General features: G+C 47.9%; 4 protein-coding genes across 4 annotated transcripts; all 4 read left to right on the top strand.

Moving 5' to 3' along the window:
* Nucleotides 1-639: 639 nt before the first annotated feature.
* LOC125756171 (uncharacterized) lies at nucleotides 640-12,208 on the top strand. Its single transcript, XM_049415054.1, has 4 exons — nucleotides 640-743; nucleotides 4,008-4,165; nucleotides 8,175-8,273; nucleotides 12,203-12,208. Exons 1-4 carry the CDS (start codon nucleotides 674-676, stop codon nucleotides 12,206-12,208), a joined length of 333 nt encoding a protein of 110 aa, XP_049271011.1. The 5' UTR covers nucleotides 640-673.
* Nucleotides 12,209-16,234: 4,026 nt separating this feature from the next.
* LOC119389212 (uncharacterized) lies at nucleotides 16,235-54,420 on the top strand. Its single transcript, XM_049415488.1, has 5 exons — nucleotides 16,235-16,309; nucleotides 22,161-22,300; nucleotides 23,019-23,192; nucleotides 26,490-26,556; nucleotides 53,887-54,420. Exons 1-5 carry the CDS (start codon nucleotides 16,241-16,243, stop codon nucleotides 54,049-54,051), a joined length of 615 nt encoding a protein of 204 aa, XP_049271445.1. The 5' UTR covers nucleotides 16,235-16,240; the 3' UTR covers nucleotides 54,052-54,420.
* Nucleotides 54,421-66,683: 12,263 nt separating this feature from the next.
* On the top strand, nucleotides 66,684-74,889 carry LOC119389214 (uncharacterized). The gene is made up of 5 exons (XM_049415055.1): nucleotides 66,684-66,829; nucleotides 69,230-69,351; nucleotides 71,181-71,329; nucleotides 71,624-71,728; nucleotides 74,653-74,889. The coding sequence occupies exons 1-5, from the start codon at nucleotides 66,684-66,686 to the stop codon at nucleotides 74,887-74,889; spliced, it is 759 nt and encodes a 252-aa protein (XP_049271012.1).
* A 3,797-nt stretch (nucleotides 74,890-78,686) lies between these two features.
* On the top strand, nucleotides 78,687-103,379 carry LOC119388686 (uncharacterized). The gene is made up of 4 exons (XM_037656132.2): nucleotides 78,687-78,825; nucleotides 80,490-80,543; nucleotides 86,425-86,497; nucleotides 103,232-103,379. Exons 1-4 carry the CDS (start codon nucleotides 78,719-78,721, stop codon nucleotides 103,358-103,360), a joined length of 363 nt encoding a protein of 120 aa, XP_037512060.2. The 5' UTR covers nucleotides 78,687-78,718; the 3' UTR covers nucleotides 103,361-103,379.
* The last annotated feature ends 34,253 nt before the right edge of the window (nucleotides 103,380-137,632 follow it).

A 137,632-nucleotide genomic window follows, 5' to 3' on the forward strand; every position in this document is an offset into this window, starting at 1 on the left:
TTCTCAGCGCAGAGAGATTGGAGTTAAACCACAGACAGTCACAGACACGACACGGATGTCCAAATTGCAGAGACAGAACCTCGCGTTCGCACCTGTCATAGATCTACGGGCAGGTCGTCGACGTTGGCGTAGGCGTTCCCTCGCTTCGGGGTCTTCTCGCAGCCGCCGTTGCCTTCCCCTTCCCTAGTACACTCTCGTTGTACGTACTCGGGGTCTTCGGCTCGCCGCCATCGCTTCGCAGCCACTTGTTGGACTAACTGTTGCCTTATTCATTTTTAGTGGACCAGTGGGGAGTAGTGGGATTTACCCAATTTCTGTGGCACATACCCGTTTATGATGCAGGTAGCTTTTTGGTTCGCCGGACAAGGAACGATTTGCTTAACAACTTAGCTGTTAAAAAAAAAAGTATAGATAGTTTCTTAGATCGATAGCGACCTTGCAACACCGCGAAACACCAGTACATCTCGGAAACCCTGAACCTTGATTTGTACCATGCTTTCGCACCGAGTGTAAGTTACAGTCCAGTAAAGACAATTTACCGAACATTCTTAGCAGTGATGTTCACACTAGTACTTTCTCTCGTAAAAAAAAAAAGAAAAAAAAGAAGAACTGCCTAATAGCGTGGTTCCTCGGCAGGCACCTGGTGCAATCGTTCTCAAGGCTTCCGTACTACATGTGCTTCACGTTCGACTGGAGGGGCAGCAACAGCCTCGTCAACTTTAAAGAGGATCCGCTCACGTACGGTGGGTGCCTGGCGGCTTTTCCGTTTCTTCTCCTTTTTATTGCGATAGCAATTATATGGACAGTCTCGGCTGGATTTTGCCGTCGCCGCCGTCATGCACCGTATATGTATAAGTATGTATATATATATAAAAGCCACAAAGAAAAATCATTCAGAAAAATGCTTCCGAGGCGCGGAATCGAACCAGGGACCTCTTTCTCCGCAGCGAGTGGCGCTAGCCACTACGCCACGAAACGCAGATCCTCCACGTAGTTAACGGCGAGCGTTATATACACACCCTTTACCGCTTGACGGACTCAGAGACGGCTGCGCTTATAAGCGTTTCTTCATTACCAGCGAGATGGCGTTAGGAGCACGACAGGCGCATTTAAAAGTCGTCAGCTCGCTCGCTCGCTTCATGTTATGTTTGCGATGGGAGAACCTTGCCCTTGCGCTGTCTGCTCGCGCGGTTTTCTCGTGCTGAGGGGAAGAGGGATGTTTCACGCTTTCACCGTAATGTCCGCGCTCATGTTTCGGAGCGTACGAAAGTCACTCGAACTCAAGGGGCGCCGCTAAACGAACAAACAGAAGATGAGCGCGAACTATCAAGTGTCACAGCTCGACACTTGAAGCACGCTAGTTTCCTTCGCTGCTTCGGCCGCCTTTGCAACAGGAACGCTGTTCAGACTGAGAGTATCCATTGGCGAGCCTCACTTCGTATAGCATTAATTTCTTGCTATCGCATTCATTGCTTCGCCCTTGCGGCGAAACTGTGACTTTTTATTGCGATAGCAATTATATGGACAGTCTCGGCTGGATTTTGCCGTCGCCGTCGCCGTCGCCGCCGTCATGCACCGTATATGTATAAGTATGTATATATATACAAAAGCCCCAAAGAAAAATAATTCAGAAAAATGCTTCCGAAGCGCGGAATCGAACCAGGGACCTCTATCTCCGCAACGAGTGGCGCTAGCCACTACGCCACGAAACGCAGATCCTCCACGTAGGTAACGGCGAGCGTTATATACACACACTTTACCGCTGGACGGACTCAGAGACGGCTGCGCTTATAAGCGTTTCTTCATTACCAGCGAGATGGCGTTAGGAGCGCGACAGGCGCATTTAAAAGTCGTCGGCGAGCTCGCTCGCTTCTTCTTATACTTGCGCAGGGAGAACTTGCCCTTCCGCTGTCTGCTCGCGCGGGTTTCTTGTGCTAAGGGGAAGAGGGATGTTTCACGCTTTCACCGTGGTGTCCGCGCTCATGTTACGGAGCCTACGAAAGCCACTCGAGCTCAAAGGACGCCGCTAAACGAACAAACAGAAGATGAGCGCGAACTATCAAGTGTCACAGCTCGACACTTGAAGCACGCTAGTTTCCTTCGCTGCTTCGGCCGCCTTTGCAACAGGAGCGCTGTTCAAACTGAGAGTATCCATTGACGAGCCTCACTTCATATAGCATTAGTTTCTTGCTATAGCATTCATTGCTTCGGCCTTGCGGCGAAACTGTGACTTTTTTTTTCCTCCGTGTTTTTCTCTTCATTACGACGAATTTAAATGCCTGGGTCCGGTGTACATTGTTCATTTCATGTAACTGTTACTATAGTAGAATATTAAACCCTTCGGTTCCCTTTATTTGTGAATCCCACCACCAACAAAGATTTAAGGGCTAAACACCTCACAGAATGCGAATATACCTGAACCATACGAATGCGTTGTACAGGAGATGCAAAACAACTGTAAAACGAGAACAGCTTCTGTGAAGGCTTTGTTGAAATACTTTGTGGTGGTGGAATAAAATCCCCCTATAGGACACGATGTAAATTGGGGCAAAACAATTATTTATGCTTTGTTCCTCTCTCTCTCTCTCTCTCTCTCTCTATATATATATATATATATATATATATATATATATATATATATATATATATATATATATATATATATATATATATATATACATATATATATATATATAGATGGTGTTGGTGTTTCAAGAAATGTGTCCAACCTTCTCAAAAAATCAGAAAATGCGATATTTGATCGCTGCCTTCAAAATTGGTTTTTCTGTAGTGGCAGGGATTTTAAGATGGTTAAAGAAATTGTTTGGGACTGTAATTTAAAAAGTTAAATTAATTCACTTTAATTAACTTTTAAATAAGTGGAGTTAGGTGACTGTGTCAAAGTGGGGAATTGAAGTTCTTCTTGCCAGAAACCCATCCCAACATTGAGATTTCGAAAAAGCGGCCTCTATTAATAAGTACGAAGTAATGAAGTTCAACGGAATTCGATGGCTTTCGCTGTTGAAAGCCGTTGCATTTGTTTGAATTTCATTACGCCACAACAGTTACTAGAGGACGCTTTTTCGAAATCTCAAAGCTCGGATGGGTTCCTCGCATGAAGAACTTGAATTCTCCCAGTTGACACAATCACCTAACTTCACCAATTAAAAAAATTGATTAATGTAACTTTCTTAATTACTGTCCTAAATGATGTCCTTGACTACCTTAAAACTCGTGCCGCTACAGAAAAAGCAATTCTGAAAGCCCAGAGCAAATATCGCATTTTCCTGATTTTTGAGAAGGTTGGACACATTTCTTGAAACACCCTGTATATTGCCACACACGCTCCTTTCTTTCTATGTTTTCTGTTGCCGGCCCAACGCACGTGTAGCTGCTGCCTTACACAAAGCGCGCCAGAATATCTGAGAAGATCCCAGATTGCAGTAGATCATTTTGTTAAGATTGCGCACATCACGCGAATAGTCGAGATTATTCCACAGCTTGCGCGACCACCAGTGATAAGGCTGGAAAGTTCGATGCGTGACATAATCCCAGCGATGTTCAGTTTTATCGACGGCCGACGCCCAGTTCGCCGCTATCAGTGTACAGCGTGTGTTGCTGCTGTAGTTGTTTCCTTTCCCGGCCACAAGTTCGGCCAAATGAAGAGTTTCATCTTCAACACGCCGGCTGCTGTTTTTGTCGACGTCACGACCTCGCGACAATATATATATATATATATATATATATATATATATATATATATATATATATATATATATATATATATATATATATATATGTGTGTGTGTGTGTGTGTGTGTGTGTGTGTGTGTGTGTGTGTGTGTGTGTGTGTGTGTGTGTGTGTGTCAGCTCCCACCGCCCTCCCCAGCCCCATTTTGTGCGCGTCGCTGTCTGTCTTCCAGTCTGGGCAAATGGGGAATCTACGACTCCCAATATTAAAGTGGGTGAGAGAGCTCCATTGAAACGTCCCTTTCTCTGTCGTGCAGAGATGAGCATGATCGTGCTCTGGTACCCTGGCCGCTCTCCACGACTCTCGCACTACGAGATGGACATGACCTTCCACCACGTGGACAGCATCAGCGCCGCCACCAAACACACGCTGCTGCTCAGGCCTTCTGGCAGCTACGAGTACAGCTTGCAACAGGTGACGCCTCCTGGCCGCTCTTGCAGTAAGCGCTGCCGCGCATAGTGAAGGAGCTATATTGCCGCTGGAGTGGAAGTTCGCCGATTGTCTCCTATCAGGCGACCCAAATACGAAAGAAGAAGTAGACTGCTCTTGTGTCAACCTTATTTTTCTCGTTGTGTATGTAGCGCAGTCTCAAAGAAGTTGGCGGTGAACTGCGCAAGTTGTAAGATGGCTCTGCCCTGGCTGACGGAGTAGCGGGCACGATGTGTCTGGTAGCAGTGATGGTGGTCCCTATGCGAACTTTTAAAAAATAATGCAGCTTACGCACACGCATGTTATTATATCTATCACAATCCTTATCAGCCTATTCTATGTACACTGCGGGGTGATCTCCAATTTACCACGTCCCGTGCGAGCTGATTCAATTTTATGTCTGCGAATTTCCTAATTTCATCACCCACCCAACTCCTTGCCATACTCGGTTGCCTTTGCCACCCTTTCGTATCCACTGCGCCCTAAAATACTGCTTTAAATGGCAGTTGATAGGTACGAAAACGCTTCAACAGGAAAGGTTATATATTCGTGCTGGTAACCGTTTCGTGCTCGTTTTCTTGACAAGTTGCTGCAACGACTTGGTATTGTCTCAATATCTCAGTGCACAAGCAGTAACGACATTTTTTCCACCCACATAGTGTTGTCGTGTGCTTCGGATATGCGCGGCCAGCGCGGCTGTTGAAGCTGTCCCATAAAGGCTGTTTTTTTCCCCTCCCTGGGGTTGTTTAAGGGACAATTTCCCGAAAATAGCCTGCCAGAAGAGGGAATTGTGAAGGCGTTTTATTTACTACGCCCGATCAAGAAAAGCGATTCAGAAACGGAGAGAAAAGAAGCCACTCCAGTGCCACGGATCGCCCATCCGTTCCCGCTTCGTCCCTCGATAAGTGGATGGCGCCACCGCATCGTGCAGTTGCTCCTGGGTAGTTCCTAGAAATAGATTTGTCTCCTCCTGCTAGTAGTTGCTAGCTTGTCTGAGCAGTGGCGTTACAATTTACTGCTATATCTTCGTTGGTTCATCCTGACAACGATTAAACGTGAAGACAAAAATGTTACCGCGGTTCCAAGAGCAGGTATGCTTGCAAGAATGTCGAACAGCCCCTGTCCCACTTTCTCGCACTCCAGCAACTGCACAGGCAACACTGCTGCGCTTTGTCGCCCACCCACCGCCCACGCCCAGGTGCAAGCACAGTGCTCGCAGTGTTGTAAGGCGGCAGAGTCACAAAGAAGGGCTGTATAGATTACAAGCTCGAATAGCCTGCGTGTGTGGGAGGAAACATACGAAGCATTGCAGGCAATTGGGAAGGGGCAACAAGAAAGGTCAAGATACCACCTTTTGCCGGAATTAAGAAAATGAACCGAATACTTTTCGAATAGTTCACGAATAATGCATGGCCTTCAAATTACTATTAATTGTTCTCACGCCCTGGTGATTCCGTTATAGGAGATAGATAAATGCCATGTGGAAGGCAGGCAGGTCAACGAAAAGATCCTGTAATTGAACTTTACATTCTGCATTACGATTTGTTATCGCACTAGCCATAAGTTGTCAAGGTATGCGCTGGACCTCAAGTGACCTTGTCAGGTTTAGGGGCGTACATTTTCGACTGTAGGAAAAGTCACGTGACTTCCCTCACGTGCTTCCCAGCGGAAGAAAAGTCGTGCTCAAGCTGAGCAGAGGAAGCAGTCCATCGTTGCGCTTGGCAGAGGTATTGTACAACCCGGGCCACATGCGTAGAAGATATATATACAGGGTGTTTCAAGAAATGTGTCCAACCTTCTCAAAAAGTCAGGAAAAGGCGATATTTAATTGCTGCCTTCAGAATTGGTTTTTCTGTGGTGGCAGGGATTTTAAGATGGTTACAGAAATTATTTGGGACCGTAATTAAAAAAGTTAAATTAATTAACTTTTTAATTAGTGGAGTTAGGTGGTTGTGTCAAATGAGAGAATTGAAGTTCTTCATGCCAGAAACCCAACCCAACTTTGAGATTTCGAAAAAGTGGCATCTAGTAATAATTACGAAGTAATGAAATTCAACCAAATTCAATGGCGAAACCTAAAGAGAAACATGGAAGACGCCACTGCCATATTCTTGTGAGACGTCCAAAATTAGTGAATGACTTTTTCTTTAGCGCTAGGTATCTTAAGATGGTTAGAGACATGACTTGAGACAGTAATTAAGAAAGTTACATTAATTAACATTTTAATTAGTGGAGTTAGGTGTCTGTGTCAAATTGGAGAATTGAAGTTCTTCGTGACAGAAACCCATCCCAACATTGAGATTTCAAGAAAGCGGCCTCTAGTAATAATTACGAAGTAATGAAATTCAACCGAATTCGATGGCTTTCGCTGTTGAAAACCGTTGCATTTCGTTGAATTTCATTAGGCCACAACAATTACTAGAGGACGCTTTTTCGAAATCTCAAAGCTCGGATGTGTTCCTCGCATGAAGAACTTCAATTCTCCCATTTGACACAATCACCTAACTCCACTAATTAAAATGTTAATTAATGTAACTTTCTTAATTACTGTCCTAAATGGTGTCCTTAACTACCTTAAGATTGCTGCCGCTACGGAAAAAGCAATTCTAAAAGCTCCGAGCAAATATCGCATTTTCCTGATTTTTTTAGAAGGTTGGACACATTTCTTGAAACACCCAGTATATATATATATATATATATATATATATATATATATATCTTCTACGCATTTGAAACGTAATTTGAAACGCACGCACGCGGCGCTTCAAATTATGTGTCCCAAAATCCTAAAATTTTAGGGAAGTGCAATACGCGCGTCGTGTCTTCCCTCTAGACTGGCCGTTAATTCTCACAGGGCGAGCGGGGAACGCGGTCGACAGGCGCGCGAGGGGGATCGTAGGAGAGGAAAGAGAGGGGGAAGGAACGCGCATGCGCTGGCGCTCGTCGCGGCGTTGCGCAGGATGGGGAGGGGAAGAGTGGGAGAGGGGAGGGGTAGGGGAGAGGAAGCGTGTGGAGAGGGTCTGCGCATGCGCAGTAAGGGTGGTCACGCCGCACACCACCACCGGATTGAACTCCGCCATAAGATGCTTCGCATCTAATAATGTATTCCGTGAACACCTGCTATCGCACTGTGTTCTGCGCTGCGCTTCGCACAGGCCTCGTAACGGTGCTACACTAAGTGTATCCTTCGTTTTCTTTTAAATGCGAATGCATTTCTTAGTCGGGCTATGTGAGGCATCCGGCGTTGTCCGCGCGCCTCTCCGCTCTCACTCCCTCTCCCATAGCAACAGCTGCGGGCGCGCGCGAGGGTAGGTGCAGTGCTTCGCCGCTCCTTCTCTCGCCGTTCGCTCTCTCTCCTCCCTGCGCAACCGCCTCAATGCAGTGCGTTTGAAACGCGTTTGTAGCGTTTTTGCTGCCTTGGCACAGCCTGAAAACAGCGCGTTCTAAACGCGTTTGTGCAGCATTGAAGGCGGTGGCAACATCCATGAGGTTATTACGAACGCACGTAGGAAGCGTTCGTTGAAAGAGGCGCCCAAAAGGGAGACTTGAGCGTGTCGATGTGTCCAGCTTTACGCCAATAAAATTACTACGCCTTGTACTCTCGGCGCAAGAAATGCATTCGCATTTCCTCACGATTCCCTTCGGGGAGGTGGGGGCACTTTTTTTTTTTGCCTTCGTTTTCACTGGTTACCATGCTCAAATATTAGCGGTTCCATCTTTGTGCTCGTCATGCTTTCGATTTTGTCGTCCATGTGTCGCGCATGTCAACCAAGTTTTTATCGTTTATTCCTGAATACGACGGCGCGAAATGGTAACGGCGTATAATTATGAAGTGTTGAATCCACATGAATTCAATGCATCAGGGTGGTGATTGGTAGATACTTTTAACACACTTTTCCAGGAATACACAAGTTTGTATATAGTGAGGCACTATGCTACGAGAGTTGATGCGCATCGGAAAGACGAGAAAGCAGCATGCGTATTTGCCTTACAGAGGATGCTCAAGCGGCTGGAGTTTCCCTACGACACCAACTGCGTGGATTATGGGAAAATGGAAAAGCTGGCTCACTATCCTGCCTTTCACACTCAGGAAGTAAGCACGTGGTTATTAATTAATACAAAAATGCATTCGACACCGCACCGAACGGCAGTAAGCTATGCACAACTAAATACTATGTGTCGGCAAGTAAGTAATGCATGAATGGCCTTATGTCGGCATGCGGGTGAGAACGTATAATATACGCACCCACGCATTACGTCGCCTGCCCAACTTCATTTCTCCTACCTAACGTCAACTAGAACTTCGGCTGCGCCTTCTATTTGATACGAAGGGCCGCGCAGATTTAGCCAACTACGTAAATGATGAAACGGATGTGATTTATTGTAGAATGCCTCGTCACGAAGCTGTCTGAGTTGACTAAAATCACGTGATTCCCTGACCATAGGAAATTACTTTGGTGAATAATTTGCCCAGTTATAGTAATTGCGAAAGAAATGAACATCAGCGCTTGATAGCATTATGAACTGTTTTGCACTAAGCCTTACTGCACCGTGACTACACCGTGCTCGACCGGCAAATGCCGTTGATGCGCTTTGCAGACGTGCTTTGCCGACTGCGTTCGTAATGAAACGAGGCGCCACTGCGGCTGCACACTGACCGACTATCCCTTCCGGGCCTTCCTCAACGAAACGTTTTGCGCGGGCCACAAGTATCACGGTAGGTGGCCCACCTTCTGCTTCTCTACTCTGAGGAGCCCGTTTCTCTCTCCGTTACTATATATTGGTCCTCACGAGTGGTTTCCTTATCTCTCATTGCTCATATTTAGTGTGCGAGTTTAGCAAGCTCATTTTAATTCGATTTCATTACAGAAGTGAGAGTATTGACAGTTGTAGTAAGTTTGTTAGCGGGATTATGACAGACCACGTCTCTCCAGTAATCGAAGATAGCAGCCACCTCGGATTGAAGAGCATTGCCCCGGGGAAAGTGCGTACCGAATGTCTGGCCTGGTCTCCTGTTCTGTATATATCCTAAATACGCAGGCTGTCTCAACAATTGTGTCCAAAAATCCTCAGAAATAAGGAAAATACGATATCTGCTCGGTGCCCTTATCGTTACTTTTTCTGTGGCAGCAGACGTCTTAAGATGATCCAGAAACATATATTCCGGCAGTAATTAAAAAACACTTGGAGAACGTTTGAGCTTCGCCTTCAGCCATGCCACAAGGAAATGAACGTTTGTGCATGTAACATTGACCCTTTCATACTATCATAAACTGCCTACTGCAAGTACATTTGCGAAGTGCTCACTACGCCATAATTCTTTCTTTTGCGAATTGGCGAAGCACCCACTACGCGTCCGTAAGGTGTTACGCGCACCTGCGCAGCTGCTGCACACGTTGTAATGGTAGGCAGCTTTAAACCACCCACGCGTTGCGCAATGCACACGTTTTGACGCCTGATGCGATTCTACGATTCTGCACAGTATTCTATCACAGAGCCACGCTGGTGTTCGAAACTCATTTGCAAAAAGACCCCATACACGCGTCATGTCGGGCAAGGAATCGCGTTAACCTATGCAATATAGTGTGGCAGATGAGACCAGTCATGACACAATGCTAATAATGCTCTCGCATTGCCTGACATTTCCTCAGTAGGGAGTTTCTGTTGCATTTTTTTTTATTACATGCGATTCATTCATAGCTAGAAACTAACAGCAAGAACAAATTACATGAAACTGTGATTTCGTCCTAATATTGCTCCGCGCGCTTATTTCTTCGTCTTTGTGCGATCGGGCTTCACTGACAAGATCCACTGCCGTGGCGCAAAGCGAGCTCGCGGCATTGTTTGGGGGACTTTGTGATTGTTTTATAGGCTTCTAAACCAACGCCGAGCGGCGCCACTGCTCTTATCGCAACTGGGAATATCCACGGATACAACACTGCCACCCCCGCTTGCGCGCACGCGCAGAGCTCTCGGATTGCATCTGTGGGGCGTCACAATGTAACTATTGCCAGTGGAATGAGGAGCACATGCTCGCACGTATCCTTGCCGCTGCCGCTGCCAAATCCAGCGACAAACCGCCTTCGCCAGCGGCGTCTATCCCCAGTAACGCATAGCTCGGCCGCGCGAGCGTCGCGCCCAAACTTGTGCTTGCGTTCCCCATACTGTTCTGAATCAGATTGCGCGCATGACACGAGCAGTTGAGTTTATTCTGCAACGAAGGCTAGCACCAGCGAAAACGCTGGAAGGTTCGATCAGACATGTACAAAAACCGACACGTTTTGAGGACGATCAGATTACCGACGATTGCTCTCGCCGCTATCTGTGTACAGCGAGTATTTTTTGCCCTTTGAGTTGCTTCTTTATCCGGGCAGAGGCTCTCACAATAAAAAGTTCCATTTTTACCGGTTTGAGTTTTCCGTCCCTCACCGTCACAACTACGTCAACAATGTTTTGTGAAAGCAATGCTTAAATTGTGCAGACCCAAATATTGAAGTACTTACGAACTTCAGTTACGGGAAGCCGTGGCGAAGGCCATGTGCGTGAGGTTCTTACGACTGTTCATAGATGAACTCAACGGGACATTTTTACAGCTTTGCACCATTTACAAACAACACTTAGTATGGAATGGTATGATAAACTTTATTCGGGTCCTGAAGATCAACCCTTAGGTTGACGCAGGCGGCTCCCACTTCGGGGCAGTACCTTACCGCCGTATCGGGGGCCTTCTGGACGGCCTGTACTTGATCTGGAAGAACTCCACTGTGAAGGACTCTTTGCCACCAATCTCTTTCCTTGTCACAGTCTGTGAAAGCCACAGGACACTGCCAAAGCGTGTGATCCAGAGTAATGATGCCATTGCACTTCTCGCAATTGATTTGCAACTCTCTTTCTGAATATATCTTGTTAATAAAGTTTGGTTTCTGTAAGTGCCTGTCTGTAGCAATCTCATAGTCACCGCTTGAGCTCTATGGAGCTTAGCGTGTGGCACTCGGAATTCTCTTCTGTTCATATAGTAATGCTTCGTCACTTCATTATATGTAAGTAATCGGTCCCGGGCCCGTTCTCCTCCTGCAATATTATCGGGATCTTGGTCGCTCAGTGCACGGATGGTAAGTCCTCGTGCAGCTGCGTTAGCCACCTCGTTTAAATCCTTCCGAGATGGATCGACAGACCCCATATGTGCAGAAAACCAGCGGATTTCGATCTTTTGGCTGTCCATCGCACCAATCAGTAGGGCAGCCCTTTTGGTCGCAAAGCCTTTGGTAAAGTGTCTAATAGCCATCTTAGAGTCACTGTAAATTCGCGTCCACTTATTATTCCTTAAAGCTAATGCTATTGCCACTTGTTCCGCGACTGTGGCATCTTTAGTCATGATTGTAATAGCATCCTGAGTGAGTCCATCTGAATCTATACTACTACTGCCGTAAAGGCTTTCTTTCCTCTTACCCATGCAGCATCTACAAAAGCCGAATGTTCTCTGTCCTGTTCTATCTCCTGCAGGAGAGCTTTGGCCTGTCTTCTTTCCTGGTTGTGCAACGGGTGCATATTTCTAGGGAAAGGAGTTGTCTTAATGATCTCTCTTATGCTATGTTTTAGCTTTACTGTGCCCTCACCTGAATCTCTGGATTCGGTTGGGTACCACTCTACCTCTTCAAGTATTGCTCTACCTGACCTTGTTCCAGAGAGCCTCTCTCTGTGGGCAATTCGCTGAGCTTCAGTTGTCTCGGCTATTGTGTTGTGGAGCCCAAGTTTCATTAATTTATCATCTGGTGCACTAACCGGCAATCCCACTGTTGCTTTTACAAGCCTTTTAGTTAATCGGTTCAACCTGTTTATTTCTGTCTGTGTCCATCTAAACATACCAGCTACATAGGAGAAGTGACACAAGGCGAAAGCGTGGACCAGTCTCATGGCGCTGTACTCTCCCAACCCTCTGTGTCTCCTTAGCAGTCTCATTACCTCCTCAGTCTTGCTAGTGATGTGTTGTATTGTTCTTCCATTTGTACCGTTTGTCTCCAGGAATAACCCCAAGAGATCTAATGGAATCGACTTGCTTAATGGATTTGCCAGCCTTTGTGGTTAGTACTAAGCTGGGTTCTTCCTCAGGAACATATCCCCGCGGTTTTCTACCCCTCCTCCTGTTATTGAGTACTAGGAGTTCAGGCTTGTCAGTAATCTCGAAATTTTAAATTCAGCTAGCTAGAAAGCAGGTATAACTAACGGTATGGCTCAACACAAAATGCGATAGTGGGTGGACAATTTGAGACAAAGATTGCTTCAGCTGAAGAAAAAAAATGTATGAAGGCGACCATACTTTCGTGGTTGTCGCAAAACTTTGCTCCTTCACTACCACTCGCTTTTTAGTAAAGATAAAAATGCCAGCTTCGCCGGAAGGGCAACGCAACCAATCCGATAGCGACAATGCTGTACAATGTAAGGCTGTAGCGTTCCTTGGGAGTGGAGCGAAGGCTACATAACGCGAGCGCTAATAATATGTCGTCCCACAATTGCGTTTTCTACTAAAAAATTAAAAAGAAAAGACTTCATTTTCTACAGGAAGCTACTTTAAGGACGACGCAGCACACAACAGTGAGATATTTATACTTGTTTTACTTTATATACATTGCCATTTCGCATTTTGGCACGCGTCAAAATGACGCACCTTTTACGTGCACCTTAAAGGCCAAAGGGCGCCTACGTCTTTAGGCGAACGCCTGTCACCTTCTGACAAAGAACTTTACGGAGAAGCAGCTCACGGGATCCGGACCGGACCTGTCTGTCACCTTCTGGCTCTTCTATCAACTGGGCCGTTGCGACGAACGTCACCCACAAATGCGAGCGAGTTCTTCGTGCTCTCTGTTCCTTCGACGCAAAGTAAGCGGTGAAAGCACGTGCAAAAGCCGTCAGCGCGACCGCGGGCGACCACGCCCGGTCGGTCAAAGCCTGCATTTCCTGCCGGAGGCGGCCCGCTCGTTACATCTCCGCTTCCGGAGCGACCGTCGGCAGCCCCCGCCCACTGTCACTCGCACATAGAACATTCACGACTTTATACGGAACATGAGGGTGACGTCGAAAACGCGCCTGGAGTGTCGATATAATCACTACCGCAATGAAAGGAGTTGTAGTTGCGCAAGAACGACATTGGCGTGTATACTTGTCCACGAAAAGCAGATGTCGTAATATATGCTCCTTCAAAACCATGCTCTTGCACAGAAAAACGAGTTCGCTGCAGTTAGCACAAATAACAGTATTGCAACGTACTAACAACAAAAATAACGTGGAAACATTCCGAAGGAACTCTTGAACGGAATGTACGTTGTTGTGATGCACAGGGTTTCCACATGGCCAGTGGTACCAATGGAAATCACACACGAACGAAACATTTTTTTTCTTTCGTGTGGATGTTTGTAGAAGATGTTAGCTTGTCTGTAGAGCCACTAATTTCGCACAACAACGATTACATAGGCACGAGCATGAGAACATGATTTTACGATGCATATTGACCGTTCGTAAGAAACACTGAAAAGTAAAAAGGTCCTTATACAATAGTTAGTGATACATTAGTAATTAGACAAAAAATTCCGTTATTTAAGCCCCAAAATTAGCTGGATAACGAGTGTTAACGATGTGCTTATTTGTTTTCTTTGTTCTGGCTCAAATTTAAGACCGCCTGATGCATGATAGACAGATACTGAGAAGTCTATATAGCCTTTGCCAAACCGAAGTTTCATCAGTGTCGTGTTACCGAGAATATAAAAACGTCCCGGCGTTCACTGAAAAGCCGTAGTGCGTGTGGCTATAGGACTTGTGGTATCGCGTACGCGGTCATAACCGTCTGTTCTATATTATCATAGTCGTGTTACTAAGTGATGTAAGCGCTACCGGCTTGTCGCTAAACAGTGGCCGCGTCTCTTCTCTCTGCAAGCGTGCACGGCCCTGTGGCGGCAGTCCTACGAGAAAATCTGCTCGGCTCTGTGCAGGGTTCCGTGCCAGTAAGTGCGCAAAGGCCTTCTCTCAAATGCATGCTTTCTGCGTACTGAGACCACTTCTCTGTAAGATTTGGCAATTGCTAGTTACAAATCATGATTTTAGTCACGTAGTTTATTAGCAGTATAAGAGGCCGCAGTCGATATTTGTTCAAGAGTGCCTTTGTTACGTTCCTAACAAAATATCGACGCCTGTACACGCCAGGCCCATAGCCAGGAATATTTTTCGGGGGTGGGGGGTGGGGGGGGGGGGGGGCACTTGCTGAAGATCTTGGCTACTTCAGAAAATGACCTATTTTTATTACTTATTTTCGGTAAAACACCCCTCTCCAGCAAAATTTCGGGGAGGGGGAGGGGCGGGCCCCTAGGGCACCCCCCCCCCCTGTCTACGGGCCTAGTACACGCAGCTGATAACAGAGAATGCTGCTGTGCCTCAAACAGGCGTAGACTTATATATATAACCCCGACTGCATGAATCTCTCACGAGCGCACAGGCAGTTTCATGGAGGCCCTTTCCACCAACCCCTTTCCACACCGCACGCACCGCATGTAACCCACACAATACCAGCAGCAATGCCCAGAATGAAATGCTCCGAGTACGCTCCACTTGGACGTGCCAGCTGATGAGCGCCAACGCGCCAATCCAACGATGCAGCAGTGGGGAGCCGCGCTGCATAGCGTCAACTCCCCGGGACCAGCTAGACTTGTTGGCGAGAGCGCGCAAGGCGGTCCTACACTGAGGTGTCCGCCCAGGTCCCGTCCAAGGACCCCGCGGTTTTTCTTAATTTTAACGATTGTTTTTACTCACTCCGAAATCTGCTCCGCAATGCGAATTTTTTGCAAAATACGGTAATAATCTTCAACTGGGCCCTACCGACGGAACTTTCCACACTAATCAGTCCTGTTGCAGCGATTTCGTTTCGCAAGTTGCAGAGCCCGTATTCACGAAAACGTCTTACGCTAAAAATTTTCGTAGGAGGATATTTCAGTCAGTCCCGATGCGGAACATATCATTATCGAAGCCGGCTGAAGAATGGGAAAACGCACTTACGAAAGAGGTTTTGTCAATTCGGCCCCAATTTCGGAAACTGTCCCATTCAAGAGTTCGATACTTTCACCCTGAGGGAGATGCATACTGACAACGGTAGCAAGGCTTAAAGTCGCACTGACACTAATTTCGGTTTGAAACATCGTGGTGAAAACGTACAAACTGGCACGGAGCTGTGGAACAGTGGTTATTTAAGTCTCGTAACATTTTTCTGACAGAGGTATGGCGTCCAGCGAGAGAAGTGCGTTAATTACGTTATAGCAAAACAAAGAAAGCTGCTTCGGCTGGGTCACTCTGAATGCAGAACATTTTAGGCGCAGGACAGGTCTGTCCTTTTCAGTCGCCACGACAACCATTTCAGATTCATGACTTGGCGGTATCCTTAAAAAGTTACTTTGTCGATATTACTGATAAATTGCACGCACTTCACTTGCAGCGAAGTATTCTACGATGCCAACCCAGTGAAGAGCGAAGACCCGGGACTCATTCTTGAAGACGGGTGAGCCGAGAAAAGCTTAGTTTGAATTCATAAACGAATTATAGAGTTTACTAATCTTGGCTGCTGTCAAAGGATTTATATTTACCAAAATATTTCCTATTTTTCCTTGTCTCTTGAACGGAGTGTGCTGCGAGAAATGGCCGCAAGAGAAACACGTTTCCCATTTTCTGGAAACCGTGAGCAGCGAAAGTCTTCGATGGAAAGTCTACCTTTGGAGTACACCAGTACTCCTTCGAGAAAAACAGCACAAAGCTTGCATCACACTCTATTCAAAACAGCTGGGCTCGGGAGGCCCTCTCGTAACCTTTCCTTCCTCAATGCTTTTTGAAACGTCATCCTGCGATATTGTTGAAATCAAGCTCGTCTTGCCAAATTATAATTTAAGTTATAAACATTCCCTGGCCAAAGATGTTTTATCGCCTTCCCCGAAATTCTGTTTTGTTTCGAAATATTCTTTAGTCTTTATCGCTATCGTTTCATTGAGCTGTTTCATTTCGCACCTCTCATTTCCCAGCGGCTATCACATGGTGTCCGTCAAGTTCAGCATGTCGTCTACTAGCGTCAACGTCCTGATGTTCATTGAAAAGCTTCAGGTAAACAGCTGCACGTGTTTTTCCTTGCGCTGCTTGGGGCCGTCAAAAGGTTCGCTCGCCAAAACGTGCTCTGCCAAGGAACAACGAAGTCGCATAGACGAGGTAGACATTTCTCTGCGTACGACGCGTAGGCTCAGTAAGAGCTGCACTGAATATTAACAGCCCACTCGAAATGGCATACACTAAAGGTAAATGCACTAATAGAAGTGCGAGTAGAAGTTATACATAACAAAATGCGAAACAACATCCAAAGTTACATGCTACCATACCATTTTCATGTTCCCCAAGCGTAGTTTGAATAGGATGACGACAAGTAACGATGTAGTACACACCATTTACGATAACCATTCCAGGAAATCGCGATATATCTTTGCTGAGCAGGGTGGCCAGTTGGCCTAATGCACAAGGCGATTTTCTCTTTGTTAACCCAGCTTATCAGCGCCCTTTGTGGTCAGCTGTCCCGTCCGATTGGTTTTAACAGCGGAGCCGCTTAAGCTCGAGCTTGGCCGTAGGCGTTGGCAAAAGCTCTGTCACCATGACGTCACCATGCGTCCCCTAGCAACGCGTTGGAGGAAGGAAAAGAGGAGGAGTGAAGAGTAGTGGAGAGGAGGAAGAGAACAGATAAGTAACAGCAAATAAAATTCGTTGGTGAGGCGGTACTCGAACCCGGGTACGCACAGTACGAAGGCTAGGGTCGCAACCCCTCGGCTATCCAGGCACGCTAGCGACACACGCATTTATGGGAACCATATGATTGTGTTGCTATGGGCGAGAAAACAAGAAAAATATAGAAAGAAAGACAGAAAGGCAGAGAAATAGAGAGATAGAGAAGGCAACACAGAGAGATAGAGAGAGAGAGATAGCGTAGCATAGGGGGTTTTCTTTCCTTCTTTCTTTCCTTCCTTCCTTCTTTCTTTCTTTCTTTCCTTCCTTCTTTCTTTCTTTCCTTCTTTCTTTCTTTCCTTCTTTTTTTCTTTCTTTCTTTCCTTCTTTCTTTCCTTCTTTCTTTCCTTCTTTCCTTCCTTCTTCCTTCTTTCCTTCTTTCCTTCTTTCTTCTTCCTTTCTTTCCTTCCTTCTTTCTTCCTTTCTTTCCTTCCTTTCTTTCTTCCTTCTTCTCTTCTCCTTCTTTCTTCCTTCCTTCTTTCTTCTCTTCTTTCCTTCTCTTCTTTCCTTCCTTTTTCTTTCTTTCCTTCCTTCTTTCTTTCTTTCCTTCTTTCTTTCCTTCCTTCTTTACTTCTTTCTTTCCTTCCTTCTTTCCTTCCTTCTTTCCTTCTTTCCTTCCTTCTTTCTTTCTTTCCTTCTTTCTTTCCTTCTTTCTTTCTTTCCTTTCTTTCTTTCCTTTTTCTTTCCTTCTCTTTCTTCCTTCTTTCTTTCTTTCCTTCTTTCTTTCCTTCTTTCTTTCCTTCTTTCTTTCTTTCCTTCTTTCTTTCTTTCTTTCTTTATCGCTAGCGGCCGTCCTCGGAACGCTGTTTTCGGTCTTTTTATGTTCGTTCGTTCGTAATCCTGTAGAACGGCTCTATACGAAAGGACCGTCACGCGATCACGGAAACGCGGTATAGGAATTCAATTTTCTCGATGTCGGGATTTTCCTCAAATGTGCAATTCCTGATATCGACCTTACGCGTTGTCCAGCAGATCGCTTTTAGTCCGCCAACACGAAAAAGAACACAGTTTCGCCGCAACGGCGCAGCAATTAATGCGATAGCAACAAATTAGAATGTCTTACGAAAAACCGCGAACAGCTCGATACTTGCAGCGCGCCGCTCAAGCGCAAAGGACGCAGGAAAAGAACAGAACGCATACAGGACGAGCGAGAACTCACAACGGTCATAGCTCGACACTTGCAGCGCGCTGCTTAAACAAGGAAGGACGTTCGAAAAGAACGCCCAGGTATACAAAGGACTAGCCCGAACTAACAACTGCCACAGTTATTACTTCTTCATGTCTGAGCAGCGCGCTACAACCCTCTTAGATCTTTTTTTTTTCTGGAAAAGTGCGGCGCGTGGCGTACCCATCCGCGTCTCCTGCCGCGCGGTGGCGTTCGACGCATTGTTTACCCGGCGTTCCACATCGCGAGTGGGTTCAGAAATGGGCCGCTTTTTAGTGCGCGTCTCAAGGGCAGTTTTCACATTGAAGCAGAATCTAGGAGCGTTGCCTTAAAGCGCGCCCTTCGGGCAATCTCGCTGGTGATACTGCCCACGCTGAAGCACCTCCAAGCTCTGCGTACCGCTAGCGGTAAATGGTGCATATAAATAGCTTGCCGTCAGTGTTCCAAAGAACGGATGGCGCGTGGCCTAGTTGCTAGTTGTCTAACGCGCTGTTCTGTGGAGAGAGCGGTTGCAGGTTCGAGTCCCGGTGGCGCTCTTCGGAAATTTTTCTTCTGATTTATTTTTATTTCTGGCTTTTATTAATTTATACATACATATACATATCCGGGACACGACGGCGATGGCAACGGTGACGGCGACGTCAAAAACCCGCCGAGAGTGTCCATATATCGCAATAAAATGGCTATGTAGAGCCCACAGCAAGTGCACTGTTTCCCAATCGTTTCTTTTTTGCATCGTCAGGCAAACATGGGTGCGTGGCCTAGTGTTCAAGGCACTCGCTTTCGGACCGCGGGGACCCGGGTTCAAACCCCAGCCCCGGAACACACAGAGAACTTTTATTAGGGACAAGATTAGAAGAGGCCAGGAGTTCTCCCCAGTGAAGTCGGTGGCTCCACCCATGTCGGCACCGGGAGATGACTCTCGGCGACGACAGGAGTCTCTCTAGGCGGCCCGGAGTTGATGCGTGAGATCCATCTCAGCTGACCGCGTCGTGTATAGTGGAGCCAACGTTAAATGGGCACAGCCAGAGCATATGGTGGAAGGAGCAGGCTTTGCATTTAGAACACGACTGTGGAAAATTGTAATTTGACTAATTGAAGGGCTCTAGGAGTAAGGTAAGCGCGTGTCTGCAAAAGTCTCAGAACAATGGCTCTGTATAATTTAGGGTTTTGTGGAGAGAATTTTCTCCTTGTGGTTAAAGGGTCCTTAATGAGGCAGTCCTGTGAATGAGACAGCCCTTTAGTCACAGCGCGGTATGTGAGTTCTCGCGCTCGGGAGTGAGCCCGCTCGTTGGGATTGCATCCTGCAAGACCTTCGACTTGACCGCCACATGTGGTGACCGCTCAACTTTGTATTTAGTGCTCTTTGTAGGCATTTGTGAATGATGCAAGTGGCTTGGCCTGCACTCTAAGAAAAAAAGGTGTCCGTTGACTCTTGTTTGCTACACATATGACTCTCCCATGTATAAGTCTCTTTAGAGAGGCACGCTGACTGTCTTTGGGAGAATCGTGAAAACTACGACTCTCTTTAAAGAGGCACGCTAACTCTCTTTTGGAGAGTCCTGCGTCCCACAACTCTCCTAAAGAGAGTCAACTTGACTCTCTAAACAGAGTTATACATGGGAGGGTCACATGTGTAGCAAAGAAGAGTAAAAGGACACCTTTTTTTCCTTAGAATGTGGTATTAAAGCATTGGAGGCTCTGACCGCCGTACGCGAATCCGAGTAGACGGTGACGCGCTGTTTAGCCGTAGGTATGGAAGGCCAGGGCTATGGTGGTCTCCTACGCCACATGTATGCATGTTTTGCTTTTTCTGAGGCGGCATTGATTAGTATTCGTTGTGCGTCAACAGCCGTCATAGCAAACCTATCTTCTCCCTCGTATATGGCTGCATCGACAAAGGGAACCCCGTGTGGACCAACTCTCTTGAGGATAAGCCTTTGCACGAGCGACTCTCCGACCCTAATTATTATAATAGGATGGATGTGTCTCGGAATGGGCTCCACCATTATGGTTTGTTTTGCCGCTCTAGAAAGAGAATGCGCATTTTGCGGCGAAACTTGACGAGGCACGCATGTATCACCCAGACCGGAAAGAAAATCTCTGGTGCGCGCGCGCCAGATGTAGATGAGGAAGGTTTTTGTGGGTGAGGGGGGATTTTTGGAACACCACCAGCAACACAGGTCATTCAATACAAGCATTCGCTTGAATAAGAATGATGAAGAAGAAAGAACTCGGTCTGCATTGGCCAGGTGGCGGCGCTGGCTTGCCAGCTCCGATGTTTACTCAGATTGCACAGGCGGCGATCTGGCTTTAATTTTTTTAGCGTGTTTATGATTCTCTACTTTAGTGCGCAATTTAGCGCGGCTTTAGTTTAAGAGCGCCTCTTTGAAGGGACCGACAACTGATTTTGCTCAACCCATTTTTTTACGGCGCGACAGAAAGCTCACCCTTCGCAGTGTTTGTAGCTGTAGTAGTTAATCCCAAAAGCACGTAGTTATTTTACAAGCAGTATTTTTCGATCTGAAAGGCCCTAAACACGGACGTACCTTTCCTCCAGCAACGCTGAGAATTGATAGCGATGCCGCCAGCCCTTCTAGCAATTTGTGAAAGCTATCATTGTTCTGCTTTCGCAGGAGTTCCTGTAACTATGTTTAACCACCTTTATTTATAGCTTCTCAACTATTTTTGAAAATAACAAGCAGTTACAATGAGATGATGTGGCATTATGCACTTTTCCTGTATTTGTACCGCGTTGTATGCGCATGCGTCCAAGGTTGCCTGCGCCTGTGTCGTGGGTGGCTTGTCCCGGCGTCGTTACTCTCGATGCACGAGCCAAGGCATGTCATCGAAAACGTCACTACGCATATGCGCGGCCGCGCCGAGTAGCAGCGCGCGTCATTTCTGTGACCAAGTGTAGGTAGCAAAACTATGTCGCTCCCAAATATTAACGACCTGGAAACTGCGTGCACGGTTGCATGAGCACGCTGAAAAGTTGCTCAAGACACGCTGACGAGTATAGGATCATTACGTCACGCGAAGGCAGCGCCACCTTAATGCATACTACTAACGCAGCCCTATATGTACATTTTTAAGGAGTAATACTTTTTACTATAAAGAAACGAACAATATTTCAATACTAACAAAAAACATCGACGACAGCGTACAGCAATCAACGGTCACGTGGCCCGGTTCATCGGATCGTTCATGCTTTTGCCGCCAGAGGCGCCACAGGTCATTTTTCGCGACTTTCAATTAAGAAATAAAAATATAAATCCATCTCTCACGAAAAAAACGGACTTGGTTTGAGTCAATGCGACGGACAATCTTTCCATCAGTGGAGTCATCCTATTTCATGTTCTGGGCAGTTGTCGGTCCCTGTAAGGTGTAAGTAGCCGCAGTGCGCGCACACACACACACACACACACACACACACACACATATATATATATATATATATATATATATATATATATATATATATATATATATATATATATATATATATATATGCCAGAATGTGTTTCTTAGTATGAAACATACTAATAATATACCAGATAATAATAATAATAATATCTACAGTTTTAAGTTTCAAAACCATGATATGATTAGGAAGCACGCCGTAGTAGATGGCTCTGGAAATTTCGACCAGAGGTTTAACCTGCTCTGAAATCGCACAGTACACCGCCGCCTGTAGCGTTTCGCGTCCATCGAAAAATTCGACCGCCGCGGCCAGGATCGCACCAGCGACTTTCGCGGTCAGCATCTGAGAACCGTAACCAGTGTACCACCGCGGCGGGCTGCACACATCGTTGACAAATATGCGACAGTGAATTACACGTCATGACATGAATGCCTTGATTTTTCTTAAAGCAATACAATGCCGTGTATGCAACTCCTCCCTGCCTTCTTCGCATTGCATCGATTCCCACAATGCGTGGGATATGCCTAATTTTTTTTTTGTATGGCATGAAAATAAAGATTGGTTGATTGCAACTGGAATTCACGAAGCGTGCGCCTCAGGTGACCCAGATCTTGGCACTGGTGGGCGGCTACCTGGGCATATGGCTGGGCCTCTCCGTACGCACGTTCGCCATCATCATCGTCGACTGGTGCTTCGAGAGGCTCAGGCGTCTGCAGCGATCAAAGTACGCGGCCGCCGAGTAAGTGCTCGACTCAAACACGATATCTGCCTGACACGCAATCAAGAGACACGCGACATGTACTCGCTTGCAACATGCTTGGCTCCTCAGGACGCATTCACTGCTTGTTGTACGAGAGCACTGTAGCCGTGTGAAGCAATCAGTTCCTGGTTTTATAAAGTGTACGTGTCAATGAATTTCAAGTCACTTCGGCATTATGGGCCGCAACGCTATACTTTCGAAGACCGATGGACTCCATTGACGGTATTCTCGGCCCGGCTTTCTCGGCAGTGTTTAGGGGTAGTCTTTCGCATTCTGCAGTGGCATGGCTGACAACGCTACCTGCAATGACTGTGGGATCGAGGGGGCACTTAAATATGCTTTGTGCGACGGTCCTCGTTACAGCGCACACATGCTCGTGACTGACCTATACCGCGTATTGACGACTCCGAAGAAATTGAGTACTGTCATTTGGATGACTTCAGTACAAACTATATATGGGGTGATATCCTCTGACTGTTTGCATATACTGTGCGCTTCTCTCTCTTCCCTCCTACGTGTACATGAGCTCCCGCTAGTGCAGGGTAGCAAACCGGGCCTTTGTTCCTTTCCTCTCTCTGTCTCAGTACAAGTACGGACTGACAGTTGGGCCGCTTTCTTAAAAATGTCTAATTTACCATGAAATAATATTGCACCGCCTAATGCCTCGTACAGCCAAACCGAAATATCATTGATGCAGGGTCTCGAGCGTGGCCCGTTTTGTGCGGCTGCTCGTAGAGGTCACGTGCCTGGTGCTGTGCGTTCGCAACTCGCTCGCCGATGTCCACCATTACTGGCGCTTTCCAGCCGCCGTTGTCTACAACGAGGACCGCCACGTGCGCTTTCCTGTGCTCACTCTCTGCTTCCCGGACGGGTACGTGCCTGAGGAGGTGAACGAGGGTCACTCATTGTCATCAGACCAAAAACGGGACAAAGAAAATACCACGTGACCTATGAAACGTGGCTCGAGGCGCGCATTCACATTATCTTCGCGCGACTCGGCCTACTGCTTTCTCCGGTAGTTTTCTCATCCCCACTACGTGACGTATGATAAATGTTGCGATCAAAAAGTGAAATAGATTGCCAAAACAATTAGATACATTTCATACGCGTAACTCAGACCTCACCGCAATTATAGTTGCTCCAATATCGCAATTTAAGACTATCGCAAAAATATTTTTAAAAATTAGCGCGTTTACTAAGCCACTGTTACACTGAAGTAGACCTGTGCGCCGCCGCCTGTTCTTGCTCGCGCCGCCGACGAAGTCCCAAGAATAATCACGCCGCCGCCGCCGCTGCGCCATAATTGCGGCGCGCCGCCGTTAGTAGTTTCTGTTAAAGCGAACGGGGAATCTGGACATAAAATACATCACTTCGCCGTGGGAGTTCTTCTCGCTGTGTCCATATAGTGAACTGTCCATTTCAGCCGCCGCTGATTGGCGGGAGCTCGGCGAGCAGTGCACCCCTGTTTCCGGTTCTTGTTCTGCAGCGTCATCTTGACGTCACGAAGCTTTCACAGCACTCGACAAAATGAGAGGGACGTAATGCGCTTCAACTCAACGAAAGTAGCCCCCAGAGGTCCGCTTTTGGGCGCACATCTCGGAGGCCGTGCACGAACTCTGATCGCGTTAGCCATCGAATGAGGTTTAATGTGGCCGCCCGTAGCCCACCTGTAAAGGTCGGTGCGCATTCCCTGCATCGTTCTCAAACATCTGGGACACATTATTGCGCAGGTTCAGTCTTGGCAACTTCCTGTTTCTGTACATTTCGTCCACTTTCTTCTTAGGCTGGGAATGTGCTGGCTGGTTCGGTGCGTCGACGTGGTCAAGAGCGAGGTGACATCACGGCTCACCGCTTCTTCGAGTAACTGAATGCGCTCTGCCGAAATGGACTGTGGGCATCTCCTTTGGATGGACAGGTCGAGAATAGCTCCCCGGAAGTTGTGGTATCTTTTTCTTCTCCAGAAATATCACGAGTATTGCTTGACCTTAACGCTGTCGCGTCCTCCAGCCTTAAAGGTTCGACGACCCAACTCGCGGGATAGCATATTATTGGAGTCTTGGTACACTATGCATAGATAAATAAAACAGATAAGTAATATATATTGATGCGTTAGTACACGTTTCACATACTATTCTTGCTCGAGTAAATCGATAAATATAGAAGTACAGACAGTGAACAACTTAGACTATCTACAGTTGAGCTGTTTGGTAGGTATGCATGTTAAGAATACAGCACGTACAAACACGGACACAAGAGAAAAGTCAAGAGAGTGAACAGCTATCGCTGACGTAGACCCCCACGCGCAACTGATTGACAGGCATCGCCTCTTGCGTTGAAATGAGCAGAGAAGTATTTGTGTCTACCTTCTTTTCCACCACTGTGTGATTTTTCAGTTGTTAGCCGCGTTTCTGGTGTCTTGACTGCTCCCTTGTGTGCGTGCTTGCACATCCCTGTTTTTTAAAAGTGCCCCAAAACAGCCTCTGAAAATACAAAAAACGAGCGCGTTATTCTGTCTTGGCGTTTCTCGTCTTTTTGGTGCGCTTCGTGACGGCAGAACGGTGATTCACGTGGCGTCATTAGGGTACATACTCTCGACTGGTCCATATGCGAGAAATAACAGCTGTGAATTGCCTCCCACATTACGTTGCCAAGCAGTCGCCCACCCGCTCTTGCTTGTCTCGCATGACTATCGTGCGCGATTAACTGATTGTCCTCCATTTTGTGCGTTCGTGACTGCGCATGCAGAGATAACAGAGTGTAGCCAACAAGCGCGCAATCCTGCTAGGTTCAAAGCTTAGTGCTGACATTGTACGCGTGCTTTAGGAAGCAATAAATGGAGAGGAGATATCCCCTATAAGAAGTGTAGTGAAGGCGAGAGCGAAACTAATGGAAAATGCGCCGGATTATTTGATTCTGCCAAAGGACGATTCCTTTCCAGCGGAGGCGATGCAGCTTTCCAGGAAAAAGGCGAGCCCGCTTCCACGGTTTTTGTATATCTTTTATTCGATAGCAATTATATGGACACTCTGAACAAGTTTTCAACTTCGCCGTCATGTTTCGTATAAAGTCCAAGTCGATAACATCGCTCCGCGCATTATGTTCCACCCGCGAGTAAAAGCTCGCAAGCGCTGGCGAGGAACACGGATAAAGCAGAGATGAAACCAGCTGGTCATCTGCTTCGCACGGAGCGAACATGCAATGACACCAACCCACGTGCGAGGCCTGCCGTCCGACTGCTCCTAAAGCAAAAAAGGAAACGCCGCGCCCGTCTATCGCTGGGCGAAGGAGCATGAAGGGACGCCGGGGAAGGGGGACTGCTTGGCTCGAGCAGCGATTGTGAACTTTTACTATAACGACGTGGTCGCGAGCGCTGGCACGCGCGCTATCTCGGCAGACATCAGCGAAATGCTCGTATACCCTTCTACGCGCTGTGATCTCACGGCTTCGCGCTGTGGCCACTGGAGAGGGCAGGGTGCACGAAAACCGCTTCTCTCCTGGGAACGGCCGTATTGCCATACACCAGCGTTTTGTAGATTTACGCGGGATCGAATCAAAAGGAGTTAGCTGCTAGCCTTCGTGCATATAACATTACGCGACATGGTGCTGTCGCATTCACTGCTTCGTCCTTTCGGTGAAACAGATTTTTCAAAATTCAAGGGACAAATTTGTCTCCCTACCAACTCTCGAGAGTTGAATCTAACCCCCGCCCCCACCCTCCCGCGCCATGCCGCCGCCGATCTGATGAAGCCCGCGCCGTTCACGCGCCGCCGCCGTAGGTGGAAACACCGGCGAGCCGCCGCCGATGATTTTGGGACCGGCGCACAGGTCACCGCATTGAGTTATTATCACAACGAGGCCTTGTTCGTTGCCAATGCGATCAGCAACCAATAACGAAGCGCATATGCACTCGTCCATGTACGGTGCTCAGCAAGTGAAACGCTATAAGCGACTCACGTGGCGGCCAGCAACACGCCACTGCAGGGACAGACCTCTGTTCCTGCATTGTGACAGCGTTTGATGTCGAAGCGTTCAGCGAACGCTCACCGGTGTCGCCGGCTGCCATAAGGCTCGATTATCGCGTTGCCTTCGCTCTGATTGTACGATCACCTGCATAGTTCGTTTCCGAGAAGCCTAAAAGCTTACCGTGCAACTTTCTTTTTTCTCATAGCTACAACAAATCCGGGATGCAGGTTCAACAGGAGATCGAAGCACCCCTCGACATCGGCGGAACAGGGGTAACGACCTTTGAACTTCTTCTATTATTGTTACGATATAAGGGTCTGTGGGCGCACAAATGAGGCGCCGGCTACTCCTTAGCTCTTGAAGGGATCTAGCCTAAAACATGAAGTTACAATTACATGTCTGACAACTTTCTCCCAGGAACACCAGGAGCACCGGGCCAATTAAAGAAAAAAAAAAGGGGGGGGGGGTCTCCTCGTGGTAACACCAGAACGTAAATGATTCGTGGCACATACAATAGACAATTTAGGTAGCACCATGATAATGCAAAAGAAGATGTCAGAAATGCAAATACTAATGTTCCTAACGTCGCTATTCAGGGGGTAAATTATACATCATGTAGATAAATATTTTCGAACTTTGATTGAATCCACTGTCTGCCCATCTGGAACTGACGCTAAGTGAAACTTGTAAAAGAAAACGTTGACATGTGTTTACTGATAGTGATAGCGTATATTGATCAAGACCGAAAGACTGTGACGTCGTGTGTGTGTGTGCGTGCTCCCTCCCCCCTCACTCTCTCTCTCACTCTCTTTACTCTTCCAACTTCCAAAGGCCCCCATCCCTTTCCCCTGTGCAGGGGAAACAAGTGGGCGAGAGGGGAGAGCCGAGCGGGCCACTCCCCCCCCCCCCTCTCGAAGCTTAATATTTACAGCGAAAGCTGTTATGAGATCATTTCAACGACCGTTTTTGGCGCCGTAGTTGTCCGCCGCCGCCGGTGTCCGTAACCACTATCGCGCGAAATAAGAAAAAAGAACGAAATAAGAAAAAAATTTCTTAAATAGAACGGGGTTCGAACCTGGGTCCTCTGCGTGGGAGCCCAGTGTTCTACCGCAGAGCCACGCCGGTGCTTGAAATTGCCTTACAAAAAGACGCTATACAGGTTTCATGCCTGGAAGGAACCACACTACTGTATGTAGTATAGCGTGATGAAAGAGTGAAATAAGAAACAGGCGTCACACGGCGCGAATTCTGTAACCAGGCCTCACACAACGCGAACTGCGGAACGAGTATGTTGTTGAATGCTTCCAACCCATTACAAAGGGCTCTGCCATAATTCTTCATTGTCGTCAGGCACAACATCAACAAAGTGCGCATAATGTCTTACATGTTCTTAGCGGGTACCACGGCTCTCCGTTCAATGACGAAAAATGGCATAGTGGCTGCTTCCCTACTTCACAGAAATTATGATGAGTTATAGCGTTGTGGGTCCTTGCAAGTGGACTTGTATTGATTGCCAAGGAAGCCCATAAGCCCATGATTCATTTCCGCATGGTCTCAGTAAAGTTCTTCCCCTCTCTCTCTCTCTCTTTCTCAGGTCAACATATGTTATATTGCATGGTGGGAGAGCGAAATAGCGACCGGCCATCACACAATGCGAATTACGTAACTGGTGAGCCGTTTAAAGCTTCCAACCCATTACAAAGGACTGAGCCACAGTTCTTCATCAGTCGTCACGTCAGCAAAGTGCACGTAATGCCTTACAGGTGTGTAGATAGTACCTCGTTTCTGCGCAGAATGACGAATAATGGCGTTGTAGGAGCTTCCCAACTTCCCAAAAATTATGATTTATGGCGTAGTGGGTACCTTGCTAGTGTACTTGTATTAGTAGCCCCAAGAGAGTTTACAACGAGCTCTAGAAATGCTGCTCTTCCAGCTTTCGCTGTGACTGTGCTGCGCTTTCCGCGCAGGCCTGGCGTTTTTCTTAATATAAGGGCCCAATAAACTGCCAGGATAATTAATAAAGGCTAGTTGATTGAGTTCATTGAAAGAGCAGCTGAGATGTGCCTGGCGGAGCAGATCTCACCACGCGCTTTCTTCTACGTGGCCTCTGAGATCTGCTTCCGTATCGCGCGAAGAACAAAGTTATCTCGCCAGGGAACACGAAGGCCGACGTGCAAGTGCGCTTCCATACACCCAAGTCAAGGATTAGGATCGGCTCCAGAATTTTAACGCGATAGCGTTAAAGAGCTCGTATCGCAGAAATTCCGCCGTCGGCGTCGGCGTCGTTGGTTGTGAGCGAAAAATCATCATCTCGTCCGTGACCGAAAAATCGAAAAAGCTGCAAATAAATAAATAAATAATAAAAATGTTGGGTCTGAGTGAGAATCGAACCCAGGCCGTCTGCGTGGCAAGCAGGTGTTCAACCACACAGCCACGCCTCTGCTTGGAGCTGCAATGAAAGTAACTTTCATGCTTCCCAAAAATACGCGTCCTGTATACTCGTGCCACAGTACGAGATGTAATATCGCAGTAATATTGCGTGGTACAAGCGTACATTGCCATCGGGCGTCACACCACGTCAATATCATAACGACTTGGTGGTTTAAAGACAGCCACCCATTACAAAAGGCACACACATTACTGCGCGTATTCCCTTAGGACCACGTAGTGGGTGCATCGCAACGTCGAAAAAGTTTCTCGCGCATCCTGGTTTAAAGCATGCTACCCATTACATAAGGCACACACCTTAGTGCGCGCATTCTGTTAAGCACTTGTAGTGTTCGAAGTGAGCACTAGGAGCAGGATATCGCTATCGCGTTCAACTCTTAAAGGCGAAGCTTAAGCGTCCCCCAATTTTTCTTCATATTTTCACTGCAGGCTGCCCCTATTGTACTGTTTATTATTAGTAATCTTTCTTGCGTGTGCCAGCACAAAGACCTTACGGTTGTTCCTATGCAATTGATTGATTGATTGATTGATTGATTGATTGATTGATTGATTGATTGATTGATTGATTGATTGATTGATTGATTGATTGATTGATTGATTGATTGATTGATTGATTGATTGATTGATTGATTGATACTCGTAACCAATCGGATCACCCCAGTGCATGGGCAGACGTCTTGACTCTTCCAGCGTTGTAATCGTGGGAGCATAGAGTACAGACAGGCCGTGGGCCCACGCAATGTTCGCCCCGGCTGCTGCCAGTGGGGGAGAGGGTAGCCTTCGTCCCAGCACGCTCATTTATGCGCGCTGACGCAACCAACGGAAGTCGCCAGACAGCAGCGCCGTCGGCCGGCCTTGGCACACTTTGGCTCGGCCAGCAGACGACGCCGGAAAAACAGGCGCACGCCGACGGTGTGTGTATATATAGGCGCACGGACACTTTGCGGGTGGCATCCCCTGCGGTCAGCTGTTATGCGCGCAAGCGAAATTGTCTGCCCATGTCGGCATCTGCGCATCGTTTTAATAATAATAATATCAGGGGTTTAACGTCCCAAAACCACGATATGATTATGAGGGACGCCGTAGAGGAGGGCTCCGGAAATTTCGACCACCTGGGGTTCTTTAACGTGCATCTAAATTTAAGTACACGGCCCTCAAACATTTTCGCCTCCACCGAAAATGCAAACGCCGCGGCCGGGATTCGATCCCGCGCTGCGCATCGTTTTGAAGAGCGGCAGAAATGGTAGTGGATGTACGCACCTGCCACGCACTATTTTCTAATGGAAAGAGATTTTCGTAATGGCAGTTCGTAAGCAGCCGTTTGAGGAGACAGCGGCCTCGTCTGAGTCGCAGAGGTGGTTGCCGGATGAACAGGCGATAGGCGGCTTCTTCGCGTATACTGGAGGCCTAAAACTGTAACCGCAAGCGTTATGGCTGGTCTGGGCGAATCACGTATACCCTTAATCCGAGCCGGCATAAAAGATGCTTCGCCTACTTTTCCTTCATAAGCGGAACCGAACTTGCGTATGATATGCGAAGACCATCCATGCTTAACCATTCGCTCAGCTTCGGAATCTAATATAGGGCCTTTTTGCTAGCCGCCATGGTGGCCTAGAGGTTATGGTGCTCGACTGCTGACCCGAAGGTCGCGGGATCGAATCCCGGCTGCGGCGGCCGCATTTTCGATGGAGGAGAAAGTGCTTGGGGCTCGTGTGCTTAGATTTAGGTGCATGTTAAGGAACCCCAGGTGGTCCAAATTTGCGGAGCCCTCCGCTACGGCGTCCCTCACAATCATATCGTGGTTTTTGGACGTTAAAGCCTAACAATTATTACATTAGGGACGTTTGGTATTTCACCTCCATCGAAAAGCGGCCGCCGTGAACGGGAGCCGAACACACGCCCTCGTGTTTAGCTCCACAATGACACAGTGCCCAAATCACCACGGCGGGTGAGACACAACATACAATGAGTTATAGCTTGTTCTATAATTTTGATGCCCTGTCAGAGTGAATAAAGCACCACTGAGTTTTGTTTAAGAATGCAAACTTTTTTCCGTTAGGTCAATAGATGCTGTGCTGATGCAAGAAGCTCCCGCTTTCGCGATTTCTCAATAATCTCGCGGGTCGTCTTATTGTTGCTAGTTCCGATGACGATGCAATTATCAAGTGAAGTCACAAATCGTCAGGTGATACCATTGATCACAATCAGCCAGCAACGCATCTCTGTTATCCCTTATATACACGGCATATCACACCGTCTCAAGAAGGTAGCCAGCAAGGCGAAAATGCGGGCGGTTTCTTCCGCACCGAACAAACTTTCGAGGCTTTTTAAGGCAAACTACAAAAAGGTCAGCTTTTCATGCGTCACAAGACATCGAAACCGTTTCGTTCCGTGTCGAAAAGGCGTCGTGTACTCTTTCCCACTGTCACGCGGTAAGAGATATATTGGACAAACCGGCAGGCACCTAAATAACAGACTTCGTGAGCATTCTAACAGTTCTCGGAATATAGCAGCCGGTCATCTTAGTCAGCACTGCAGGACCTGTGGTTGTGAACCTTCACTTGATAATTGCATCGTCATCGGAACTAGCAACAATAAGACGACCCGCGAGATTATTGAGAAATCGCGAAAGCGGGAGCTTCTTGTATCAGCACAGCATCTATTGACCTAACGGAAAAAAGTTTGCATTCTTAAACAAAACTCAGTGGCTCCGCACGTGCCATTGCATAGCCTTTCAAGTGCTTTAGTCACACTGTCCCCAAGTTACCGCTACATTTGATTTTGCTTTGTCGGCCCAGCCAGGACTCTCAGCACCTGCGCGTACTGTTTAAGGCATATGTTCCGCCTCTGTTTAATAGACATTCTCTTGGAAGCAAGCACATCGTCCAGTCGTCACTTTCTTTGTCCGTGTCTTTCTTGTGCGCCACAAGTTTCACCATGTATGGACACCTGTACCAAAATGCGAATAATAATAATAATAATAATAATAATAATAATAATAATAATAATAATAATAATAATAATAATAATAATAATAATAATAATAATAATAATAATAATAATAATAATAATCAAATCAAACGTTTATTTAACGTGCCCAGGAACAACCGTAAGGTCTCTGTACTGGCGCACGCAGAAAAAAAAGTGTCAACAGTGTACGAGGCTATGTAAGTACAGTGCAAAGCTCGGAGCAGAACAACGACTGGGAGCTGTGAAAAACATCGAGCTCTAAAAAGTAAGCATTGTAAAGACGTTGTATCCTGCCAATGGTCGAATGTTCACAGAGGCAGGCGGTTACATGAAAAGGTCTATTCTCTTTGGTCAGCTTACGTGGAATTCGGAAATTAAGACAGTTGAGCAGTACAGGGCAGGATATGATACCATGCACAAGCTTGTAAAGAAATAACAGATCACCGCGATTTCGTCGGCAGCAAAGTGATGGCAATGATAATAATCCAGCAGCGTTAGAACGAGATCCAGAGTCATTTCTAGCGAAACGACGGTTGTAAATGCTTAGGAATTTTTTCTGGACTCGCTCACTGGCGTTGCTGCTGGAATTAGAAATGCCATTCCAGATCACAGATGCATACTCAAGTTGAGGAAGACATAGCGCGGTGTACAATTTTCGGAAGGGCATAGGAGAACAGAATTCTCTAGACATTCTGCAAACAAAGCCTAGGGTGCGAAGACCCCGCAAAGCAACACGCTTAGCGTGAGCAGAAAAGTGTAAGGTGCTATCAAAAAGAACACCTAGATCACTGATCTTACATACCTTACACAACGACACAGAATTGGCAGAATATAAAAATGGCACACTAGATGTTTTTCGAGTGAAACTCATTACCTTGGTTTTTGAAATACGTATAGGGAGAGGTTATTGCTCCTGCACCATTCACAAAAAGAACACAAATCAGATTGCAGCAAGCGACAATCGGTAACTGAATGAATTTCCTTAAATATCTTTAAGTCATCGGCATACAAAAGGAAAGAAGAATTCCGAATGACAGAAGAAACATCATTAACATAAATTAAAAAGAGGAGTGGGCCCAGTACCGACCCTTGAGGAACCCCACTAGTAGCTTTGTACAAAGAGGACGTTTGGCCATTAACGGCAACATAACATGATCTATCAAGAAGATAGCTATGGAGGAGATTTACAATTGAAGAATCAACATCAAAGTGTGCAAGTTTATCGACAAGCAGCGAATGGCTGACAACGTAAATAGCGTCAACCTGACCTCTCTGCAAAATAGGCGTGGAGACTTGCATCATGAAACTGGCAAGATTAGTGACAGTTGAGCGGCCAGCGAGAAACCCATGCTGATTCACAATCAATGAATTTTTTACATCAAAAGACAATATTTTGTGAAGAGCAAGCTCAAAGATTTTGGATGTGGCACGAAGAAGGGAAATGCATGGGGCGGTAGTTCGAGACGTCACTTTTACAGCCAGACTTAAATACTGGGAAAACACGAGCAGTTTTCCACACGCTAGGGAAAGTCGAAGCATGCAGACACTTATTAAATATGGTAGTCAATACTGGTACAAGTATACTGCCATAGGCTTTTAGTATGGCAGAGGGGATGCCATCTGGGCCAGCTGAAAAGGATGGTTTCAAGCGCTTAATGCATTCTGCAATGGAATCTTCATCTAGCGACAGAACATCAGCTGTGCCAACATGCCTTAACCTGTCGACCGTTACTAGCTACAGAGGTTGGAGACTTATAAACAGGTGAGAAATGCATCGCAAAACAGTCAACAACGGCTTGAACTTCTACTCCATTTGGGTCCAGTATCCTGAAGGACTCGCCACTTTTGCTCGACAGTTTGCGCACATACTTCCAAAACTCAGCTGGCCTGTCAGACGCGCTTTTTTCTAAAAATGAAATATATAGACTGTGATCCCGTTTATAAAGGCGTTTACAAAGAGTACGAAAACGACAGAATGCTTCCTTCAAATGAGTTGATGGAGAACATTTATACTTCCTGTGTGCACGATCTTTATGTTTCAGTGCACTCATAAGTTCTGATGAGAACCAGGAGGGATACTTACAATGATTAGGTGTATACTGGGGAATGAACTTGCGCATGCTGGTCAAGATAAGTTCCGTAATCTGATCGACTTGATCATCAACATTGGATTTGTCAGTTACCGGTGACCAATCTGTGGTGGACAAGCCAACGTAGTCACCTCGCTTGAAGGCAAATCTGGGCGTTTTGTCGATTTTTCTGGAAAAGCTTGGTTTTTCAGGTGAAATACAGAGTGTTAGTTTGAGTGGTGGGTGAAATTTGTCAGGACGAACAAGAGAGATGTGAGAGAGTGATACTTCGATAGGTTGATTATTAGAAATACGCAGACCTAAGACGTTACCACGGGAATTGGGAATACTATTGTGCTGCTGTAGGGAATTAAAAGCGAGAAAATCTAACAATACGCTGCATTTGTTCTTTAAGAAACGATAATGAGAAAAATTAAGTGTGGTACGTCCAGTCAATTCCAGGTGTGTTAAAATCGCCAAGTACAAGAATTTTGTGCTTCTTATGTAAAATTACCACATTTTCAATAGAAGAGACGATCTGATTAAAAGGAATTGGTGAAACGCTAGGCGCTACATATAATAATCAATCAATCAATCAATCAATCATTTATTTAACGTGCCCAGGAACAACCGTGAGGTCTTTGTGCAGGCGCACGCAAAAAAAAACAATAAAAATCAACAATACAATACAGACAGTCTTCAGAAATAAAAAGAGCAAAAACACGTAGACAAAGAGAAATGAACACAAAAGCGGAGGAGTAAAATAAGACAATATGAGAAATATTGAAGGAAAAATAATAATAATAATAATAAATAATAATAATAATAATAATAATAATAATAAAAATAATAATAATAATAATAATAATAATAATAATAATAATAATAATAATATTATTATTATTATTATTTAATAATAATAATAATAATAATAATAAAAAGTCATAGTTTCGCCGCAACGATTGCGATAGCGAGAAATTGGAATGCCACACGAAGAACGAGAAGCAGCTCGATACTTGCAGCGCGCCGCTGAAGCACAAAGAAGGACGCCCGAAAAGAACGCACAGGCATGCACAGGGCAAGCATGAACTAACAACTGTCGCAGTTGTTACGTCTTTGTGCTTGAGCAACGTGCTGCAAGTGTCGACAATTTAGAGTTTGAGAACTGGGGCCCCAAAAAGCTTGGGGACCAAGGAGCTTGCATGCCGCCAGGGCGCATGCGCAGAACCCAATCCACTCTTGGGCTCTTGTGCTCGCGTTACAAGACCCAAAAATCGAAGGCTAGCTTGGGTCCCCAAGATGTTTTGGGTCACCGCGAGACTATGCAGACGCCGCGCGGGCCACGGCGTTGTATGGCCCGCATCTCGCATCATGTTAATTTCACCACGTGTGGCGCCCCGTACATTTGCGTCAACACAGCTTGGTGACCCAGTGTCATGGGTCCCCATTGCTCAAACTCTCTAATGGAGAATCAGGTGCTCTTAGATATTTCTTTTTCTTTTAAACTCCGCCGCGTGGAGTGACCCCCTGCGTTTCCTGCCACACGGGGGCGTCTGATGTAAGGCGTGCCCAGTGTTCTTTGTTTTTTTTTTCCCTTCCACATCACGAGTGGGTAGAGAAAAGGGCAAGGGCACTTTGTCGTGTGTGTCTCAAGGGCACTTTTCAAATTGAAAGATAATTAGGAGCGTTGCGTGAAAGAAAACACTCTCAAGCTCCTCCGAGATTTGCTTACCACCAGCGGTAAATGGTGTATATAAAAAGCACGCTGTTATTTCGCTGACGCATGGTTGAGTTGTCTAATGCAGCAGGCTGGGGAGCAAGGGGTGGATGGTTCGAATCCCCGGTCGGGTGCTTCGGGATTTTTTTCTTCTGCTTTAGTTTTTCTTTGTGCCTTTTTTATATATATACATGTATACATGTACATATCCGAGGCATGACGGCGACGGCAAAAATCAGCCGAGAGTGTCCATATAATTGTTATCGCAATAATAATAATACTGCTCATTTCTTTAAATATGGCTATAGGCCTGCCAAAACCATCGGTGGCTTATTGAGCGGCAGAGCCTGGCAGGCAGCAACCGAAGGCGTTACACAGTAGTGGCGGTACATGGCATAAAATAGATGATAGGGCAAGAAACAAACGTACGCTTTAGATTATCAGTAACAAGGCATACAAATGAAGGTTAAGACCACTATACAATATTTATAGAAAATGACATGCTTCAAAAACGCACAAACATCGCGAAGATTGTTAAACAGAAATACCACTCCAGATGACCCTACAGCAACACGTTTTCAAATGATTACATATGTAATAACACCAGACATACATTTTATAGACAAGTACGCCGTAAATGTTTCTTTAGTTAGTATTTTGTTTTAACGCGATAAATGCTTGGGAGTAATTCATTGAAGTACGTTGGAACGTAATGCTAAAATTATGAGCGATGCATTTGGACAATCAGTTCGGCAGAAGCGAGGAATGTGGAGGCGGATTGAGGAGAACAAGTTCGCCCTGATGTGATGTGATCTGCTAACCCGGTACCGGTCAGCACACATGCTGGGCCGAGTGTACCAGAAAGGCGTTCGTTCAAAAAGGAGAAATTTTTCTTCGACTGTACGAAGGTCTCTTCATGAGGAACCCACATGGCTTACATTTGTAGATGTGTGCTGCGAAATCGGTATATTCTTCTTTCTTTCCACAGACTTATGCGCATTGTATCTCATAGCATCAAATACAGAAACGAATCGTGAATGCGTACATTCAACCTATACACTGGCAATCGCTATCCAGTAAGGACCGCTTACTTGAAGCGGGCAGTCCGAAAGAGCAGCTTCACGAGCCTGTTAGATGCCAACACGAAAGGATATGCCGAAAAAAAAATTACTGTTAGACGATGCCGGCTCCCTATTACCATTGGCCGCGCTGCAGCTTAGTTCGGGCGCCTGTTCTAATAGAAATAAGTGCAGGATGCAACGAGATTTGGCAGGGTATAGTGGTGTCTCAAAATTCTAGCACACTATCATTAACGCCATTTCGCATAAATGTACCCATTCCATTTCATTTAAATCGGTTACATTTGTAATATGTGGTACGATGATTAACCTGCTTCCACCTGACAGCGATAAAATGCAGGGGCCGCATCCTGAGTTGGAGATACGTTTTAACAAGACTGTCTGTTGGCCTAGTTGGTATTTACTTAAGGACATCATTTGGCCGCGAATTAGCCTGTCATCGTGTTCCTCCCTTTGTGTGTATGTGTTCTAATTCGCGGTCAATTATGTCCTTGAGTTGGAGATGTTGGTATAATATCAGTGCGCGCTTATTGGCTGGTTGAAGAAATGTGGGCGAGCAGTCACTTCATTAATTGGACACGCATTATTCTACGTCGCGCAGAGCGACACTTCTGCCGAAAGCGATAATCTCAGAATACGGTCCCAGGACGCGGCTCAAGCCTTCGCAACATTTTCGGAGTGCTGGATGTTCCGCGTCGCGGGCGTGGCTGGATTCGTTTCGTGAAAGTATTCACTAAATATCTGGTCTCCAGATAATCAGGCGTTGAATCCGGTGTGTAATGCGACTGCGCATGCGTGTAGTGGTCATACAAGACGGAATTACCGGTTGCTTAAAATGGCAGTGAACAATGGTTGGATTGGCGCATTCTCGTGACACGCGGTTTTATTATTAAAGAATATGTATCCCAACTCTTCAGCACCTGCACGCACTTTTCGGTGATTTGAAACGCTGCCACTCATCTTTATAACGGTATGTCGCCGCGTTTCTGCAGGTAGGCCATTAACAGCGGTGAAAAATGCACCCCACCTTTCTTTTCCTTCGTTGTTGATAGTGAACATGGTTATCAAAGCTTTGTATTAAGTGACAGAATCTGAGAAAAACATTTGCTTAAGGCGTTCGAAATGAGTGTCACGTACCCGAAGCGACTACTGCAAGCAGTTACTGTGCCTTTGTACTTTTAGTAGAAATCTTCCACGTAAGCAGCTCATGGTCGAGAGATGGCCGCGCGCTCGTTTACGCGATAGCTCGACTATTATGGATAGTCATCACGTGTTCAACCTCTCGCTATGTTCGCATACCTGTAGCAGTTTCATGAGCCTTCAGGTGAACTAAAAAAAAGCGCGATTCGCAAAACGTCTGTCGCATGCAGAAAACTCGCCGTCTCAGCTAACGGTAGCCATATGTGAGGAGAGGAAATCGAATCCAAATTGAATTTAGCGGAGTGAATGGAAAACAGTTCTATATAGAAAAAAAAATAGGTCCATTTAGACCCGTAAGTCTTACTAGTCCGTGTTTGCTCTGCCACGTCGCGGGACGAGAGTGGTTTTATAGTAATGGTTGGGCTGCCCAAAAGCAGGATATAATTATGACGAGGGACGTCGTAGTGGACGGAATCTTGACCATCTGGTGTTCTTTACCGTGCACCTGAATCGAAGTACACGGGCCTCGCTCGAGCGGTTTTAGGTAAATTAGGCTTTCCTGATTGCGGCGTGCTTTTAGCGGCGATGACGTCAGCACCACCCTCTCCCTCCGTGTACTGTTGGGTCAAGTCTGGTCTTCAGACAAGTTCTATATCGGGAAACCAGCAACAAGTGCACACGCGTGTTTTAATTGTCGCTCGCATCTAATGACCCTCGATGGGCGACCTCGATGGACGATGGACGGAAGGGCCGCGACGATAAGCGCTCCTCCATTTAAAGAGGCATGCGCCCTCCAAAGGCAGTCGGAACGCCCTGCAGGCACCTCTGTCGTCATGCAGGCGGCGATTATGCGCCGGGCGTGCCCCATTGGCAGACACTTTGTCGCCGCTGTCGCCAGCGCCAAATGAATGATTACCACCTTCTTTTTTTTTCTCGTCTTTTATACCACTAGGAAAATTGTGTTTTGCCCGTCCAAGCGCTAAAGAGTTCATTCCGTAATCACAGGTGCGACAGGTGCGGTTAGCTTGGCGTGCCTGAATAGTTTTGTCTTAGCGACTTGACCTGCCACAGTTATGTATATATATTTAAGTGCGTCACAGAAGATGTGCTGTAGTGTCTCCTCGCTACCAAAGTTGTCACAAAATGGGTTGTCAGCCATTTGGATTCGAAAGGAGAATGACTTCGTGAAAGCCGCTCTTAGCCATAAACGGCAAAGCAGAGTGGCATCGTTTCGGCGTAGTCTAGTAGGCGTCTGAAGACGTGAAGTCCTCGCTACAATGCGCAGAGAAAATCACTCGCAGTCGCTCTCGCTCGTATAGATCCCATACCGATGACGGCAGAAACCATTCTGGAATGTCGTCCTGAGAGGTCATCGCGGGTGAAGGCGACAAAGGCGGTGCTCCACTTCTTGAAGGCATCAGACTGTCAGGACTGTGAGATGTGTGGGACTTTGTGCGTGCGTGCTCTCCTTCTCTCTCTCTATCTTTATATCTCCCCCAACCCTTCCCCCAGTGCAGGGTAGCATACCGGTCCTTCTAGACTGGTTAACATTCCTGTCTTTCCTTTCTCTCCTGTTCCTTCCTTCATTTAAGCGCGTCAAACACATTGTGTCACATTGGAACGTATCAATTACGAAGGATTGGCCGAGGATGAACTCGCAATCGGTGAATGCATGTAAGAAACTTGCAATTGAAGATTTCGTTAATTCACTATCACGACATACTCTGTTACGAAGTCTGCGTGCTTTAGAGACACCTACAAACCGACTTTATACGTTCAAGATTTATAGCGTGATTTATTGGTTGGCTTAACTGCATGGAAAAGAGAGGCGCTCCGTGGGTCGTCGTTGAAGTCTTCGCGCTTAACGAGCGGCATTTCGCTCAGCTCAAATATCCGAACAATGCAATTGAAAAGGCATTAAGAGCACAGGCTTTGTGAAACGTTTATTATTTTGGGCTCTAAAATCCAAAGTACATAAATAATCCCCGGTCATATACCGTTATATATTTATGTCGACGATTTGGTGGAAGCCGTTGAACATCAATTCTGAATCCGATTGCTCGACTATGAGTGTGTTATTAAAAAAATAGCGGGGACCATAACCATGTTTCAAAAGAGAGTTTCCAGGGGTGAATCGTGGGAGGCTATTTTTAGCCGGTGCACATGATTGGTAATGAAGCTAGCACTTTCATTTGATGCTTTAACCCAATAAAAAATCACAGCATATCCACGGAGTGAATGATGATGAGTGGGCGAAGCTGCGGAGGTTCATCGGTAAACCGTGAATCTTCCGTGAATTCTGCCCAGTACATCATCGCCGACGTGAGATCGGGCGCGTTTATACTAAAGGTTCGATGAGAGTTATGACGACTTGCAGCTCACTTTAATTTTACATGTACGCTGTGAATTTTCATTGTTTAATCACGCACAGGAGAAATCGCACACACGCTCTACCTTGGAGGTCAAAATCCAGTGCCTATATATACGGGGTGGTCAGTGACCGGTTGTGCAGCGCGAGCGGTCGGTTTTCTCAATCAAGACGCTGCCGCGACGCTACCTCGCGACGCTGCCTGCGCGGCGCCGCTGCGCCGCGAGGCAAGATAGGGGCGGGGACCGTAGGAGAGGAGAGGGCGATACATATCACGTACTGTCGCAGCGCATTGTCTTTAGGGAGCCTTCATGTGTGCACGCCCCCTCCGTTTTTAAGACTGGTTATGGGAGAGGGGAAGGGGGAGGGGAAGGGGAGAGGGTATGCACATGCGCAGCAAGGGTGGTCACGCCGCACACCACCACCACGACCACCGGACAGATACTGCCGTTTACTGCCGGCTGCCGGGAGATACGCCGGACAACGGAGACGTGACAAGGTTAGACTAAGAGGAGCTACGCCCCTAAAAGCTTTGTCAGCTCTTGCAAGAACCACGGTTTCGTTTTTGGGCCCTCTGAAAATATCAAATGCCAGTCACATGCATATTTTGTTTTCGTAGGTGGTCATAACTCGTAGTGTACAGAATGCTTATTTTTATACGTCTGTTTATATTGTAGTGTCTGCACGTGTTCAATAACCCTCAGCTGTGAAAAACTGTATTGAAACAGCAACTGCCGTTCTACCGGTTTCCCAGAAGACTCAATAGCACAATGCCCCTGCGTGAGGTGTGAACCTATGCTCGTTTTTTTAAAATGTATTGTGAAAGCACAATTTTAATTCTTAATAAATTTAAAACAAGACCTGTATTTATAAAAACAAGATGGCCGCCATCACTAGGAAACCGCTTCGACGGGTGCCGCCATGTTGTAATTTTTCCGGCGCGGCCTTCTGCTCGCTTTACTCGCCCAACGCGTGCGCGCAGACGCTACGGGGACGCCGAGCAGACGACGCGGCGCGGATGAAGGCATACTGAGCAGCGCTGCCCAAGGCCACGTTCCAGGGAATCCAAGGCCACGGTGCCACGGTGGCGCCATCTGATTTTAATTGCACAAACCAGCTGCAGAAAATATACTGTATCACGCAACAGGCGCGGGCAGGCCCTCCTTTCCTACTCCACTTGAGGCACTTATCTCTATAGATAGCGCGAGTGAAATTGGAAGTTAGCCGCTCAGATTACATGACTTCCAGCATGCTGTCCTCCGTTTTAAAGAACGCTACATATTGCGAACACAATGGTGGCGTCTTTCACGATACTCTTCTCAGTCGTAAGCTGCAGGATATGCAGACGGACTAGATAAGCAGTGACACGAGCCGATGCACATCCGATGAAATCGATCGAGTTTGTATTATACAGCTCCTCCACGCAGTGCATAACTTCAACTAGAGGACTGAGAAGCTCCTCTGAGACGCGACAAGTCTGCCAGCATCTTGCATTAAGCACCATGCGATCTACCGCGAGATAACTGCCGCGCTAGGCGTAAAACGCCCATCAATCGAGTGTTGTGGCGAAACCTTGGAGCGCTGCCATAGAGACGGGCTGTAGCTGCAAAAATAGTAACGTTTCTCCCTGGTAACAAAGAACGACACGCGCGTACAGCGAGAGAACGTTCTCTTTTACTGCAGGGACGCTAAAGTGGACTCGGCAAACACTTGAGGGAGGAGATAGTCTAGGAGCTTAGTGGCGGCCTTCGGTTGTGTGAATGAAATCGATGATGTAATGAAAGCAAACAGCTCGCAGCCAATGAAAGATGGCATGACGAGCGACTGTCCCAGCATCGGAGCACGTCTGACTCCTCATGTGTATGTGTATGTGTGCAGACAAATCCAAACAAGAAAGAAGTTCAGGTGTAGAGGGAGGCTTGAAGCAATGAGAAATCGCGGGACTGTCGCTGGAGCCAATGTTTCGACAAGTCTTCGTCAAGGCAAAGAAGAGAGCAAGTGCGAAAAAAAAAGGGGGGGGGGGGAGTGCACTACGGGGCTACTCACATAGGTCGGCATGTCAAATGGGTAGAGTAAAGGGAGTAATCCTTAAAAAAGAAGGAAGAAAACAAGAGGGGGGGGGGGCGGAATAGGTACCGGGGATATATATGAGTTCTGTTCGTGTCAACGATGTAGGAGGGGAGGGGAGGGGGGTCATTGTATTTCGTCAAATACATCGCACGTGAGCAGCAATTGAACATGAAAATTACATCGTCAGAGCGGTTAAGAATGCTTAGACAATAGTCTCAAGCGTGACTGATTGTGTACCTGCTGTATCGGATAGATTCAAGAGCGCCCTTCGAAACGTTTACACCTTTCGGCTCTTCATATTCGACACGACCCGTCTCCCGGAAGTCCGGATGTTTGACTGGAGACTGAGTTGCTCGATGTAGCAACCTGCCGTATTAAACTTCTGTGCCACTTCTCGTAATTTCCTCGCCGAGTCGGCACAGTGCCTGTTTAGTACAGCATTAATCGGTTGCCCGTTTCTCGAACTTGTAACAAAGTTAACTTTTTAGCATGTAAATGTATTTCCATCTCTAGTGCAGGTAAAAGTACATGTTACACGATGGACGTAATCACACTTCCGGTGCTTTTAACTATGACGTCATTTTGAAGGTAAGCCTTACGAGCTGTTACGTGGCGGCACAGTGCGGGTTCGCTTCTGCGTGCGCTAACATGTCTTAGTTTTTATTACCGCGATAAGTTTTTATTACCGGAAAACACCTTTTTTTATCGGCACTCGTGGGTTCATAATATTGGATAATACTTACGGAGGATGTTATTTATGTTTGGAAGTGCGTTCGAGTATTTTGTTACAAATGCTAGCGGCTAATTGGGCTCTGCTTTAGGGACTCTTCTAGCTGGTGCTGATTTCCTATGTAATTTGCACGCTTCGTTGTAGGCCTTGTTCAGCGCTTCGTGCGGGTAATTTCTTTCAACTAAAGTTGCCCTTAGGTTGCCCGAGCGGTGAACGTAGTCACCGTCGTCGCTACAGATCCTCTTCACGTCATATATACCGCTTTTAGTGCCGCGGGTGGTGACTATATAGTGTAATCTAGATATTGTAGGCTATCTGTTGTCTCTGTACAGCGTCATCTATAAATTATCTTTTTAAGTGGATACTGTCGTGTCGAGGAAGTTCATTTCACTGGAAGAATGGTGCATGGCAAATTTAATACTAAGCTGACAGTTAAAGTGGTCAACGAATGTGTTTAGTGCGCTCGTGTCAAGTTCCCATATAATAGATACGCCATCTGTGTAGCGGAGATAGGTGGTAGGCTTTAGTTGAGGTTACTTCAAAAGCTCAGATTCTTATTGTTCAAATTAGAATCGACGCAAGCCGTGTCGCAGTGCTCCAGTTTGATATTGCGGCCTCTCCACTCTGCCCCCCTGTGTACCCGGCCATGCCAGAGAGCACCGTACATCGTTTCTTAAGACTGCATTCTGACATCAATGACGCGAAAGCAGCCGTCCCGCCACCACGTAACATGATCTGGGCCACAAGAGCTCCTTGCATGAACAGGATGCGCTGACGGAAGGATTTCCATCAACAAACTCACGACTTACTGTGATGGTCAACACCCACAGTCACCACCTCATAAGTGCTTACAAGCAAAAGACAGGCACGGACACGAGAAAGAAGTCAAGACACCACAAACGCTTTTCTTTATTGTGTCCGTGTTTGCACAACCAGTCTTTTAACGTGAAAAACATGGCGGACGCTCGAGCTTCCTCTTCAAGAGTAGAACGCGACAGCGTAATCGGGCCCCGTACGCACCGCCTTCTCAACTGCTAGCCTGGCTTCGGCTCTCGGTGCATGCGTCAACCGTGCCGTGAGGAAACGAACGATTGTGCGCGTAACATTGGCCGTTTCGAAGTATGCTGGAATGCCTACTGCAAGTACAGTTGTTAGGTGCCCACTACGCCGTAATTATTCCTTTTGCGTATCAGCGAAGGGCCCTCTATGCGTCCGTAAGGCAACACGCGAACCTACGCACCTGTTCATTTTGTTGATGCTTTTGCTGCTGATGATGATTGAATATGTCTGAGTGCTTTGTAATGGGTTTGCCTTTAAAACGCCCAATCGTGGCGCAATTCACATGTTTTGACGCCTGGCGCGATTTTACGCTTCTAGCACGCAATATTACATGCGTTAGACTCCTTCCACTACGCTACATTCATATAGTGTTTTTTAACACGAAAGTGTTTTATGCCGGGGTCCACCAAGACTTCAGTGACGTATTTCCGTCACGGAAATGATGTCGAAAAAATATACAAAGTCAGATGGCAAAGAAAAAAAGGTACCGTCAACGGGCATCGAACCCACGACCGCTCGGTCCGCAACAACAGATGCTGGGCACGCTACCCACTGCGCCACGGTCACAGACTCGGGAGGCTTTACGAACGCGCCTTTTATATCTACCAATCTTCCGGTCGGCTGGGTGTTGTTGACCTCTGGGAGTGGTAAGGTAAAGTAATTCGTCATTGCTGTGGCCTCCGCGACTCGTACCTGCAACGCGTTACGCGTCCGTCCCATTCGGCGCGTTTTCAATAGAAGTTGAATTTTGTCGATGCCTTAACACAGCGCGAGGTGGCGACCTTCGCCCAAGCGTCGTAAAAGCGTCGGCTTCGCTCAGCATCACGCTAATACAAACCCAAAAATAGCTCTGCGACGCGCGCACGCGCGCCTGCCTCACCTGGCTGTAACACCGCGTTCCATGCTCATGCTCTCGCCCCGAAGAATATCGCGGCCGGGCTACCGGGGCGGCACGACGCGCTTTGCGTTTCCCCCTAGTCCGGCCGTGGTGTTTAATCACATTTTAACATGCCGCGGGATGGCGACCAAGTTCTGCGTCCAATATGCGACGCTCTTCTGGCTATCACAACCTCGTTCTCTGATTACGCTTTCACCGTTAAATACTACAGCTACCACAAGGGTTTGTTTCATCATTTAACATGGACGTTAGTCGTCGGGATGGAGATATACCACCAATCATCAAAGTGGGTGCATACACGTTAAACGGCGCCATTAGCTGCCAGACATCAATATACATTGTGCAAACTCTCTTATATCAATGTACAGTAAGCATTCAGTTTCTTCTGTAAGGGCACGCTTTACTTTCGTGTTATTCCGATTCCTATGACGGAGGGATCAACCGAATTTTTTTTTTTCGAAGCAGTTTCAAGAAATACCGTGGCTTTGTGGTGGAACACCTGCTTGCCACGCAGACGGCCTGTGCTCGATTCTCAATCGAACCCGAAGGTTTTTATTATTTATTTTATTTGCATCTTTCTTGGCTTTTCGGTCACGGACAAGATGATTTTTCGCTCACAGACGACGACGCCGTCGCCGTCATCTACACCGTCACCGACGCCGACACCGGAACTTTTGCCAAACGAGCTCTTTATCGCTATCGCGTTAATACGTGCCAATTAGCTCAGCTCTCTGCTATTCTAAGCATATGCTTTTACGTCGAACAGTTCCCGATTCACTCTATTGCTTATTCTCAAATGGCTGGCTGCGCACCTACCACGTGTGACAACACCACTGCAATTCAAGCACTGCAGACGCAGGTACCGAGCCTTTAAACGTTTTACGCCGACTTTACACGTTCTTGATGCTATCATTTTGAACAATCAGGTGTTGGTAAAATATGATGCAGTTTAGCAGTTTTCTATATATCACTGTAAAGCGACAGTTCGGAACAGGGCAAGCGGTATAAACAACGAGTACTGGATCGATGACAGGGACCTCTTGCGAATGGGTCACAACTTTAAAGGCAAGCCATCTTCGCCGCTAGGGAGCTTTTGGCACTCTGATATTATTCGTTCGTGTCTGTGAGTGGAAGTGGCCTCATGCGAACAGCTACGGCGTTCCATCGCAATGCGCGTGGTAATTCGCAACGGCTGCATTCCGTTAGATATTCTTTGTTTTGTTTTTGTTAATTATTTTTTGCTGTGTTGCTCGAACAATTTTGCGAGCAAACATTGACCCGAAGAGAATATTGTGATAAAACCTTGGAAGCGTAGATGCTTCACTGCACTTGTGCCCTCTCTGCGGCAAAGCCAACTTATTCCTAACGTTTGTGTTACACCGTGCCCTAGCTGAACGAAAGAAGGGGAATTTTTTTCGAGGACCTCGTTTCTTTGTCGGACACAGCCAAGTCATTCCAAAAGGCAGTTAGGCCAGGCAAAGAATAAGGGCCATTAATTATTGCCTTTAATGTGGTGTAGTAATAATGACGTAGATTGAAATCGCCCTTTCCGTCGGTCGGATCTGAACCCACAACCTTCGAATTAAAGATCTACCAATTGAGCTACGACGGAAGGCCGTGGGAGTGTTAGCAAGCGCCGCTCGTAGCCAATTGAGGCGGTCAGCGAAGACGCGCAATGTTCGTTCGCAGCGCGCATTCTGCAAGCAGGTATAACATCCGTAAGCAATTCTAAGCTTTTCTTTTATCCAAGATTATTATTTTGACTCTAAAAACTTCCCTCGTTTCGAAGGTATTCACAGAAACGTCCAGGGCTCCGCGTGGCGTTTTCGTTGAGCGCCGGTAGCCAAGCGTATGAGAAGCGCGCCTGCGGTCTAGCACGCAAGCGAGGCGCATCCGATAGAGGGCGACTCCGTAACTCCTCGCCCACAACATGTAACTTCCTATCCAAAACTAAGCTGAGTTAAGGGCCAGCGTTTGTACGGATCCTTTGCATTGTTTATTGTGTGCGTACAATGTATCGAGGCCTTGTGAGTTCGAGGTATGCGTGCGGTTTCGCTTCTGAATTGCCTACTTCACCACTGACATGCTTAGTACTTTAAAGAGTAGTCGCACGGCTTGCAACAAACGCTGTATTTTGCGTGACATTTATGGGAAACAACGATTGAGCAATACACAAGCGACGCAGAGGACCACTGTCTCTAGGGCACCAACGATACTGCGACGGTCAAGGGTGCTACGCGGTGCCTGGCAGTGAAGGACACTCGCTATCTAGACGAGAAAGCGGGGCTCTGAGAACGAGGAGGCTGGCGACGTGTGGGCAGCGCATGAACAGGAACAGTCGACACTGAGCAACCGCGGCTCAGGTCGCACTGACGCATCCAAACAAAAGCGGGGCCACTGGCAGGAAGCTGTAAGAACGTTTACCTTTGGATACCAAGACCAGAAAAGGCGAGTTATCAGGAGACCTCAAGGAGACACGCCTCGTAACACGGCGTCCTTGCTCGCATCCAAGGCTGAGCAATCGCTGGCGCGATTCCTGTATCATGGAGTGGACGCCTGCTCATAAACGCTCGTTGTTTGCGTGCACGTCACATAGTTCGGGTAAGCAGCGTTGAATCGGGAACAACGAGGCCATAGGAAAGTAAGCTTCTAGAGCAGCGCAATCGTCACTTGGGCAGTAACGCACTCGCAGTAAAGAAAAAAAGGTACTGCATCGTTCAGCGCAAAGTAAAATACGAGCGATAACGTCGGCCTTTGGAACAAGCCTCCTGTAGAAATAGAGCATCGTAGTAACTGCTTTCAGCACGACAAGGAAGCCTGCACACTGGATGAGGATGGATGATATGACAGTCTTATTTGAGCTTGTTACTTTTGCCTTACTTCGGCGTTTATTACAGACCCGTGGTTTGTGCTATCAAAGCGTCAAACCTGTTTCAATCGTCTTTTACGCCAGGTCAAATTCAGTAACCATTTCTCTGGCATCCTTAGCGCTCCTGGCAGGGTTAAGTCATTCGTGTACCCTAAGCTACATTAATAATAAACCCTATGTGTCTGAAGTGGTAATCAGCTAACTGAACGTTCCTTTTCAATCTCCCTGTTCGTTCAGTGATAGAACACAGAAATAACTGATAATTTCTCACTTGGCACGCTTAGCTGTAAGTAACGTCGAGTGGGAAACGTGAATGGCTCACTCCAAGAGGAGGGCATATCTAAGGCGCCCTCTGCAGAGAGTCTGAAAGAAAACAAAGCAAGAGGGCGAGCTCCATTTGCATGTTTTTCGGCCTTTCGCTGCGCGACCGCGGTTGGCTGTCCGAGGTCATTGTGTCAACCAAAGCCCAGCGAGGTCACGGCTATGGAGGCTATGCGATAACACTGCGCGATAACGACTCACACCGAATCGCGAGGAAGGCACTACCGAGCAAACCAGCGGTCTCGCTGCGCACCGGACGCCGCGGCCGTGGTCACGTGACCGTCCTGGTGTCGTTCCAAGCGGTTCTCCAAGGTCTCGTCACGTGACAAACTGCGGAAGGCGCCTGGCGCTGACCACCCTCGCTCTTTTCCGGCAATTTCGCGCTTACGGGAATAAATGCTCCGTTCCTGTTATTGCTGGACATTTCCTGAGAGCGGCTATTTTTTACAGCGCCCAATCAACGGTGGCCTTCCGTTTTTCTGGTCGAGGTGGCACGTGACCGATCATAGGAATTCCCGCCAACACAGACACCGAGGCCCGCCCATAACTCAGGCGTGGACGTCACACGTGCGACGCCCAGTTGTTCGCAATCAAATCACGTTAGCTTACGGCGTATGCTTTGATGTGTTCACTTTTGAGTCGCATTACGGGATCTGCAAGAAAAGTTACGATGGTGAGCCTCTGAATGAGCACACGCGTTTCTCGTATATGCAGCAAAATTTGAAGTATTTTGGACGTTTAAAAACGCGCTGTCACAGTTGCGCGCATTAATAAAAAGCGTACCTTTGGGCGCAGCAATAGAAGCCATCGGGACCACAGTCGTGTCACAAGCGTGTACCGCAAGCAATGCTCACGTGCTGCACACCCTACGGCAAAGAAAGATTGCCTGTTACTCTTTCTGGTGAATTCTGGCTTGCCATGTGTATTACTCTCTTTAAGTATACACTTTAACTCTCTTTCGGAGAGTCGCGCCTCCCACGACTCTCCAAAGAGAGTATGAGGGTAGTCGACAAGGGCTTAGCCAAAGGGGGGGAGGGGTTCAGAGCCCCCCCCCCCTCCGCCGGAAATCTTCAATTTTCCTTACGTATATATACACACACATGCATATATATACGCACGCACGAACATACATAAAGTATGGTTGAACCCCCCCCCCCCCCCCCCCCCCCACGAAAAAAATTTCTGTCTACGCCCCTGGGAGTCAAGGTGTATCTTTAAGCAGAGTTATATATCTAAAAAGTCAGCCATCACCAGAAAAAGCAACAGTTTTTTTTTCCATAGAGTGCATGGCTGCCCAGTTTGGCTGAAAACGTTTCGCTAGAACAAATTGTTTATTGACTCACCAGAGCAAGTGTTCGAAAAGCCGTATCAGTATAAAGCCAGACGATGTGATTGATTCGCGTTGTATTTAGCACGATTTAAAACAGAGTAAAATGCTGCAATGTTTTGAAATGTAAAATCGATGGCAGGAAGCAAACGTGTTCGTGTTCACACAAGATTCAGTTGCCATCATTGCACCTTTCGGTAGGAAACCACGCCCTTCTAATAGTGATTAACGAGATTATCTGACTCCGAAAACCCGCATATGCCGTCCTTTCTTTTCCCAGCTTTTCTTTTTTTTTTCGCAAGCGATGTTTCTCGATAGCGAGCCTCGCTGACATTGAAAACACTTCCTTCATTTATATCTTATCTGATCTCAGCCCTGCGCGCTGTAATTACTTCACTGCAGTATCGCACGCCTTTTGCGACGTCTTTCAGAGCAAAGATAAACACACTTATAAAGGTTAGAATCAATCTGAGTTGATGTCACCATTTAGATCGAAGAATAAAACGGTTGTTGTGGAATGAGAGATGGGAAATCTTTATAGGAAACGCCTAAACTGCGGTGCCTTAGCGGTAGTTAAGCGCCGGTGACGAAGGAAGTGTTGCGCAGTAACGAGGACGTCCAGTTTTCTCGCCCTGCAGTAAGGTGAGCTTACGAGAGCTTACACGACAATTTATGCAATTGAACTATAGAAGTGCAAGAAACTTGGGCGATGATGTGCTTTATGTGATTTGGGTTAATTGAACTTTAGTTTGAAGTTAGCGCTCGTCTGGTGTTTGCTCGCGCTTCTATTTAAATCACGAGCTTAAGCAGCGAGCCAATTTACGTCACTCCAGCTTTCGAAGATCGCGAATGGAGAATAGAAGGTAACCGCTGAATGCCCCTTAATTTTAAACGCGCTCACCACTTTCGACGGCCCGCAATACGGGAAAAGGGAACTAGACACGCTTGAATCAGCGTTAATAATTTTTAGAGGCATGCTAGCCATTATATCCCGGGTCATTATGCTTTGGAAGCGCTCTTGTTTCGGATAGTCCACGCACATTTTGCCGATTTGTTTGCGCATGCTTTCTCGGGTTGTGTGCGCTGTCTGTAGGGCTATTCCACTTTACGACATAACTAACCAATGCCAAGTAAAAATTAGGTTATTTGCAGATGACTGCGTGCTCTACCACGATGTCAAACACCACTCAGACCAAATAAAACCAAACAGAACCTCAAACAATGTCTTTCATTGGTGTCACGTTTGCAACATGGTCGTTAAGACCGTCCGTTATAAAGAAAAAAATTTACGTTCAAGTTCACTTATGGTTCCATCACGTCACGTGATGACGTCACACATGAGATCGTCGCTTGGTCAAAGTTGGGCCGATCACGGAGGCAGTGCGAAACCACGTAAGTATTGGGCTTGCAGCGTCCCACCCGTAACCAAGGCAATGCAGACGGAGGCCTTACAAACAAAGGAATTAACGGCAATTTATTCAACAGCGACGAGCCATTCACTCGCGCCGAAGGGCCGCGACAGCGTCAGCCGTGACCAACACGGGAACATATGACGGCAAGACAGCAGAGTGCCGGGCAGACGACCAGCAGCAGTCACGTAGGCACGCGTTCCAGCATCCAGGACAGCCGGGCAGCGCGCAGGCTGTCGTTTATGAGGCGTACAAGTGGGCCATGCGCATCGCCACTGCGCACTTCTCCAGATATCTCCAGATATCTCCAGATAGCCGGCCTTGTAGCCAACGCGCGTAGCTCCCACAAGGTGCATAAGGCTTGCGGAGGGGTACGGGGGAGGATAAATACATCTACTGAGAAGAAGAAGACAATGGCTTTCGCTTTGGAGTTGTCTTAGGCAAATGCATAAGGAATCCTGTGATTTTGAATTGTTAAGTGTGAGCAACGTCATTCTGGCGAACGATCGGATTGGCTGCTACCGTGACGTCACGGGTAACAACTACAACTTTCTTGTGGACAAATGCTGTTCCCAATTAATGGAAGCACTTTGCAATTTGTCGTGTTTGATAAACCGTAAAGGGAAATAATCACCATTTACCACTGCACTGAGGAATTTCCGATGGACAGTCAGTGTTCTCATTCTATTACAACGCGCACTAATGCCATCTTCGACAAATCGCACCGGTGCGCACCAGTGCGATTTGTCGAAGATGCCATAAGTTTACACAAGTAGCACAACCAAGGCTGATCTCGAGGTTTGCTTTCTCTGAAACCATGATTCACCGTCGCTGCGTTGTGCGCTGTAGTGATTGGCGACATGGCAAGCGGCGACATCGCGTGGCTGACGGCAACTGGCGATCGATGTGGCTGCAGCGCATCGGTGCACTGAGCATCGTGCTATCGGTATCCGATAGAACCACACGCTCGCGGCCGTCACTTCACGCCTCTTGACTACCACGAGAATTACAGTATGTACGCTAGCAGGTGATCTGTGAGCAAACTTCTCAACGGTTGCGCATTATCGGGTCACCGGAGGCGAAAACGTAAGCGACGTCCAACGACCCGGTTTTTTTTTTTTTTTTTTTTTTGGCACCTGGTGTCTGAGAGTTCAGCCAGATGAACACGAAGCGTGGCTTCAGCGATCTTACACGCGCCGGCAGACTAGCGCGGCACACGGAGCTTAGCCCACGTCACTAACATCTAGCGGACCACACCATTCCTTCATTCATATTGCTACGTGCACTTCTATTTGTATTTTTATGTAACCGGTCCGTTACACGTACAACTACTGCCTTGCGCAAACCGCGCCCGAATGTCTGCGAACCTTCAGATTATTGCGAACTTCCAGATTATTTTAGAACCTTCCGATGAGACTTTGCGCTGCATGCGAACAATACAGTTTATTCTGGAACTAACTCGGGCACCAGAGATAATACTGGAAAGTTCGACAAGACATGCTTAAAAAAAAGCCGACGCATTTCACAGATGAGCAGATTACCGACGGCCGACGCTCTGTTCGCCGTTATCACTGTACAGCGTGTATTGCTTGTACATTAGCTTTTCATTCCTCGGCACTAGTTAGCCCGAGTAAAGAGTTTCGTCTTGAACACGCCGACTGCTGCCTTATTCAAAGTCAAGACCACGTGACATCTGGTGGAGGTGCCGCTCGTTCTTGTTCCGGACGCCCCCGTCAAGCTGTGAACCCAGCCCAATTCGCGAATAAGACGCCGACACCATCATGGACAGTCGAGCCAGCCGCAGACTGAAAGGACTACCCCCACAATACGGACTCCTACCGCACAGACCAGAAGCCACGGCGACCAAGACAACAGGCACGATGACGGCCGCAGTGTCCCCTGCAGCGATCGTGATGCAGCCGCCCAGGGATCCGCCGACCTTCCGTGGATCGCCATGTGAAGACTCCGAAACCTGGCTCGAGACGTTCGAAGGGGTCTCAACATTTAACTGGAACTCCGAGGAAAAGCTGCGCCACGTGTACTTTTACTTGGAAGACGCAGCAAGGACCTGGTACGAGAATCGGGAGTCCGCACTTGCAACCTGGCACCTCTTTCGAAGCGCTTTCTTGGAGACGTTCACGAGCGTCGTCCGAAAGGAAAGGGCCGCAGCCTTGCTGGAGACACGGCTGCAACTCCCGAACGAAAACGTAACTATCTTCGCGGAAGAAATGACCCGACTGTTCCTCTACGTCGACCCTGACATGCCAGAGGAGAAGAAAGTCCATTTCCTCATGCGAGGAGCAAAGCAAGAGCCCCTTCGCTGGACTGATGCGGAATCCACCCTCGACAGTTCAAGAATTAGTCTCAGAAGCAACGACGATTGAGAAGACGCTGGAAATGCGCACCCGCCAGTACAATCGCCGATCGATTCACGACAGCTCAGCTGTTCATGCCCTCGGCTCCAACGACCTGCGCGAAACTATCCGAGCGATCGTGCGGGAGGAACTGCACATATGTGCAAGCTGTTACGCTCACCACAGCCTGAAGTGGACTCTATTGCGGAAATCGTACGGGAAGAAATTCAGCATTCACTTGGGGTTCCTAAGACAGCGCAGCCTCAGCCTGAAGCCATGACCTACGCTGCTGCTGTCCTCCATCGCTGCCCACCCCCGCAACAGCGCCAAGACGCCGCACCACGTCATTTCCGTCGCCAGCTCCCGCCGCCGACGCCATCTTTCCCGCCTTTTGGCCAGCGCTAGCGCTATGTCAAATGTCACCTAAAGCTGCCATTTGAAAAAACGTATTTCCGATATCTCGATTATGGATCATTTCTGAAGGGGATTTGGCGTCAGGATTCGAGAACCATATCGATACTGATGTGTTCATATCTGGACGCCGATTGCAAGATATATAGAACAGCTTTGATGTTGCGCGAAACGACACACGGACACGAGAAAGCACATAAGGGCATGCACATAAACACATAGATAACAATAATACAAACGTTTGAACTACCGTTTAAGCGATAGTGTCGTTAATGTTCACTATGTTCTGCGTGAACGCAAATAAGTGCGCCGACAAGCATTGTCTAATATCGCAATGAAAACGCCGTGTTGCTTCTAACGCAGGACGCAACGATGCAGTTCAACGCGGACCACTTGAAGAATCTGATCGAGCAGGCGTACCCACCGCAGGACATGATCCTCAACTGCAGCATGAAGGCTCGCTCGGACGTGTGCCGGGACTTCGAGTGCAGAAAGCTGCAAGCACATTTGCCTTTTCTGACCCAATAACTTGTTATGACCCACTCGCATTTTCGACATTTTGAAGATTGAGACGCAACACTGATCGTTCTCAGTGTAACGAGCGAGTGGATATGACTGCGTCACGCGGTTGCTTGCTCCTTTCTCGACCGGGAAGCTAATTATTAAGCGAATATTTTTATCATCACTACGAGCGCGGGCTAGAAAGGCAGTAAGGCTTGTTGCCTTTCCTTTCTTCTCGGTCTTTTCAGAGAAACGGGAGGAGATACCCGTGGGTTCCCGTCTCATCGTCGAGTGTGTTAACAGAATAAACGTAAAAAAGAAAAACTTGAGGACAACCTCGACGTGGCACATCGAAGAGGGTTGCGTCTCGAGAGAATGTCAGAGAGAGATAGATCTTAAATACGGCATCTGCAGCGCAATGCAGCCAGTTTTGGTGGAACGAAAACAGCCTTGAAAAAATTGAAGGCACGCCAAAGCTGAATAGTTGGCATTTTCTCGCTTTAAGCACGTCCGCTAAGGCATCTAAATCAGAAACCCTGCCTGCGATGCAGCTTCTCGGCGTGTCCTTGTTTCGCCATCACGCGTCGATTTCACTCAAACAAGACTCCGCCCTCGACGGTAAATGAGGGAAGCAACGCATTCTCGTCACACCTGACTTCTTGCCTTCAATGCTGATAGCTGTAAATAATTCCAAATATAGCGAGGCGGAAAGCTTTTTCGCATATTATTAGCCCTTGGCAAACAAGGTGTAAATGACAGAAAGCTGAGCTGTACTTGATAATGAGTCATCATAAAAGAATGCGTGCAAATAAGAACACTGACGTATTCTTTCTTATATGAAGGTTGCTATAAGGTAAAGCTGTTCCCGTCCTTCCTATATTAAGCTCGCCTTTAGCGCTCCACAATTGGCCAAAATCTGTCGGGTCTGTGGGCGGTGGTGGCATATCTAAGCTAACTCGCAGTACCCTGTTATGGCACGTCTCATAAGTCCGCCCCCCCCCCCCACCCTAAAACCACGTAACGAAAGACAGGGAGATTAGCGAGATACCTTGTACTTGGGAAAGGGAAAGGAAGTGCAACTGAATTGAAAACAACTTTATTAGGTCCTGTGGAACGCAACGGGGTCGCGCGCCCGGCTCAGTAGTCCCACGTAGGAGGGGCCGGCACCTGCCGGCCACCTCGCGGCCCGCTGGACAGCCATGGCTTGCCACGTGCTGAGGATATGCTCTAGTGTGGCGGTCTTGCCACATGGAGGTGCTAGGCACAAGAATCTGAACAATCGATACATCTACGAGCTGAGCAACACTTCGCCGCAACACTAAACTCTGCGACAATTGAGTAATGCATGCTGAGTGGTTGCAGCAAGCATCAGACGCACCGAAAGAAATAAACACGACGACACCGCAGCAGCGTTTCTTTGTTTCCGTGCGTCTAATGTCGAAGCTTACCCGGCGCGAAAGAAACGAGGACAGGCGGGAGGAACGGGCAAGACACCACGGGCGCAGTGTCAAACACACTCAAGAGTATGCACCAACTAGCTCGCAAGGACGTCCTACTAAAGTCTAACGTTTGCTGCAACCGCTCAGTATGCAAGATCGCTAACTTGCGATACTTTCTAATGACAGGTAATGTTCTCGCATCTGCACACCTTAAGTATCCATAATCTGACTTCACAGCGGTTGTTGCAAACGAACAGCGTTTCTGCTTTGACACGATTTCGTTATGTCTCCGACTGGCACGAGTCGAAGAGAGCGCACAGGGGGCGGAGGTTTTATTTGCGCCGAGCTCACAAAGAGGAACACCGGCGAATCAAAGTTGACACTCCGATTGGTCCGCTTCTTCCCCGTCTTGTGGTGATCTTGGCAATGGTCGCCTGCAACCGAGCGTTGAATAAAAAGCATTTTCACCAAACAATAATTGGCAGATAGATTCATGCGCGCTGAAACTGATGACAGAGTAATATACCAAGCAAAATATTTATTATGCGCAAAAAAAAAATCTATTCTTCCCGGCAGCTACGAGTGATCAGCGCCAGAATGACTGGCGGGCAGCCATCTTCCAATCCTTTAGGAAGGGGACATTCTCCGGCCATTGCGTGAAACATTTTTCTTCAGCAGACTAATGCGCTGTTTAGTGCGTACACGTAACGTTTACGTGCGACTTTCACGGCATTCTGACGCCGACAATTTCTGACCAATAGGGAATGGTGACAAGGGGCAAAAATAGAAGGACGCAAAATGGTAAACAATTTATTCTATTTTGTTCTACCTAAATCGGCGTAAGCAGTTTATATATACGTGTCATTATGAGACTGTGAGACAGAACAAGTATGGGGTAAGCAATTTTTATGGTGTCTAAATGCATGAACATCTCTTGTCGCTCAGTGTGTTGCTGAGCTCGAAAATAGTGTTCTTTAGAGCCGCGTAGATGGTGTCGTATCAATTCTTCGTCGTGCCTTGCACCTTCTTCACCCTCTTATTTGGTGTACAGGACATCTCCTTTAGCTTCCTGTCATCGCTTCCGGGAGGCGTGAGTATGCAGCATCGGCCAGAACAGTGCCTCAATGTAGCCGACGTTCGCTTTCCGAACGTTACGTTTTAAAACGTACGGTTTCCGAGCAACCCGGTGCACAGCCTCGAAGATGACGTAATTTTTGTGCCACTTTCTCTGCCACGGCTTTCTGATGACAGCAGGGCCGCACTATGAGCCCAAGTGATGCTCCCGCATTAAAGAAACCGCCCATTTTTTTCGTCGGCTGTGTCATAAGTGTAACGTCACTTTAGGCAGATTGGAACAGAAACAGAACGAAATGGTCTTACGTTACGGCACCCCAAGTTATTTGCAGTGCTGCAGAAGCTAGTCTTAGCCGGCGCCTATTGAGCCTTGCTTTCACTAAGCCGGTGTGTCTGAGTTACTGCACGATTTAAACACGTCATGCTCTTCAGAAAGTCATCTCTGGATCTAACTCACCACCGAGCTTTGGCCAATAATAATAATGTTCGCGCGTTCTGGAGAGCGGGTGGTGAATAAGTGCACCAATAAGGTCTGATAGCAGAATGTGTTTCATCTCAAAAAACCGGACTAGTGCTGTCCGTTCGTGCACTTATTTGTGTAGTTCTCGCCAACGTGTTCGTGCCCGGGGTTCCGGACGTAAACGGCAGTAAATAGCGCACGCCGTTGCTCGGCAAAAATGTCGTGCGCACTGCGGGCTCTTCTTAATGGGCTGCGTGTTCGCAGATTTGAGCCGACACCATACGGCATGAAGTGAAAGCTCGTCGAGAAACGGCGTTCCGGTTCCGTTCGGACGAAACCGGAAAGAAGTGCGACGGCAGAGGTCGTTTACCTCGAATGTGTCGTCCCACTATGTCACCCGGCAGAAGCGGTGGCGTCGCGACGCCTCCTGTGGATGCAGAGTTGCCGAACTGGGTCAGAGGGGGTCTCGTTCAATTACGTCCCAGAGATAAGCACCTCGCGGCGTGGGGTCTCCTTATCTACGAGCACACAAACCGTCAGGGTCCGAGAGATTAGCCCTGCGTCTTTACGCTCTGCATAGGTTCGATACATTTGCCATTCATTGCAATGGGCGCTTGTCAGTGTGCGCTGTCATCGACGCCGCCTCCTCCACACAACTTGCGTTGCCAATTACCCGATGGTGTTGCAGTAGACGGCAATGCACTTTCCGGTCTCTGCTTACTGCACAGTCAAATAATTTGTCAGTGGCATAAGTGGACAATGTTATGCAATGTACAGCAAATATCAATGAATGGAACGTGTAACAGTTTTGAACGCCAGAGGAAAACGCGCCCCTATGCGCTTCCTTTCTTTATGCTTCGCTTCAACCTTAATCTAATAAATAAAATAAGAAAACAGGGAGGCAGGGAAGTTAACCAGAAGCACGTCCGCTTGGCTGGGGGAATGGGAAAGGTTTTTTTTTTTTTTGCGCTGTTTATTACTACGAATACCTAGCCCAGCTTACCACTCTCTTGAGGGAATATAAAGATGAAAGGGAAGGAAATGAGCGATAAACGCGTGCGGGTGTGTTGCGCAACAAACTTCAAGTGGTCTGTGTGACTCTGATAAATGCACTGGCGCAAAAGATTATGCGCACGTCAGTAGCTGCGCTTCGTCATGACTGTGAACGAGTTTGGAGATGAGTTTGTTGGTAGAGCTTCGTTGCGGAAAAGAACGAGACGGACGTCTTTCTATATTATCTCTATCGTTCCGTGCTGTTTTACAGAATGAATCGTTACGATTGATTCCGTCCCCCAGCTCTGGCAAATGCTCCTGCAGGCGCGATGTGTTTTGCCGGCGTGCGTCGCAGAAACAGCCCCATGTCTCGTGCGTGAGAGACGTGTCTCAGGGGTCGAGAGCTCTTTGCGATATTTGGTGAGACCTGAGCAAAATGTCGCCCGACGTCAACAATGATGAGAAGGCGACATCATCAACGACGCCATATTGTGACGTCCCAGATTGCCGATATTTCTTGATCTGGAAGAGAGGCTGGAGAGCACAAGGAATAACTCACACAAACTTGTTTTCTTCATATATAACATCTTTTCATCAGAAATGGATAACGAGGGAGCATGAGCTTGACACCTACATTGTCTCAAACGGGACGCGAACGCCGATGAAAGAGAGCCGAGGACAAAAAGAGAAATCTCCCATGAAATCTCCCGCCCGCACTCTCAAACCATTAATTAGTAGTGAGGAGCTGTGGGAGACTGCCCTGCGCAGCTCCGATCCCACCCTCCAGGACGGAGTCCTGAGGTGGGCTGAGGAGATAGCGGAGGCCTACCACGACTGGTAGTCTGACGTTATGCCACACGAAGTGGTGACGGACGCTTACTGGGACTGGATCACAGGCCTCCCTCTCTCCCCTCCGGCTCCTCCCCTTTCTTAAAAAGGGAAATAAAGTTTCTTCACTCACTCACTCCCGCGGAAAGTAGCAAGCATCACATTCACTTCGTGTTGTCATAAGAATTGCGTCAATTGTCTTTTAGTCAACATCAGTAATTACCTTCCTAGTCCTTAAAACGACAAGATTTTAAATACGTATGTTCGGAGTAGCGTGGTATCTTCGTGCACGTGGTTGTATTCTTAGTAAGGCGAAAACCATATATGCCTCACGAGTCAAGAGGCCTTGCGGGATTTGCCGAGACCCGACTATACTTCGCGAGACCGGCGAGGTCACAGATTGTCAAAACTTGTGACCTCATGACATGACGTCATATGCCAACGTCATCACTTGACGGCGTCGCTTCGTCAAACGAGGGACGATCCTGCAGGTGGTGCGACAACGGGTGAGGTGCAAAATACTTCAGGGGTAGAGGGGGCAACGCAGCTGACCTATAGACAGCAATTTAATGAACGACTCGTGAAAGCTTTCGCCCCTTCTCTCCTTGGCGTTAGCTAAAGTGGCGGCCACTTCTCATTTTTTAAAATATACATCGCTGCTCTTCATATGGGTGCATGAATCGCATCCTATTTTTCGCTTTAGAAGCGCATTTTAGCGGCAGGGGTGAGCAAAATTGCAATCCAATGAGAACGTCGAGGTCATTCAACGCGTGTCTCGCACACTGCGGCTTGGTGCGTCTTGCAAGAAGTCTGGGCCCCGCTTCAAAAAGCGTCGCCAAGTGTACGACAGGGTCTCGCCTTCAAGACTTACAGAGAGTGAAACATCTGTGTTTTTTGCAAAACCATCGAGTCACGTTCGCAACAATCGATTACTCTGAGTACACTGGTTTGTTCACCAAGCGTGACGTGAAGGAAAAATGACGAGACTAGCTCGCCACCCAATGCCCTTTTTCCTTGCTTTGTGTGGTGCGGCGCAGGTTGCGAATACACGCAGTCAGAGTTACATTTGAACGAGTCGACCACTTTCATGAAGTGCCACGGCCGCTAGTAGGCGGCGCGGACCAGTTTGTTGACGAAGCGTTGTTGACCTGTTTGTTGACGAAGAGGCGGTGCAGACCTGTTTAGGGCTGCGTCAATTTTAGAACTCTATTTGTGGCGGTGGGGACACTGCGTCAAGTGACGCGGCTTCGCGTACAGGGATCACTTATTGAACGGTATTATTTCTGCAGAAACATTCAGAACAACGAATTGATGCTAAAGATCATTCTGCCTGACGCAGTTTAACTATTAGGTGACATAAGTGGCATAAAAACGCTAAAAACAAAGAAATTCCGCAAACAGTGCTCGTCAACGTACCATAGTACAAATATGCGAAGCAGCAGTAATATACAAGCATACCCAATAGAAAATATATATGGCAACGAGAACGTGTGTGTATAAAATTAATAGTAAATTATTATAGAAAACCAAGCTTATAAACCCAGAGATCTGAACATATGCATGCCTTATGTACGTGATTTGCATGAATAAAGAAAGAAAAAGACATAGACAAAGACGCTGGCATTTACGGAGACGTCACGCGCTACAAGAAATCGCGTGACGTCTCCGATGATGATGATGATGGTGACGACTTTCGCATTCGAGTCTTCTTAGGCGAATGCATAAGGATTGGCCTTCGTCTTCTCGTGTTGCAGGGGTATACGTACACGCTGCAGTTTTTCACCGGCACGATTCTGAAGCAGATGCGCGCGATATGTTAGTGCGTAGCTTCATGTGCTCAAGGAGAGTAAAGCTTGTTTGTATGAGTGTAGCTTATATTCCTAAACTTATTGTCTCGCTATATGCAGTGATTCGTAAACAGGGGAATTCTAGGCATTTCCTTCGGGTCACCGTAATAGTATAGCCTACTTCCGTGACAGCTTCTTCCCGGTCGGTGCATTGGAGTAACAGGTGTTGTGATCGACCTCCCTGACATGGCGCCGCTTAGACGTGAGACGGTTGCTGGACAGCGCTCCCAGAGGTGAACCCAAAAGCGACAACAAAGCAAGCCGTACTTGGAATTTTGCGGCGCAGCCGCCTCCCCTCGTAGAACCCTTGGAACTTGCCCGACCGACTGGCGACCTATGAAAGGCTGTTTACAGTCAAAACGGCTTAAAAAGGGTGGTTATCTCGGTACGTCTCTGTTCGTCGGAGTGCCGCGGACAATGAGCCAAGCGACTGAGAACAGTCTGGGGATGCATTTCCCACGTTCTCCGTGGTGCCTAATACCGCTGTTTCTACAAGTCGTGGTCTGCGTGGCGCCGTTGACTCCTCATTGCAACGGATTACGGAATTGATTTCTACGTAGAACCCAACATCTTCGCGCTGCGCTGTGTCATGCGCCTGGTGCAGTGTTTGTGCAGTGTTTTCTCCCTCGCCATGGTACGAACTGGGCGTGCCTCTCCCGCTTTCCCTGGGTTGGGAAGAAGGCGGTGTTTCACCCTCCCATATCGAAAGCGGAGGTGAAGAGCACATTTTGATTGGACAATCCTGGGTTCCATTGTTTCCCCAGCAAGGGATCCTGGGAAGACGTGGACTTTAAAACACGAGCGCAGAGACGCTCGAGGCATGCTACCAGAAACATTGAAGTAGCACGCTACCTTGAACCTGTATATATAATGTAAATAAACACTCCTGTTAACCGCACCGGCTCCTCTCTTCGACATCTCCCCGGGACTTTGGCTGGCTCCGGTCTTATGGGCAGACCCCCGACTACATCAACTGGTTGGCAGCGACGGGATGTCCCATGCTTGACTCGGGCCTCAACGATATGGTGAGTGCTTGACTTTCTTTGAGTTTTGCCAGGTTTTAGCTTTTGAAGTTTTCTAAAACAGTGTGTAATCTTCTGTGCGTATAGGATTCGTTGTACCGCTACCATACGTCACAGCTATTCACCAAATTTTAGCTTTCATATTCTAAACCGGCAGTAACTTTAACGTATGTGTAGGCTTCGCTGATTCGCAACCTAACATTACGACAAGAAAGAAAGTCCTAACTCGTGGAGACCATGGAATTGGTAAAGAAGCTAAAGAAACCAGACCTCTTGCTACTGTGTGAAGAGCTGGGAATCGAGGTGGAGAGAGGAGAGAGAAAGCCGCAGCTGATCAGGGCAATTCAGCAATGTGGTGCGGAGGATGATGAGATTGAGGAGTGTTGGGAAGTTGTGGAAAAAAGGCAAAAAGAGGCCGAGGAGGACAGGAAAAATGAATCAAGGCGTTTAGCTTTGCAAGAGTCACAGGCAACCAATAACTCGAATAACGGGAGACCTGCAGCCGAAAAAATGAAAGATCTCATGGAACCTTATAAGGTCAATGACGACATGGGCCTGTTTCTAGTAAATTTTGAAAGGCTCTGTGAAAGCCATGAATTTCTACGTGACAGTTGGCCGCAGAGGCTTCTGAGTGTTCTCCCTTGCGAAGCGGCCGCAATAATTGCGAGGCTAAAGAAAGAGGATGCCGGTGACTACGATAAAGTAAAAACCGCCTTGTTGAAGAAATACCGTCTTTCCGCCGACGCCTTCCGCCGCCGTTTTCGGGAAGCAGCTAAGAGATCGAATGAGTCGTTTCAGGAATTCAGCTACAAACTCAATGCTGACTTAGTTCAGTGGCTGAAGGGGGAGAACGCTTTTGGAAACCACGACAGGGTAGTTGAGGTGATATGCCTGGAACAGTTCTACAGTTCACTAGGCCCCGAAATGCGCCTGTGGGTACAGGACAGAATAGGCGATGGGGACATGGAACGGGCTGCAGAGTTAGCGGATGAGTTCACTGCACGTCGTGAGTCCGAAAGAGCGCGTAGTAAGCCTTTGTCACAATTTCGCAGAGACGACAGGAAGCAACCCTTTCAAAATAGGGGCACCGAAACCGTGAAGGGAGAGCCACAGAAAGGGGCAGCTGCCGAGACTGAAACCGCCGCAAGTGGCTTGAAAAACGACAAAAAGAAGGAGAGGGCGTTTGAAGCTAAAAGGCCAATCGTTTGTTACAGGTGCAATGAGCCTGGTCACGTCTCAACAGGCTGCCGAAAGCCCAAAGCTGTTTTCTCTTTCTCGGACAGCAGCGATGATAGCTTAGAGCTATTAAAGCCCTACCTTTACGAGCTAACAGTCAACGGAAAGCCGTGTCAGGTACTGCGCGACTCTGCCGCAACTATGGACATTGTACATCCCTCCTATGTAAAACCTGAAAATTTCACTGGCGAGTGCGCGTGGATCCGGCAAGTAGTCGAGGAAAACAGTGTATGCCTGCCGATAGCACGCGTCGAGGTTGAGGGACCCTTCGGACTGCTCGTGACGGAGGCCGCCGTGTCACAGAACCTACCGAAGCATTATCCCTACCTTTTTTCAAATCGGTCTGATATGCTTTTGAGAAACAAGGGCCTCTGTTTCAGTGACCATACAGTACTAGCTCTGACGCGTTCGAAAGCTCGGGAGATCGCCGCTGAGATGAAACGCAACGAGATTCAGGGAGAAGAAAGCTCAAGTGATGCGCAAGTTGAATGTCGCGATCAGTGTGAGGGTGACGAAGTCTTAGAGTCTCGGGAAACAATGATTGCAGAGCAACAAGAAAGTGCCTTGGTATTGCCGCATTCGGAAGGTTTTTTAGATCTCTTAAAAGTGGATAGAGACCAAATAGTTGCGGAACAGGAAAGTGACTCCTCGCTTCGGAGCTTAAGTGAACTACTCGAGAAGGGGGTGGCGAAGAAAAACGTTAGCTTCCAACGACGTAGAGGGGTGTTGTACCGTCAGTACAAAGATAAGAAAGGGGTTCAGTATGACCAGCTAGTTCTTCCCTCGAAGTATAGAGATCAAATTCTCAACTTGTCCCACGGCAAAGGCTGGGCCTGCCATTTGGGAGTAAAGAAGACTAAAGATAGGCTACTAAGGGAATTTTACTGGCCCGGGTGCTTCCGGGACGTTAAGAATCATGTTGAAACATGTGAAGCGTGTCAGAGGATTGGGAAGCCGCACGAAACTCGAAAAGCCCCTATGAAACTGGTGCCTGTAATAACCGAACCATTCAGGCGCTTGGTGGTTGATGTAGTAGGACCCCTTCCCACAACTAGTTCAGGCTACAAGTATATATTAACGATGCTCTGTCCTGCCACAAAGTTTCCAGAGGCCATACCGCTGAAAGAGGTAAATTCAGTCGAAGTAGTCGAGGCTTTGCTCTCAGTGTTTTCCCGAATAGGCTTCCCAGCCGAGTTGCAAAGTGACCAGGGAAGTGTTTTTACAAGTGCTCTTACGACTACTTTCCTAGAGAGATGTGGCATTAACATCATACACAGTTCCGTAGGGCATCCGCAGAGCAATAGTGTTGAAGCATGGCATGCCGTCTTAAAAAGAGTGTTGCGAGCACTGTGCTACGAACAAAAGAAGGATTGGGAGGCCTGTTTACCAGCCACTATGTTTGCCTTGAGGTCAGTACCTCATGAAACCACAGGGTTCAGCCCTGCGGAACTTGTCTACGGGAGGTCGCTTCGTTCACCCCTTCAGATGGTGCGTGAGGCATGGGAAGGGCGTGAAGAGAACCCAACAGTGGTCCAGTACGTACTGGAACTACTGCAGCGTCTGCAATCCTGTCAAGAACTGGTGGAGGCAAACATGAAAGCCGCGCAGAGCAAAGCAAAGTTGTACTATGACAGAAATGCGAGAAAACGGGTCTTTCGTGAGGGCGACAAGGTACTTCTATTAACAGCTTCACGAAGGAACAAACTAGACGTTCTGTGGGAAGGACCAGCTGAAGTTGTAACAAAGCTGTCAGACACAAACTATGTGGTTAGGCTACCTGGCAGGCGCAAGGAGTTGAGAATATATCACACGAACTTGATGAAGCCTTATAGAAGGCGCGAAGCTATAGTTCAGCTCGTTCTAAACGTGCCCGAGGAAGTGGAAACTGAGTTTGGCTACCCGAGTCCCCCATCTGCAGTTCCTCTTGACAAGGTCTTAGAAAAGATAACGCAGGACTCTGATCTTAACGCAGATCAGCAGAGTCAGCTTAAAGAGCTTCTATGGGAATTTGAGGAATGTTTCGCCGACCTGCCGGGAAAGACTAGCTTGATCGAGCATGATATTGAGCTGACGTCGAATGAGCCAGTCCAATGCAGACCGTACCGAGTTTCCCCTAGACAAAGAGAAATTTTAGAAAGCGAGCTGCAACGCATGTTAGAATTGGGATTGATTGTTCCGTCAGACAGTGAGTATGCGTCGCCGCTCATACTGGTAGAGGCTCAAGGGAAAAATCCAAGACCTTGCATTGACTATCGCCGTCTAAACGCCATTACGCGCGATCAGAATTACCCAATCCCTAATCTGGAGGAACGAGTGGAAACAATTAGCAGTGCGGAATATGTTTCTACACTGGACTTGACTAGGGGCTACTGGCAGGTGCCTTTGACCGAGCGAGCTAGTCGATATGCCGCATTTACCTCTCCTATAGGTACGTTTCGGCCCCTTGTCCTTACATTCGGCTTGAAGAACGCACCGTTCTGTTTCTCCCGACTAATGGATCGCGTCTTGAAAGGCACGCAAGCTTATGCGCTTCCCTATTTAGACGATATCGCTGTCTTTTCTCGCACCTGGGAAGAACACTTGGGTCACCTCAGGGATGTTCTCGGACGATTGCGCGCTGCCGGCTTAACACTTAAAGGCGAGAAATGCCAACTAGGTAAAGCTGAGGTCAGTTACTTGGGCCACGTTGTGGGTCGCGGATACAGGCGTCCCCCTGAGATAAAAGTAGCCGCAATCTCAGAGTATCCGAGGCCGCTAACGAAGACTGATGTTCGTTCATTTTTAGGGCTAACTGGCTACTACCAGCACTACATCCGCAACTTTTCCGAGATCGCTAGCCCTCTCACCGACAGTCTGCGAAAGAATGAGCCGGTGAGGGTAGCGTGGAATGAGGAAAAAGAAAAGTCGTTCGTCACGCTCAAACAAGCGCTGATCGACAAACCGCTCTTAAGAGCTCCAGTCTACGAACGCCCGTTCATTCTGCAGTGTGACGCAAGTGACCGGGGGATGGGTGCAGTGCTCAGTCAGAAGAGCGATAATGATGAAGAGCATCCGGTATTATTCGTGAGCCGAAAGCTAACGGAGCGTGAGCGGGCGTACAGCACATCGGAGAAAGAATGCGCCTGTTTAGTATGGGCTGTGCAAAAACTGCAGTGCTATTTGGCAGGGTCGCGGTTCCTCATAGAAACTGACCATTGCCCATTGACCTGGCTGCGTAACATGTCTGCAAAGAACGGCAGGTTGCTTCGCTGGAGCCTTGCACTGCAGGAACACGCCTTTGATGTAAGGTACAAAAAAGGGCGCGATAATGGCAACGCTGATGGGCTCAGCCGTGGCTTTCCAGTGTAATGCCAAATCAGTTTTACGCCCCTTGAACCCTGTGTCCTTCTTTTATATATCTTGCATCTATTACTCTTTTCATAAATCCCTTCTTTTCGTTTTCGTGTCGTCCGTAGCAGCTGAGTGCTTTAAAGGCTGTGACTTTCTCTGAGAAATTATACCAAACGTTAGGCAGTTGATTTTCTTCGCACATAGTAGGTCTGTGTTTCTTGGCTTTATCATCTGATTCATGATTTTCACGAAAAAAGGTACGATGGTAAATTTTGAGGGAATTTTTATCTGAGAATATAACCTGGCATTTCTCGAGGTCAGTTGAGTGCTCTCCGTTTGTTGTTCCTCGGGTTTTGCTTGGTTCATTTCCGGCGCTTGCAAGCCTTTGTCCAGGTCCAAAGATGGGGTTCCGCCTACGTCAACGAATTCAATGGAGGAAGCCTACGGTCTCTGCGGAGTGTTTTGGTGCTGCATCCCCTTCGAGACCTCCAGGGGCGGTGGACGGGCTGTTGTGATCGACCTCCCTGACATGGCGCCGCTTAGACGTGAGACGGTTGCTGGACAGCGCTCCCAGAGGTGAACCCAAAAGCGACAACAAAGCAAGCCGTACTTGGAATTTTGCGGCGCAGCCGCCTCCCCTCGTAGAACCCTTGGAACTTGCCCGACCGACTGGCGACCTATGAAAGGCTGTTTACAGTCAAAACGGCTTAAAAAGGGTGGTTATCTCGGTACGTCTCTGTTCGTCGGAGTGCCGCGGACAATGAGCCAAGCGACTGAGAACAGTCTGGGGATGCATTTCCCACGTTCTCCGTGGTGCCTAATACCGCTGTTTCTACAAGTCGTGGTCTGCGTGGCGCCGTTGACTCCTCATTGCAACGGATTACGGAATTGATTTCTACGTAGAACCCAACATCTTCGCGCTGCGCTGTGTCATGCGCCTGGTGCAGTGTTTGTGCAGTGTTTTCTCCCTCGCCATGGTACGAACTGGGCGTGCCTCTCCCGCTTTCCCTGGGTTGGGAAGAAGGCGGTGTTTCACCCTCCCATATCGAAAGCGGAGGTGAAGAGCACATTTTGATTGGACAATCCTGGGTTCCATTGTTTCCCCAGCAAGGGATCCTGGGAAGACGTGGACTTTAAAACACGAGCGCAGAGACGCTCGAGGCATGCTACCAGAAACATTGAAGTAGCACGCTACCTTGAACCTGTATATATAATGTAAATAAACACTCCTGTTAACCGCACCGGCTCCTCTCTTCGACATCTCCCCGGGACTTTGGCTGGCTCCGGTCTTATGGGCAGACCCCCGACTACATCACAGGTTACTTGCAGCCCATCCACCACAGTTAATCATACCGTGGTTAAAACGGCACGCATGCCCTAGTTGCCCATTTGAATATTACCGGCGTCACGCGCGCTTACATTCACAGTGCCCACGTGTTAATTTGAATCATCGCTGTGCTCGTTTACTTTAGTACAATCGACTGTCCAATTTCGTGTCGTGTAAAATGAAGCATCATTTCCGACGGCTTCTCTGCTTACCGCCCTCTCCTACACTGCACCGTGTCGAAAAGTTGAAAGAGGCACTTCATCCCTAAGACGACTAGAAGGCGAACACCATCATGCAAGTGAAGCTGCTATGGGGGCTAGTTGGTGCGAATACATGGCTTGTTCGCGCTGCCAGGAACTGGACGACTTGATACGGAAAAAGGCACACCAAGGGCGCTTCACCCGTGTGTGTCTTTTAGGGGCGAAGCTCCTTAAGGCGGCACCCGTTCGTCCCTCGTAGTTGTCGTAGTCGTAGTGCGTAACCAGTCGTAACGCTAGTACCAGATCTTGACCTCCAAGGTGGTGCCGGTGGGAGATTTTTCCTGTGCGTTGTTGAACAATAAAAAATTCGCAGCGTGCGCGTTAACTAAAAGCCGAATTCTTCTGTCTCTCATTCCCCATTAGCAGCCATTGGCATGTTCCAGTAGGAAACGTTAGTAGAAGTAGAAGTGTAAGTGTTAGCTAAAAGCCGACTTCTTCTGTCTCTCATTCCCATTAGCAGCCATTGTTTACCTCCAAGGTAGTAGTGCCTGGTGAGATTTCTCCTGTGCGTGATTAAACAATAAAAATTTTGTTCAAAACGCCGTTGATTGATGAAATAAACCAACGAAAGACGCCAGATGTTTTCTAAAAGCAAAACAAAAGAACGCCAGATGTTTCTAAAGCAAAACGAAAAGACGCCAGCTGCTTAACGAAAGACGCCAGATGTTTTCTAAAGCAATGGTTTTCTAAACAATGAAAATTCACAGCGTACATGTAAAATTAAAGTGAGCTGCAAGTCGTCATAACTCATCGAACCTTTAGTATAAACGCGCCCGATCTCACGTCGGTGATGATGTACTGGGCAGAATTCACGGAAGATTCACGGTTTACCGATGAACCTCCGCAGCTTCGCCCACTCATCATCATTCACTCCGTGGATATGCTGTGATTTTTTCCGTATCAAGTCGTCCAGTTCCTGGCAGCGCGAACAAGCCATGGAACGCCATCGTCTTCTTTTTCTTCTCATTCGTTTGTATGGATCCCGCTCGAAAGCTTTCCGCACACAACGGGGCTTCTTCTCACTGCCTCCGGGATCGGAGTAATGGAAGCTTTCTGCACCTCACGTGGTCTTTGACCAAGCGTCTATGCCGTGCGATGGCGTCGTCATGGGACGTCACGATGACGGCATGGCGACGTCACGAATTTTGGCAACATGTGACGCCATGACGGCTCGTCACGTGACGATGATTTTTTGCATCACTCGTGTTGACGCCGCCGACGCCGACGGTAACCTTTGGCGTTTGATGAGGCATCTAAAGCCTTAACATTTCGACAGTCTGTTTGTCAGGCCCATCACTGAGGTGCACGGTTAAGCAAGGCATGCGCATGCGTGCCACCTTTCGACGTCCCACAACCGTGCAGCCCAAACCAATGTCTATCCGCCATCAGGTGGAAGGTGGCGTACACCTACGTGCTCCACACCGTCTGCTATTCCATGGACTTCGATTTGGCGGCAGAGCTCAGAGAGCCAGAGACTGCATTCGCCGAATGCCCCGAGCCTTGGAAATACAGTGAGTGCACCTTACACGTTGTTGTCTGAATGTCATCTTTTTTTTTTTATTGAAATGATTGTGCCTACATCGGCTACTCCTCGCTTAGCGAACGAAGTAGAAAAAATAAAAATGGGGGAAAAATGGAAATGGCACAAAATATGTAACCGCAGCACAACACCGCACGTGCAAACATAGTACAGTCCTAAAGCACATACGTCACAAATATTTGAGCACTAGTTTATGCAAGTAAAGTGAGTTCGCATGTATGTGTATAAAGTCAAATGGCTTGTATGGCTTCTCATACACAGCAAAACATGGAGACACAACAAACTAGGACATGTGGCCCTGTCGATAAAATCTTACTTCCTTAAGGATACGTGTATACTTGTATAAGGCTGTATGCACACAGATTCTAATCCCCGAGGAACGAAAGTTTTTTATCAGTATGAAATGTATGGGTGATAATTAACGTGGGGACAGACGATAGCTTCAGTTTCAATTATCTCTCTTGTTATACCGACATGCTCGTTCCTTTTCTATCGTTCCGTCGCTATTGCACGAGTCGCATCTGGAGGTGTCTGCCATTCCTATGCGAAAAGAGTAGGCCTTCGTGAAAACTACTCCTAACCACAGGCGGCAGAGTAAAGTTGCATCACGGCGGGAGAGGTGCGATGGAGCTTCCTCGATGGGTCTAGTTCATGTAGGCGACGGTTCCAGACACAGGGGTCACTCAACCAAGTTCCTGCGAACGTTTTGTGAAATAACAAAACGTTCTACGCAATGCGCTGAACAAGCTAGACGACAGACCGTTTTCCGAAGAGAAGATCCTCGGATCGTGGCCCTACGCATCTCAGGCCAGCAAACCGACGCGAGCATTGCTACTGCTTTTAAAATCGACCGCTTTAAGCGACCGCTTGTACGCGTGCAATGGACAGGCGCATATGTACCCTCTTCTTTCTTTCTTTTAATCCCTCCCCCCCCCCCCCCCCAGTGTAGGGTAGCAAACCGGACGCGCGTCTGGTTGAACTCTCTGCCTATCCTTCCTCCTCCTCCTTGTTTCTTTTAGTGGCTCGTGTGTTAAATAGCGGTTCGCGGACACAAGATGCCCAATGAATTGCAAGCCATCCGTTACACGCATTCGTAACATTGTTAATAGAGAGTTTTAGTTTACGGGGGCCACAACGCTTGGGGCCCTCCAACTATTTTGTAATCTCCTAGCGTTCAATTCCTGGCCTAGCGGTTTGCGCCCACCGACACTTGGGGCCTCCCTACTACTATGCTCTCTACTATGTCTGTCCGGTACACCACAAACAAAAAGGAGGATCCGATGCGCACGATCAAAAGTAGCAGAGCCCCGAGGAGTACTGTGCTTGGATCGACGATGCGCAGGAATATGTTCAATGTTCTGAGACTTGCAACACACGACCACTTTCATGAACGCACCGCCATTTTCGCAAAATATGAATATAGTACCGTGTCCTGTGGACAACAGCGAAGAAATATGTGGTCCTTTCCCATATAAGCAATCTGCATGTCTGTGTCGGCCTGTGAGTCAATTATTTTAAACTGCGGACGACTGTACAATAAATGCGAATTTAGTTACCCTGCTTACAATAACTAATTATAAAGCGCACGAAGCATCATCCTGCCACTTGGACTTTCGCACGGGGACCACAGTACGATGATATACGGCTCCGTAGCCTTAGCACATTAAATACAGTCGTTCATAATTTGCGACAGAATGTGTCATACGCAACTCACCAGCAACTTGCCATACCAGTGTTTCGTTTGCGGCGAATGTAGATCCAACGCTGTTTGGCGATGGCTCGCTTTTTCCCCCATCGCAGCCTTGGCGATGACAGTGAACGCGGGTCGCGACCCGATGGGCAACCAAGTGATCATGGCCACTGTGCACGACTCCGGCAGCTTCTCGGGCGGTCTGCCGCGCACCATCATGATGACAGCCACTCACAGATATGTCATCTCCGCCAAGCAGGTGAGCAATCAGAGGCCGTTTCCGTGAGAATGACACTAAATAACGGCGCGAGGATGGGCCGTATGAACGCCTCAGATAGGCTGACCGACGTTTATATACGGAGACCTATCTCTGTCAAAGGCGCCATTCTTGGCGTGCTAATTTTGAGCGGGTTAGCTGTTGACGTCATGTCCAGTGGCGTCGCTACCGGTACTTTCCATCTTCCGAATAGCACGCGCCGGCAGCGGTATACTTAAAGCAGGCTTTCGCCTTCAAGTGTTACAGAGAGTGCTGAATTTCTTGTTCTTCCTTCAGACTGACGTGCTGACGCTGCCTCCGCCCTACGAGACAGCGTGCATCGACTACCATCGTTTGAACGACACCAAGACAAGAACCGGATTCTCGAAGACCCAGGACAAGGTAGACAACTGAACTGTTCGCGCTGCAAGCATCTCAGACGAAGATAAACGTTTAGCGAGTTATATTCCTCTGCCCAACTACTCTTTGATGAAGAAAAAAAAGCGATGAGGATAGAAGGAACAGAACACGCACCGCGGCTAAGCCTACTCTTAGTCCACACTGTTCATTCATAGGCAGCCTCAGAAACCACTACACGAAAAAAATAAATACAGGGTGACATATAAATGGCGAACTTGTTATGAAGTAACAGCGCAGGAACACAAGGGCAGTAGACGCTTTTCATGGCCGGCAGCCGTACAAATATAGGTGCCACAATCACCCAATCGTGAAAAAACCATAAAGTCACGTCGACAAAGCTGGTTCGACCTGAAGAAACAAATTATAAAAAAACAATGTTTAATAAATTTTATACGAAAAAACGCATCAAAGATGAGCATGCGTGGTAGCTAGATAAACACCAAGGACACTAGGCAACCGAACAGGACAAAAAAAGGATGTTTTGCACGAACGGAAAAGGAACCTGCAACATGATCAAAACCTGCTGGCCAAAAGTAAGACAGCGCGCGAGATCGTTGAGGCCTTTTTTTATCCACGAAGCGGGTGACAACAGACGACGCAGCTCATGCCGCCTCATGAGCTGCACCGTTTCCATTTTTTCTACTATAATTTTTTTTTGTCCACTCTATCTACATCAGACGCAAGCCGGTCAAAATGTACTCATGTAAAGCTAGCAACACCTTTCCACTTCATTCACGCTTTTGCGGTGCTATGGCGTCGTGTGTCATCATACGTGACCCCGAGCTGCTCAGGTGGAAATAGATGAGCCCCGACCTCTTGGTCTGCAAAATAAAGCTGCGTCCTACAAAGGCGCGTCCCGGTGAAAGTATAAAAGCGAAGCGAGAAGCAGAGGGTGCCGCCCACGTCGCTCACATTCAGCCGGGCGTGTTTCCTATAGCAACACGTTCGATGAGTATAGAATGATCGATGCGAGAGCCCGTTATCTTAGCTCGAAAGCGCAACAAATTAAAGGACTGCCATCGAAAGGGGGCGTCAAGTTGCCTCGAGCTCCCGCTAAGCGTCGGCGACAACATTCAGCTCTTCCTCCAGTGCCGCAATTACACGACTGATTGCGCGTTCCCGAGGAACGTGTCCAAGCACGCCCGCGGCTACAGCTGCGGCGACGATCGCATTGGGTGTGTCCGAGTGATTCTCGCCAAGCGGTGTCCGCTGCGGATGCAAAGAGAAAAGCATCTCTGCGGAGATACGCCCACGGGAGTTTGTGCCCCGGAAAGTTCTCGGAAAATCTGCCTCTCTCGTGTTCGCCTACTCATTTGCGTGGCCTCGCGCAGTAAAATTAAAGAGGAAAGGAGTGATGCTTGCTTCACAACAGCGACACTATATACCTTGTTCTTAATGAACGGCCGGTAAATGAACAGGAATATTATTCGGTTCTGAAGGAAGCCTCATCATCTCTGCGTTATTTTGTGGGGCATTGGTTGCGGTAGCTTGCATCAGTAAAAGCTTCACTTGCTGTAAAGAAACTGTGAGGCTGCTTTAATTAGTTAAACATGTGCACTACAACAGAATGCGTACGATGGACACTAGCTTGAGTTCAAAGAAGGAAATTCCAAGAACAAGCCTCCGTGCTGGTCCAGTGATTACCGCGCTTGGCTGCTGACGCGAAAGTACTCTGCGATTTCAGTGCACGTTAAAGAACCCCAGGTGGTCGAAATTATGCGGAGCCCTCCACTACGGCTTTTATGTTGAATTCTTACCAACTAGCTCAGCGTTCAGTCGTCCTACGCTCCACTACGGCGTCTCTCATAATCTAAGTCGCTTTGGGACGTTGAACTCCACAAACCCACTATACCTACCAATTTCAAGAACAGTAATTGGCCAGGTCAGAATGCGTGTTTGCGGATGAAATGGAAATCAGTACTAAAATATGGACTTGTCCAATTTCTGCTCTTTCGTCCACGCTTCCTGTATATGTCAAGTGGAAGTTCCCACTTTGAGGTACTTCAAGCTACAGTTTCCTTTTTTTTTTTCAGATGTCATTCGAACATCAGTAGCTAATTAGAAACCCAGTCGTCCTGAACTACGTGTGGCGTGAGATTTAGGCAAAATTCACTACCGTATCGTCACGTTTACAATGAATGCCATTGAGAGATATACGATGTTAGAGAGCAAAAAGCAGGGTTGTTTGCATAACTTAAAACTTGAAAAACAGCGCAAAGACAGGACGAAAGAAAGTGACACACGGACGGGCGCTGACTGAACACTGAAATTTTTATTGACGAAACCAAGAATAAGTAGATATCCCGTCCGTGTGTCACTTTCCTTCGTCCTGTCTTTGCGCTGTTTTTCCAGTTTTAAGTTATGTACCAACTAGCCCGCCTTTCGCCACTTCAGCTTGTTTGCATACGCACAACCTCGATCTTCAGCCATAACTGCCGCGCTTTACTTTTTTTTTTTTTTGTCGCTTCGTAACTGTCAAATTTACTCGAGGGTGTTTGTGTCTTTCAAGCATCAAAAACGTTGCCCAGTGGCGGTCTTCTATCTCTTCAGCCTTCTAAGTTTAATTTATGAAACAAGCTACTTCATTTAATACCTTTCCGTGCACAAAAGTCACGCTTGCGATGCCCGAATATACGGGCCGTATAAAATAATTGCTGGGGTTTTGCGATGATCCAGAACCACGATGTGGTTACGAGGCACACGGTAGTGGGGGAACTGCGGTTCCTTAACCTAACGGGCGCTCCTTGCATTTGGCCATCATCGAAATTCGGCCGCAGTGGCCGGGGATCGATCCGCGCCCTCGAACGTATATTAGCGCGACACCTTACGTGCTGGGCTGCTACCACGGCGTGCAAACAATGAGGTGTCCGCGCGAGCCTCGCTTTGTTTGTTTGTTTGTTTTGCAGGAGTGCGAGGACACCTGCATTCAGCAGGTGTGGGAGAAGCTGTGCGGCTGCGTGAGCGCCAACTACATGCTGCGCCACACCATCGACGCGCCCGTCTGTTCCACCGTGGAGCGATGCGAGTGCACACTTCTTCCTCTCTGCACACGCCGCCCAGCCAATCGAAAGCAAGCAGGACCCCGAGGAGGGCAAAAATATATTCAACTCGTCAGCCAGTGTGGAAACATTTACGTCGTCTAAGCGACATTAGTTGTTATTTGGAGAGCAACACTGGCCCTGCTTAGCCAACGCCAGCCTACATTGGCGATCATTAGTCATCACCAGCCACCACTTAATCGAGAGAGAGTCTATTTGCGCATAAACATGGCTGCTATTCTGAACACTGTCAATTCCGCCATCTTGTCAACTCCGATTGGCCAACAGGGCTGGCTTCTCCGATTGCCTTAAAATGTCGCCATAACGGAACTTGACAGTGTCCAGAATAACAACCCAGCTAGGGGTCACGTGACCTCAGCAGAAAAATCACGTGTACCATCACATCACCGCCGTAATATTTGACCGAAAGGCAAATGTTCTGCACGACGCTGCATGAGTATTTTGCCACTGTTGGCCAGAGTAATCACAGCAGAGGACACACCTTCACTCTTCACCGCTGTCCACAAGGGATGCACTGTGCTGCTTTCTTCTTGCGCCAACTGTGTCGGAACCAACGGCAAGGTTACTTGTTCCGACTGCGCGGTATGGTTACTTGCAGCCTCGACTTTACTTTAAAAAGGAGTTGAGCGAAAATAAATGAAATATAAATTTAAAAAAAACTATGCCCTGCCTGCACCACCTAAGTATCGCAGGCCATGCAGCCTCGACTCTATCACGCCCTGCTTTGTTCTAGCGCCGGCTGTGTGGTGTTACTTGTGCCGGCAACTGTAGTGGCGCGTTCTTTTGCCTGTCCACTGTGTCGTATACGCTGCGGCAACTGTCCTTTTTGCATCAACTGTATACGATACGTACGAGTTTGCTGCGGCGATTATACTTTCGGTGTGCGCCGACTGCTTTTTGTTACGCTGTCTCGCTGCTACTCATAAGCGCTTTCCTCTGGAGAGCTGGCCAAAGAATGCTTAATCAGTAAAAAAATACGAGACATTTCGCCGAGGCTGGTGAAATGGCAGAAGCTGTACGCGAGAGCTATGCTACCTCAGAAGTGAACGCGCGACACCGGGATCAAACGCAGATGAGCGAGCGTCTCCTGTTCCGGCTGAGTATTGGCATTTTCGAGAACGCAAAACAACCGCAAAATGATAACGTTTCGCTGAGCGCACGTGGAGTTCTCTCTCTCTCTCTCTCTCTCTCTATATATATATATATATATATATATATATATATATATATATATATATATATATATATATATATATATATATATATATATATATATATAATGCGTGTGTGTGCGCACACAGACTTCACAAGCACGTAATCGTGTTATAGAAATACGTTAACGCCTTATGCAACTTGAAGTCAAGAAGTGTGACCCGAATTTTCGCATGTAAGCAACACTGGAGCCAAATTTCATGCTCGAAACTGACATTATCGTTCTGGGCGCAGGATGAATAGCGTGTCCTCGACGCTTCGCCGCCCCGCCTCTCGGCGTCGACCTTTGCCTTCGCGAAGACTGTTATGCAATGCGTGAAGGCCTTCTATAAACGGACTCGCAAAGCACTTTCGTGATTTCTTTGTCGACGCCGAAGGCCGCTACACGGCGCCGCGTGCTTTCACGTTAATACAGGCTTTGGGTCGTTCTGCGTGCGCAAGGTCGAGGTGCGCGAACATCATTTTGCGTTCGTTCTTTAGTTTGCATAGGTCCCCTTCAGGCTCGAATTAAGACGGACTCTCTGCAGATGCGTCAGATTTGCACAACTTCAGTCCAACAAAGAGAACGTGGTAATAAGTTCATTTGTACATGCTTCAGTAATTAAGCTTAATTAGAGTGTAATTAAATATGCATATTTTCCGAAGTCGGTCATGTTCTGTTTTTGTAAAAAATAATCAGATATCTGGTTCGAAGTACTTGTGCAATTAGTTATCGTGTTTATATTTAGTCCGAGCAAACAAAAATTACATTTTCTACGTGGCTCCCAGATAGCGGTATGTCCAATAACTTGTCGAACATGGTAGCGCCTTCGGTAATGTCATCGTGTGCAAGAATTAAAGTTAAATGAAGTCGCAGTCATTGGACATGAGGTTCAATTCATCCAAGACTCGGTGTATCTTGCTGTTGTCCACTAGTCAACACAACTAGCAAAAACAACTTGCGTACACCTGAAGGAGGATAGAGCTCTGTTTCGTTACGTTTGTGCAGAAACTTCCTCATCAATGGGACTTCTTCAGATGTCGCTACAAATCCATCAGAACAAAGATTTCTGTGAGAGCGGGAGTTTTCAACGTGTGCCTAGGTAGTGCCATGTGCGGCGCTTTTAGCCGCTCTCTTTTCAGCTTTAAGGTAGCCGGCCTTTAGGAATGCCGCCAGCAGGCAACGCGGATAATATTTGAGAGAATGCTGTGCTGGTGTTTGGGACACGTCCCCGGACGCTTTGAGAACTGCAGAACATCGCTATCTCGCGTAACTTCCAAAGATGCTGTAATAGACAGGCCCGACAAAAATTAATGCGCACTTGCGAAGACACCGTTAATCGGGGACTGTTATATAAAGAAGACTCGTTTCTTTCTCTTTTCTCTTTTTTTTAGGAAATAGCAGGCAGTACTCTTCATATTCGTTTCTCGCGAATACGCATAATCCAAATGTATACAATTGTTTCGCGTTAAAGCAATCTACAACTGTCTTTACGGCCTTTCTTAAGCTAATTGTCCAATATTGCCCAATAAAAGCAAGACCAACTGCGGCGGCCAACAGCGTTCGTGAGGGACAAGAACTTGAGACATTCGTTGGCCATCCATAAAGCGCCGCAACTGCTGGAACAAATTTCGACGCGCGGGATTGTCTAATCGTCGAGCATAATGCTGCTCGCAGAACTGCCGCACACCTTCAGCGGCCTTTTTGGATCCCATCCCAGCAAGCTACACTCTACGTGCGGAGATAACAGGCATCATTCAGCCATGTAGTGCCGCAAAAGCCGTCGCCTGCGCCTCGGTCCCCCCCCCCCCCCCCCAAAAAAAAAAGTATACCTTTTTTGTTTGTTTGTTTTTTAAGCGAAGTGAAATATTCATTTGCTTTGGAAGTGCTGTAGTCATAACATCCCGATCAAATTCGATTAACTTTAAATTCAAAGTTTCACGCGCCACGCCACTGAAGAAATCTGAGTGTGCCGCTTTCCCGTATAGGTATACGGAAGCATGCAGTGTCCAGAAGAAACGGCATAAGATAACACTATACTACATAGTTTCAAACTCCGTTGTGACTGCAGCGCCACTAAACGTTATTGGCATTGCTGGTGCCTCGACAGTCAGCTAGGTATGCTAGCTCATGTCCATCACGCTGATAATGGCCTCTTCCGCTTGCTCAGCGCATTGAGGAATGTCGAAAATGTGGCACTCGATTCCAACCAAGGCACGTTTAAGCGCGAGGATTCGCGGCCGCTACCAGCTGTAACATAACGCGTGAGAGCATATTCTTCTGCATAACGGTCTGTCGGACAACCAGACTTACCTCAAGATTAAAGGGGCACTGACGTGTCATTTTTACGGTTTCCTTTCGTTAAGAGAAAAATACCTGAGAAAACAATACCGACCTCGACGATACTTACAAACGCCGGAACGTTCAAAATAATTTACCGTCTCATACTTGTTTCTAGATGCCGGTTTCGGTACCAAGGTGGACGGCGCGAGATGCGATGTTTCGAGAATAACATTATTATCCAATTAAATCATGTCACACGACCCACTCAATTCCCTATTGCAAATCCGTTTTGCGCGCGAGAAGTGCGTGGCAATTTTACGACAACTTGGAAAATATGCCTCAGCGATCTGTGCTCGACACTGGCGCGTCTTGTGCTGCGATCGTCTGACGACTGCAGTCCGAGGTCGTGCGCCTCCGCTCTGGCAGTCGTTGCGTGGCATGCATGAATGCCTCCTCACGTTTGTCATCGCAGTCACCTGCTGGTCGGACGCGTCGCGGAAGGAGAAGCTGCGGGAGTGCCGCACCAGGTGCCGCAGACCGTGCGGGTGAGGCGCTGTATTCTCTTGAATATCGGCGCTGTCAATTGGGGACAACTGACAACACGAAGCCCAAACTGTTCATTTCGGGCTGTTTCGTCATACGTAAGGGTAGCAGAACACTTACGAAAACAAGATAGAACAGCAACCACACTGCACACGCGCATCGTTACGTTCGCGGTCTCGACACAACTGGTTTTGATTCTTGCATGTATTGAGTTTCCTTTGGTGACAAGCTGACACATTCTCCTGCTGCACGAGCGTGCTCTTTCATATATGAAATGGTCCTTTCCATTTTGTCACACGCGTTTGCTAAGTACTCGAACTGCAAAATACTCGTTGTTTCTCTGTCTTAATTATTTTTGTAACTGCGCTGCTACCTATGTAAATACGAGCGCATATGTATGATGAAACAGCCCGACATAAACACTTATTTGCGCTCCGTGTCCAGTGCGTGCCTAAGTTACATATCCAAGACAATGTATAACCAATAACTGGCGCCTATTGCAGTGTTTCGTGTGTATATATATGCTGCACAGAATCTCTACGCTACAGACTCGCGTTATGCGTAAACTCATTCCGTGTCCCTGTGACTGGACTTTACGTGTAGCGTTATTTGTCAACATATTCGGTGTCCGTGCGACGGCAATCGATGAGAATTTATGTCAACCTGACTTTAGTTTGTATATATATATATATATATATTTGTTTTGTATACACACGGACATAGCGATTGTAGCTGCATAGCTTTTACACGCCTGGCTGAGAGGATCGTGTCGTCGCCGCGGTTTCCATTCAGGGCATGAGACATAATAAACATAGACATGTAGGCCGATCATGGATAGGAGACGCGTTGAAGCGAGAGGCGATGCTGAGTGCTCGGGCTCTGTCCATCATGCCAACGTTGCGGAAGCGAGTTTTCGTGCTCATCGAGCGATATCTGTGCGTGCTCGCCTGCGCATGCGTAACGTCGCGCTTAATAATTTAATTAGTAACCTCATATTCATTGCAATATACACGGACAATTAATGGACGAGCCTGTTTTTGCGTAATTGTTTCTCGCTATCAATGCTTTCGTCGACCAATTTTTGTGACTTGAGCTATATAGAAATTAGTGTTGTTGACGTTGTTACAACGAGATATAAGGAGCTCCGGCCTCAGAAGTGCCAAAGGCTGGGCAAGTTCTCGTATGCGTTCACTTTAAGAAAGCAGCGTTCATTACGCCCGCTTTCTTTCCTTGTCCGCAGTAATTTCTTCTGGAGACGAGCACCGGGCTCCGGAGGGTGTTTAGGGGAATCTCAATAAGCGAGGCAGCCCATTAATACGGCCACTCGATTTTGCCCACCAACGTCTGAAAAGAAGTAGTACCTTCGAGCGCGAACGAACGATAAGCTTGAACACTTCGGAAAGTGCGGGAAAGTACTACACGCTTCCTGATGCCCGTTTCGTCTACCGTCTAATTCAGCAACTGAGTCCGTTATCTGCTCGTCATATTCGCGACGGTTCTTGGACGCTGTCCAGACAGTTGCTGCAAATGAAGCCCGCCTCAGCTCGTCATAGTCGGAAGCGAACATTTCAGTGAACGCTTGTCGCGACTGCTTCTTACGTTGTACGAGTATACGGTTGTCTGTTGCGCAGTCCATATTTATGCCTTTTCCCTTCCTCTTTCGCAGGATGTCGGTGTATGCCGCTAACATCTTTGGCAGCGATTACAAGGACGCACAACCGTGAGTTGCCGCAACTCAGACTTTATAGGGTCCTGTCGACGAGTGCCGCTCTTGAGCGGACTTGTCGCGCTGCTAAACTCGAGGGCGCGGGTTCGATTCCCGTCCACGGCGACCGCATTTCGACGGGGGCGAGGTGCCGAGAACACGTGTGCTTCAATCGTGGCGTTTTTTTTTTTTTAATGCGAAGCATTTCTTAATGAACCTCGGACACTTTGACCGTATCTATCTATCTATCTATCTATCTATCTATCTATCTATCTATCTATCTATCTATCTATCTATCTATCTAGCCGCCTACGTCTGGGTGCTCTCGTGATCGCTTCCTTAACTTGGTATAGATCAAAATTGGCATAGGAAAGTAACAGGATTTGACGAATATGACTGTCGGTTCATGACATGAATAACGTGAAAATCCTGTCGCGTAGGTCGTCAAACCCTTCGCTCCAGACATGTGTGGCACATACCCGTTTACCACGGGCCGCTGTGTACGGGTATGCGCCACAGGTGATTGACAGTTTATAATCTACACAGGAACGGCGAGAACAGACATTGGTAATTTAAATGCGAGAGCGTTAAGAAAAACCGACATCGGCAGCGTTGACCCGACCAACGTAAAGAATAAAATATTTGGCAGATCCCACGCGTTGTGGGAATCGGCTTCATGCGAAGCAGTTAGCGAGTACCTCTATGCTGTATTTTATGGCTTTGACAGACACACAGACAGAAAAACTTTATGAGCAAGTGTGAACCCCCCGGGTCCCTGGACCACCGCGTCGTCCCACGCCACGTCTACACGGACACGCCTCTCACCGCTATGACATCGGCAGCCCGAGTCAGCGCGCAGCAAGTTGCAACGCCGGGTCCCTAGACGAGAGCAGGACCTCCCAGTCTTCCCAAGCTTTGAGCCAAGTGTTACGAGGTGGACAGACGTGTTTTTGTAAGTGTAGTAGTTGTGTGCACATCGTGGGCTTACCAGGCACGTCCAAAACAACCAACATGGCTGCATCGAATCTGTTTCATCTGTACCCTAGTTGCTTTCCTATCGTGCTTTAGTTCCGCAATTAGCTTTTCTTGGGCGAGTGAGTGGATACATACTGAAGGATATGATGTCGTAGGGCAATACTCGAATATAAACAGTAAGAGGCCGACTTTCCTACTTCTTTTTGCCTCTTAGTGTTTCTTTTCGAGTTTTCCGCAACAGTATCATGTCCGTCTTTCGCTCCATGACGGCATATCTGAAATAGGAGACAACTGAAATGAAGATATTGGGCACCAATCTGTCACTTGAATGAGAAGTGATCCGAAACGGCGCAGCGTAAAATGAGCTAAGAAGGAGAAGAAGAGCTGAAGCATCCTTGAAGGCCTTCAATAGATGCCAAGAACAAGAAAACGCTGCCGACAGTTTTGCCAGGAAGGACCCCTCGCTCTTCAAGTCTAGTCATCGCCATTACGCGCATACAACAAAGGACGGCACCGGCGGAGGCACAAAGATAGTGTTAGTTTTATCGCAAAATATTGCTATATTGTTCATTCGCAGCGATTTAGACTCCTTTACGAGCTAATTCAAGCCTAAATTAAATGTTCCCATCTGTAAGAGCCAATCCAAATTTTACTCCTGATTACCAACGCTAGCGGGCTATACAGATTTTAGCCGCAATATACAAGGGGTGTTCAAATGAATAGGTATGAAACGACACTGTGGGTATAAATGAACTTATTCAAGGTACAAGAGGGTGGTAAGCTGGGCTAGTTGGTATGTATTTATAGTAATAAACAGTGCGAAAAACTATGGACAAAAGGGAAGAACGTCCCGTCAGCGCTCGTCCCGTGTTGTTCTTCCCTTTTGTCCATATTTTGCGCGCTGTTTATTACTGAGAATTTATTCAAGGTATACACTATGTGCCTGAGCACAACGATCCCATTGATGAACGAGCCGAATGATTCCTTGTTCCCATAATTTCTGTGGCCGTGACGAGACCCAATCCTTCACAGCGTCCTTGAGTTCGTCGTCCGAGTTGAGGCGCTTCTCTTTCAGACGTTTTTTCAGGGGAACAAACAAAAGGAAACCACAGGCGATAAATGGTGGCCGGTTTAACACCTTCCTCTGTCAGAAATCGTTTAACGCCCCGGTACTCCTCAATCGTCGAATTCTGCAATGTGAACGCCCTCCTGTCCTCACACGCACTGCTGCATGAATTGGACGGCGCTCTTTATAAGAGCCTCTGCTCTCTACTGCGCACGCGGGCACCCCCGCATGCTCCGATCCATAGCACGGACGCCAGTCGCATCCCTAGATGTCTCGCTACGTTGTCCCATAGCGACATAGGCATCTATGGAAGCGGTCATGTTGTTAACGACGTTTCATACCTTTTCATTTGGACACCCCTTGTAGATTTGAGTATATCGGTGATATGAACACACTGCACAAAAAATTGTTGGGGCAGGCCTCACCATATTGTCAGCAGCAAACAACTGCGTTTTTCTCTGTTTCACTTAAAGTGGACTTGGCTCTTTTAGAAAAAAAAATTACACCATCTCCCACTAAAGGGAACCATGTGGGGATGCGAAGCAGCGCATGGGTCGACTTAAAGTTCTGTTCATCACGGGCATCTTGCCCGATGTTAACGCGTCCTTGCAAGTGGAGCACACCATGAATTCACTGTAGTTGCTGTTGTTGTTACTCGTCCCGAACTCTTGTTGGAGCACGGCACGTGGGTTCATCGCGCGTCTACAGAATCTCGTTCCCCGATGCCATCACGTGATTGCTGAGAGAGTGTAAGGGGGAGAGGCCACAGCGTCTTACCCAGCCCCTTACACAGTCCCAAACGCGCTAGCACGTGCCCGCACACATGGTTCCCGAATGGACGATCGCCAATGGAAGGACGGACACAGCACCGAGCAAAAGCTGCTTCGCATCTAAAAAAAACGCCACAATTTAGGTGCACGTGAAGAACATCGCAGTGGAGACTGATCCGGTGTCCACCACTATGACGGGCCTCACAGCCATGTCGCGGTTTGGCACGTGAATTCATCCACCGATTATTATTATTACCTTGAACCAACCAAGTTCAGCCAGCAAGAAAATAGTAATTAATCGGTTACCGCCTGCCCCCTTATTACGAGTTTATTAACTGCCTTCGCGCCATTTCTCACGTGAATTTGCGAGCACGTGCCCTTTTTTGACACTTTTGAGTCAACTGCTCGCATTCCAGGCGGCAACAAGTTCAAGACTGCCGTGTGTTGTACCTTTCGCGTTTTGTTAATTCATTATATATTTTTATTTTTTTTAACAGCGGAGCTGTTCAAGCTCAGAAAGTCCATCGGCCGTGCACAAAAATTATCATCATCATGAACCGACACGCGCTCTCTTCGTCCTCCTCTTCGTGTTCTTCATCGATCCCAGAACACGTGAGCCGATTAGTCCGGCGTGCGATGCAATAACGCTGATGGCCGAGAGGACGAGTACAGAGAGAACGACGAGGAAGAAAGACAGAAAAAGATAGAAAGACAGAGAAATAGTACAGAGAGAGATTGAACGAGATACAAATAAAACACACAAAAGAAAGAGAAAAACAGAGAGCAAGACAGAGAGAGAGACAAAGAAAAGGAAGAAATATAAAGAAACAGAGAGAAAGAAAGAAACGAAAAAGAGAGAACGAAAAGAAAAGGGAGAAAGATAAAAATAAAGAGAAGCAAGGAAGGAGCTCCGCTCTTCCTTCAGGCTTGGCTCCCCTATAGTGCCAAGCTGCCTTAATTTTTTTTCTCTTCTGATAGTTTCGTATGCTTGTAAACCTTGTCACTGCGCTGCCTCCTAACCTTGAGGCTATTGAAAGTCAGCAAAGAAGAATCAGTAAATGACCCCCGAAAGAACATTTATGCGAACTCGGAAGCATTTTCGTCAGTCCATCTTTGTACATTTAATTTACTATATTTAAATTATTTTAAAACGTTAAAAACGGCATGCAAGATGTCCTCAGAAATGCAGAGAACATTTAATTGGACGCCTAAGCAGCAGGAAAGACAGGTTGACAAGGAGCACCAGGCGCTGCCACACTCCTTGCAGCGTCAATCACAGATTGGCCGCTGTTCAGTGACGTAAGCAGCAACGTGGCCTTGACGACGCGCGCTTTCGCTGCACAGCTTGGCATGCTGAAATGGCGAAAAGTCGTCGTTGCACGGGTAACAGAATATTTCCAGTTCCAAAAAGCCATATAGCTTTTACGAAGCGATCGTTTCAGTTTCCCAATTACAAGAAGCTCACTAAGCTTATTACCCTAAAGGTCAACTAGCATATCTTTAGCTGGGCAACAATTACCATCTAGAGCTTGGGCGTGTTGGCACGACATTGTTTGTGTCTTCCTTTTTCTGGTGTTCCGTCTTTCGCGCTGTTTTCTTTCCGCAGTTACCATCTACACCACCCACCACCACCACACACTCGATCGCCACCACTGCCCTTTGACTTCGAAACGACTGGTTCTCATTACAACTTGATGTGTTCTTGGAAAAGAGTCAGTATATATACTAGTACACTGCGTCTCACACGTCTGAGTTCAAATAAGAGAGTAATAATCGCAGGTGGGTATAAGACTAAGATAGCCACAACCACCTATGCGACACGCTATAGTTCGGCTCATCCTCGGCTGACATGCACGCTGGCCACCTCATTAACTACCTTCTGTGCATATCGTTTTAAGAGCTGGAGGTAAAATGTCCGCCGTCAGCAAAAAACCCTCCTCGCCTGGAGCAGCCAACCGCCGTACTCGTCTCGCGTGGCGCGAGCCGAGTACGAGCGACGAAAGGCGCGCGCTTCTACCGCGGATGTCACAGCCAGGTGTGCACGTTAGTTTCTGGCGCTGGAGTTGGGACACTCTTGCGAGGTCTGTGACAGACTGTGGTTCGACTCTGTCCACGCCAAGTAAAGGCCTAGCATCAGCCGCGCTAAGATCGATCGACCAGCTTCGTTGTTTCTTCATTCTTGTTTCTTTCTTTTCTTTTTGTGTCGTTTCTGCGGGGAAAGTGTGCACAGAACACATGGAATCGTGGCTATTGTCGTTCCTCTAATTTTTGTCAGCGTCGAGATGTACGCCCGACGTGCAAACAACACTGAAACCCATGACATGTTTTATCGGCAGAGTCCATGGAGGGAAAAAAACTAGGAGGGAGCGTCAAGAGAAAATGTTGAAGCCCAGCCATGAAAAAAATGAAGCAGGAGCATGGTGGGGATTGTGACCAGCGCATGGAGAACGATGGGGGGAGCGGCATCCGAGGAGGTCGGCTTGTGGACCCTAGGCGCGCGCGCTCATCAATCTTTTTTTTTTTCATGGGTCCACAAAAAAAAAGGAAATGAAACAGAAGCGCGATGGTAAATGTGACACGAACACGAGGAGCGAGCGGCTTCAGAGGAGGTTGACTTGTGGACCCTAGGCACGCTCCCTCCTATTTTTTTTTTCCTCCATGGAAGAGTCCATTTCAACCTAAACAGCTCGGGGTCACGTGATCTGAGCAGAAATGTCACGTGTGACGTCACTGCTAGAGAGGCACGTCGCTGTCGACCCCGGCTTTGGCATTATCAGTGATGCTGGCAAAGCAGTGACAACCGCGAAGCGGCACGGCGTAGTTTGCTGGCCCCCGAGTGACACGGGGCCAACCACTGACACTGGCAAAAGAGCGATCCTTATGCAACGCCAGCCAGAACCTTGCATTCGATCCAAATTGCACAACGGTGGTACGACGTCACACGTGACTTTTCTGCTCAGGTCACGTGACCCCGAGCTGTTGAGGCGCAAGTATACACACTCCCTGTTTTATCGTTGTACTACGTTAAGAAAGGAAGGAAATCGTTCTCTTTGATCTCGTCTATTTCTTTTTTCTTCCCACGCAGTCACGAAATCTACGTTGTTCTTCTACTCGGATCCTATCGAAGGAAAATCATCGAGTCGAGACCTATGCTGACGGTAAGATACGCAGCGAAGATTACGCGTTTTCGTCATCGCGTCAGCAAAACGCAAGAGAGAAATAAACGGCGCGAACACGCCACAATGTCTACTAAAAAATACCGTACGGATGGTGGAAACACACTGCCGTCCCTCTTCAAGTGAAGCACAACACCTCGACGCAGGGTCAGATGCCAAGCATCGTTTAACAAACACCACCAGCACCTCCTCCGTCGTGCGTAAAGTTTTTCTTTTGCCTGCGTGAACCCTAGACTAGCGCAAGCCTCTGCACACCAGAAATGCGGTTGCAAAGACGCGCCAAGTTGGCATGAATACGACGTCCCTCTCAGGTCACGACCGTGGCGGAGGAGGGCGCCAGGTTGCCCGCCGTGTGTCCCCTCGGTGCTGCTGTTCTGCCTGTTGTAAAACAAATTATCATAGACGGGGATATCAGCGCCGCTCGAAAGTCATGGCTTACACAGAACAGACAAAGCTCAAAGAGTGCTGTAATCTCATCACATACCAGCCACCAACACATTTGCAGCAATCGCTGAGCAAAAAGTCAAGCGCCAAACGATCGTTCGTAGTCTTGTAGTAAAGCTGTCAAGAGACCCCGCTTATATTATAACTCTCAGTAGATAAACTGACAGTCACTTTAATTAACTTTAGGTATGGAACAGGCGAAAGCTCTCACGGGTCGCTCATTAAATTGCTTTGACGTTCTCAGTGAACTGCGTTCACTCCCCCTTTACCCTGAAGCTGTATGCACTTCACCCGTTGATGTACGTACTACCTCCGGCATGGACCCACCTTTGATAAAGCGACGGTGTGATGTGATGAAGTCATCATCATCATGTCGTCATGATACGCCACAAATTTCGGCGATCTGTGGCGTCACTATGGAGTCACAACATCACGTCGTTAATGAATTCATCTTGTCACATGACATCGTTGATGACTTCATGCGACATTTTGCCCAGGTCTCGCGATGTATCACCAGGTCTCCCCAAATCTTGCAAGGTATCTCGACTCATGGCACGTATAAGGCTTTCCCCTTAATAAATCGCCGTGTTATGCCGTGCCTTTGTCACGCCGAAAATTAGCACGTTCCGCCTGCGACACGTTAGCATGCCGACAGAAAAAGCAGGCGACACACCTTCTTCGAATCACCGGTGCAGTCCGGATTTAACCGGTCGAGGGGCTGGTGCGTACACATGCCGCCCTTCCGCGCTCACTAGAGCTTACCTTGGGGCATTTTGCGTTCCGTCCTTCGCTATATTCTCGCCCGGTAGCTTTGTGGCGCTTCCGCCCAAAGAGGCGTGCCCGGAAGATATCGCCACTACTTCCGGGGGTCTCACGAGCCGGAAGGATATTCGAGTGTTACATAACGATGCTGGTAAGATGGGAACTGAGGCATACAGCAAAGAGGAGCAAGGAAACTTGATTTTGGGCTCACTCACGCGGACCTGGGCCATCCTAGTGAAACGAAACGGCACAAGGACACGCGCACGAGGAAAGGAACGACGCAGCACGGACGCCGACTCTCGACTCGCCGCTAGTTTTGAACCGATCAGAACAAGACCTGCCGGTCCCCGCGTGGGAGTAGCGGGCTGGCGCGGGGCGTCTGCACTGGACTCTAGTAAAGTTTTACGCTCTCTCTCTCGCACGTGGCTCCGCAACGGTGGTCTAGTGGTTATGGCGCTCGACTGCTGACCCAAACGTCGCGGGATCGAATCCCGGCCGCGGCGGCTGCATTTGCGATGGATGCGAAAATGTTTGAGGCCCGTGTACTTAGATTTAGGTGCACGTTAAAGAACGCCAGGTGGTCGAAATTTCCGGAGCCCTCCACTACGGCGTCTCTCACAATCATGTCGTGGTTTTGGGACGTTAAACCCCAGACATTATTATTATATTATCTCTCGCACGTGTACAAGGTGATCTAAGGGCAAATAAGCAACAGCACGTAGACGACTATTCACGAAGTTATCCCCACGCACTCTCTATTAAAGTAAGACAACTCTTTCTGTGACGAGGCTATCGAAGGTTGGCTGATACACGTGTCGCCTCCCAGCGACATATGAGATGCTTCGATTATCTGTCAGGTATGCGGGCCTCTGGGCGGGTGCAATATCTTGGTTCTGTCAAATACACGGTTGCTAAAGCTTGACGCCAACGAACCGTTAAGTGACATTCGGTGCCATTTCTCACGTTGAGCGCGTGCACCTGGATTCTGATATTTATTCAACGACTGGTTTGCCCTGCCTTTCGACATGAGCAAGGAAGTAGATACTAGCAGTTTCACCTTCCGTGTACTTCGTCCCATGTGACTGACATCGTATTCTAATCGTTTTTCGAACGTCACTCTATTAACCTTATTGTGGACGGCTGGACAAGTCTGATGAGGAGTGTGTCTAGCTCTTAAAATAACATCCACTTTATGTCTGGTTGTCACTTTCTTTCTTTCTTTTTTTAGACCCGTGTGCTAGCCTATGCACAAAAGGCAGCGTACTTCTCCTCTTGTGGTCATTATCAACTTTTCTTTCTTCGCCACTCTGCCGTACGGTTGTACTCTGGGTAGAATGAAGTTCTTAATTAGCGTAAAGCTGGACACATATATATTTACTAGAGCACAATGTGGTATGAAGTTACCGTGTCATGAATGATTGATTTCTGTGAGCAGGCGTATCGCCTGCATTCACACAGTGTTTCGGGGGGTCTTCTGGGACGTTACATTGAACGCACAATGGTGAGTCCGACATCTTAAATTTCCTGTTGAAGTAATTAGTGTAGGCGACGTTTAATATGATGCGGTGCAAGCATGTTTCCTCGTGTCTGTTGAGGTCTCGTTTCGACCACAATCATGTTAAAGAAAAGACGCTCGCCTGCACGCTCCGAGCGCCTCCTTAAATGCAGAGCGTCTGAAGAAACGTTACCCTTCGGCTTCTTCTTCTTCATCTGCCTGCAATGCCGATCCTGCTGCAGCCGCTATCTGATCTCAATCGCTCGCGACAATTTCGTTCGCTAGCTTGACGTCCATTGTGATTATTTTGCTTTCGCACCCGCGTTTAGAGCAAGTATACGTAACTTTGACCCCAGTCATCACCTGTCCGCGCGCGTAGCGCAGGGGCTGCGGGTTTGGTTACGTCACAGCTGATGGCGCGCGAACACTGGCGGCAAGCATGCGATAAGGACAGACCTAACGCTGTCAGAGGCGAGCGCAGGGTTCTCCATCAGGGGGGACCAAGTTTCAGCGCACCGAGACTAGGAGCCCCCGTGCGCCCGTTTATGGTCGTTCGTTCCACCTGACGCCCCAAAAATCGCGGCCCCCAAGCGATGAAAGTTCTAGTCTATACGCATGGCCGAAGGACAGTTTCGCACTACTGCCGCACTGCGTTGCCTAGAGCGGCAATGCTGCCAGCCATCCTCCAACCGACACGTTGTAGTACGTCGATTTTCTGTTGGCCTCACTCTCTCAGTCTGGCTGTCGCGTTGCTTATGATTAGGGCTGCGTGTTTTCGGATAAATAAAAAAAATCCGATAAAAACTCGCCGGTAAAATTTTTTGGTAATTCGGATTTATCCGATATGCTCCGATATAACGGTCAATATGACCCTGCTCCGTTCTTTGTCGAAATGACATTTCTAAGCGGTCATTGATACATATGCTGGTTTGGTCGAACTTTACCTTACGTCAATAGTATCTCGTAGACCGCACCCACCGCACATTTAACAAAGGGTTTGTCACGAACGGAGCGAGAGACGTCAACGTATGCAGGGCCCCCGGGAGCGCGAGACGGCATATTTATATACGGTCCTTTGGCGGCAGTGGGGCGCGCCAGACGACATCGATATACGGAGCTCGTAATCTGTGATTGCGTCTATTACAAGCTTTAAAGTGCGCAGGCGTGCGCACTTTACAGGCGTGCGCAGAGTTCCCCATTAGGGGGGGGGGGTACATCGCAGTCCCCCTCCCCCCCCCCCTCCTCGTTGGTGGAGTCCAAAGGACACGTCTCACAATAGTGAGTGAATAAACTTTATTAAAGTCCGGGCGAGGCGGGGGGAAGAGGGGATTAACCCCTGTCCCGTCCCAGTCTCCGTCGATAATGGCGTCAGGTGACGGCTTGAAGCCCTTGGACCCGGGCGGCATCCTCGGCTTGCCGGACGGCCCAAAGTTGGTCGGTCAGCTTGTCGCTGGTGAGTGCCGCCTCCCAGCGGCAGCGACGCCGACGCAGCCGATCCTCAGCAGTGACCACAGCCGCGGCGGCGGTCGGCCCCTGCCCTCGCGCGGTGGTAGCAGTTCGTCCCTGTCTAACATGCGTCGCGAAGTGAGCGGCGGCAGCGACATTAACTCTCCCGGCACATTCCCAAAGCATGTGCCGCAGTGTGGCTCTTTCCCCGCACGCTTTACACGCGTCCGTCGGGTATAAGCTCGGATAACAGATGCGTAGGATCGCCGGGCTGGGGTAAGTGTCTGTTTGTAGTAATCTCCAAGTTACGGCCTGTCTTTTGTTTAATTTGTCGTGTGGTGGAGGGTATTTGCGTCTGTTTAGTCTGTAATGTTGTGTGATGTCGCTGAATGTGGTCAGGCGATCGCCCCACGACCATTCCGGTTGCTGTTGTGTTTTTACTCTCTCTGGGGTGGAGTCGGCCGCGGCTCGGTGAGTGAGACCTCGAGCCGCGGTATGGGCCGCCTGGTTGCCTGCAAGAGGGACGCTGGTGTGAGCCGGGGTCCACAGGAGAAAGACCGTCGCATTTTCGGTTTTTAAATGCGAGGACGGTGACGTCGGGGCCATCGCTCCTCGAAAGTCGCCACCGTCCCTGCTTACATAGCGAGTCTGAAGTATGCGGGCCGCCTGCCACGAGATGCGGCCGCGCGCGAAGCCACGGACGGCAGCCTGCGAGTCGCTGATCACGACCGCAGCTTCCGGTGCCGCGACCAGTGCTAGAGCGATCGCCGCCTCTTCGGCCGCCTCTATCACCACACAATAGGTGAAAAAAAAAAAAAAAATGAAGCGATGACGCGCTTCTCACAATGGGCTTTCCTGCAGTAAAGGCAAACTGTTCTTGGAATGCAACACCACCCCTTATCTGATTTTTGTGTGTATATGTTTTCGTGCGTTCGAATCTCCCAGACGTGTGTGTTCCGATGTTTTCATGTTCAGATATCATTTCAGATATCTGAAATGATATTTCAGATATTGGAATATTGAGAATAATGCAAAATTAAACTCTGAATTTCGGAGAATTGGTTATTTATGAGAAATAAACTCCGATAAACGCCGAATTTCAGCCAAAAAAAAAAATAAACTCCGGGAAACACCCTCCGAATTTCAAGAAAAATAAGCTCTGAAAACACGGAGCCCTACTTATGATGCACACAATACAAAGCGAAGAACCACAAAGTGCTGCTATAAGCGAGAGCTAGAACTTGAAATCTTCGTATTAAACTCGTCCAACGGGCATCCACGTGCAACAAGATCCCGGATTCAAGATGGAAGTGTGCTGGGCTACTTGTTGCAGCATATTGTAAATGCATGTTCGAAAAAAAAAAAACGGCAGCAACGGAAAGAGCGGAAGCGTCGGCCTGTCATTTTCGTTCCGTTCCTGCTGTGTAAAGGCTCATACTTTTACAAGACCACGGATTGGCCGTGGAAGTAAGGCGTGTGAGCACGTATACAAGATACCTGCACGTGTGCATATTAGCGTGTGGCGCTGCTATTCCTGAGCATGCGCAGATGTTTTGTGTCTTTTCCAACACAGTACGACCCTAAAGTTGATAGTTAATATTTGGCGTTTGCAGTTCCCGTTTTCGCTCTCTCTCTCCCGTGTCCATACGCGCTATGGCAGCTTAAAAGGCGCGGGTTCGATTCCAGGTCACGACGGCCGCATTTGACGGGGGCGAAATGCAAGAACACTGATGTACTTAGACCTAGGTTCATGCACGATAAAACACCCCCGGTGGTCAAAATTGAAGCAGAGCCCCCGCTGCGGTGTGTCTCATAGTGATATCGTGGTTTTCTCACGTAAAAATCGTTATTAAACATCAAGGTGAAATTCCTAAGTTGCTCATCATAAGTTGCCCGCGGCGTGTGGTAATAAAAGCACGTGACGTCGATAGATAAATAGATATCGCGGTTCCAGCCGGAGTATTTCGCGCGGCAGTCAAGTGTTCTACAACAGAGTCACGCCGCTGCTTGAAACCTCTTATAGGAAAAAGGCCCTACGCAGTCGTCATGTCGGGCAAGAAGTGGCATTAAAAGATGCTATATTGCGTGGCAGACGAGCAGAATTTGACCACGCGTCACACCATTTTAAATGGGCCACAAGCGGATGGTTGAAAGCTGTCAACCCATTACAAAGAGCTGAGCTATAATTCGTCATCACGGAATTCAGTGAAGGACGAGCAAGGTGAAAAGGGTCTCGCCTTGATGACCCCGGCAATATTTTCTTTCGTGTCAGTGCTTGCCCGCCTTACTTCCTTCTCTGACGAGTCCTAACCAGCTAGCTCAACTATTTGTCGCTATAAGACATCGAAACGCAGGTGCCCTACTTCGTTATCGATATTTTACTTTTCTCGCCACGGCGGACCCGAACCCGCTAGGCACCGTGTAACTGTAACCGTGAAACTGTAACCGGCACCGTGTTGCGGGCGCTTCGCCAGCAGTGATTTCGCGACAGCAGAGAGGACATACAGATTGCAGCACAGTCCGAGCATTCTTAGCTCAGGTGTAGTGTGCCCCTAATGGAAAGCAAACCGGGTGACGTCATCTCGTCCCCAGCAACGACTGCGCAGACGCAACCAATGCAAGGTCACACGTGTGCGCTAAGTTTTACTTGAGATTCCGCACGCGGTTATTGCATTAGCGACCAGCGTCACCGCTGCGTTCATTAATGTGCGGCTACATTCCGACTCAACAACTTCAGAGTCACCAAATCGTGGCGAGGTTTGACTTGAAAAGAAACATCGATTGTCGGCAGAAAATTGGCTTTCGTGACGCGCGATAAGGATAACATGAAAGCAAAACGCTTCGTACTAGAAGAAAGCGATGGAAAAAAACGTCGCTCCTGCCAAACGTAGCTTCCCGTCGTATCGGATTCGATCTCGCGACAGAGGCGAGGTCGGCAGCTGGCAGCGCCTTCTTAGCATGTCCGCTCGTATAGGCCTCCCAAGCTCGGCCAGGGGGCGCTGCGGCGCACGCGTTTCGCCGCCTTTCTAGCGAAAACCGGTCGCTCCCCTCTCCGCGCCTGCCTTTTGACTGCGCTGTCTCCGCACGTTCAGGCACCCTGCACGCGCTGTTCTCTGCTCGCCGTGCACGTGCAGCTTCACGTGTCGCTTGCTCTGAAGGTTTAGAAAGATCCCAGAGATGGAAAAAAACGTTTTAACGGTGGGAATCTTACCAGAGGAGGACGGTTGATCGACCACCTTTTCGGGACCGAGCAGGTCGTCAAGGGCGATGCTGTTTGTGCGAGCGCTACGTGCGTGCAGATGCTGAACGGGCACATTTCTTTGACATGAGTAGGGAGGTGACTGCGCGAGTTCTGTAATTATGTTACCGGTAAAACGCACATTCGTTGCGGCAGTCGTGTATACTCGGAGCTGTCAGCAACCAACCAGCACGCTTTCGAGTGCGTTTTCTATTGATAACTTTTCAATTGCTTAGATGCCAAGTTTGTCGTGCGGCTTTAAATTTATTATGAGCTCAGTGTGAAGAGCATAAATTTACATCTGCCCTGTTGAGTCACTGGCTGCATCGCAATGCGCAGTGTTCAGTTTCGTGGGAGTTTCACTTTTGCCGAGGTTTGCATCGAATGATAACAACGTCGGATCGCAAGTTTAATGTCGCCTTGGATTTTTTAGAGCTCCCTTTGACAGCATAATGATATACGCAAACAAAAAATAAATAAATATTTCATGCCCACTTCGACGATGCATGTTTCTTGCAGAGGCGTGTTTCATTTCGAATAATATCGACGCCTCATCACGCACCGTGTTCGCTTATTCGAATGTCGCTTTGGTTGTTTCGACAGCTCGCTTGGTCAGCATCATATTATACAGGGGCGTAGCCAGGGGGGGGGGGGTTCAAACCCTCCCCGAAAATTTTCAATTTTGCTTGCGTATATGTACACGCACACATACAAACGCACGCACAAACATACATAAAGTATGGTTGGACCCCCCCCCCCCCCCCCCCGAAAAAATTTCTGGCTACGCCCCTGATACTATACAATACCCACTGGGATCGCGCATGTGTATGATTATGCCGAGATTTGTGCCCAATAATAAGCGCATCTGAATTCGCGAAGCCATCGAAAATTTAATTGCCACCTTGGTTCTTTTTTCAGCTCGTTTCCAAAGCGGCATGCAAGGCTTTTTATTACGTGCCGAACGCATGACATTAATACGAGGCACGCCGTGGTGGATTAATTCGGATTAATTTCGGCCACCTGGGTTTCTTTAACGTGTACGTAAATCTAAGTACGCCGGTGTTAGTGCATTTCGCTCCCATCGAAATGCAGCTGCTGTATGCGTGAATCGAACCCATGACCACGATTTTAGCAGCGCAACACTTCAGCCTTCTAAGCAATCACGGCGTGTCGCATGCAAGGCCAATATAAACGCTCAGTGCAAACATACAGCTTAATTCTGTTTACAGGGAGCCGCGACGGGAAATGTACCGCAATCAGCTGAATTAAACACTTAGTACTCACGGTACGTTATTTAAACTGTGGTGTAATAAGCCCAAATGCTCCGCTGCTGTAACATTACAAATGGTTGACTCGGAAAGCCAGCGCGCAATCTCGAAACGTACAGCGGCTGTCTATTTGTTGTAACTTCGGTTCACAAACGCACTTCCATTTCAAATGAGCACGATCATCGCGTTTCTCCCCGTTAATAGTTTGTAATACTGTGTACGACAAAAACTGCTTCAAGGTGACAAGACCGCGAAAGCATCGCGGCGAACTGCCATAATCCACTCTTGACGCCTCTGCTCCTCGGACTGCTTGCATTGGAGACGGTAGAACATGACAGGAAGTTTTCGGCTCTTCGACATTTTTAAACTTTTGTGACAGTTCACAATGCAGCAGGACTGCGTGCCTGCTTTCGAGTACGACGAAGGAACGGCACCCATAGCGTGAAAAATGCGAGATAAAAGCCCCGGGGAGCACGTTCTCCGCGCGCGCGATGGGAAAACCAAGCAAGAGCGACCCGTCCCAGCTACCGGAGTTTTCCCCTCTCTCCGCTGGGGCGGCGGACGGCGCTGCGCAAACTTGAGCGTTGGAGGCCTATGGTGCGCCAACGTGAAAGCTCTTGCCTTTTATGTCGCCGATGGATAGTGTGAACGCGGTCTTTCTTTTTATTAGTGGCAGGAATCCACGATTTACGCGGACGCCTCAGCAGCTGCTGAGCGACTCAACGTCAAGAACCGGTTAATGGAAAATATTACGCCGGAGAAGACAGAGAAAACAGTAACTCTTAAAGTTTAGGCGCGAAGACGAGGGCACACAAAGACAAGCGCTAACTTCCAACTAGAGTTTTTAGCGCGAAAGGATACAAGATTTGTACTGGATATGTGTGCTGCGATGGGAAAGGTAAAAATTACCACTTGTCATGACGAAACGTAACTGAATTAAGCAGAATCAATAAAGCCATAGAAAAAAAAAACCCGATACAGCGGAAGATAAACAGCATAAGTGAAATTATGGTGGTCACCGAGCGCGAACCCGCAACTTCAAAGAAAGTCGATCGTTTTTCACTCAGTGAGGCTGAAAGCTTGTTCACTCAAAAGCAACTTTCCCGTGTCATCTGCGTCGCTTCTACCATAATGCGAGCACGTTTGTACATTACTGCTGTATTCCCCGCGTGCGCCACCGATGGCGGCGCTGCGAACGGCGCACCGGTGACGCAAAGGCGGGCATTCGGCTTTTGTCGTCTGCTAGGCTCTGGCTAGAACAGCAGCATATTCGTTACAGTTCGCTCGCGTCGCACGGCGTTCCTCAACTATAGCTGTATTTTCTTGTAATTATAGTTCTTTAGATGGCTGCTAGCATTACAGGAGGTTAATAAACTTTAACATTTCTATGCGTGCTGCATAGGAATGGATGACACCGCATCATGTGACCACTGCGGCAGTGTTGAAACAATTCAACATATTCTGTGCGACTGCCCACAGTACTGTTCAGAAAGACAGTCACTTTGCAACGCGCTCGATAAGTTGGACGACCACACTCTGTCGGAAGAAAGAATTCCTGCGCCATCGATCGGACCAAACGTCACAGAAAAAGGCTGTGCAAGCGCTACTGCGCTTTCTGCGTTCAACCGGTCTCTCAGAACGGCTCTAACTGGAACGTCTTGCGTGTGTGTGCATGTGTGCGTGTTTTTTTTTTTAATTTTCGTTCTTATTTTATCTCTCTCTCTCTCTGTCCTCTTTCTTACCCTTATTTCCCCACCCCTGTGCAGGGTAGCAAACCGGTCACTCGCGCCAGGTTAACCTCCCTGCGTTTCCTTTTCATCTATTTCTCTCTGTCTGTTAACATTTCACGTATCTTCTATATACCCACAGCAATCGCGGTCAGGATCATGCCCCCCAGTTCGTAGCGTCACTCACTGGACTGGATGGCGTTGAAATAGCTCACGTGAAAGCGCGAACGTTCCGCCAGGCGAATTAAAGAGAGTCTACAGTGCTTTGGAAGCGAAGCGCGATCAATAAAAGTTAGCGTTGTGTAAACAGACTTGAGCTGCACAAAAACTCATACTCCCCTCCTAATTGTAGTCATGTGGACCTGTGTACACAAAACGTTTGCCGAAGAATTAAAATTGATAACTTCATCGACAAGCTGGTTATTACGGACAACTAGCGTAGACTGGGCAAGTTGGATGCACATTAAAAAGAGAGGGAGACTTTATTTACAGAAAGGCACAGAGGTCAGCCTGAACTACAGTTTGCTCTGGCCTGCTACTCTACACTGGGGAGTGGGGACAGGGGAGCGAAAGTTAAAAGTTGTTACACGCACTATCAGCTCCGAATGATACGCTCACGCGGTTTGCCGCTCGTGAGCCAAATTCATGCTTTCGATCGCGCATTGGTGCCTAATCGGGTATGCGGGCCTGCCCATGGTGGTGACAGGACCGCACGCACTATACAGTTCCTAGTGGTTCGGCAGCGCGCTCCGCTGTTCGTGTTTCATTTGACACCGATAGCACATGTTCGTGAATAGTAGGAAAAAATCGGCGTATGTGTCCAGGAAGAGGAGAAAGAGAGCTCTTTCCCACCATTCTTTTGGCCCCTTTGGCTGGTTATTGCTATTCTTTACCGCGCTGTAACAAGGTTGAATATCGCGAAAATTGACCGCGAAAATTGACCGCCGGCGTCCCGCGTCGGTAGCGTCAACACGAGTGATGCAAAAAAGCATCACATCATGACGTCATCATGACATCACAGGCTGCCAGAATTTGTGACGTCATAACGTCGTCACATAATGACGTCATAACATTGCAGCGTTGCTTTGCATTGCCTCCGTAATCAGTGGGCCGATCACGGAGGCAATGCAAAACCAGGTGATGCGTAGAAGGCTTGGAATACCTCCGATCCTTGAGGCAGTGCAAAACCATGTTACGTCCAGAAAGCATTCGGAGAGGGGCGGGTAAGGAACAATACATCGATTGAAAAAAAGAAGAAGAATAAGATGGCTTTCCCCTCCGAGTCATCTTAGGCAAATGCATAAGGGACCCTGTGAGTCTTTTTACAGTGATCGCACCACGCCCTCTCACGAGTCAACCGTTGAGAGTGATTTACACTATTTTATTGCATTGCAAATACATCTTATTACGACTTACCGCTGCGATAGCTTTGTATTTATCTACGTTAGTATGATTACACTAATTCTTTTCAGAGTACTTTCAGACGACTATGAACGAGTCAGAAAACGTCGATTTATTAACGTAGGGATTAAAACATCTTACATAAAAAAAAAACTCCGCGCAACCTACCAATATTTCACATTAGCGTCGTGCATCTCCTTTTGACTCATACTCTCAACCTTTTTATTTCTTGTTTAAATTTCAGGTATTTATGACGCGCTTACACAGCAGCTGCTGAAAACCTAGATTTAATCAAAGTTTGTTGCCTGTAACGATCATTTAATTTACCTGAATGCATCACACGTCGTTTCTCATGCGCTTAAAGGAGTACTGATAGGATTTTGAGACACCGCAAAAGGGGCATTTTTTGTTTCCTTGGTATGTAGTGTCAACGCTGTCCACACCGGAGTCGGAGAACACGTGTAAAATATTTCTTTTTGACTTTGAAGTTTTCGTCGCTGAGCATCTGCAAGCCAGCCCCACTGCAATGGACATTATCCCGACGAGTCAAGACCCCCGAGTTTGTGGGTTCTGCGTCCTGCGTGCAGCCTAAATCGCAGAAATCACTGTAAGGCTCACTGGACAACAATTCACTCATCGTTGTTTATGTGCACCACGAGCACATGACGGATTTTCCGCTAGTACGTCGCGAGTTTCTGTATCCCCCTGACGTCACACTGCTATGAAACGTCACTGAGAAGCCGCCCCCTCGATATCGAAATCGAAGGTGTCTTTTTAAGGTAGCGGTAATTAAAATATATACGATGCATTCCCAGGCACCACAATACTCGTTTTAGGTTTCTCGACACCAGTATTTTTATTTAGAGCAACAATCAGAAAATTTCTGAAATAAAATTCGTGTCAGTACTCCTTTAAAGCTCCGAACAAAGGAATTCAACCGAAGGAGCAGGCTTGGCAACCGAACACGCACAGCACGCGGTGTGCACGTGTTGCCCTTTAACGCAGACGCGGTAGCCGAAGCCCGGACGCTGAAATCAGTGATCGAAAATGGGCCGGAAAGTCATTTTGAGTGCGCCACAGACATAGGACAGTCGCGAAAAGAAATCGTCGCCATACATGCAGATGTACGTACACATTGATGGCTAGCAGACGACACCGGGAGATCGACACTGAACGTGCTCCTGAACGTGCTCCGCTCGATTTCGCTGGGCATTTTGCTTGAACATTCAGTACAAATCGCTTTATGAACTTGCCCACTAACGTTTTCAGTAACTCGAGCAGGACAGACTGGCCGGCAGCGTCGAGCAGCCTTCACGTAGCAAGCAAGCGCGCGCGCGCGCGAGAAGCGCCACAGAGCCCTCTCTCTGACGTCATATGCGAGAGGGCGCCACTCAAAGATCTCGAGGCGAATAGCGATCTACGTTACGTCGTGACACGTGCTAATTTTTACCTATTTACCCTGCAGCTGTACGGTGTATGTCTCGCGTCTTCTCGCAATGAACGTTAGTTGAAAGCTAGCGTTTCTATTTGTGCGCCCTGGCCCTCGTCTGTTTTTTTTTTTTCCTCGCGTCCAAACTCTTGAGCATCATAGAGTATCGACTAGCCCAAACCGGCATTATTCTAAGTGATACATCAGCTCTGTATGAGGCACGGCGTGGCCGGATGCACCGAATTTCGACCACCTGGTGTTCTTTAACGGGCATCTAAATCTAAGCGCACGGGTGTTCTTTGAATTTCGCCCCCTTCGAAATGCGGCCGCCGGGGTAGGGAATAGAACCCGCAGCCTGCATGTAGCCTATAGCGGCGCGGAACTTTACGTGCTAAGCTACCGTGGCGGGAGCGCGCACCATGGTGGCCGAGGCGTAAATTTATTCGTAGACCATATTCACGGCCCACTGGTGTGTAGGTGAGAAATTCGTGGGTGATTTCCAAACAAACAGTTTTTTTTTTTTCGCGCATTAATGCGTAGTCTCAGAACAGTGTTATGCGGTAATGAATGACAACAACGGTTTTTCCCCTAGTTTCTCACTGTTTCAGGACTGTTCTGATAGCAAGCAGAGATCGTTTGGCGCTCGCCCTTCGAATCCTTTTTCCTTCTCAGTATTTCCCGTTCAAGAAAAGATAACAGAAACTTCTCATGCCCGTGTGATACGTATACATCACTGAGGGATTTTTCTTCGCTTTTTTTAACAACTACTGCTATGAGCAATTGCTCGTGATAACCGCGTCATGTCGCTGCAAATCTGGCCCCTAAAGGCAATGTTGGCTCTGGTGTAAGTGTTCGAGTCAAAATTACGCCGATATGACACCAACTGTAGACGCAGAGAACGAAAGTACGTGCGTTACCTAGCTATAAATTTTTGCGCGTCAATCAGCGAGTAGTGCACAAATACGCATGCAAAAAAAATTGTCGGAGGGATCTGCAGCAAACACGTTAAAAGGTAACTGCGACGAAATTTTGAACAGTATATTAAATGTAGTTTAATACAGTGTGGATGCAGAGGAACCTCCGCGCAAAATGTGACGTTTCAAATAGCGATATAGCTAGCGAAAATAGACATTCTTTGACATCGAAATTGTACAAACCGCCATCGTTTTCTCTCGCAGAACCGACCCTTCTCGGCTGCTGACCGGAAAAAAATGCGATCGCGTTCGCGGCGGTCGCATTTCGTCGGAGGCGTAATGCTAGAGGCCCATGTACTGTGCCATGTCAGTGTACGTTCAAAAACTCCAGGTGGCTAAAATTACCCGGAGCCCTACGCTACGGTGTCTCTCATATAGCCCGAGTCACTTTGTAACGTTAAAGAACAACCACTGAGGCGTGATCTAAAACGTGCCGATCCATTTAATTACGTTCGAGATAATGCGGCACCCGCGGCGCACTTAGAAACCTTGGAAGTGGCATGCTGCGACTTGCGTACGTTACATAACGACAAACACGCGTCGTCTGCTTTACTGATGTTTCAGGGCAGCTAAGAAGGAAACTGTGCAGTCGCAATATTTCTGCAGTGGTATTATCTACACGTTTATAGCAAATTTTTAAGAAAGGGATATTTGGTTGCATTTGGTCCGATCGCACGGCTTCGTCGATTATTCTGAGCACGCACTGGAAGGAATTCTACCTCTGAGTGTACCCTCGGAGAGCCTTGACGTGAAACGCGCAGTGACACCAAAAAAACCCGTGCGTGCGGAAACACATATGAGCGAGCAAAAAAAAAAAAACGTGCTCGTGCTCAGCCGACACCTCCTCTCGGCTTCTCACTGTTGTTGCGCGCCCACTTTGGCACACTGCGCATTTACATCAAACAAGGCGCAGATGCTGCGAAGTCGGCTCTTGCCGGAGGCGCTATTCCGCGGCGAGGACGCCCTTGCGGCTCGCGGGAACCGCGGTCACGCCGCAGCAGCTCTTCCATCAACGATCGACACTTCCACAAGAGCCGTGTGTGCCATATATTAATCTATGGTGCGCGCAAAAAAATGTTTAAAGAACATGCTGACAAGCGTGCGGAACAGCCATATGATATGTGCAGAGCCGGAAGGCAAGCATGAAGTTGTAACCGCGCCGTAGCGTCCGTGATTTCTCGTTCGTCTTGCCCTTGCTGGCGGCACACGTTTTGATTTCGATTGTAGGTCAACCCCGTAACTTGGAATTTTCAAATTCAAGTAAACCAGGTTTACCTACAGTCGTGCAATTCGCGACGGTACTCTGCAATAGCGACAAAGGCAAGTAAGAAGAAACGTGCGAGCGTCGAGAAAAGGTCTACTGCCCGATTCCGACCGCATCGGCGCAGCATGGCTGGCCACAGGCTAATAGGTGCACTCAGAACGGCCCTTAAGCTTTCGCGATGGCACAGTTCCCACAGATAGGTAGAAAAAGAATGGTGCTTTTGACAATTTTTCAGTCCTGCCGCTTGCCGGTGCACAATGACAGTCGCCGCCATCTTCATCGCCTTGTTATGGAAAAAGGAGCTATAGTTTTGTTTTTTGTTTTTTTTTTTCTTTTGCTACATATTTTTGGCTACCTAGTTTTCTGGCTATAGCGAAATCGTCGCCAGACTAAAGCGAGCTTGACAGACAGAAGAGAAGCCTGCCGATTAAGTGAAACCGAAACTAGTCCAAGTGCCTTTATCTGCAGCAAAGTGTCCTGCATGGCGCAATGCGGCGCACGGCTTTATTTTTGGCGCATTTGGCCGGCGATGCAGCAGGTCGGCGCTGGAAACTTCGAATGGAGCAGAATGGTGCACATCGAGCTGGAATTCCACACCTGACTACCTTCTTAAGCTGTATTACGGCAAGCTCACAATTTCACCAGTTCACAATATTTATTTTTTGCAGTTCAGAGTTGCTGTTTTTACACGATGAAGCTGTGCATGCCGTGTTACACATTTGACGCGAATTATACTAAAATTATGTGTACGCTGTATGTTGAATATTTGATGTGGTCGCTACTGAAACTCTGCTATAATATGAGTCACATACATTGTAATTATGATCTTATGTGCATATGTAATGTGGACGTCGTTCGCTGCCAGTGTAAGGGTCCTCAAAGACCCAGCCAAGCTGCCCAGAGCAGCTTTTAGCCCTGAAGACCATCCCGATATTTCTGCTGAAATAAACTTCGATTGATTGATTGATTGATTGATTGATTGATTGATTGATTGATTGATTGATTGATTGATTGATTGATTGATTGATTGATTGATTGATTGATTGATTGATTCTTTTTGTCCTTGTTCTCTGTGCTTCTGGATGCAATTAAATAATAAGTATGAACCAAGTGCACGTATGGATACGCATTCGTCATTACCGTTACCGACAAGGCCATCGAAATTCTTGTCACCATCGAATATTTCGAGAATGATCGTGGTAATAGCAGAGACGACAAATATTTTTTTTTTTTCGAGTGCAGACGCAGAACACAGCGTGTACTTGCAGGGCGACACCCTGTTCTCGTACTTGGAGGGCCACATCGGCATGTGGCTCGGCCTGACGCTGTTCTCGGCAGCCGGGCTGGCGGCCGGACTGTACCGGAGGGCAGCCGACTTCCTCCCGCAGAGCGCATAGTTGCCCGACTCGCCCACAACGCGCGGCGCAGGTGCACTATCTCACGACTGTGTTCATCTATCTATCTATCTATCTATCTATCTATCTATCTATCTATCTATCTATCTATCTATCTATCTATCTATCTATCTATCTATCTATCTATCTATCTATCTATCTATCTATCTATCTATCTATCTATCTATCTATCTATCTATCTATCTATCTATCTATCTATCTATCTATTCAGATGGTTGTTTCATTTCTAATATACGCATGAAAATTAAGTGTACGTGATCACTCCTACGCTCGTTTGACGCATCGAGTGATTTCAGTTTTAACCGCACTGTGTCGCAACAACAGGAAAATTAACACCATTATACTTCAGATATGATTTACTCTTTTGTAGCTTCCAGATTTCGTTTTTGTATCTACTGAACCCTCGCTATTATTTACGCATTCAATAATTTATTCTTCTTTAAGCCATGCTCTCTTTTTTTCTTCCATATTTTTTTTTTCAGGTTAACGGGCACCAGGTCGCTACAAGGCCAAGTACCGACGTAATTTGTCCTAGGCACCGTGTCTCTCATTAACTCCATTACAATAACGCCGGAGTGAATTTGTTTGTCCCCAATCACTAGTTGCAGGTATGCAAATCTTCTAGCAAATAAAAGCGCCCAGAACGCGTAACACTTAGAACTACGTCATGTGCAGCCATGATGAGAAAAAAAGCTTTTGTGTCGCATCCTAATTTGGGCTAGTTGGTGATAACTGAACGCAGGCATTTTTTAAACGAGCGCAAATCAACACTCGCACAAGGACCTAGCGGCCGTCCTCTCTTCGCGTCTCTTCCATGCGTGAGTCTTATTTTGCCTCCTTCCATGACTTACATCTCCCACTTCCGAATAGGAACCATACAGCGAGTTTGCAGATTCATAACAGAAAGCATATGCTTCCTCATGAATGCACATTTAGCGCTACCTTGGTCTTGCGTGCATTACAGCTTTGAACAACATACGTTCCTGGGATAAAAATTATTAAAGAAAGGCATATAGCTTTCGCCCCACCCCCTAGTCAGGCGGGGGGGGGGGGGGGGGGGGGAGGTCGCAAGGTCTGCCCCATACATTGACATAGTAGGGAAGGGGGGCACTGCGATGAGTCTTCGCACCCCCCCCCCCCCTGATAACCCTGCGCACGCCTATGCACAGGAGCCACGCATCTGTACACGAATGGACGTCTTGAACAATGTACGTAGAGCGTCATTTACTTTGCTGTGAGTCGCAGCGCGATCGAGCCAGCAAGCATTCTACCCATCAACCGTACGAGCGAATTTTGAAACCACAGCGTCTGCTGCATGAATAGGACACTTGTCAAGGAGCTCTCCTTCTGCAAAAATAAACTTTCAAGGCGTTCCTGGGTGTCGTTCTGCACATGCACGAGACTGAAGTGTCGTGAGCTATCCTTTCACCTTTTCCCAAAGGCCCAGTGAGGCGAAGAGCAAAGCAGGTATGTGGGCCTGCGGATGGGCAAGCCCGTAGCAGCGACCATGGTTGCATGCTCGAGATATTTTCGGCCAGATAAATGACTTCTGAAGAGAGCGCACATGGTGCCACGTGTTTCCTTAACTTAAGGGCAAAGTTTTTTTAAGACGTGCAGCCCCTAATTATTTTTTTTTTGGCAGAGTCGCCCACATCACCCCGGTTATAAATAATTTCCCCTTTACGTCACCAACAAAGACAGCTGTCGCTAGATCGGCACGCTTTCACATGGTCGCGAATAGCATATTTCAGCAGGCTCAATCAATCGATAAATGACAAAACTTCATTTTCCACTGAAGATGTGCGATAACTGGAAAAAAAGCCTGCAAAGTGCGGCTTGACTATGCTTCGCAACCCGACAGAATTCACCTGAAGTGAATCGTTGTGAACAGAAAATGTGCAGCGAGCAGAGAATGTAAAAAACGTGCACTAGGAGACACACGAATAGAGGAAGAATAAACGCTTCATGATCAGAGTCAGTAAGGGAGGGTGCCTGCTCATTCCAGGCAGTCATTGGCCTATGAGGAAAAAAAGAATTAAAGGGAAACGTAGACACGTTTACACCGAATAAGTAACGCCCTTTGTTAACACAGTCTCGGCCACATTGTCAGCAGACCTCTCAAAATGCGCACATCGTGTAATATATGAGAGGAGCTGCAGACTACGGATGGTTTGCGTAATGCCCGGTGTAGCAATAGCCACTGCCACGGCCATAAGCGATGACTATCTAAGCCATCGAAATAATTAAGCATGCGTAGGTGTCGTCTTATCGTTTCATGGGAGTAGTAGTATCTGTATTAAGCTTTGTATAAGGTATTTATAGATAAATAAAAGAAAAATATTGCAAACAAATCGATCGTTGGATTGCATGATGTTGCTTTTTTTTTTCAGTCTTATTTAAGTATTGCCTGCGCCATCGTATTTCTCAAATTTATTACAATTCTTAAAATTTTATTGTTCATTATTTCTTGCTATTTCTTACTTCGTACCTGGTTAGGTAGTTAATGTGTGCGCCCTAGGACGACATCGTATCGTATGCCTCCAAGTGGCCACACGAGCCAGAGAGCAATGCGCCCATCAATGCGAGTCTGCATGCTGGTTTCCACCGCCTCTCTCCCACACAGGCGCGCGCTCAATCTCAGCAAGGACACGAAATGGCTCTCGTCGCCTCTTAAACATTTCCTACCCACAATCCGGTCCGCCATCAAACATATTGGAAGTTTTCGAGGAGCAGCTCTTTCGGCAATGTCGGTTTTGGGGGCTGACCTACTGTGACCGCAGGCATTCAAACCGATGTCGTTACGTCATTCGGGCAGCTTGCATGCGGCTTGGCGTTCAGGAAACGGCGTATCTCGGCGTGCGAAGGACCCACGGTCGGCGCTGCTCTCGAAAACGTGCGACCTTCGCGCTAAGAGTGCTCGGGCGACTCACGTGCGCCGACCGCACGAGACATCTGGCGGCCTTGTCGTCGCTGTTCTACTGGGCAGGCAAACACCGGAAGCGACGAATCCTCGAGGGAGGTCAAAAACACGCCTAATGACCATTGTCGCTATCGAGCACCTGTACGCGCGTCATTCACCGATAAGCTACGCCGCCGCATGAATCATCTACCGTAGCCCGCACATAATATAAGAGAGAGAGAGGGAACTCCCTCCTGTGGGCGAAGTAAAAATACGTTTGGAGCAACACTTATTCGCAAACCTCAATTTATGCGTGCGAGCTTGCAGTAGGCATTCTGCAACTTCTACTGGGGCCGTATTTTGTCCGCTCGAAAAGAGCCGCGGGCAGAGCGCGCTCTTCGGAAAGGGTTCCGGCTGATAGCGTAACCATGTATTGACCTTCGCAGGTATACGACTGCACACATCGCGCACTGCCGTCACACCGCAAACAGCTGAAATGCGACAATGTGCATTCCGCGCAGGTCACGCGGGCTATAAAGATAAGAGCCTGAAAGTGTTCGAAACACGCTTAGCATATTATGCGAGCATAACGGAAAGCTTCCGTGGTCGTTCGCTCGTTGTATACGTGTATCGGCGCAAGGACCGATGAGAAATCACCGCTAAGTGTGCGTGTTTGTGAAGAGTCGTCATCATGCCATTCGCCCCACGGCGTTCATCTAATTGCGCCATTATGTGCGGTTCTCTTATAGCCCTTTTCAGCCTCATGCGAGCACTTTTGTCTTTTTGTGCATTTTTGAAAGCTGAGCAGACGTTCGCGAAGTACCCACTATGGGTCCGTAAGGCAACACCCTGTTGATGCACACTTTGTTGATGCTGTGGCTGATGACGATGACGATGGTGCTGAGTTATTGCGGAGCCCCTTGCAATGCATGGGTGGGAAGCTCTACAAGACGGTACGCTACCCTCCTAAAACGGTATCGTGCTAGGGAGTTCTTTGAAGCCTTTTTTTATCAGCCAAAGGAGCGAGCAGTGTGTAAGCGTGCTGGAATTACTAGAGAGAGAAGAGGGAGAAAGGAAAGACAGGGAGGTTAACCAGAAGCAGTCTCCGGTTTGCTACCCTGCACGTGGGAAGGGGAAAGGGGATGTAAAAGAATGAAAGAGAAGAAGAAGAGTTTGTGACGACAGCACGCAACAAAATACAACAACAACAACAAACAAAAAAAACGAAGTCATAATCGCAGTCCAGGAAAAGTCCACTACCTGACCTCACTTACTTCATGGAAATGTCACCTAATCTTTGTTCATGTCTGTTTTATTTTTTGTTTTTGTATGCCTATATTCTTGGTTTAGCTTCCACTAAATAATAAGTTGGCAGTCGGCGCCCGTCCTCCTATTTTCTTTGTCCCGTGTTTGCGCTGTTAATTCGTTCTTTGGGAAGCTCTGCACCACTCACTCGTCACGCATTTAACGTGGTGTGACACCTGATGTGATTCTGCGTTTCTGTCGCGCAATACTACTTCTAATAATGTGACTCCTCGTCCGACGTGACGCCTGTATACGGCCTTTTCCAGAGCAGTTTCAAGCACTGACGCGGCTCTGTGGTACAACACTTGGCTGCCACACCTGCCGGCTGGAACTGACTTTTACACAATTTTTATTGAGGTAACGCTGGTTCTAGCACCGCGCACCGCGTTTTCAAGGCCATCGTTTGATAGCCACTGTCTGTTCTTCTTGTGTCTTCGTTTTTAGCGCTGTTTTGTGGTCATGAAACTATACCAACAGGATACTAGACCCTTTTAAAGTATACTGGCTCGTCACGCCTGCATTGCATCTGGCGCTGCTGGTCATGGAAACGAATATGCATTTGTGACAGCAAATAAAACACTTCCTCCCTCCCTATGCCGCTAACCACAAGCAACACAATGAAGCTTCTGGCATTGGCCGCGTGTAAGCTGAACTCGCAAATGGAATGTGATGCGGCGAGTGAGTGATCGCAGTTGCCCCTCTTTCGGTTCGCCCTTGCGCGGTCGTCTTGCGGATTTAAATTTTATGGGCTCTGCAGAGGCATGCAGACACAATAAATCTATTTTCCGCAGCACGTTACAGTCTCTGGAACTCTTGAAGGCCTGCTTCGCACTTGGTAATGCTTTATATGTTATACAGACTTCCAGACTTCTTGCGAGGCTTAACGAGCCGCAGTGTTAGAGACATGCATTAAAATACCTTGATGTTCGCAATGAATTGCACTGCCCCCCCCCCCCCTTTCCCCAAACTTTCTGCACCTGTGTGCGTTCCCTTCCTATGTGTACTGTGGTTTTCGCGCTGTTATGCGGACGGACTAGAGTTCGCAAATCAAGCGGGGGGGGGGGGGGTGGCTTGCAGATGTTGGGCGACGAAAACATTAACATCAAACTAGCTCTGTTTTGTAGAGAGCGCTAACACCACTGCAGTCAGGGAAGCGAGAAGTGGCCCTTTTGGGACGCCTCAGAATATTGTTACGGTGAGATACGTTTATTTACAAATGATGGATGCGAGAGCCCGGGGATCGAGCAGATCACAGTTCGAGCCAACGTCGTTCCGCTCTTGCGCCCCTTCATCGTAGCAATATGAATCTTTACCAGGGCTCTCTAATGTGCCTCGTCAAGCAAAGTGCTCGTGTCGTTTCAACATCTCCTAGAAAACTTGTCCAGAAGATGTTAGTCATTTGCGTGTACGTGCATAGTACTAGTGCGTAATGCGGAGCCTTCCTTCCTATTCAGACGTTCATCCTTCGCTTGAAGGCGAGCGAGCGAGACACGTGGGTGGCGGGGCCAAGTCAGTGCAAGTGACGTCCACGAGGCCGTCGAGAAGACGACACGTGAGCTAGCTGACGGACCTGCCTGCTATGAGGCTGTAAAAAAGAGCGATACCGGGATTCGCCACTACAATTTTGTCGCTTCTTGTGGGAAGCTAGCCAAACTATGTATCTCATACCACTTCTGGGAGCGCATCACTCACCAGTGGCGGTGCATTAAACGTTAATTGTTCGTTCTACATCGACTCCTCTTCAATGCCGAGCCCTCTCTGGTGATCTACTTTGTGCAAGCTCCGAGCATTCGCTACCGAGTTCACCATGTAGTATTAGTTGTCGAGTGCTCTGTACAGGCACCCGCAGAGGTACATTGTTGACAGCCCAACCTTCATCCGCGCTGAAGCTGTTCCGCATTGGTTCGGCGGCAGCAGTTGAAGTAAAATGTCGCGTCTCTTTCGAGCGCTTGATCGTGGGAGATCTTGCGCATCAGTAACCGCTGCGTATGGCAAACTCGAGATATTCTAGACCTGTCTTCGAGCAGTGGAAGATGCCACAACTATTCCGTGGCTGCCGTAGCATGCACCGATTTGCCTCCATCTCTGCGCAAATCCTCCTCACCATCTGGTGCAATATTTGGCCTCCCACCTGACGCTATACAAATGAACCCTGCTCCTCAGATTCCGGCGGCTGCGGAGTATGTGATCACGGCTGCGGTGAGACTTGTAACGCAGCGAACGGCGATAAGAATCATTGGATCCGGACAGGCAGCCAGCGAACCGTTGAAAACACGAGCCCTCTCAAGCAAAGCGGAGCTACTCGACGAGTTAGCAGGACTGGGATATCATTGGACGAGGAGTACTTGGAAATCACGTACAATGGTACAATGCTGGCAATAGCTACTGGGCTTCCTGAGAAGAGAGAGCATGGTGCGGCGTTTCCAATCCACAGAACCACCGCGCACAACATTCATCAATTCTGCAGCATCGATGAAGGGGCGGCATATCTACATGCGGAATATAAAATGAATTTGAGTATGCTCCAACGTTTAGCCGTGATGACAAGAAGGTAGAATGGTCTTTTTTTTACAGAATGTCGAATTATTTATGCAAAAAGTACGAACCCATAACTGTGATGAGTACAAGGGCGACTGATATATAGCGTGTGTCAACGAATGCTCACTCATAGCAGCGTCGATCCCAACGCCGGCGGATTGCAGACGATTGAGAAACCGAGAATAAACAATGCGATCGTATTGAAAATAGAGCAATAAGGCTGTCCTGCCAACCGTACGCATACGCGAGAAAGCCGTCTGCAACGAACGTGATAAAAAACGCCATGTCTTCGTGGAACTTGCACCAGAGGCGCCGGAGGAGCGGTCTTATAGCCCGTTACAAATTCTCATGCAGTTACAGCAAGTGCAGTTGCGAAGTACCATATTTCACAATAATTTTGCGAAGTAGCGAAGTGCCCACTATGCGTCTTTTAGGAAATATTGTAAAGGGCTGAAGAGGACGACGAAGAAGACAAGAAAGAAGACGACGTCGACAGACCCTGCAAGCTGGGCGCCATCTTGCCAGCCGCTGAATTTATTTTGTGTATATATGCTGTAAATATATTCTCCCCGTAACATCTTTGGTGGATGTCACGCAAGACGAGGTTTCGCAGCGGGCGCCTAGTTGAATCTTCAACGGTGACCGAAGTCAACGATGCCGACCCTTCAGCGGCTACTGTGCCTTCTCCAACCGGCCCGTCAACCCTCATCTTGGAGCCCCCGAGAGACCAAGGCACCTTTTCGGGCACCGATGGCGTTGACATAGAAGACTGGCTAAAGACATACGAGCGTGTGGGCGTACGTATCCGATGGGACCCAACGCTCATGCTGGCCAATGTGATCTTCTACCTAAGGGACACCGCGAAGGTCTGGTATGAAACGCACGAGCAAGAGCTGACCAGCTGGGAGTTATGCAAGCAAAAGCTTTGGGAGCTATTTGGCAGACCTGTGGGACGTCAGCTCTCCGCCCAAAAAGAGCTCGCACCTCGTGTTCAGACATGCACCGAATCCTACCTTACGTACATTCAGGGCGTGCTCGCTTTGTGGCGCAGGGTGGACACGCAGATGTCCAAAGCCGATAAGGTTGGCCATGTCATCAAGGGCATAGCAGATGATGCCTTTCACCTTCTTGTATTCAAGAACTCATCTACTGTACAATTAAGACATCATTTCTGCATGTCGGCGCTTTGAGGAAGCCAAGAGCCGCAGTGTTCTCCACCAGTTTACACGCCTACCTAACACGGCTGCTACGTCCACCTGCGAAGACCCCCCGCCTGCCTTCTACGGAAAGTTCCAATGATGTTGTCCGCATTAGAGCTGTGCACGGGCCGTATTTCCGAGCCCGAGCCCGGCCCGGGCCCGCTGACTTTGTCGAAGGCCCGCCCGAGCCCGACGGCAAAGGGCTGCGAGCCCGCCCGGCCCGGCCCGACGTACGAACACACAATCCCGGGCCCGGCCCGGCCCGGCCCGTCTTTTTGAAGGTTCGCTGCGAAAACAAAACATCGTTTTCCGGTAATTCGGCCTTTTATTGAACATATCAAATATGATCAAACGACACACGACGAACAGCCTCTATTACACAGATTACAAATTACAAGTAGACGGCCTCGTGCCAGCAACAATGGAGTTCGCTCGCCAAAGCCGTCACGTGTATGGGGTATGCCCATGCAAGCGTCAGCTTGCACGAAGGCGATCTACGTCGGGTCGCTGTCGCGTGCATTTTCACTCATATCTAACGCGAAGAGTCGCTTGGCGCCGTCACTAGCTCAGGTGGTGTTACTTCTCTGTTTGTCGGAGTGCAACAGAGGCAGTACTTTACCTGCTCCCCTTTTGTTTAAAGTAGCGAATGGAAAGGAAAAGCGGTAAAGGGCGGTCGAGGAAAAGGCGCTGCATGCGTGCCGAAAACGATTCCCGCTCATTCTCAATATTTCGGGCTTGAGTCGGGCTTTGCGCCGGGCCCGAGCCCGGCCCGATAAAACTCCAAGTAGCCCGAGCCCGGCCCGGGCCCGAGGTGAAAATACGTCGGCCCGCCCGAGCCCGGCCCGCGGGCCGGGTCGGGCTCGGGCTTTCGGGCTACCCGGAGCCCGTGCACACCTCTAGTCCGCATTGTCCGCCGGGAAATCGAAGCTGCGGCTCCGCACACGTCACCAACCCTCAGCTCCGACAACTATCACGCCACCGTCTCCCTCATCCAGACCGTCGTGCGTCAGGAATTGGCCAACGTCGGCTTGAACAACATCTGCTCAATTCATCGATCTGAATATGCTCCCCCAACTGCACCTGTCGCTGGCAGGGGCGTAGCCAGGGGGGGGGGGTCAACCCCCCCCCCCCAAAATTTTTCAGTTTGGCTTGCGCATATATACACGCGCACATACAAACGCACGCACGAACATACATAAAGTATGGTTGAACCCCCCCCCCCCCCCGAAAAAAATTTCTGGCTACGCCCCTGGTCGCTGGCACACCCAACCGACGTTTTTCTGCTCCCCCACTTTATCGTAACCCAGCGGAATGGCGCACACCCGACGACCGGCCAATATGCTTCAACTGCGGGCGTGTAGGCCATATTTCTCGTCACTGCCGTTCTTGGTCTAACTCGACACCATGGCCTTCCTTCCCATTGCCTACCTCCCGGTAATCCACACTCATCGCCGCAAACACAGCCGTTCACGCCTGACGACACTCTCCATTTTTTCTTTTGTTCGGCCGCGACCTTACGCTACCTTTCGACACACTCCTGCCGTCCAGACTAAGTTATGCGTTGCAGTACGCTTGGGAGGCAATGACGAAGGCCCAAGAGGCGCGCCAAGTTGCTCGACGCCGACTAGCGGACTCGCAAGACAACCAGAGGCGTATATATGACGCCCGCCATCGTGACGTCCACTTCGCACCCGGTAATCTGGTTCTGCTTTGGTCCACCACGCGCCGCCTAGGACTTTCGGAGAAGTTACTTCCACGCTATTCCGGCCCTTACCGCATCTTACGCCAAGTGACCGACGTCACCTACGAAATCGCCCCTAGTGACCCCACCGTCGTTCACCCTCCCACTGACATAGTTCATGTTACGCGGCTCAAGCCATATCACTCGATTGCCTCCTGATTAGCACCGGGTCGGTGCTTCAGCCGCCGGGAAATAATGTAACGGGCTGAAGAGGACGACGAACAAGACAACAAAGAAGACGACGTCGACAGACCCTGCCAGCTGGGCGCCATCTTGCCAGCCGCTGAACTTATTCTGTGTATATATGCTGTAAATATATTCTCCCCCGTAACAATATGTGCACCTACGTAGCTGCTCTCTTTGTTGATACTGTAGATAATGATAACTATGATGATGAATTATGGCTGAGCCCTTCGTAATGGGTGCTTTAAACCACTCACTCATTAATCAATTCAGATGGTGTGACGCCTGGCGCGTTTTTACGCTTCTGCCGCGAAATATCACATCACTTAACGTGACCCCCAGCCCGACGCGACGCCTGCGCAGGATCTTTTTCCGCAGAAGTTTCAAGCACTGGCGCGAATCCGTGGTAGAATACTTGACTTCCAGGCAGAATTCTTAAATTTGGTTGCTGTTCGAACCCTGGGTTTGTTTTTTTTTTCTCTCTCCCTATCTCTCATAGCTGCGACGAACACTGGCGGCGGACAACATCGCCAGCAAAGTCGGCTGTTGCTCATGACACTTTACGCTATAAAACGTCACCATACATACATACATACATACATACATACATACATATCATACACTACATTACATACATACATACATACATACATACCTACATACATACATACATACATACAGCATGCATACATACATACATACATACGACATACATACATACATACATACATCATACATACATACATACATACATACCTACATATACATACATACATGCATGCTACATACATACATACATACATAGATACATACATACATACATACATACATACATACATAATACATACATACATACATACATACATACATACATACATACATACATACATACATACATGCATACATGCATACATACATACATACATACATACATACATACATACATACATACATACATACATACATACATACATACATACATACATACATACATACATACATACTTTGCAAAGACTAGGGCCCACTGTGAACGCTTGAAAGTGCTGCCCATGACGCGTCAATGGTGATCAATTTTTGCAGGACATAGATTCAGGGCTCCGTGTTTTCGGTGTTTATATTTCTTGAAAATCAGCGGGTGTTTATCGCAGTTTATATTTTTGGCGGAAATTTGGCGTTTATCGGAGTTTATTTCTCGCAAATCTCCAATTCTCTAAAATTCGGAGTTTTGCATTATTCTCAAAACCCCAGAATTTTAGATCAATTCATATCTGAATACTAAAACATCAAAACACACGAAGCTCATTTTATTTTTTCTAGAAGGTTTGAATGCACAAAAACATATATACACAAGCGAAATACTTGAACACAAAACACCTGTATTTGTGCGTATAACAACCTTAGCTTAAAGCTTATTGTAAAACACGCAAGCATACTTTGCGAGGTTGCTGTCAGTGATCGAAGCGCGCTCCTTTCGATTGACGACTCTCCTTTGAAAATGCGCTTTCAACGTTAGCGCTAGAAACAGGAAGTGCCAGAAGACGCAGTGCGCAGCGAGAAAGCACTGGCCACTGGACATTGTGAAGTCTCCAAAACGATAGGGGTTCAGCAATGTTACATATTTCATAGCACTGCTAGTTCGCAAAAACACTCAGGACCTGGCTCATGTCGTCAGTTTCAAGAAACACTAATTGAAAAATAGGCGCATAGGTTTGGAACGGCAGCTCGATATGCTTCACGTTTGGATTCAGAATTTGAACAGAGTACCAAAACGATTATTTGGTGTACTGGAGTTGATCGCACAGGTTCCTCTCAGACATAGGCCGGCAAACTCACTCATGAGTCGGCTCACTCAGACTCTCTCACACTCAGATCGGGCCGTGAGCCTGAGTCTGAGTGAGTCCGGGTGAGTAATATTTTGGTGAGTTTGAGCCCGAGTGAGTCCGGTTGAAGAAAATTTTAGTGAGTATGAGTCCGAGTGAGGCCAGTTGATCAAAACATTGGTGAGTCTGAGTCCGAGTGAGCCCTAAGCGCAAAATATATTTGTTGAGTGAGTCAGAGTGAGCTCCAGCTTTTGTTTCCGACTTATGGTCCTACCAACTCATCTTCAGCATTACTGTCAGCCTTATATCGGCTTACGTTTATACTCAAGTGCATTCACACGTACCTCAGCACACTAGCATTCAGCGCCACCTCTATGTTTATTTATTCATCAGCATTACTGTCAGCCTTATATCGGCTTACGTTTATACTCAAGTGCATTCACACGTACCTCAGCACACTAGCATTCAGCGCCACCTCTATGTTTATTCATCAGAGGCGTGAGTTAGGGGAAGTGGTGCCATGACCTCTTCCCGCAAACTCCTTCTTGATAAAAATATCTCGTCTGAGTCGCGTATTTCATAAAAATGTCCCTACTGGATCGATATATTATAATGATGGTATATGATAATAACTAGTATTTGAAGGTACAAGATCAAAAGGCGTATCATTGAGCACTGGTTATGGGAGATATTGACATTAATGAGGATTGACACCATGATCGAAGACGCTAATTTTACGCTAACGGACTCATGAGTCGACTCACTCAGGCTAACTCAGACTCAGATGAAGCCGTGAGTCTGAGTATGAGTGAGTCCGGCTGAGTAATATGTTGGTGAGTTTGAGTCTGAGTGAGTCCGGCTGAGAAAAAGTTTAGTGAGTCTGAGTCCGAGTGACTCCGGCTGAGGAGAATTCTGGTGAGTCTGAGTCCGAGTGAGCCCTCAGGGCAAAATATATTTATTGAGTGAGTCTGAGTGAGCTCCAATTTTTTCGCCGGCCTATGCTCTCAGATCTCTGTCTCCACTTTTCGGCGACAGTCGTTAAGCAGTCATTCTCGTCGAGGAGGTCGACATCTGATGCGAAGCCCTCGGTTGGATCACGCCATTGACTGATGAGTGCGTGCAGACGAACCCCCAGTATTGGATAAACTTGGTGTACCAGAGTACTCTCTGCCTCAAGTTTCTTAGTGATTTAGAGCACGACTCACGAATTCGTCTTCAGAAACCTCATCTAAACGAAAAAGTCGTGTACAGCTTCAGGCGATGAAATAAGGCTCTTGAGCTTCTCACACTTCGTTCCCTTGGCTTTGTCGTTTCCCAATAAAGACAAAATGGCGCGCCAGTAGTCCAGAATATCTTCTAGAGCTTCATAAAAAGAGAACCACCTCGACGGACACACTGTTTTCAACGACTTGAAGGACATGCCCATGGCCAAGCACACAAGACCAAACTTACGTCGCCGCTCCCGCGACGACTTCAACAGGGCAGGAAAGTGCACAACAAAACCTTGAGCTACGTTAAACGAGCTCGTCCTGATTCCATCTTCCAGAGCGTTGTTGAGTAGGTGGCACGGATCTTTGAAGTGAAGCGCCTTGAATTCGGGGCCGGAGAGTTGCAAGTACTTGTGAAGCTTCTGCATGTAGGAAGGGAGCACAATACAGCTACGTCGTTTAATACAGCTACGCGCGGTAAAATTCAAGTCGGTCAAACCAGAAGATGTATCAATGAGCGCTTAGAACTTGCCCTTTCGATAAAGAACGGAACCAGTATAATAAAATGTTGGGCGAGTTGCTGTTGGTTCAGGTCATATTGGCCCTTGAAATCGCAGTTTATCGGATAAATCCGAATTGTCAAAAATTTTACCGCCGAATGTTTATCGGATTTTTTAGGATAAAACCGAAAACACAGAGCCCTAATTATATTACATTGTCAGTTTCACTATCTGCGCTACGGGTTTGGCCTCGGACAAAACTGGAGGCCGACTCGTACAGGCACGAGCTTGAATGTCGCTTGCCAATGTTTCGCAACCTCAGTGACACTCCTGCGCTGCCATACGTGGAATTACGCTTCGGTGAACCGTGCGACCTCGCAGAATTCTTCGAAGAAACTTGTCGCTCCAGTGCGCAGCCCCTGACGAAAAAGCGATTTTTCAGCCAGGCGATTTTCAGATAACTTACCTCGGGATAGCTCGCGCGTATGCAAAGCGTGTAGGTTCAAACCAAACCTGTTCGCCTTGCCCTTAAAGAAGCGAAGATGGATTGCGTAGGTGATGCTTCTTCTCCCCTATTTCTGCCACTCTCCGAAAGCATGTGAATTCGGAGTCATACGCAGACTTCTCCTGATGTCCTTCTTCGACGGTGAAGCGACGGCGTGAAGAGCACTTCATTTACTGATGAGAGAGAAAATTCACAGCCACCCGTTGTTAGCAGGAAAGCTACAAGAAAATTCGTATGGATATCCCAGATACAAAGAACCTTGGCTGACCAAAAATTGAGCTAACCAAAAAGCTAGCAATTGGCAGCGCGAGGACGAATTAATCGACAACTCGAAGCGCATGTACGCTGCGTCTGAAATGTTCAGTCTCCGTGTGCTTCCAGTTCTGGATAGCTTAATGGATACTGAAAATTGTATATTGCAAATCAACCTTAATGCCTATATGTCCAACTTGACAGGGCATATGCAGAACATGAGAAAGGTAACCCAAAGGCAGCAGTTCACATGAAACCAATCTGGAGTTGTTATTGCGCAGTAAAATGATACTTCTATGTCCCTTTCATGAGTTATTTCGTCATCCTGTACTACGAGTACAGCTTTTTTAGAGCGAAGCTGTGCACCTCTCGCTGGTCAGAAAATTTTGTGGCGTCAGCGCGTATGCGCCACAGAAATTAGGCAAATCCCACCACTCACCACAGACGCTCGCGTGCTCCTCTGCTAACAGATGCGCGCGCTCCTTGCGTTTTCACCTCGGACGCTGAGGAAGGGCATTCGGAGAGGTGGACAGAGGAGCCGACGAACGCAGCGTAGCGAAGGAAAGAGCGAAACGAGCAAAGGAGTGTAACTCCACTAGCGTTCGCTGTAGGCTCGTGCACAAGTGCAACGCCACAACTAAATTTTGACCTCTGGGTGGCTTAGGGGCGCGGAGGAAGAAATATTTAGGAGGTGCGATTCCGCTACTACCAGATAACGTGACGCTGCCGGAGAGCCACTTCATGCTGGCGGCGTCTGGCGGCAGGCAAGGGAATTGCCGCCGTTTCGGTTTCCGAGGGAACCGGCCACACGCGTTGCTCCCGTTCCGCCGCTGAACTCAATCATCCTCTCCATTATTTGTAGTATAAGCGAATGGTCAAACACGGCGGAAATATTTTCCAGAATCGGGATGATACGAACAATTTTTCCAGATTTATTTTTTTTCCAGGGCAGACTTGGCAGTAATTAAATTACTTTGTTGCTGTAATGGGTAATGTAACGACTTACTTCCGCGGGATAGTAATTTAGTAATGTAATAAATTACTTCGAGCAAGTAATTTCGAGAAAAGTGCTCATTACATTCCCAATTACTTCCAACTAAAATATATCATGTCAGCTCCCCTTACAGCATAAAGAATTGACCAAATAAATAACAATGGCAAGTTAGCCTGGGCGTCAAACCTCAAGCGTGGAGTTGAGGCATGCCCGCAGAGAGTCCGCGTAGCATCCGAACTCGAAGCCTTGAATAGCGTTGCTTGAATAACAAAAAAAAGTAATTCCAAGGTAATTTACTTTTCAGAAAAAAATGGGCCGCCGCGGTGGTACAGAGGTTACGGCGCTCGGCTGCGCGACCCTAAGGTCGCGGTTTTGATCCCGGCCGCGGCGGTCGCATTTTCGATGGAAGCAAAATGTTATAGGCCCGTGTACTTAGATTTAAGTGCACTTTAATGAACCCCAGGTGGTCGCAATTTACAAAGATCACAACCCTCATCATCATCATCATCATCATCATCATCATCATCATCATCAGCCTGTCTACGCCCACTGCAGGGCAAAGGCCTCTCCCATGTTCCGCCAATCAACCCGGTCCTGTGCTTTCTGCTGCCACGTAATACCTGCAAACTTCTTAATCTCATCTACCCACCTAATTTTCTGTCTCCCCCTCACGCGTTTGCCATCTCTTGGAATCCAGTCAGTTACCCTTAATGACCACCGGTTATCCTGCCGACGTGCTACGTGCCCGGCCCATATCCATTTCTTCTTCTTGATTTCAACTATGATGTCCTTAACCCCCGTTTGTTCCCTGACCCACTCTGCTCTCTTCCTGTCTCTTAAGGTTACACCTATCATTTTCCTTTCCATCGCTCGCTGCGTCGTCCTCAATTTAAGTTGAACCCTCTTTGTAAGTCTCCAGGTTTCTGCTCCGTAGGTAAGTACCGGTAAGATGCAGCTGTTATATACCTTCCTCTTGAGGGATAGTGGTAGATTACCATTCATGATTTGGTAATGCTTGCCGAATGAGCCCCAACCCATCCTTATTCTTCTAGTTATTTCACTCTCATGGTTCGGCTCCGCGATTACTACCTGTCCTAAGTAGACGTACTCCTTTACAACTTCTAGTGTCTCGCCACCTATCGCAAAGCGCTGTTCTCTGCCAAGATTGTTCCACATTACTTTAGTTTTATGCATATTAATTTTCAGACCTACTCTTCTACTTTCCGCATCCAGTTCAGTAATCATGAGCTGCAATTCGTCTCCCGCGTTACTCATCAATGCAATGTCATCAGCGAATCGTAGGTTACTGAGATACTCTCCATTAACTCTTATCCCTAACTCTTCCCAATCTAGGGCCCTGAAAACCTCCTGTAAACACGCGGTGAATAACATTGGAGAGATCGTGTCTCCCTGCCGTACGCCCTTCTTTATTGGGATTCTGTCGCTTTCTTTATGGAGGACTATAGTGGCTGTGGATCCGCTGTAGATTTCTTCCATTATGTTTATATAGGCTTCGTCGATGCCTTGATTCCGCAGTGCCTGCATGACTGCTGATGTTTCCACCGAATCAAATGCCTTCTCGTAATCTATGAAGGCTATGTATAAGGGTTTGTTGTATTCCGCGCATTTCTCTATCACCTGATTGATAGTATGAATATGGTCTATTGTTGAGAATCCTGTACGAAATCCTGCCTGGTCCCTTGGTTGATTGAACTCTAATGCCGTATTAATTCTGTTAGCAATTACTTTTGTAAATAGCTTGTAGACAACGGACAGTAAGCTTATGGGCCTGTAATTTTTCAGGTCCTTGACGTCCCCTTTCTTATGGATCAAGATGATGTTGGCATTCTTCCAAGATTCTGGTATCCTCCCCGTCGAGAGACACTTCGTATACAGGGTGGCCAGTTTCTCTAACATAATCTCTCCGCCGTCTTTCAACAGGTCTGATGTTACCTGATCCTCACCAGCGGCTTTGCCTCTTTGCATTCCCTTTAGGGCTTTCTTTACTTCTCCTGTTAATACTGGTGGGATGTCAGATTCCTCTGGGATATTACTGCTTCTTACGTTATCATCCTGACTGTCTCGGCTGCTGTACAGATCTCTGTAGAACTCTTCCGCTACCTCAACTATTCTATCCATATTGGTTGTGACCTTGCCATCCTTGTCCCTTAATGCATACATCTGATTTTTGCCTATGCACAGTTTTGTCTTCGTAGCTTTGAGGCTTCTTCCGTTCTTTAGAGCATGCTCAATTCTCTCCATATTATACTTTCTTATGTCGGCTACTTTACGCCTATTGATCAACTTCGAAAGCTCCGCCAGCTCTATGTTGTCTGTTGCATTTGAGGCTTTCATAGCTTGACGTTTCTTAATGAGGTTTTTCGTCTCTTGGGGTAGCTTACCAGTGTCCTGTCTAACGACTGTACTCCCGACTTCCACTGCACACTCCTTAATGATACTAGTCAGATTATCATTTATTGCGTCAACGCTAAGGTCGGTTTCCTCGGTTAAAGCCGCGTACCTATTCTGAAGTGAAACTCTGAAATCCTGTACTTTCCCTTGCAGAGCTAGTTCATTAATCGGCTTCTTGCGTATCAGTTTCTGCCGTTCCTTCCTCACGTCTAGTTGAATTCTAGATCTTACCATTCTATGGTCACTGCATCGGATCTTGTTAACTACTTCCACATACTGTATAATGCCCGGGTGGTCGCACATTATGAAGTCTATTTCATTTTTAGTTTCGCCATTAGGACTCCTCCACGTCCACTTACGAGTAGTCCGTTTTCTGTAGAAGGTATTCAAGATCCGTAAATTATTGCGTTCTGCAAACTCTACTAGTAACTCCCCTCTGGCGTTTCTAGAGCCGATGCCATATTCCCCAACTGCATGATCTCCAGCCTGCTTCTTGCCTACTTTTGCATTAAAGTCGCCCATCAGTACAGTATACTGTGTCTTTACCTTACTCATTGCTGATTCTACGTCTTCGTAGAAGCGTTCAACCAGTTGATCATCATGGCTGGACGTAGGCGCGTAGGCCTGTATCACCTTCATCCTGTACCTCTTATGGAGGATACCAGAATCTTGGAAGAATGCCAACATCATCTTGATCCATAAGAAAGGGGACGTCAAGGACCTGAAAAATTACAGGCCCATCAGCTTACTGTCCGTTGTCTACAAGCTATTCACAAAAGTAATTGCTAACAGAATTAATACGACATTAGAGTTTAATCAACCAAGGGACCAGGCAGGATTTCGTACAGGCTTCTCAACAATAGACCATATTCATACTATCAATCAGGTGATAGAGAAATACGCGGAATACAACCAACCCCTATACATAGCCTTCATAGATTACGAGAAGGCATTTGATTCGGTGGAGACATCAGCAGTCATGCAGGCACTGCGGAATCAGGGCATCGACGAAGCCTATATAAACATAATGGGAGAAATCTACAGCGCATCCACAGCCACTATAGTCCTTCATAAAGAAAGCGACAGAATCCCAATAAAGAAGGGCGTGCGACAGGGAGACACGATCTCTCCAATGCTATTCACCGCGTGTTTACAGGAGGTTTTCAGGGCCCTAGATTGGGAAGAATTAGGGATAAGAGTTAATGGAGAGTATCTCAGTAACCTGCGATTCGCTGATGACATCGCATTGATGAGTAACGCGGGAGACGAATTACAGCTCATGATTACTGAACTGGATACGGAAAGTAGAAGAGTAGGTCTGAAAATTAATATGCATAAAACTAAAGTAATGTGGAACAATCTTGGCAGAGAACAGCGCTTTGCGATAGGTGGCGAGACACTGGAAGTTGTAAAGGAGTACGTCTACTTAGGACAGGTAGTAACCGCGGAGCCGAACCATGAGAGTGAAATAACTAGAAGAATAAGGATGGGATGGGGCTCATTCGGCAAGCATTATCAAATCATGAATGGTAATCTACCACTATCTCTTAAGAGGAAGGTATATAACAGCTGCATTTTACCGGTACTAACCTACGGAGCAGAAACCTGGAGACTTACAAAGAGGGTTCAACTTAAACTGAGGACGACGCAGCGAGCGATGGAAAGGAAAATGATAGGTGTGACCTTAAGAGACAGGAAGAGAGCAGAGTGGGTCAGGGAACAAACGGGGGTTAAGGATATCATAGTTGAAATTAAGAAGAAGAAATGGATATGGGCCGGGCACGTAGCACGTCGGCAGGATAACCGGTGGTCATTAAAGGTAACTGACTGGATTCCAAGAGAGGGCAAACGCGTGAGGGGAAGACAGAAAATTAGGTGGGTAGATGAGATTAAGAAGTTTGTAGGTATAACGTGGCAACAGAAAGCACAGGACCGGGTTGATTGGCGGAACATGGGAGAGGCCTTTGCCCTGCAGTGGGCGTAGACAGGCTGCTGCTGATGATGATGATTAGATGCGTACTATGACCTTCGTAAAAGATAACTTCGACAAGCGTTCAAGAACGTTATACGAGCGTATTACAGAACATTCTGAAAGTTTTCTGGCGCTGTACTAAATCAAGTAAATGTGGTATGGAGTTAGGATGCTGGAGGAAGATATAGGATGGGTGTAACTGATGTCTATCTGTAGATTGTATAGCGCAAATGATCGACGGGACACAAGAAAAATATATGCACACAACAAAGCGCTAAATTTCAGCAATGAATTTTATTCCCTTTTATGGCGGAATAAATACAGGAACACGAGCGAATGAAGATATCGAAGAAAAACAAGCAAGACTGCCCATCTTGCACCAGCGCCAAACCGCCAAGTCATTGCACTGAGGTGAAGCGAACGGATGAAGAATGATCACACTTTTGTTCTAATTATGACGCGAGGAAATCCATTTCTTTTTTACTTAGGTTGACCGACGCCACGCTTACGCACAATGTTTATCATTGATTCGCCTAGGTAGATATTAGGGAATAATGCGTCGCCGAAGCTTTAAGCTTCCGGTATTATAGGGTTACGCGCATTACATAAACCTGTGCGCTAGTGCTGAAAATATAGCGACTTCTTTAGAAGTCGGGCTGTGATTCTTCGAGGGCGCGTACAAATATGCCGTGTGTTTTGATGGAAAGCCAGCCGATGGAAACACGTCAAGCTATCAGAACTGGAGCTACAATTTCCTCTCCTTACGGCAGAGCTGTAAATGGCACACCTGCTGGATTTTGCGGCGTCTGTCCGCGTCCGTCCACGAAAAGAAAAAAAAAACCACGTGACCTCCTCCGAGCGTACCATGACGCCACATTATGACGTCATCAGTTGAGATCGTGGATCGGCCAAATGTGGGCCGATCCCGAAGGCAGTGTAACAAGTGAGGTGCAGAAAGCTCAGTGGTGCGTATTTCGCCACGTCAGTCGAGTCTTACGCTGTGCTGTCGCGGTCGTGGGTGTACGCATGGGTCGACCGTGCATTGTGAGAACACCCGAGGAGCATGAAGAGCACCGACGAGAGTTCCCTCGCTGCTCACCCACCTTCACAAAGCGGAATGGCTCCAACTTTTGTTATTAAAACAAAACAAAAGAAAAACTAACGACGATCCTCGCCCAGGAGAAGTGCGCATGTGACCTCGAAGCCCTAAAGCAACATGACGGCGTGTTGCATTGAATGGTGCGCGTTATTAGCGGTTATCCTGGCCCGCGGGCTTCAAGCGTACACGCTCTAATCACTGCGCGTAGAGCGCGCGTACGCACGCATCCGTGTACAGCAGCCTTTAACAGCACTGCGCCGGTGGGCAGACCTCGAGCGTTGAGAGCCGTCACGCGTGACGTCACACACTGTTACCCGGTTCTTTTTTGCACACGCGAAAGATCCTCGGTCGGAGGAGCGAGACGAAGGAGAGCCGAATGCGGTCAAGAACAACGGGCCATTGTCACATGGCAGCCGGCGTCTCCGGGGTGCAATCGGCAATATCGCGTTCCGGCATCGCCCCTGCACTGTTGTAACACGATTCAACTTGGGTCACCGGCCAACATGCGCCGTCTGCTGACGTAACGGCGGCGATGAGCCGTCTCTCATTAGCGCGTGTCCAGAGCTTCCCGCTTCGTCCAGTTTGCGAGAACACGCAGTTTGCGGAATCCCGAAACCGAGAGAAATTGAACTGAGGGGAAGGTGCGTGTCGTGAGACACGGACTAATTATGACACCCTTGGGTTTTTCAACGGGAAGTCTATACGGGTGTATTCACGCCTAATGCCGGCAACCGAACCCGCGTGCTTAGCAGCGAAACGCTTTAGAGCTACTCCGGACAGGAAGAAAACTTGTGTCGTTATTCTTGCGAAGGTCGCCGTTTTTTTCTCATTCATTCTGGCTGGAATTATAGACGCACGCTCGATCGAACATGCACGCTACGGAAGGAAGCCGGGAGCTCTTGCGAAAGCTCATTTAGGCGGGATAAATATTTTCTGCTGTATATATGCCTCCCTCACTGGGAACAAGGCTCACGCAAAGGAGTCGGAAACGTCCTGCATATGTTGCTGCTTGAGCTCGGCATCCTTGCCTTCGGCTGCAACGATTTCGGTCAGCGCTCTCGGCGTCCGACACCCAACACGGCTTACGAGAACGAGCAGCTGTCTAAAAACCTGTATGTTACGAGCGAAATAAAACAATTTATTCTCCTCACAGACCGATCGGTCAGAGCAACGTGAGCTTACCAGCGTGAACACTGGGAAGCACCTTCTCTTCAGCCGAATTTACTGTTGGACAAGGTCGAGGCGTTTATGCTGCGTAATTAATACTCACATATTGAATATTGCAGGAGGAAGGGACGTATACCAGCTTTACAAAATGTTGTCTTTACAAAACTCCTTAATCTTATCAGTATCGATCGCCTCCATCCATTTCGTTGAGCGACAACCTGCCCAAATACTTATTTTGCTCTTCTTATCAACAGTAACAGCGATCAACACGTTTGTTCTTTCGACCACAGCGCCCTATTCGCGTTTATTAACATTGTGCAACAGTCATTCTGCGTATCATACATATATGCAGAACTGAGCACGCATGCAGAACAAGATGTTTTTTTCGGGCACATAACCAACGGCCCAAAGCAGGCACACGCAGACTAGCAAATAAGACCTCGCTTTAAAAAAAAAAAAAAAAAGCTGCTCTGTAAAGTATCGCAAGGAAAATACATATCGCACGATAGTCTTTAGAAGCAGCACGTCGTAACATCAAGTTGCCTGCAGGCTTTCAGTCTCCTTTTGCTTCGGTAGCTTAACAGAAGACCATTAACTGCACAAACAAAAAGACGACTGTTGTCGCCTTTAACATTACTGTGTAGCCGCGCAAAGCGAGCTTTATCCCCTCGCAGTTACATTTTTTTCTCGTATGTGGCGACTAAAATAACCGTACAAGCAACCTTGCTAAAGTGACACAGTAACCGAAATTAGCAAATGTCTTTTACATGCCACATTAAAGAAAAGAACAAACGCAAATGCAATAATGCTGTTTTGTTTTAATAATATGGCAATAAGGTTTAAACAAATAAAGTGACAACACTTTAGCTGTGCAACCGCAATGTTACATGCAGAACGAAAGCCAGCCATGCTCGAAAGCATAGGTCGGCAAAAAATGTGGAGCTCACTCAGACACACTCATGAAATATATTTTACCCTTAGAGCTCACTCGTACTCAGACTCAGCAAAATTTTACTCAACTGGACTCACTCGGACTCAGACTCATTGAAATTGTTCTCAGCCGAACTCACTCGGACTCAGACTCACCAAAATATTACTCACTCAGGCTCACAGCTCTATCTGAGTCTGAGTGAGTCTGAGTAAGTCAACTCAAGAGTCCGTTACATAGGTCGGCAAAAAATGTGGAGCTCACTCAGACTCACTCATGGAATATAGCGCATGCGCGTCGCCTCCCCCTCTCTCTCCTCTCCTACGCTGCCTCTCTCGCGCGCGCCTGTCGACGTTCCCCGCACGCCCTGTGAGAATTAACGGCCAGGCTAGAGGGAAGACACGACGCGCATAGTGTTCCTCTTCGCGTTCCACGACGCGAGGTCGGTAGCATGCCCAGCGAACGCCAACGGAACGCGATCGTGCAAGTGCTCCGGCTTCGCATCGCATCATGGTCCCCTATAGCGGGAGATGGTGTAATTTTTTCAAGGGGCTGTGACCAGACCGCCGCCAAGATCGAAACAAAAAGAAAAAAGACATTCTCTATTATTATTATATTTTAAATCGGGCTAACGCCTTGTCTACCTCAATTAATTTTTTCTTCCTATAGGAAAGAAAACTCATGATTGCACAGCCCAATTTTCTGCACCATGCGGCAGACTAAGCTTATTTTGCCCACTACTTGTTTTCGTCCTTTCTTCTTGGTTTTCCACCACCAATCCTCCAACTGCCTCTCACATATTTCAATCGCGGACCTTTCCATTGTTGTCCCTAAAACCCAAGGCCCCATGTAGGCTAGTGCCCAGACACACATCCATGTTGAATATATTCACGTTCAATTAAACATATTCCGTCGCGCATATTCGTCTTCTCCTTTACTGAACCTCGCTTTATAACAACGCGTTCGAAGGCAATCCGACCTCGCTTCACACAGCGAGATCGGGTTGCTTTTATTTTCGGTAATCCCGCGTTACACGGCGGCGAAGTCATCACGCCGTCAAAATGGGAAGATGCTATCACAAGCTCCGGACTCGAAGCACAACTATGGGCAGTCCAACGGGCCCGCGACGCAGCAGAGAGACTTGGTCTTTCTGTTCCGACGTGGGAGTGGCCCGCAACGTGCTAGGGCGCGTTCCGAGCGACCGAAATAATGTTTATTCATCCATCCATCCTAAGGAAGCGCAAAAATTAAGTATTGCAATACTTAACAACTGCGCTACTTAAGTAGAGCAATACTTATGAGCACGCCCCGTACTGGCCGCACGCAATACGATGGGGCCGCCACCCCTTGGCCAAGACAGCATGCAGCCCAGTGGGCTAATTACTGGGGACGTTATTTTAGCTTCGTCGCCATTTCGAGCTGCGGTGCGGAGATAAAGGAGCACCTGTGACGCTGAGGATGTTCCTCTTCGTTTCTCGCTCTCTGACAACAGAGGTCTTGTTTGACGTGCTCGTCGCAGAGAGCTGGTCAAGTCCAGGCGATTTCCGAAACACAGAAGCGCATCAGAGCAGCAAGCCCACGGCGATAAGTCCATCGGCGCGTGCGTGAAATGCTGCCTAATTTTAAGTGATTTCGTCCGACACACACGCTTTCATCACTGAAACCGAATGTCTATATTTCTAAACTGTTATGCTAATATCTCCGTGCGTGGCGTTTCAAAAATTCAAAGTGAAACGCGGCGCTCTGAAGCGAGCATGTTAAACCGGGCCTCTGTCGGGGCCGCTTCCCAGGTGAACGTTACCTTTCATTGTGTCCCCGTCCCAGCCCCTGAATGTCCGTGGACCGAAAATAAGGTACTCGACAATTTGTGTCCGCCGTCTTGGCCAAGAGGTGAGACGATCTCTCGCCTGATTGTCGGGTTTGCTATTCCACATATTTTCAATTTCGCAGTCTTGTCGGCTATGATCGGCCCAGTGGGCTGCTATGACCTCTCTAGTCGATGTGAAATGCCACCATTAAAGAATACGACGGCCCAAGGACTAGCACTCCCGCTGAATTTCATTTTTTGGCCGCGGAGGTCGAATTCCAATATGGGCCTGCGAAAACACTCGTTTGCCAACCATTGCACGGCGGATGACACTAGAGTCTTTTAGCAAGTTACGGAAATACGGTACGCAAATACGCTAAGGCAGTACGGTACGGCTCCTCCTTTCCCGGTCGTTGAGCGGCAAAAGCACAACCAGCGGGAAAGGAGGAACGCTACCGTACTGCCTTACCGTATTTGCGTACCGTATTTCCGTAACTTGCTAAAAGACTCTACTATGGAGCGAATAGATTTGCTTCAGTTTTTGTAACAGCGCACAAGGAACGACAGAAACGGGAAGACGGACACTGACTGCAGGAAGTAAATAAGGCGCCCGAGCCTGGCTCCGCTATGGCGCCTCTCATGGAAAAGGATTTGCTTTGCGGTACTTTGTAATTAACCCTTCTGAAGGAAAAAATTGTAGCGCAAAGCAACACACGGACAGACAGAGAGGACGGGACTGGCGCTACGTCAGTCCCGTCCTCTCTGTCTGTCCGTGTGTTGCTTTGCGCTACAATTTTTTCCTTCAGAAGTCATGAACCAACTAGCCCAACAAAACGTATTGCTAAGCCGTAATTAACCCGTCTGTGGCTAAACCAAGCAGGATGCCCGCGCTGTGGGACCCAGTCGAAGCGCAGGACGCCGTTGCGTGTTGGTCACCTGCAGAGCTCAGCAGCAGGAACTCCGGTCGGCGCCATATGCGGAAGAGTCACGTGATCTGAGCAGAGCATTCGCGTATGACGTCATACCCTCGCCAAAATTTGGATGAAACGAAAAGGTTCTACCTGTCGTTGCATAAGTACCACTATTTTGACAGAGGCCGGCCCATGTTACTCGGAGGCCATAAGCCTACGCCGTGCCCCTTCGCGGTTCTCACTATTTTGCCAGCATCACTACACTGCATGTGGCGTAGCCAGGGGGGGGGGGGAGGCACACTGGCCCCGTGTCCCCCCCCCCCCCGCGATTTTTTTTTTGCCATGTCCTACAGAGCTTAAAATGAATCTCGATCACAATTGACTGCCCGACCCCCACTTCAGATCAAGGAGGTGCCCCCCCCCCCCACCCCGAAAAAAATTTCTGGCTACGCCCCTGCTACACTGCCACAACCAGAGTTGACAGCGACGTGCCGCTCCACCAATGACGTCATGCATGACGTTTCTGCTCAGGCCTCGCGACTCTCCCGCTTGTGCTGCTGCGCCCTTTTAGGTACACGGACACGCGCGGCACCGTTAGGTGTCACTGCGCCGCCTAACAACTATAGCGAGGTTAGCGGCAACGTACGTTAAGTCAACGTGGCGCAAGGCGCTCCTTTTCCCTAAGCTGAGTGCCCCGCATGGATGCTGTGTAGAGTGGAGCAGTGTCGAAAAGCGGCCGGAAGAAGCGGTGATTTGCGTATCGCCCGCGACAGCTTCCCGCGCAGTAAGCAATTAACATCCGCCGGAGATTGCCCCCAGCTCTGTCAACCGTGCAGGACGTGTTTTCACGTTCGGGGAAATGTGTCCACTCGCGTGGCCTCCGCTAAGTAGAACTGGAACTCATTGCACGGGAAATTAACTATCCAACTCAGAGAATCCCCAGCAACTCGGAAAAGCGCTCGCACGAAGAGAAGCGGTTGACTTTGTAATGGCGCGAAGAATTTGTCGTAAAGTACTCGGGTGTCCGCCATTGCGTAGAAATCGAAACGCAAGTGGCTAACAAAAGATTTCAGCACACTCTTCAAAAAAAGGCTTTTTGTTCATCGTATTGTACAATATATGTTACTGTAGCCTCGTCGCGTTTTCAAGACGAAGCACGCACATACACACACGGACTTACACGTACATACGTGCGCACACCGGCATGCATATAGCCGCTCGTGTGAGAGGAAATGCAGGAAATGATACTCATTGTAGCCCTCCCCGTGCTATCAGCGCGTTTTCTTTTGTTTGCTTATTTATTTTCAGTAAGCACGGGGAGTGTCTCTTCGTTTCACTTTCGTTTAGTTCATGGTCAAGCACCGCCGACAAGAACGCCTGATAGCGGAGCGGGTCGCTGCGATAACTCTTTCGAGCCTTCCCACCGGCACGGCTCGCACACACGCGATTAAGTGCCGCCGCAAGGAGCTTTCGTATACAAGCTAGAGGGCGGTTTACCTGCAGTGCACGATCAGCCGAGCTACATTGGCGAGTAATGCGAGCGGGTTAAACCACTGACGAACCATAAAAACATATACTCTCACTTGTAGTCCTGATACGAACGCGCTCGCACAAGCATCCGTATATAGAGCCCACCACCTTGGCTTGGCGTTTGAGCGTGCAGCCTCTATAAAGCAGAGCTGCTGGAATTGAAACTTGTTTTGATCTATTGCTTACGGATCGTGTAGAGGAAGCTACTTTGATCGTATGTGGGATAGTCCAAGAAGTACGTATCGACGCTGATGGAGAAAAGAAGCAGAAATACGAAAAAGGGGACGCGCCTTATGGTCAACGCCGCGCACTAAGGGTAAAGTGTCGGAGAAATGCACTAGCACGACATGACTGCGTGTTGCGCGCAATTAGTGCTTAAGAGATCAAAAGTAGCGTTCTCTCTCACACACAGCAACACTGCAGAGCGCCATCTTCCGCTACGTGAAGAATGAACAGCCCTCTTGCGCTGACAAGCAGACCCCTCGAAGAAAGAAGCCTCGTGTGTCAAGAAACCAGGCTACTGTGCACTCGAGCTACTGACACACAAAGCCAGCCGCGTATCGAGGGAATTCCTGGTCTGATGCGGACAAAACACCTCAAGGACACGCGCCCAGAAGGACGCGAGATAAGGCATCGCTCTTGCGTAGCCCACAGCATAACCGCAACGATCATCTTCTGGATGACCGGCTCACGCTGTCCTGTGTTCGAGCAGCGCTGAAAGATACCGTGCATGCCGATACTTGTTTGCGCGACCTAAAGTATCATGAAGCTATGTGTACGAATGGTGCCAACTCTGTTCGGCATTATGAAAGCACAATCGAGCCGTGAGATAACAATTACTGCCGATATCTGTGTGAGAACAGGTTAGATGCCGCCGCTCCTCGACTGTCTTTATTAAGGCGAAAGCCTTAGATGAACGCGAAAAGTGACCGTCAGCGTCAACACAAACGGCACAAAAAGTATCATGTGATAGCGTATGCCGTCATCATGACGCCACAGACCACCATATTTGTGACGTCATCATGACGTCACTAAGCCACCTGACATGGCATAACACGATGGTGTCATCACATGACATCGCCATGACATCACTGATATGAAGAGGAAGATGGTTTTCGCCTATTCGTCGTAGGCGAACGCATAAGGGACTGCGTCACACTTTTGGGTCTTACAAATGTCGTATCCCTTACCAGAAAATATCGAGTACTACAAGTATCCCTTAAGAGAAATATATATAGCAGCTGCATCTTACCGGTACTCACCTACCGGGCAGAAACCTGAAGGCTCAAATTGAGGACGACGCCGAGAGGCCGTGGAAAAGAAAATGATAGGTGTAACGGTAAGGGACAAGAAGACAGCAGAGCGAGTCAGGGAACAAACGCGTGTTAATGGCATCTTGGCAGAAATCAAAAAGAAATCGGCATGGGCAGCACACGATAGCAAAGATAATCGCCATGGTCATTAGGAGTAGAAGACTGGAGGGAAGGCAAACGCGGCAGGGGGCAGAAAGTTACGTGGACAGATGAGACTAAAATGTTTGCAGGGATTCCTCAGCGAGCATAGGACCGGGCTAATTGGAGAAACATGGGAAAGGTATTTGATTGGGAGAGCATTGATTTGCCTTTCTCTCTCTTGTGCTGTGTTTATCTGCTTTTCTGTTTTTTATTGTGTTTCTTTGCTCTTTTGTGTCCTTTTCGTGTTATTATGTGATATTTTATATCATTTCCTGTTCTTTTCTTGTGATAATATGATTTGTTTTGCGATTATCTATTTTCCGCTCTAAGGTCTCCTTTCTACTGTTTTTCTGCTGTCAGCTGCTCCGAGCGCGGTGCGTCTAACTCCTGGCGCTAGCGTTTAGCCTCCGCTTCTCTCTTCCGTAGATCTGTGTCTAACTACCGACGTTGGCGTTTCGATGTTGCTTCGATGTCGCTTCACGGGCTCGGACAGACGAATTAGCCATTCGGCGACGCTTGCGTTCACGGGCAAGCAAGTGCTGGCGCTGCAAACGTCCAGCCTGCTCGGCTTAAGTGCGTCGAGCGTGGGACCTGCGTGACGCCAACGCGAGACATGAGACGGGGCGGTCTTTTAAAGGGACACTGAAGAGCAAAACGATTTTTCTCGCATTAGTAAAGTAGTCTTCCACGATACCAAAAACACCACGCTTGCTGCGAGAAGACACTTAATAAGCGAGAAAACGCGCAAAAAGAAAATACAGGTGGCGACGCCACCTTGGAATTCCCGCACCATTTGCCGTGACGTCACATATTTTTGACGGCGCCTGCTTGGGCCTACGTAGTTCCTAATAGTTTAAATCGAAGTACACTGTCCTCTGAGGGGGTCAGAGACTTGACATAACGAGTTTGTGGAAATTTCGTCGAGCCAGTGGCGCCAAAATACGTTAAATGCTCTTTGAAACCTTTTACGTCACGAATTACAAAGTTCGGCGCGAAATTTAAAACTGAAACTTTGAACTTAGTTTTCTCCTCTAATAATAAACCTATGGTGGTGAAATAAATTACACAAGAGTTCTCCGAGCACACTTTATCAACCTAAACCAATTCATTGTTTCTCGTTAGTGTCCCTTTAAACAGCTCCGCAGTTAAAAAACGCAGTTTACTCCAATTAGTTGTTAACTTTTCACGTTTTAATAATGCTGTCACGCTCACGTAAACCTGTTCTTTAAGGGCAGGTCTATTCGCATGTAGACGGCATGTCTCTAATACTTGTCGTTTTGTCTGTAAAATAAGGTTAAATTGGGCAGTACAGTATGCACATGTTGAGACTTCCAGCGTGTGGGAAAACGACTAAAGTGGACTGCTGTGCGGAGTCTCTCGCACCTTTCCGAAGGGCCTGCTGTGCACGAACACTTGCCAACCACTTGGAAGGATTCAAATAGGGACCGTTGCGTTTCAGCGAACAGGGTGGACGTTTGCACGCACAGTGCTTTTATTTTTGCTGTTTCGTCAATGAAATCCTTGAGACCGATTACTACAAGATTATCGGTACCAAGCACCCTCTCGTCAGGGGCAAACACCGCGATTCGACACCACAATCCAGGAACTTGAGTGCAGCGTAGTATATATAGTGAAAGTGACCCCCTGACCCTGGATATTGCAGCTGTATTCGTTTATCTCAACAGTGTCGCCAGCACAAGCGGCAGATCCTGGAGTTGCGAATAACGTGGGAATAGTGGCGTAGCCAGGGGGGCACACCGTGTGCCATGTGTTACAGAGCACGAAATGACACTCGACCACACTTACCTGCCAGCACCCCACGTCAGATCAAGGGCGTGCCCCCCCCCCCACCCCCCTCCGAAAAATATTTCTGCCTAGGCCACTGCGTGGGAAGCCGCTATGCGCACCCGCAGAACAGCAGCACTGGCGTCACGGCCATTGAAATGAGGTTGAAGGAGAGACTACCTCGGTGGGTCTCGCACCCAGGACTTCAAGGAAGTAGACCTGACTAGTTAGGATTAATTCTGCTGCATCTTGAAAAGTGGCCAGGTTAACTCCCTTTTCTCACTTTATAACTCTATGCAAATAGCACTATTTCGTTAATACGAGCTAATCTAAATACGTTTCGGGCATCATATGGTTTATATACTAATATATTCGCTTTCTTTTCCGGTGCGCTGGCCGTTTAGCTGTCATGAATCGCCTTCAGGCACTTCCAAGCTCTTTGCGACAGCTTTTCAGGCCAGTTCGGAAATAAAGCTGTAATTCTTTACGCGAAAGCAGTACAGCAGCGTAGTTTTTTTTTTCTTTTCTTAGGATACTCCCGGTTTAGATCTTTCATAGACTAGCTCACTTGGGCCTGCCAAGAATGGAGGGTTACCTACGTGGGTTTGCACTCACTCCGACGCCCCTCAAATCTGACGCATTCCGTTCAACGGTGGCACGTGACTGTTAAAGGCGTCTGTCCCGGAATTTATAAAATGAGCGCAGGGGTTGACTATACTCGTTGACCGGCAACATTCTGGACACTGTCGAATTCCGCCATGTTGTCCAATACGCCATCTTGTGAACTCTCATTGTGCCAGAGGGCTGCTGCTGCTTTTCTGATTGCCTTAAAATGCCGCCATTACGGTATTTGACAAGATGACGGTACTTGGAAAGTGTCCAAAATAGCACCCCATGTTCACGACACGCAGGGCGACCGGACCAGTTAAGCTACACAGAAAGACCACACGCCCGAGTTGGACCCTTACGTACATCCGGCCGGAACATCCTTGGTTGCTCACTGGCAAACCGCACCTGTGTCAACGCTGCCGGCTATTCTCTCGGCGCGCTTTGTCCATACATTCGGCACGGCTGCGGCAACCGAGAAAAGGGGTTACACACACCACTGCTATGCACACGCGATTCAACTAAGCAGTTTCGAGCGAACAAACGCACTGTCAGACTTCAGGAGGTACGTCCCATTTGACTGTGATGCGCTCACGCTGAGCTTCAAATTATAAGAACCCGTTCACTATGAGTAGGCAAACGCTGCAGCTAAATGGAAGTAGACAGTGGCCGTGAGGTCAAGATGACTCTGGTGCGGGCAGCTTTTCTTCGTTTCCACAAACAATCGTTTTAATCACCTCAATGACTCTCGATGCAAGGTCCTGAATTTTACGCCCGGTTGCGGCGATCGCATTCCCATTCGTGTCCGAATGCGAAAACGTCCATGACACGAGCATGCATCAGGTGAGCGCCATACGAACGTGGTTGCTGATTACGTCAGCAAGCGTGAGCACTGCATAGCTCCAGACAACGCCTTGATCAATTACTGTACAACGCAATGGGAACCTGATAACCGATATGTAATGAATGGGGGCGTCCATTAGTTTATAAATGTATTCTCGCACTGACTACTGCCTGTTGTGGAGCATAACATCGTCTTGTTCGACTCGTGTTATCAAGAAGGAAACTTTAACGGCTGTCAGAACTTGACCAAGCTTTTGTTTGTATATAATTAGTAATGCCAAGTTCCCAGCTCCAAGGGTAATATGGTCGGTGCGTCGAGGTCTAAAGTTAATAGTTGAGCAATGATTCGCCGTGGCTAAGGAATGTCGCCACACCTGGCGAATCACTCCACTGAAACACAGCTGATCAGAGGCACTGCAAATATCTGACGTGAAGCTCTGGAAACTTCAGGCGAAAGGCGAGAACATCGGTGTATGTGTTGCGTTGCAAACAAGTACATCATCCTGAGTCGCGGGATGATGTACTTCCAGTCCTTTGCGGCGTTTCATGAAATCCCGCAGTTCCGGCGGAAGACGCGCGCCCTCGATCTTTTGGCGCCCGGAACGTCTTCATGGACGACACGGTTTTTTGAGAAGCGGGATGATTCGCAGCTGCCCCGTGTTGGCGACCGCGCATGAGTGAGTGTGCACGCTCCACTTTCTTATCCGCGATGAGGCCACTCCGATAGCGAGGTCAACAGAGCCTCACTTTCTTCATCGGAAGCGCTGTCGCCCGGTCTGCTTGGCTCACCGGTTACAATTGCTGCGAAGAACGCGTGCAGCCTGTGCAGTGTGCGTGCGTGTGTGTGTCTGTGGGTGAGAACGAAACAGCTATTTTCAGCTGTTTCGGAAAGACCTAGATAGCTGAGGGTAGGTGCGTGCAGCCTTACATACATACATTTAAACATTTTCCAGGTAATAAACGCTTACAAGGGCTCTACATTCGAACGGAGTTATCTTTTAAGAATCACCGACTGGATATTTCCGGTTATCAAACTCACTGCCTAAATTACTGGTAGTGATGAGGTGCTGGCACCCAGGTTGCCTCGTATGCAGGGCGCTGCCGTCGAAAAGGTCTTTGGTCGTAGTCGACGCCACCGGCTCGCCCCATTCAGCAGATCTCTGATGGCGCAAGAATATTTTTCCCGAAACAAGAAGCATGCAGTGACTGCGACAGAAACTCCTCGGACAGTATTCTAACTATATACACGAGTGCCACATAATATAAGACACTCTTAAAGAACCTGTATTGCGCAGTGGAGCTGTGGAACTACGTCACTTCCAGATTGAGAGCAGCAATATTGTTTTTCACTTCTTGGTTTTCTCAGAGGACAAACGATATCCAATGTGAATGAAATTTCTTTTTATTTTTTATGTGCGCTACAATTTTCGAAAATCTTGAAAAATATTTAGGTGGCGATCGTAAAATCGTGGTGCTTGGTCTAACGAATAGTGCTGCTTCAATAACAGCGTATTTGTACGTGTGTATATCTAACACACGAAATTCCACCGCAGCGCCTTCGGCGCATTCGAAAGTGAAATAAACGTGGTTTCATTCATTCACGAAAGATTACGGTGACGACGAAAACAGATATATAGCGGGGTTTAGGTGCATTTATTAGAGAAGCTGTATCGAGAAATAATCCAGCGGACGAGAACTACATAATGTGCATCTTGCTCGTGGAAACAGCGTTGGAACCACAAAGTAGGTGCGCATGACAATGGCGGTAATAAGCCTTAAAACGTGGCAGATTCGCACAATAAAGGACGCGCCGAGGCAAGCGAAAATTAAGTGGTGGCCGTCAGCAGAGGTGCAACCTGAAATCTATTTCGGGGGTTCGACCCTCTTTTATATTAATAATAATAATAATAATAATAATAATAATAATAATAATAATAATAATAATAATAATAATAATAATAATAATAATAATAATAATAATATCTACGGTTTTACTTGCCAGAACCATGCTACAATTATGAGGTACACTGCAGTGAGTACTCTGGACCATCGGGTGTTGTTTAACGTGCACTGACATCGCACAGTACACGGGCCTCTAGCACTTCTCCTCCATCGAAATGCGACCGCCACGGCCGGGATCGAACCCGCAACTTTCGGGTGAGTAGCCGAGCACTGTAAGCACTGTACCACCGAGGCGGACTTCCCTTGTTTATGTTCGCGCGGGTGTTTTTATGCGCGCGTATATACGCACACATACAATACGTAAGAATTTCGGGGTGAACCTCCCAAAACCCCCGCTCTGGCTGCGTCAATGGGCTCGAGCGTGGGAGAACGCTGCTGCAGCAAGAAGCGAGTTCTGAGCCGACGAAGGCCGCTGTTCTTCCCCTTTTCTGACACTCGGAGTAGCAGGTTCTGCATGCGAGATCACAAGATCACAACACAGTCACTTAATAGCGTTTGAACGAGAGCCAGTTGGTACGTATTCATAGTTAAAAACAGCGCAGCATGAACACGAACTAAGGACTGTCCCTTTTCCGATTCCTATCCCCCGTGCAGGGTAGCAAACCGGTTACGAGTACGAGGTCAACCTCTCTGC

This window comes from Rhipicephalus sanguineus, chromosome 4 (assembly GCF_013339695.2).
Source record: "Rhipicephalus sanguineus isolate Rsan-2018 chromosome 4, BIME_Rsan_1.4, whole genome shotgun sequence".
Taxonomy (NCBI): Eukaryota; Metazoa; Arthropoda; class Arachnida; order Ixodida; family Ixodidae; genus Rhipicephalus; species Rhipicephalus sanguineus.

Excerpts from the sequence above, each read along its gene's own strand:
- LOC125756171 (XM_049415054.1), top strand. The coding sequence starts at position 674 with ATGTGCTTCACGTTCGACTGGAGGGGCAGCAACAGCCTCGTCAACTTT. Across the intron at positions 744-4,007 it reads AGAGGATCCGCTCACGTACG|AGATGAGCATGATCGTGCTC; the intron begins GTGGGTGCCTGG and ends TCTGTCGTGCAG. Across the intron at positions 4,166-8,174 it reads ACGAGTACAGCTTGCAACAG|AGGATGCTCAAGCGGCTGGA; the intron begins GTGACGCCTCCT and ends TTTGCCTTACAG.
- LOC119389212 (XM_049415488.1), top strand. The coding sequence starts at position 16,241 with ATGGTGTCCGTCAAGTTCAGCATGTCGTCTACTAGCGTCAACGTCCTG. Across the intron at positions 22,301-23,018 it reads TCAAAGTACGCGGCCGCCGA|GGTCTCGAGCGTGGCCCGTT; the intron begins GTAAGTGCTCGA and ends TCATTGATGCAG. Across the intron at positions 26,557-53,886 it reads TCGACATCGGCGGAACAGGG|GACGCAACGATGCAGTTCAA; the intron begins GTAACGACCTTT and ends CTTCTAACGCAG.
- LOC119389214 (XM_049415055.1), top strand. The coding sequence starts at position 66,684 with ATGGAGGAAGCCTACGGTCTCTGCGGAGTGTTTTGGTGCTGCATCCCC. Across the intron at positions 66,830-69,229 it reads GCTGGACAGCGCTCCCAGAG|GTGGAAGGTGGCGTACACCT; the intron begins GTGAACCCAAAA and ends ATCCGCCATCAG. Across the intron at positions 71,330-71,623 it reads ATGTCATCTCCGCCAAGCAG|ACTGACGTGCTGACGCTGCC; the intron begins GTGAGCAATCAG and ends TTCTTCCTTCAG.
- LOC119388686 (XM_037656132.2), top strand. The coding sequence starts at position 78,719 with ATGCATGAATGCCTCCTCACGTTTGTCATCGCAGTCACCTGCTGGTCG. Across the intron at positions 78,826-80,489 it reads AGGTGCCGCAGACCGTGCGG|GATGTCGGTGTATGCCGCTA; the intron begins GTGAGGCGCTGT and ends CCTCTTTCGCAG. Across the intron at positions 80,544-86,424 it reads GATTACAAGGACGCACAACC|TCACGAAATCTACGTTGTTC; the intron begins GTGAGTTGCCGC and ends CTTCCCACGCAG.